This window comes from Rhinopithecus roxellana, chromosome 6, assembly GCF_007565055.1.
Source record: "Rhinopithecus roxellana isolate Shanxi Qingling chromosome 6, ASM756505v1, whole genome shotgun sequence".
Classification (NCBI taxonomy): domain Eukaryota; kingdom Metazoa; phylum Chordata; class Mammalia; order Primates; family Cercopithecidae; genus Rhinopithecus; species Rhinopithecus roxellana.
The window spans coordinates 912,283-1,056,461 of record NC_044554.1 but is presented as its reverse complement, the minus strand read 5'-3'; the positions used below and the strand labels follow the sequence as shown (position 1 = coordinate 1,056,461).

Sequence of the window (144,179 nt, the reverse complement as noted above, 5' to 3'; positions counted from 1 at the left end):
ACTGTGTACAAAGAAACGCAGGCCACTCTAAATTTCTCGCCAACCATAATCACAGTCTTCCAAAGAAAAATAAGAACAGGGGTATGTTTCCCTACTAAAAATGTGTTAGGGGAAAGACTTTTAAAAGGAAATTGTGGCTACAGCTCAGTTGCACTCTCAGATCAACACTTGAGCCTTGACTCCAATCCCAGCTCTGTAACTCACTGTCCTTGTGACCTTGGAAAAGTCATTTACTGCCCAGAGTCTCCGTTTCTTTATTGTAAAATGACTGTAATAGTAATATCAACCTCAGAGGTTTATGAGAGGATTAAGTGAGATAGTGTGTAAGAACACTTTCTTTGTCAGAATGTCTTCAGCCACAAGGAGCAAAACACTTGACTAAAGAAGGCAAAAAAAAAAAAAGATAGAGGACTTATAATTTCATTTAACAGGGTTGTTTCATTTGGAGGCATAAAGATGTAATCAGTGATTCACATTCTTTTCATCTTCCTGCTATGCCATTCTCAGCAATTTATGGACACGTCTCCTTATGGTTTCAAGACAGCTGCTGTGGCTCCAGGCATCACACTGGGACATGATAAAATCAAGCAAAGAGGAGGAGGACATTTTTCCCCTATGTCTCCTTTTATGATGGAGAAAATTGTTCCCAAATTTCTCCTCTGCAGATCTGCAGACTTCTTATTGGCCAAGATGGCAGCACATCTATAATTCCAAACCAATCACTGATGGAGGAATGAGAATAACCACAGTTGACTTGGACCTATAACTCACTCTGAAGCTGGGTCGAGGAATAGCCGCTTTCCCTGAGCTCCTGAGTAGATGAACAACCAACAAAACTGAATCCCATCAGCAAAGAAGTCATGGATGGACAACTGCTGTGTCTACCATAAACACAACTCCCGGGGCACACATGAGGTGCCTCCAAAGGCTGGCACTTGGCAAGCTCGAGACTGGGAGTCCACACAGTGCTCCAGGTGGGAGGGTCACGATTGCAATTGGCCAGGGAGTCCCCCTGGGTGCCAGACCCCTGTATGCAAAGCCCCATTCAGCATCTCCACTTGATTGGCTTATGGGAACCTCAAATCCAACACACTATATTTGAACTCATCATATTTTCTCCCCACTGGCCTCCTCTGTTGGTATCCGCCTTGCTCAAACCAGAATCTGGCTGACCCTCAAGAGTCCCTGCTTTCCTTCCCCATCTGTGCTACGTCTCTCCAGCTCTGCCATCATCTTCCACCTGGACACCAACCAAGCCCCCGCTCTCCCTGCTGTTGTCTGGGCATCAACAGCCCATGCTGCATGGAACAACAGCCCTCTGAACGGAACTCTTCCCACTCCTGTTTCACTGTCACCTTGCTCAGGAAAGCTCTTCTGACCCCCCCCCCCAAGTTGAACCCCCCATTACAGACCTCACATCCTGACATACATCTCTCCATTGCCCTGACCACACTTCCTATTTACCTGTGTGATTATTTCACTCATGTCTCACCCCACCAGGTTGCAACTCCATGAGGGTGGGAATTGGATCTGTTTTGTTCACTAATAACCTTTAGTGCTTGACACATAGTAGGGCCTCAATTTTTTTTCCTGAATCCTATAAATGAATAAGTTCATTCCCTTCCCTGTGGCCAGGGAGATTGCTCTAAGTAGCAAATCTAATCACTCCCTCTCCTTCCATAAGCCTTCCATGACTCCCCTTTGCCCACAGGACAAAGTCCAAAGGGCTTAACCTGGCTCTTTCAGGCTCCTCGAAGTGGATTCTGCCACCTCTACCAGCCCCATCTCACCTGCCCCATTGTCCTTTACAGTCCAGCCATCCTCCACTTCTTTAGGTGCCTCGAAGTCTCCATGTTCTCTCCTACCCCTGGATCTGCCTATATGCTATGTCTCTCCTGGAAACTTTGTCTCAAAAAATCTTCATTCTCATTGTCAAGCCTTTAAAATTTGCCTCTTTTGGGGAAGGTTTAGTTCTGCAAGCTCATTCTGGAAATCTGGGTTCCTTCTCTCTAGTTGTTGTCATCCTCAATCCACAGCTTCCCAAGTCCAAAACAACTGCTATAGCTTCTCCATCACATCTACGTTCCAGGTAGAGGGGAAAGAGAAAGGGTCATTCCTCTTAAGGGCATGACTCAGAAGTGGTGCCTATCACCTCTACTTAATCCCATTGGCTGGAGCTTAGTCGTATGACCACACCTAACTGCAAAGGAGGCTGGGAAATAGAATCGCTATCTGCTGATTATGTTAGCGTGTTTCCCACTAATACTCCAAAATTCTCTCAGTATGAGAAAAAAGCTGATGGATGTAGGTGGACACTGATGGTCCCTGCGACACTCAGTGCCAAGCGTGGAGTTATCTCTGCCCAGCCAGACTGTGAGCTCCCTAAGGACAGGGACCATATATGGTGGTCATTGTAGCATCTCCTGCAACTCGCAGAGTGCTGGTTGTGACACATGGAAAATCAGAGTGAATGGCAGAGGCTGGAAATACAAGGTGGAGAAACTGAGGCAGGCCCCAGTTGAGTTCCACACACATTTTCCGGGTGCTGATTACACATAAGACCCTGGGCTCGGTCCTGGTGCCTGGGGGGCAGAAACGCTTGTCTGGCCTGGCAATGTCCCAAAAAACACCGAGTCACTGGCTGCAAAATCCCAGCCAGTGGGGAAGCTGCAGAAACAGAGCAGAGTCCACAGTCAGAACAGGAGGTGCCACAAGGGCCTACAGGTAAGGCAGGTCCCAGGCCCTCAGCCCACCTGGCCCTGGTCCACTGCAGTTCGTGCCACTCCCCGACATTATCTGGCCTTGGGCCCAGCCCTGAGCACCTGCCCTTCTCTGGGTTCCCCTCTCCTGTCAGCTGTCATGGGAAAGGCCTTATGGGAGCTCTCCAGGTCCAAGCTCCAGTCTCACAGCTGCCGTACTTGCTGTTCCCTCTGACTAGACTTCCCTTCCGTGCTGCTCTAGCTTCTCCTGCTCTCAGCTTAGGCGGTACCTCCTCACTCTCTCCAAAGACCACCGCCCGCCCCGGTGCCTCTCCACCACATTGCACATCTTGTTGTTTCCCTGCATGGGTCCGTGTGGGGTCATCGGGGAACACTGCTCTTGTTTATTCATTTGTTGGCTTCTTTGCTGTCTGTCTCCCCCAGTAGAGGACATGGACATTTTCTGTCTTGTTTCCCACTGTATCCAGAGCATAGCCCAGGGCCTGCGCACATAGTAGGTGTTCAGGTAATGTCTATGGACTAAATAAATACACACACAGTGAGGAAAGACAAGAGAATTAGCACTCACTGCACTTGTATGACATGCCAGCCGCATGCATTGTTCACTGTGAGTCCCATGATACCACTGCCTGGTCAGAATCATATCCCCATTTCACAGCTGAGGAAACTGAGACTCAGAGAAATGAAGTGACTTGACCGAGGTTACGCCAATAGGAAGGGCCAAGTCACAGACGGGGGGGGAAATATTTTTGGCGAAATGCAAAGATCTTGGAGGAGGCGGTGGTTTCTTGGTTGTACACACCAATCAAAGCTCGTCAAACTGTACCCTTGAAATCAGAGGTTCTCATCCAAGGATGCCTTTACCCCCAGGAGACATTTGGCAAAGTGAAGAGACATTTGGTCATCATGGGGGTAGGTGATGCTACTGGCATCTCGTGGGTAGAGGCCAGAGATGCCGCTAAACATCCTACAGTACCCAGAACAGCCGCCACAGCAAAGAATTATCGGACCCAAAATGTCGACAGTGATAGGTTGAAAAACTCTACTTTGAAGGAATGCAGTTTACGGAACATAAATTATGTACTCCATTTATTAAGGTATAATCAATGCACTTTTTTATAAAATAGAAAAGAAATAACATAATTGGAAAAGAAAGAAACCAACTCAGTACAAAACAATGGCCAAATAATTTAAAAAGGCAAAGAACAGATGAGAAAATACCAAGAGCGTGTGAATGTAAGATTTTAGGAAGGTGAGTGAGCTTGTGCACATGTGCATGTGTGTGCACGTGGGGCTGAGCATGTGTGAGTGAGTAGGCATCTGTGTGCTGTGTGTGGGAGCCGGGCAGGGGGCAGTGTGTATGACTGTGCCAGCACATTTCTGAGCATTTTCTAGTGTGTGTCTGGGTGTGTGAATCACAAAATAAGTGTATATGGTTAATTGTATGAGTGTGTGAGTGAGTGTGGGGAGGGGATGTGTGTATCCTTGACTGTGGGAGTCAGTGTGTGTGAGTGTGCATGCACATGCACTGTTGTGAAAAGTTCTGAAAGAACCCCTCCCCGCCTTTTTTATTTTTTATTGTTTTGAAATGGAGTCTTGCTCTGTTGCCCAGGTTGGAGCGCAGTGGTGTGATCTTGGCTCACTGCAACCTCCACATCCCGGGTTCAAGCAATTCTCCTGCCTCAGCCTCCTGGGAAACTGGGATTACACGCATGCAACACCATGCCCTAATACTTTTTTTTTTTTTTTTTTTCAGTAGAGATGAGGTTTTGCCATGTTGGCCAGTCTGGTCTTAAACTCCTGAACTCAGGTGATCCACCGGCCTGGGCCTCCCAAAGTGCTGGGATTACAGGTGTGAGCCACCATGCCCAGCCAAGAAACCCCTTTTGCATACAGAGTTTTGCTTCTTTGCATGAAAATGTTCATGAACAGGTGGGATCAGCTGGTGGATGTGTTTAAAATCATGACAGAAGTGGCCAAGGAGCTCTTTAGAAAGGGCAGAGGGGAGCAGTATATCCAAGTTGATCCCTGACCATTCTGAACAGGTGTCAGCTGCAAATACCCAAGCCAGCTGAGCCAGCCCTAGTCACCCCAACTTCTGTTCCCACCAGCAGCATCTTAGAAGGTTTGACCTTGAGTCATTCTCAGGCCACCCCCAAAGCAAACCAGCAAATGGTCAACTTTATGATAACGAAGTCAACATATTATAATCTCATGGGCAGTCAGTTACAAGGGCAAATATGCATTCATTCACCAATATTCACTGAGCACCTACTATGCCCCAGGCAGTTTCTGGTGCTGGGGATGCCACTGAGAACAAGATGGACAAAAATGCATTTGCTGGTGGCACTGGTGGGAACAAGCAGATGACAAAATGAGTGAACAGCCTGTGGAGAGGGTTAATTGGTGGTAAGTGCTCTAGATAATAAATAAAATAAAATAAAGCAGGAACAGTAGATCCAGAACACCAGGTGGGTTTGCAGTTTTAAAAAGATTGGTCAGCTGGGGCTTCATGGGAAGCTGGCGTTTCAGTGAAGACCTGAAGGAGGTGAGGGCTGAGCCACGTGGATCTCTAGCAGAAGAGCAACCCCCGGGCAGAGGCCACAGCAAGTGCGAAGGACCAGTGATAGCACACACCTGGCCAGTTCAAGGAACAGAGAAGGGGCCAGTGTGGATTTAGTAGCTTTTTAAAAACTGATGATAAAAGCAAATGGTGCTTGTGGAACCACCACACAGAAAAATGAATAAAAGAGAAACTGAAAGTCCACAGTCACTGAAGGGTAGGGGCAGGGAAGATACACTAAGGATCTGGGTGTCTGGGGTACAGTTCACTTGATAATCAAAGCAATTTTCCGTTTTGACAAGGCAATGCCAAAATAGCGCAGCTGCCCCCAAACCTCCCAGCCACAGCAAAACACCCGACATTTTTATAGCTCACACCCCAGGCCTGAGCCGAGCTAGGTACGTAGTAGGCGCTTGCTCTGCCTTCTACATCCTCCCAGTTCCCTGGGTCCTGAGGGGGTGAGGAAAGATAAGCACAAACCCCCCAAGGTACATACAGACTGACTGATCCCCAGATTCCCACAGGCTGCCATCCAGGCCCCCAGCAGCCCCAGAATGACAGCGTCGTCTCTTCCTCCTCCTGCTTTTATGAGCTGTGAAGGAGACTTGTCTCGCTTTGCACAATTGCTCCTTAATTGCTATTTCCTCTCAGTTATGAATTGTGTCATGGATACGACCGCTCACGTTATTAAACTTCCACACAGACCTTATCATCTGGAGCCCGGCCAGCAACCCAGCCTGACCTACTTTCCACCGGATTTCAAAATTGCCCCCCTTGTCCTCTCGTCGGACTTTTCCTAAGGAGAGTCTACTGTGCCCGAAAACTCAACACTAAAAATAAAAACTAGAACGGAGAAGGGAGCCACAGCTGGCCCCACTGAAGGCCTGAGGCTCAGAGCAGCCCCTGGTGACTGGAGCAAACCCCTCCCTGCCTAGATGCTTCCTCAGAAAACCTGTCCTTGGGATGCAGGGTTCCCAGCAGGACAAGCAGGGACACAGTCATAGTCCCAGGTCCCCTGCGTGATCAGATCCCACTCTTGCCATTCTTGGTCATGGTCGGGACAACTGACTTTGGAGGCAGGCAAACCTAGGTTCAAACCTTGGCGCTGACACTGACTAGCCCATTCATTCATTCATTCGTTCATTCTTCATTCATTCATTCTTCATTCATTCACTACAGATATTGACTGTCTCCTGAGTGCTGGCCCTGTGCTGGGCAGTGGGGAAATACCTGAGAACGAGGCAGACACAGTCTCTGCCCTCATAGAACTTTTAATCTAGCGGGCGGAGATGGGCACAAAACACAAATTTTGAAATTAGGGCAATGAAGAAAATAAGACAGTGTGGTAGGCTTGAGACCAGCAGGACTGCCCGTGGCTAAGACAGTCAGGGAGGACTCTCTGCAAGGAGGGGTCATTTAAGCAAAGACCCCAATCATGAGAAGAGCCGGATCCAGGAGGCCAGCCCTAATGAGGAGGTGCCTCGCGTGCAGGATAGAAGGAGGCACTTGCTCTCAAGCTCAGCCACGCGCAGGTTGGCTTCACCCTGGGGATCTCACTTGCCCCAACCTAGTCCGCGCCTGCTGGGAAGGAAAGGCATCTAAGCAAAGGGCACAGCAAATGCAAAGGTCCTGCTGTGGAATGAACCTGGCACGCTGGTGCAGAGACAGCCAGGGAACATTGCAGGGCAGGGATGGGGAGGGCGGTGAAGCTGGAGGGGTGGGGGTGCAGACCACAGAGGGCCTCAAAGGCCATGGTGAGGATTTGGTAAGGGAGAAGCTCTATGGTGAGGGCAGAGCTGGCAATCCTCGTGGGTGAGGGGATTTTTGCAGGGGAGGTGGGGAAGACTCAGGACGCATTTCTAGGCTGAATGATTTCTTGATTGATGTAGGAGAGATGAGCAAGTGCTTCATTTCTCAGAGTCTTTAATATTCTTCATCCAGGAAGTGGGAATAATATCAACCTCCCCAGAGAAGCTATCATACTTAGCACAGTGATTCACCTGGGTCACCCAGGAAGTTCACAGCACAACCAGGACTGGAACCCAGGCCCTGCCCTCCAGGACGATCACAACAGGCAGGGGCTGGGTCTTGGCATGAGATTCTCCAGCGATGCCACCTGCCGGCCAAACAGGCCTTGGCAGCAGGGGCCGGATTTTTTGCTTTCTGAATTGTGTTTATGCATGGGGCCGTTTATCTAACTTGGCTGATGTTTGAGTCCTGGGCCTGTAAACATATCCATTTAATTATTATACAAACGGTACATGTTCCGGGTAGCTGAGAGTACAGGCGCCCGCCACTGTATCTGGCTAATTTTTGTATTTTTGATAGAGATGTGGTTTGCCATGTTGGCAAGGCTGGTCTTGAACTCCTGACCTCAAGTGATCGGCCCGTCTCAGCCTCCCAAAGTGCTGGGATTACAGGCATGAGCCGCCGCACCTGACCACTTTCTCAGTTTTTGCTCAGCCATCTCGAATATGTGGCTTCTGTCCTCATGGTTGGCCATAATTGCAGCACGACCATTCCACCTTCAGCTCGTATCCACATTACAGGCTGGAAGAGGAGGCAAGGGCTAAGTAGTGTGTCCACCATGTTTGTCTCTTTTCAGAAAGCTCTTCCGGGGGCCCCACTGGGCAAATTTGGCTTCCATATCATTGGTCATACTGGATCTTGTGGCCACTCCTGGCTGCAAGGCAGTCGAGGGGAGTGAGTGCTTTTTGCTGGCTCATTGACATCCCCATAAAGTCAGGGTTCTGTCAACAAGGAAGAAAAGGAGCGAGGGCATTGGGCAGGTACTGAGCAGTGTCTGCCCCAGTAGTTCAAGAATTGTTGATACAGGGCCGGGCGCAGTGGCTCAAGCCTGTAATCCCAGCACTTTGGGAGGCCGAGACGGGCGGATCACGAGGTCAGGAGATCGAGACCATCCTGGCGAACACGGTGAAACCCCGTCTCTACTAAAAAAAAATACAAAAAAAACTAGCCGGGCACAGTGGGGAGCGCCTGTAGTCCCAGCTACTCGGGAGGCTGAGGCAGGAGAATGGCATAAACCTGGGAGGCGGAGCTTGCAGTGAGCCAAGATCTGGCCACTGCACTCCAGCCTGGGCGACAGAGTAAGACTCCATCTCAAAAAAAAAAAAAAAAAAAAAAAAAGAATTGTTGATACAGTGGCTGGAAGACATCTTCCAAAACCTGTGTTCTCTTTCTTTTTCCATTCTACCATCTTCAGTGTGTGGGCTTCCATCCTGAGACTTGTTTTATCCCCTCAGTTTCAGGAGGGGATCTCTTCCTTGAAGGCATGTGTTGATGCCCCCTCAAACAAAAGAGGGTTCTCCCACCAGGGAGGAGAGTTGAAAAGAGCTGTGGTTGGGCAGTTGACGATATCTGTTCCACCTCTACTCACCAAAACTTCTTCTGTCCCATCCTCTTTTCAGTTCAGCTCACTGCAATTTCATTTCCATCTCACAGCATGGATCAGTCACCTATGCCTACAAGAATGCCACCTGAGAAACCACCCCAACCTTTTATTCTCTTGAATAAGGAGTTGGCTGCAGATTGGGGGACCTTGGCTGGACCCATTAATATATTTCCTGTTCAGCTGGAGTTTGGCTGTCTTGGCTGGGCTGGCTCTGCTCTGCCTCATGGGTCCCTCATCCTTCTCCTGGGACCAATAGGCCATTCTGGGCATGGCTGTTGATAGTAGGGGCACAGGCACAACAGCCACGTGGAAGCGTGCAAAAGAGCTTTTTTTCTTTTTTTTGAGATGGAGTCTCGCTCTGTTGCCCAGGCTGGAGTGCAGTGGTGTGATCTCGACTCACTGCAACCTCCACCTCCTGGGTTCAAGCGAGTCTCCTGTCTCAGTCTACCAAGTAGCTGGGATTACAGGTGCATGCTGCCATGCTTGGCTAATTGTTTTGTATTTCTTTTTTTGAGATGGAGTCTTGCTCTGTCACCCAGGCTGGAGTGCAATGGTGCAGATCTCTGCTTACTGCAGCCTCTGCCTCCTGGGTTCAAGCAATGCTCCTGCCTCAGTCTCCTGAGTAGCTGGGATTACAGGTGTGCATCACCATGCCCAGCTACTTTTTTGTATTTTTAGTAGAGACAGGGTTTCACCATGTTGGCTAGGCTGGTCTTGAACTCCTGACCTTGTGAGCTGCCTGCGTCAGCCTCCCAAAGTGCTGGGATTACAGGTGTGAGCCACCACACCTGGCCCAATTGTTTTGTATTTTTAGTAGAGATGGGGTTTCACTATGTTGGCCAGGCTGGTATCGAACTCCTGACCTTGTGACCCGCTGCCTCAGCCTCCCAAAGTGATAAGATCACAGGCATGAGCCACCACACCCAGCCACATGCAAGAGATCTTAAAGCCTGGTCTCAAAATGACACACTGTCAGTTTCATCTCATGCTATTGGCAAAAGCAAGTCCCATGACCTAACTGAAGTCAAGGCTGGGTAAGTATACTCTATCCCTTTTATGGGAGGAACCACAAAGTCACATGGGTGACTGTCTTCCTTACCATCGCTGTTTGCTGATGCTCCTCTGACCTCTCTGACTTTGCTTTGGTCTCATTTATGGGCTCCTCTTCTCTCTCCCTTAGAACACTTGGGGGCCCTAAGCATTCCATCCTAGCTCTTCTCTTCTGTCTCTATATGTGGTCTCTGGGCCACCTCACCCATTCTCTAGTTTTCAGTCACCACATTGGCACTAATGACCCCCAAATCCATTAGTGGGCTCTCTCCTGAGTCCAGCTACTGACTGGGCCTGCCACCTGAACATCTCACAGAACCAACAGATTTTTATCCTGCTTTGACCTCAGTACCCTCAGCCTCAGCTCCACCTCAAACTCCCTCCTCCTTTATTCCCACAGCACAAAACCCCCTCCATGCAGCTGCCCAATCTGGGAACCTGGATGTCAGCGAGTCCCCCTGTCTCCATGGTCCATTCATGCTGCAGCTGATGCTGACCATGACCACTGGCTGAGTACTTCCTGTGCGCCAAGGACAGGGCTAAGCCTCATCCCAATATTATCTGATTTAATTCCTGGAACTTCCCCCCGGGGAGGGAGGCACTGATATCAAGTTGTCTGTATTCCACATGGCACATGCCCTAGTGGGACAGGTGACTTCTTTCAGAAGCTGCAGTGATCTCTCCCAAACCAATTGATTCTGTCAATCCCTGGTGAAAAATCCTACAGAATCCTCATTGTCCCAGAGACCTGGGCTAAAGCCCCTGGTCTGAAGTGGTAAGTACCAAGATTCTTTCATTTATTTACACACAAAAGGAAGTGATTGCGCTCACTCCGTGTGCCAGTCAGCCTCTGGGCACTGGAGAAACATGGGAGGCCCTGGGAACTTAGGCCCAATGGCAAGAGAGAAAATAATAAATATCTAAAATGTCAGGTGTGATGAAGAGATACGAGGACAAATAAGGCAAGGCAAGGGGAGAATTATTTACAAAGGGTCGCTATTTCAGGAGGGAAGTCAGGGTCAGCCTCTCTGCTAAGAAGGGATTGCGGTGAAGTAAGGGGAGCAAGTGCAAAGGCGCTGGGGTAGAAAGGGGCTTGGTGGCCGCCTGTGCAGTGAGTGTGAGAGGTGGAGGAGGCCACAGTATGGGTATGGCTTCTTCCCTGAGTGAAGTGGGGAGCCATGGGAGGGTTTTGAGCAGAGGAGGGCCCTGCCTTGACTTTGATTTTTACAGAATCCCTCCGGCTGCATGTGGATAACAGTCTTCATGGGGGCCAGGAAGCGGAGAAGTCTGCAGCAGGAAGCGAGGTTTTGCAGGCCTCATGACACTTAGATCACAGAGAGTATTCAGGGTTTTGAGGGACATTCTCAAAAGGCACAGGAAAACCAAACAGGATATTCGAGTTAACCAGAAACTGCCTGAAGATGGATGGTGTCCAGCATGCCCTGCCCCCAGGCACCCCGGTCCACGGGCCTTTTCTGCAGCATCCTCGGCGGGTGTGGACGCTGTGGTGCTGGTGTTGCTGGTGGGTTTCCCCTGTGCCTGCCTCCTGGCTGTTGAGGACAGTGCTGGGGAGGATGTGGGCACTTAGCACCCCAGTGTGGTCCAGGTGATGGTGACCCAGCTCCCACCAAAGACACTGACTTCTTTGACCCGAGAACAAACACTGACATTCTTAGTTCTGAAAAAAAAAAAAAAAAAAAAAAGCCCTGTGTCCCCATGCTGTATCACCCCCATCACCAAGCTTACCTGTCTCACTATACAGTCCTTCAAAGCACAACACAGTGTATTTATGTCTGTGGTTTAGGTTCCCAAAACCTGTGACATCAGATAGGGTGATGTTCACAAAAACAAACATCGGAGAAAGGGGAAAGAAATGACCAAAAAGAAGCCACTGGTTTCAGCTTCGACTTCCTCTCCCCGGATTAAGGGGCTCTAGCTGGTTGAGGTTTCACTGCATCCAGGCTGGGGGGTTGAAGGAAGATCCAACTGCTTGCACCTCAGCATTTGATGTGTGACTCTCTGAGCCTGAAAAATCTCACCTGCAAAATGCAAATGCCAATCTCCACCTCCTGGGACTCATAAAAAAATAAAAAATATAATAAAAATATACCAATAATTGCTCATCTTTGGATCAAATGTGTTCCATAGGTCATTTCCTTAGTAAATCCTCACATCCGCCTGTGTTTTGCCTTCATGTGGGGTGACTACTGAGAACATCTCCAGTTGACAGATGGGGAAACTGAGGCTTCAAGTAGGAAAAATAGGCAGTTATAAAACACTGCATGGCCACTTTCAGAGTTTAGAAAATGCAAAACATGTAATATATAAATTAAATAAATAAATAACAAAATATAAAAATACAATTAGGCAAAAAAGTTTGGCTGTTAAATGCCCGAAAGTCACAGTGGTTTCCTGGGTATCAGAGTGACCACTGAGACAGGAGTCCCACCACCGTCTCTTTCTCGTCATTCCTGTCTCGGCAAAGTGTCTCCTCTGCTGAGAGGCCCTCCCCAAGCTCTTGCCTCGGGTGGCCCTCCAGTCCCTTATTCCACTCACCTTATCTCTTTATGCCCTGACCATCGCTGGAATGCACCGTATGTTTTCATCTGTTTCTGGGCTTACTGCCTGTGCTCCCCGCGAGAGCTTCAGACGCACAAAAGTGGGAACTTCTCCCCGTCGCCAGAGCCTTGCCCAGTGCCTGGCACTAGTGGATCTCAATAAATATTCCTGGACCAACAGATGGTCTTTTCTTATTTTTTAAAAATGTACTTTGCACACCGGGCAAGGTGGTTCACACCTATAATCCCAGCACTTTGGGTGGCCAAGGTGGGAGGAGTGCTTGAGTCTAGGAGTTCAACACCCACCTGGGCAACATAGTGAGACCCTATCTCTATAAAAAAAATAAAGTATTAGCAGGGCGTGGTGGTACCTGCCTGTAGTTCCAGCTTCTCTGGAGGCTGAAGTGGGAGGATTACTTGAACCCAGGAGGTCGAGGCTGCAGTGAGCCGTAATCATGCCACTGCCTTCGAGCCTTGGTGACATCTAGACCTTGTCTCAAAAATCAAAATAAAGAATACATTGCTTTGCTTTTTAAAAAGGAAAGCATACCATATGGATTATTTTTAATTGTTGTTTTAAGTGCTGGTCAAAAATGAGCTGGCAGGGGCCTCAGCAGGAAGGCACGGCCTCGGCGGGCTTATCTGGTTGAGTGTGAAGGAAGTGGACACCCTGGCTTCCCACAGAGTGGGTCAAGCAGCGAACACCCCAGAGTTTCCCAGCCCAGCCTGCCCCCAGTTATCTGGCACTGGAGATCTCCTCGCCTGGGACAGGGTTATCTTTGAATGACAGCGTGTTCAGTCTCCCCTGTGGAGTGAGGCTGCCCTGAATCTCAGGGGACAACAGGGATCCCCTGGACCCAAACACAGCTCCCAGGAGCTGTTGCTTGGCCCATGCAGTTCAAACAGCTTGGAATTCTGGCATTATTTAAAAAATCAAAATATTTTGGAAGAAACTAAAAAAAATCCTCCCAAAGGGCACGAAATAAGATGAGAATAATTGGATGGGAAGATTTCACATCCTTAAGATGATAATTCTGCCAATGTACATAAGCTTAATGCAATTTAAAGTAGTGACCCACAGGGTTTTTTTAGTTGGATAAAACAATCTGAGTTCACAAAGAAGAAAAGCGTAAATAAAAGAACAATGGGAGGATCAGGACAAAGATAATATTTCAACTCACTGGGAAAATTGAATATTTAATCCAGGACCCCAGAAGAGCCCACTATCAGCAAAAAATAAAAATGGACTCCCATCTTCTACTACAAATCCAGAGATTTCACATAAAACATCTGACTTGTCCAAAAGTCCTGACCACACTGGGCTCTCATTTTTGCAAGGCAGCAATGGATTGATGCTGAGTTGCATCTCAGGGACTCTCCGCTTCACCACAGTCTCCAGCACTCCCTACTGCATCCCACCTGACTGACTTTAATCATCTGTGTGTCTTGCTTGGCCGTTTGTAGCCTCTGAACTCACTACACAACAGAAGGACTTGGGGAAACTTTGAAGTTGGATTTCTGCTGTTAGCCACCTTTGTCCTATTTTCATTTTTCTTAGTGGAAATGCGTATTTAGAGGAGGGATGTGGCTTGAGGCATGATTAAGAGCATGGACCTGGGCCAGGTGCGGTGGCTCATGTTTGTAATTCCAATGCTTTGGGAAGCTAAGGTGGGTGGAACTCCTGAGGCCGGGAGTTCAAGACCAGCCTGGGTGACAGAGTGAGACCCTGCCTCTAAAAAGAAAGAAGAAAGAGAAAGAAAGAAAGAGAGAGAGAAAGAGAGAAAGAGAGGGAAGGAAGGAAGGAAGGAAGGAAGGAAGGAAGGAAGGAAGGAAGGAAGGAAGGAAGGAAGGAGGAAGGCAGGAAGGAGAAAGAGATAAAAACAAAGAAAGACAACCAAGATTAAGAATCAGTTCTTTGCCTCCCAAATCTTTCAGAATAAACTTCCAGCTTTTAGACAACCATTCTGTCTCATTTGGAACAGTTTCTTAAGATTTCTTTTTGAAAAATTCCAACTGGACTATAGCAATAACTAGAATCTTGAGCACTTAACTATGAAACAAACACTATTCTGATTGCATTCATCTATTTAGTCCTATGCATGGTATATTGTTTTTAATTCCATTTTAGAGATGAGAAAGGTAGGATTAGAATGACCAACTAATTTGTACAGGGTCTCAAGCTCCAGGGAATAGAACCAGGATTTGAATGAGAATGTTGGGTACACAGAGCCTTATTTTAAACTTCTAGGAATGTAATATCACTCTTCCCTGCTCAAACACATTCAGTTGCTTCCCATTACTTACGCTTTCTTCATCTAAAATCCTTAGCTGAGTATTATTATTATTATCATTATGATTATTATTATTATTTGAAATGGAATCTTACTCTGTCACCCAGGCTGGAGTGCAGTGGTGTGATCTCTGCTCATTGCAACCTCCACCTCCTGGGTTCAAGTGATTCTCCTGCCTCAGTCTACCAAGTAGCTGGGATTACAGGTGCCTGTTATCACACCTGGCTAATTTTTGTATTTTTAGTAGAGACAGGGTTTCACCATGTTGACCAGCCTGGTCTCGAACTCCTGACCTCAAGTGATCCACCCTCCTTGGCCTCCCCAAGTGCTGGGATTGCAGGTGTGAGCCACCACGCCCAGCCCTTTAACTGATTATCTAAATCAGAGTTTCTAAGTGGTCTTCTGTCTAACTCAGCACAGCCTGTCCAGCTCTCTCTCCCAAGAACAATCTAGAGAATCTATGGTGGGGAAATGTCAGGATGGGGAAAAAAGCCATGAGAAGTTGCTAGAAAGCAGAGGGCTGTTTACAGTCGAGATCACCTGTGTGTGTGAGAAGGGGAAGGGTTGAGAGCTGCTGTAGAGGCCAGTGCAGAATGTCCTGAAACTAAGAATTGAAGTTCTGGTCTTGCTTCCCTCTTCTCTTCAACTCAGGCAGCAGGTGTCCTCTGGGAGAGCGTAGGGCAGGATTGAGTGAGGAAAGCCTCAGAACACCATAGATGACAAATGCAAGGAGGACCCCACAGCCAACACTGCCCATAGAGGAATCCCCACTGGGCAGCAATGGCCAGGTCAAAGCACCCTGCTGTGCCAGCTTTTTGTCTGGAGATTGCTCCAGAAGAGTTTGGCTCAACTTCGACTGTTTATGAATTAGAATTTTATTGTAATAATTTATTTTTTATCTATCCATCTATGTCAGTATGTATTCACAGATATTTACTTTATTCTATAGATTAGAATGCATCATTATTATTATTGATATTATTATTTCATTGCTCAGATTGTCCCAGATTTGCTCATTAGGGGCTTTTTTTTTTTCTTTTTTTTTTTCTGAGATGGAGTCTTGCTCTGTCGCCAGGCTGGAGTGCAGTGGCCCAATCTCGGCTCGCTGCAACCTCTGCCTCCTGGGTTCAAGTGACTCTCCTGCCTCAGCCTCCTGAGTAGCTGGGATTACAGGTGCCCACCACCAAGCCTGGCTAATTTTTGTATTTTCAGTAAAAACGGGTTTCACCATGTTGGCCAGACTGGTCTCGAACTCCTGACCTCAGGTGATCCGCCCACCTCAGCCTCCCAAAGTGCTGGGATTACAGGCATCAGCCACCACGCCCAGCCTCATTAGGGGCTTCTTCAAGTTGTCTTCTGTGCTTTTTTCTCCCCCTGTGGCAATGGGGGAAAATTTTTTGTATTTTGGGTACAGACAGGGTTTCACTATTTTGGCCAGCCTGGTCTCAAACTCCTGACCTCAACTGATCCACTTGCCTCAGCCTCCCAAAGTGCTGGTATTGCAGGGGTGAGCCACCATGCCCAGACTTAATCAGCAATTTTTATTTTATTTATTTTACATTAATTATTTAAGAGACATGGTCTCATTTTGTTGCCCAGGCTTGAGTACAGTGGCATGATCATAGCTGATGCAACCTCTAACTCCTGGACTCAAGTGATCTTCCCACCTTAGTCTCTGGAGTAGCTAGGACTACAGATGCCGCCATGCTTGACTAATTTTTAAAATTTTTTCATAGAGACAGCATCTCCCTTTGTTTCCCAGGCTGGTCTTGAACTCTTGGCTTCAAGTAATCCTCTTGCCTCAGCCTCCAAAAGTGCTGGGATTACAGGCATGAGCCACTCCGCTGGCCTTTTATACTTTGTTGGTGTGCTGTCTCACTCTACATTTTCTTGAACATCGCCTTAATTTCTGGCATCATAAAATGTTCCGGGCTCATATTATTACCTTTTTTTCCCCAGTCCTAGAATCAACCATTTTTCCAAGAAGCTCTATTTTTTGTTTGGTTGTTTTTTTGGACAATGGAACATAGAAAACAAGATCTGAACGGTAGGTATATAAAAAGCATTTTGTAACATGTTGTGGAAAAATAGACAAAAAAATCAGATGATGGCAGTGTGTCTGCTAAGTTTAGCACAGTGTACTCACTAGACATCCAGTGAGTGTTTGATGTTAGTGTGGCTAGACTCGTAACCAAATATAGTCAATGACAAAAAAAAAAAAAAAAAGCTTCATCTAGATAGTATGGGTAGGGTGACCCACTAGCTCTGCTTGCCAGGTATTGAGGAGTTTTTTGGGACACTGGACTTTCAGTATGAAAACCAGGAAAGTCCCAGGCAACCTGGGATGAGTTGGTCACCCTAATATGGAATAGGGTCGGTGAGGAAGGGAAGGAATCAATGTTGGCTGCGTTCAGCAGAGGAGGCTTCTGGAGGGCGGGAAGCATATCTTGTGCGGCTCTCCGAGACATCAGAAGTTGCTAAGAATCCCTTTCTCTGCCCCTTAGGCATCTCAGACGCTGTCATTCTCTATGAGTAGCATTTGCAGTGTGGATCTCATCCACAGCTTCTGATTCTCTGCCCTCTCCTCACTGAGCTGTAAATAATAACTTTGGATCTTTCAACACTGCTCAGATAAGCTGTGATGGGAAACACGGTCTGTGCCAGTGGAGCACATGGTTCTGCCAGCAACAGCCTGTTGGAGCAGAAGGTGGGAAGTCCAGATGTACAATTACTACTGGGCTTCCAACAGCATCCCGTCCAGGGTCTACAGAAGTGCAACTAAATCAACAAAGGCTTTATTTCAAGCGTCGCTGGCCACAGCTGCTGTGGCATCTCAGTTTTTCCTATCAAATATTTTCCACAAGGGCTGAGTGGGAGGCTGAAGGATCAGAGGAAGAAAGGTTTAGAGATGAATGCATCTTAGGCTTGAGCAGAAAGTCAGTCAAACATCTTGTTAAATCCCCTGCCTTTATGCACAATTATATTATTGCCCCCATTCTGCAGATTCAGAAACTGAGGCTTCAGAACCATTAATGGTTATGCCCAAACTGCAGCATGATATGTGCTAGGAAAGAGATAAGAGAACTATTTCCTCTAAGACTAGCACTCATTTTCCCACACTAACGCTTCCTCAGTTATGTTCCTAAAACCCGCATAGTGTGCATAATGAGAAAGTCCTCATTAAAAAAAAAAATTTAGCGAATCTAGATTTCCCCATCTTATTTGCACATGAAGCCCTTTCTTCACCTAATTCCTATTATGAGACCACAGACAGCTGAGTCTAAGAAAGTTGTCACGGGTGGGGAACTTGAGGTTTTTTAAAAAAAAGAAGTGAAAAATCGTGGACATTGTAGAAGTACTAAAATAAGTACTAAAGAAGTACTAAAATACTGTAATGAGGGAATTGTTTGGGTTGATAACTCTATAGGATTGATACAACATAAGGGCATTTTGGTTGACTGAGCCATGGTTTACTTTAGACCACAAAATACCATCCCTATCTTTCAATGTGGCTGTTTCAGTGGTATTTGTTTCAATCCTAGTTTTCAGCCAGTGGGTGAAGGACAGCAGTCACATAAAGGCTTTCATTAAGAGATTTCCGTCTTGGCGCAGTGTAATCCCAGCACTTTGGGAGGCCAAGGTAGGTGGATTGCTTGATCTCAGAAGTTTGAGACCAGACTGGGCAACATGGTGAAAACCTGTCTCTACAAAAAAAAAAAAAAGAAAATGCAAAAATGAACCAGGCATGGTGGTGTCTGCCTGTAGTCTCTGCTACTCAGGAGGCTGAGATGGGAGGGTAGCTTGAGTCTGGAAGGTTGAGGCTGCAGTGATCCATCATCATGCCACTGCACTCCAGCCTGGGCAACATAGCAAGACCCTGTCTCACAAAAAAAGAGAGAGTTTTAGAGACTCTGAGCACACACAGTGTTACTTTGGGGTACAGGTGACCCCAAAGTACGTGAGGCAGAGTCACTGAGAGAGCCAATCTCCTCATCTTGACACAGTCTAGTGCAGGGCTGGCCCTTTGAGAATCACCTCTGACAAATACCTTGACACTTTTGTACAAGGAACTCCTGCCTATCAGTGATAAAAAGAGAGCAATCCCATATTTTAAAAAAGAGAAGAATTGCTATGAAAAGGTTATTTGTACAATGGGAAGCCACCAAGGTTTTGACCATAAGATGAGAGCCCAAGATTACGGGTAATTAGAAATAGACAAATGCAAATGCAAACCACAGTGAGCTCCTTCTTCATGCCTACTGGACTAGGTGACAGTTGGAGAGCTGGTGGGGCTATGGGAGGCCACACACTCTGTTGGTGGGTGGGTGGACTGGTACCACCATTGCAATGTTACTCATGCAAATTATATACATGCATTCGCATGCCTTAGCAATTCCTTGCCTGGTATCTCAGGGTCCATAATGGGACTTGTACAAGAAGTTTTTAGCATTATGGTTTATGGTGGAGAAGTTGGAGGATTCCTGGGAATTCATTACTAGAAGTGGAGAGGTAGGGATAGGCAGGGGTCGTATAGTTTGGATACTTGTTCCCTCCAAATCGCCTGTTGAAATATGATCCCCAGTGTTAGAGGCGGGGCCTGCTGGGAGGTGATTGGATCATGTTTTCATTCTCACACTGCCATAAAGATACTAGCCGAGACTGGGTAATTTATAAATAAAAGAGGTTTAATTGGCTCACAGTTCAGCATGGCTGGGGAGGCCTCAGGAAATGTGGGAAGCCCTCACAGCAGAAGGGGAAGCAATATCTTTCTTCATAAGGTGGCAGGAGAGAGTGTGAGCATAGGAGAAACTTGCCTAACACTTATAAAACCATCAGATCTCATGAGAACTCACTGACTATCACGAGAACAGCATGGGGAAAACCACCCCCATGATCCTATCACCCCCCACCAGGTCTCTCCCTCAACATCTGAGGATTACAATTCAAGATAAGATTTGGGTGGGGACACAAAGCCTAACCGTATCAGATCATGAATGTGGATTCCTCATGAATGACTTAGCACCATCCTTTGGTGATAAGTGACTTCTCAATTAGCTCATGTGAGATCTGGTTGTTTAACAGTTTGGAACCTCCCTCTTCTCCCTCTCTTGCTCTCTCTCTTGCCATGTGTTATGCCAGCTCCCTCTGTATCTTCTGCCATGTTTGGTAGCTTCTTGATGCCTCACCAGGAGCAGATGCTGGTACCATGTTTCTTGTATGCCCACAGAACCATTAGACAAATAAACCTATTTTCTTTATAAACTATCCAGCCCCAGGTATTTCTTTAAACAATGCAAGAACAGACTAACACAAGGGATAATATTCAGCTGATAGGCATGATACAGCCACACGGGTTATTGAAATAGTGAAACAGTGTCCTCATGACATGTGGGTTGATAACTAGCTGCTTCCCGGCCTACTAAATGCCTCTCCATCTGCCATGCAAACCTACCCTAACCTTTCCTGCTGCAGCAATTTAAGATTAAATTCTGAATTTCAGGAGACTCTGGGACCCAGCTCCAGCCCAGCATTGAAGCAACCTCCTCATTAGGTCATGCCTATGTTGTTCAAGGGTTGAACATTTTGTACATTAACTGTGTGGAGGGGTCAGCCACAATAAATTTATACCATGGGCTACTAGGCAGTAGTTAGAAGCAATGAATATAGATACAAGCTTATATCTTTTTTTTTTTTTTTTTGAGATGGAGTCTCGCTCTGTCACCCAGGCTGGAGTGCAGGGGCGCCATCTCGGCTCACTGCAAGCTCTGCCTCTCGGGTTTATGCCATTCTCCTGCCTCAGCCTCCTGAGTAGTTGGGACTACAGGCTCCCGCCACCTGGCCCAGCTAGTTTTTTTGTATTTTTTAGTAGACGGGGTTTCACCGTGTTAGCCAGGATGGTCTTGATCTCCTGACCTCGTGATCCGCCTGTCTCAGCCTCCCAAAGTGCTGGGATTACAGGCTTGAGCCACCGCGCCTGACCACAAGCTTATATCTTTTTTAAAAAAACTAGTTCTTATGCAAGTGACTTGTTCTATATTAATGTCATTTATGGAAATTAAAAATTGCATGCACACAAAACTAAAATGTGTATTTTGTAAGAACACATTCAAAAGGTGAGACACCCAAACGGTACATTAAAATGATTGCTTAGGGAAGAAAAGAGAACTGGAGTGAGTTATGGCAGTTAAAGGGAGTGAATGAATGAATGAATGAATGAATGAATGAATGAAAACAAGATGGGCCATGCACAGGTCCAGAGGACATATCATGAAGTAAGGAGTATGACCAACTCAATCATCTTCCCGTGGTGTTCGAAGTGAGAAAGCATTAGCTAAAACATAACACCATGAGCCAGGCACTGTTGAAGGCACTTTGCATATAGTAACTCATTTGATCCTGACAACATTCCTAAGCCTGTCCAGGTCCTATTTGCCTTTGGATCCAGTCCTGGCCATTTTCCTCTCTCTGCTGTATCCTAGCAGTGTTAACATTGTTCCAGTGGCTTCTGGAGCAGCCAACATTGACCAACCAGAGCAGCAGAAGAAAAAGTGGGAGAGTGGTCCTGTAGCTGGTTGGTAAGCCATCTAAAGGCATGCGTTGTGGACTGCGTTAATTTCATAGTGCTGCCATCAGATGTACCACAGATTTAGTGGCTTAAATCAATACAAATGTATTATTGACAATTCAGTAGGTCAGAAAACCGAAATCGGTCCCACTGTGCTAAAATCAAGGTGTCAAGGAGACCATGTTCCCCTTTCTGGAGGCAGTAGGGCAGCGGTCCCCAACCGTTTTGGCACCAGGGACCGAATTCGTGGAAGACAATTTTTTCATGGACCACAAGCAGTTGGTGGGGGTGGTAGTTTCTGGATGATTCAGGCACATTACATTACTGTGCACTTTATTTCTCTTATTCTATTATTACATTTTATTTCTATTATTACATTGTAATATATACTGAAATAATTATACAACTTATCATAACCTAGAATCAGTGAAATCCCTAAGCTTGCTTTCCTGCAACTAGATGGTCCCATCTGTGGTTGATGGGAGACAGTGACAGATCATCAGGCGTTAGACTCCCATAAGGAGCGGGCAACCTAGATCCCTTGCATGCACAGTTCTCAATAGGGTTCGTGATCCTGTGAGAATCTAATGCTACTGCTGATCTGACAGGAGGCGGAGCTCAGGCAGGAATGTGAGTGATGGGGAGCAGATGTAAATTCAGATGAAGCTTCACTTGCTTGCCCTCCACTCACTTCTTGCTGCTCGGTCCAGTTCCTAACAGGCCATAGCCTGGGAGTTAAGGACCCCTGCCCTAGGGATCATCTATTTCCTTGTCCTTTTCAGCTTCTAGAGGCTGCTCACATCACATTTCTCAGTGCATAGCCCCTTTCTCTGTTTTCAAATCCAGGAACATTGCATCTCTCTCACCATTCTCCCATAATCACAGCTCCCTCTCTGATTCTTTTTTTTTTTTTTTCAGATGAGGTCTTGCTCTGTTGCCCAAGTTGGAGTACAGTGATGCCAGAATCCTAATCCCCAGAACGTGTGAGTGTGTTATCTTACATGGACAAAATGATTTTGCAGATGTGATCAAAATTAAGGACTTTGAGAGGAGGGCATCATCTCAGATTATCCAGGTGGGATATTATCCATAGCTCACTGCATCCTCAACCCCCTGTGCTCAAGTGAGTCTCCCTTTTCAGCCTCCCAAGTATCTAGGAACTACAGGCATGCACCATGATGCCGGGCTAATTTTTGAATTTTTCTTTTGTAGAGACAGAGTCTTGCCATGTTGCCCAGTCTTCTTTCAAACTCTTAGGCTGAAGCAATCCTCCTGCCACAGCTTCCCAAAGTTCTGAGATTACAAGCATAGGCCACTGTGCCCAGCCTCTCTCTCTGACTCTAAACTCAGCTGGAAAAGTTTCTTTTAAGGACTCGTGTGATTAGGTTGAGCCCACCTGGATAATCTGAGCTGATACCCTCATCTCAAAGTCCTTAACCTTAATCACATCTGCAAAATCATTTTGTCCATGTAAGATAACATATTCAAACGTTCTGGGGATTAGAATTTGGGCATCTTTGGGCATCTTTAGGGGACCATTATTCTGCCCACCAAAGAGATGAACAGAAATATTTTGGGGTGAAATGATGCCAAAGGAGAAAGCAAGGTAGAAAAGAAGGGATTTGCCGCTGATGTTGGTGTCCATGTGACCTCATGTCTAATTCAAACATTGATGAAGTCTGCCAACATTTGAGCTGTACTTAGAATAGAGTCATTTGCAGAAGATCAAAAAAAAAAAAAAAATCCTGGAAAAAGAATAAGATAATCAAAGGGGTTGAGAGAAGCAATTTCTAGACTCTCAGATTAACTGCAGAGTGGGGAGGGTAGAGGTGGAGAGGGTGGTGTGGGAGAGTTGTAGGGGGCAGTGTGAGGGTGGGAGGAGTTGGAGGCTCCCAGATATACTGTGAAATGTGAAAATGAATGGGGTGAAGAGAAGAAAAAAGCTGAAAATATACATTTCCTTGTCTTTCATAAAAGAAAGCTAAGATAGCCTGGGTACGGTGGTTCACACCTGTAATCTCAGCACTTTGGGAGGCCGAGGCGTATGAATCACCTGAGATCAGGAGTTCGAGACCAGCCTGGCCAACATGGTGAAACCCCCATCTCTACAAAATATACAAAAAAAAAAAAAATTAGCCAGGTGTGGCGGCGGGCACCTATAATCCCAGCTACTTGGGAGGCTGAGGCAGGAGAATCGCGTGAACTTGGGAGGCGGAGGCTGCAGTAAGCCAAGATCATACCATTGCACTCCAGCCTGAGCAACAAGAGTGAAACTCCATTTCAGAAAAAAAAAAGAGAGACAGAGAGTTAAGATAATTAAGCTCTCCCCCCTCAAAAAAATTAGCAAAAACAGCTATTTTTTTTTATTAGAGAGCTTAGTTATGGAGAGGTAATTTTGGTATTAATGTTTTAAGGGAATTCCTAGCAGAATCAAAAACTGAACATTTATCTTTCAAATGAGTGACAAAGATGAAAACAAGTAGAGCATTGCCCAGACATCAGAAGGCCAAATAGAAGATTCAAAAGATGAAAACAAGTAGAGCATTGCCCAGACATCAGAAGGCCAAATAGAAGATTCAATAGCAGAATATTAAATTACAATATGAAATAGACTGACAGAGGCTGGATCCAGGAGGCACTTACCCCAGTGATTTGTACCTAATGGTGTAAATTCCACTGCCAAGAAACAAAGACTCTCACACTACAAGACTGTATTTGTTTAACAAATTGTTGCTTGTGAAACATCTCGCTAAAGCTAAATGACCTAAAAAGTCTAAAAGCAAAGTTGAGAAAGGCAATATTAATTAAAACGTAAAACGTGACTTCTAGTGTAGAAAACAGTGACATAACATCTAAGCCAAAATTATTCACCATGACAAGCAGAAAAATTACCTGTGATAAAAATCTATAATCAATAATACAATTTTGAGATTATCAAAGTTTTACTCTTTGAATCAATATAATAAATAAAATACAACCCGTGAGAAAGACATGAAAATCATAACCAGAGAATAATTTTTTTCCTGTTTTTTTTTTTTTTTTTTTTTTTTTTTTGAGACAGGTTGGAGAATGATTTTCTCAGCCTAGAGAAAGATTTTGCTTGTTGTATGTTAATGACAAATTAAGGATACAAAAATTAAATATGGATATAAATGATATAAGCAATAGCAATAAGTTAGATGGAATGAATAGGATAAGTTTTTTCTTTAATGAAAATATACCTTCTTTTCTTACATTTATGATTTATGCAAATTGATTATATGATACACACTAAAAAGCACAAAGATTCAAAAAAGCAATCACTGAATATAGAATTTCAACGAACATTTTATTAAATAGCAGTTGTCTTGAAACTCAAGATTAAAACCACAGATTACTCAGAAAATAAGGAAACTTCTTTTTTTATTTTAAAACACTATAGAAACAGGCCAGGCACGGTGACTCACCCCTGTAATCCCCGCACTTCGGGAGGCTGAGGCGGGAGGTCAGGAGTTCAAGACCAGCCTGGCCAACATAGTGAAACCCCATATCTGCTAAAAATACAAAAATTAACCAGGCATGGTGGCAGGTACCTATAATCCCAGCTGTTCAGGAGGCTGAGGCAGGAGAATCACTTGAACCTGGGAGGCGGAGGTTAGTGAGATCACACCACTGCACTCCAGCCTGGGCAACGGAGTATGACTCTGTCTCAGAAACACACACACACACACACACACACACACACACACACACACACACTAATCCTCGCCACCGAAACCACTATAGAAACCTATATTCAGTCGTGTGTCACATCATGACACTTGGACCAGTGATGAATTGTGCCTATGACAGTGCTCCCATGAGGTGATAATAATGTATTTTTGCTGTTTCTTTTCTATGTTTAGATACACAAAGGTCATTGTGTTACAGTTGCCTACAGTATTCAGTACAGTCATGTGCTGAATAGATTTGTAGCCAAGGAGCAATGGGCTGTACCACTAGGTGTGTGGTTGGCCTTACCATCTGGCCTTGTGTAAGCTCATTCTGTGATGTTCACACAATGATGGAATTGCCGAACAAAGCATTTGTCAGAAAATATCTCTGTTCTCAAGTGATGAATGACTGCAATGCGGTCAAAGCAGGACTCCAAAATAAATTCTTAGCTTTGAATATTTCATAATAAAAGGTGAAAACAAAATGAAGCATTCTAACTAAAATTTAAAAATAAATAATTATAGTGTCTACTTAAACAACATGAAACCATGAAACTCAGCAATAAATATTTTAGAAAAGACTAACAGAATAACTAAAATACTAGTTATTTTAGTATAAAATATTACACTAAATATAAAATAAAATGGTAATGAAATAATATTAGTAATATTAATTAGTAAATAAATAGTAATTAATATTAAATAAAATATATTAAATACAATACTAAAATAACTGGGGCCGGGGATGGTGGCTCACACCTGTAATCACCTTTGGGAGGCCTAGGCGGGTGGATCACTTGAGGTCAAGAGTTTGAGACCAGCCTCGCCAACATGGTGAAATCTCTACTAAAAATACAAATGTTAGCCTGGCCTGGTGGTGCACACCTGTAATCCCAACTACTTGGGTGGCTGAGACAGGAGAATTGCTTGAACCTGGGAGGCAGAGGTTGCAGTGAGCAGAGATCACACCACTGCACTCCAGCATGGGCAACAGAGTAAGACTCCATCAAAGAAAAAAAAAAAAAAAAGAATAACTAAAACACTAGCAATTTTCAAAACATGAGAGAAAAAAAGGTGTAACAATAGAAAATAATAATGTACTTTTAATGCATTATTATAAATGCAATTATGAGGTGTACATAATTATATTCTGAAATTATGAAACATCTTAATGAGATGTATTATTTTTACATAACATAAATTGATAATGGCAAATTGATATAAGATCAAATAAGAATTTGAAATTATACTAAGGAGCTTACACAGCATGGCCGGTGACATTAGCTAGCGCTCGCTCTACTCTCTCTAACGGGAAAGCAGCAGAGTACAAGAGACTGAACTGGGTCTGCCTCTATTTCCAAAAGACTCACGTTCAACTTTTGCTCACACAAAGCTGGGAAATTTTTATTAGTCCTTTAAAAAAAAGTTAATATAAAATTATAGCAAAAAAAAAAAAAGGAACCTGAACTTTAGTAAAACAGCTGGAACAATACGCAGCGGCAGCGCGGCAGCGGCACAGCGGCACAGCGGCAGCGCGGCAGCGGCACAGCGGCGGCGGCACCAGAAGCGGTTTAATTTAGTTGATTTTCTGTGGTTGTTGGTTGTTCACTAATCTCACGGTGATGGAAGCTGCACATTTTTTCGAAGGGACCAAGAAGCTGCCCGAGGTTTGGTTCTCCCGGCAGCAGCCCGATGCGAACCAAGAATCTGGGGATCCTCGCACTTTCACAAGATCTGAGTCGGACATACTTTTGAAGGATGTGCAATGTTCAATCATAAGTGTGACAAAAACTGACAAGCAGGAAGCTTATGTACTCAGTAAGAGTAGCATGTTTGTCTCCAAGAGGCGTTTCATTCTGAAGATATGTGGTACCACCCTCTTGCTGAAAGCACTGGTTCCCCTGTTGAAACTTGCTAGGGATTACAGTGGGTTTGCCTCAATTCAAAGCTTCTTTTATTCTCATAAGAATTTCATGAAGTCTTATCACAAAGTGCACCCACACCAGAATTTCCAGGAAGAAATAGAGTTTCTTAATGCAATTTTCCCAAATGGAACAGCATATTGTATGGAACGTATGAATTCTGTCTGTTGGTACTTACATACTCTGAATTTCCCAGAGAGTTGGGTAATCAGTCAGCCAGATCAAATCTCGGAAATTCTGATGAGTGAGCTTGACCCAGCAGTTATGGACCACTTCTACATGAAAGATGGTGTTACTGCAAAGGAGGTCACTCGTGAGAGTGAAATTCGTGACCTGATACTGGCTTCTGTCATTGATGCCACAATGTTCAATCTTTGTGGGTATTCAATGAATGGGATGAAATCGGATGGAACCTATTGGACTATTCACATCAACTCCAGAAACAGAATTTTCTTATGTTAGCTTTGAAACACACTCAAGTCAGACCTCCTAGGAAGACCTGGTCAGGAAAGTTGTAGAAGTCTTCAAGCCAGGAGAATTTGTGACGACCTTGTTTGGTAATCAGAGTTCTAAATGTCGCACAGAGCTTGCTTCGCCCCAGAAGATAGAAGGTTTTAAGCATCTTGATTGCCAGAGTGCTATGTTCAATGATTACAATTGTGTTTTTGTCAGTTTTGCTAAGAAGCAGCAACAACATCAGAGTTGATTAAGAAAAAAGAAGAAAAAATGCAAAAAGAGAACACATGTAGAAGGTGGTGGATGCTTTCTAGATGTCGATGCTGGGGGCAAGTGCTTTCCATAACCACCACTCTGCAGGTGCAGAAAGCCCTCGATGTAATTACAGCATAATCATTTTGAATTGTATGCATTATTATATCAAGGAGTTAGATATCTTGCATGAATGCTGTCTTCGGAGTTTAGGTATTCTCTGCTACTCTTGCTGTGAAATTGAGGTGCATGTAGAAAAAACCTTTTACTATAGGAAACTTTACAACACTTGTGAAAGCAACTCAATTTGGTTTATGCACAGTGTAATATTTCTCCAAGTATCACCCAAAATTCCCCACAGACAAGGCTTTCATCCTCATTAGGTGTTGGCCTCAGCCTAATCCTCTGGGACTGTTCTATTAAATTGCTGCCATGATTTTACATCCAGTTTCCTCCACTTTCTAGAACACATTCTTTACTAATGTTATTGAAATCAATTTCTACTTCATACAGATGTTTTTTGAAACAGCGATTAAAGTTTTTCTTCCATGAGTTGAGAAATGATTAAGAAAATGATTCCAGTTACACATTTTGCATATTTACTATTTTAACATTATTGGACCCTGCATTTGTAGTCCTTTGATGTCTTCCCTCTTCCTGGTGTCTCCCCCAGGACCCCAAATAAAGCAATACACTGTTAACACTGTGGGTTTATGTACTAATTCTATACCCCAGATGGAGAATGGGGGAGATAGTCCCTGGGCTTAATATTCTTTAAAGGGCATGGCAATTTAGCCTCCTTTTTATTGTAATGTGCTCTTTTGGGAAAAAGTTGATTAGCAGGGAAGACTCAGAGTTGTAGATTGAGATTAGGATGTACTAGCTGAACTGTGGAAAACATATACAATTCTCTGTTCCTCAGTAAATGAGATTAGCATCTAATGAGTAGCACACCTTTACTAACTTACTAGGTAGTAGTATAAAATGATTTTTATTTAGTTAATTGCCAGAGAGATTTAGCGTAATTTTGCTCTTGAGTCAGTAAATCAAGTCAGCTGGGATCATTCACCATAACTTTTCCTTTAGCAGCCATTTCCACTAGTTTCCACTAAGTAGTGTTCTATAAACTTTGATCCAAAGCAGCATCAATGTCTTTTCCATCTTGTGACTTGAAGTTCTGAGACTGTGATGCATGTGAGTGTTCTGACTTCATCTGTTCCTCTAAGGTGTTTCCCTCACCATGGCATTCATAGGATGAAATGAATGACTGCCCAGAATGAAAATTTGTCCACATTATTCAGATAAACATCATGAAGCAGAAGACATGAATAAATAAGTAGAACATAAATAAAATTGCAAAATACTCAATGGGAAATGACTAGTAATATAGGCTTTCAAGAGTTGGTACCTTTTAGCTATATTTGCAGATAATCTGGGATTTTAAGGAACTGAGAAAACAGCAAAGTTGACTAAATTTTATGTTTCTTGTCCTCTAAATATTTTGATAGTTTCTGGATTGATGCAGTGATGTTTCTGTTCCTTCCATATTTGTAAATGAAACATCTTTTTTAAGTGTTTCTAAACCTAAAATCTACTTGGTTTGAAATCAAGTGGTTGGAACACTGCTTAACTTTTATTTGAAGCATGTTGTTGACTGAAAGTTTCATTAAGAAAGTTTTCAATCGGCCGGGCGCGGTGGCTCAAGCCTGTAATCCCAGCACTTTGGGAGGCCAAGACGGGCGGATCACGAGGTCAGGAGATCAAAACCATCCTGGCTAACCCCGTCTCTACTAAAAAAATACAAAAAACTAGCTGGGCGGGGTGGTGGGTGCCTGTAGTCCCAGCTACTCAGGAGGGTGAGGCAGGAGAATGGCGTGAACCCAGGAGGCGGAGCTTGCAGTGAGCTGAGATCCGGCCACTGCACTCCAGCCTGGGCGACAGAGCAAGACTCCCTCTCAAAAAAAAAAAAAAAAAGAAAGTTTTCGATCAGTTTGATTCTGTAATGAGCACAGCACCTAATATTTTGAAGAGCTCTGTTTTTAGGACCAATGCTTAAGGTGGACTTTGTTCGTAAACAATATCCCAATAGATTTGTTGACTTGAGGTCTGTTCTTTTTCCCTAATAGAATTAAGAATTCTAATGTTGAAAAACTGCACAAATTTGGGACAAAGCCTAGAAAACAGAAATGTAGATTGAATCATAATCTAAATCATGGTATGATAGAAGAGGGAATGTTTTGGTTCCATAATTTCTCCTTTCACTGGTGTTGGACTTAAATCAGTTGAAATGTATTTCTACACCACAATTTATCCTTCAATAAAAGTTTGTCTATTGACATTCAGAAACTTTTCTGTTGTCCTGTTTTTTAAAATAGTCTGCTTGACCAAATACTATATATCTGAAGTTTAAAATCAATATAACAATGTGTATTTGTGAGTTTGGAGTTAGAGAAAAGTTTAAAGTGTTAGGTCCCAACCTTTATTATAGACTAGATTTTTAAAACATTGGTTGAGGATGATCAAACTATGAATTTCCTTATTTCATTCATGGTTATTTCTGTTAAGCAGGAAAAATTTATAAGCTTGATCATTTTCTTTATTTTTTTAACTTAGGGTCTCGTTCCGTTGTCCAGGCGGGAGTGCAGTGGTTGTTCACAGGTGCGATCATAGCATACTGCTTCCTTGAACTCCTAGGCTCAAGCAGTCCTGCTGCAGCTTCCCAGGTAGCTGGGACTGCAGGCTTCTGCCATCACGCTTAGCTTTGTCGTTTTCTTTATTTGGCAACATTTTAGTTCTACAGTCAAATGTGCAATAAGCTGAAAATCTTATGAAAATGTATTTTCTGATCTTTCTCAGAATATGCTTCAGTTAGAAAATATTTCCTCAATTGTCATTAAAACAGATAGTGTTCCTAGCAAAGCAAAATATTACACATCTGTGCAATATGTAATTCACAAGATTCATTTGCCACAAACAGGTGAGTGAATTTGGGGGTTCATTAGTAAGCAGTCATCAAGCTTCCATCATAGACACATAAGTGGAAATGTGATATTATTTTATTCTCTTGGATGGATAATTGTGATGGATTTGATGGGTTCCAGGCCTCAGGCTTTACAATCTCATCCACTTTGCCCTTCCTCTTGTCATAATGGAAGAGGTGCTGCTAGTTTGGATTCCATCCTTTCCTCCTTTCAGAGACTATCCTGTGATTTCCTAAAACATTTCCATTAGTTTGTTTCAATTTTCTGATTTTCTTCCCTTAGGGCCCTCCACAGGCCTCTGTGCTAGTGCCTTGAATGATGGCAAGTGTCCAAAAATTTTTTCTTTTCTTTTTGAGACATTCTTGCTCTGTCACCCAGGCTGGAGTACAGTGGCACGATCTCAGCTCATTGCAACCTCCGCCTCCCAGGTTCAAGTGATTCTCGTGCCTCAGTCACCCAAGTAACTGGGACTACAGGGATGCGCCACCACACTCGGCTAATTTTTGTAGTTTTAGTAGAGACAGAGTTTCACCATGTTGGCTAGGCTGGTCTTGTCTCCTGACCTTGAGCGGTCCAACTACCTTTGCCTCCCAGAGTGTTGGAATTACAAGCATGAGCCACCGTGCCTGGTCAAGTGTCCAAATTCTTATTCCAAAACTGAACTTTGGGCTGGGCGCCATGGCTCACACCTGCAATCTGAAAAGTTTGGGAGGCTGAGGTGGGAGGATTGCTTGGGCCCAGGAGTTTGAGGCCAGCCTGGGCAACATGGCAGGCCCCTGTCTCTACAATAAATAAAAGTAGGTTGAGGCTGCAGTGATGTGTGTTCACACGGCTGTACTCCAGTCTGAGGAAAAGTGAAACCCTGTCTTAAAACAAAAATCATGACTTGTGCAATAGCCACCGTTTTCCTGGATTCTCAACAGAATCCTATGGTGAAATTTGAAACACAAAGCTTGAGGTATGTGACTTCAAGATAGTAAGAAAACCATCAAACATTGGGAGGCCGAGACGGGCGGATCACGAGGTCAGGAGATCGAGACCATCCTGGCTAACACGGTGAAACCCCGTCTCTACTAAAAATACAAAAACTAGCCGGGCGAGGTGGCGGGCGCCTGTGGTCCCAGCTACTCGGGAGGCTGAGGCAGGAGAATGGCGTAAACCCGGGAGGCGGAGCTTGCAGTGAGCTGAGATCTGGCCACTGCACTCCAGTCCGGGCGACAGAGCGAGACTCCGCCTCAAAAAAAAAAAAAAAAAAAAAGAAAACCATCAAACAGACTTGTCAAGGGATGTCTGATAAATTGTTGGATATTTGGCCTAGGGACCCAGACGATTGATTTTAGATTTATAAACATCTTAATATGGAGGTTTTTCGTTTTGTTTTGTTTTTAGATGGAGTCTCACTCTGTTGCCAGGCTGCAGTGCAGTGGCACAATCCTGGCTCGCTGTAGCCTCCACCTTCTGGGTTCAGGTGGTTCTCCTGCCTCAGCCTCCTGGGTGGCTGGGATTGCAGGTGCGCGCCACCATGCCCAGCCAATTTTTTGTATTTTTAGTAGAGACGGGGTTTCGCCATGTTGGCCAGGCTGGTCTTGGGCTCCCGACCTTGAGTGGTCTGCCTGCCTCGGCCTCCTACAGTGCAGGGATTGCAGGCATAAGCCACCGCACCCAGTCTTAATATGGAGAATTTTCAAACATATAAAGTAAACAAAATGATACACTAAACATTTATATACAAGTTCCAACACCACCATTCTAGTTAGGCATATCTGTCTAGTGACTACAGGCCCTTTTTAGATAAAATTTATTTAAATTGAAATACATAAATCTGATGGGGCATGGTGGCTCACGCCTGTGATCCCAGCACTTTGGGAGGCCGGGGTGGGTGGATCACCTGGGGTCAGGAGTTCGAGACCAGCCTGGCTAGCGTGGTGAAGCCCCGTCTCTGCTGGAAGTATGGAAATTGGCCGGGAATGGTGGCGCATGCCTGTGGTCCCAGCTGCTCAGGAGGCTCAGGCAAAGGAATTGCTTGGGCCGGGGAGGCGGAGGTTGCGGTGAGTCGAGATTGCCACTGCACTCCAGCTTGGGAGGCAGAGTGAGACTTCATGTCACTAAATATATATATATACATAAATCTAAGCTATAATTTTGGTAAATTGTTCTCCTTTGCCCACACCTTACCAGGACAAAAGGAGCTCACTTATCTATACCCAGGCAATTAAGCAATCTCCACCACCACCACACTCAAATGTTTTCATCATAGACTAGGGTTCATTTTTATTTCCTTCCCTGGAACTTTGTAATTCTTTCAGCATAAACATTGTTGAGGTTCAACAGTCCTTATTGCTGAGTAGGACTCTATTGTATAAATATATTGTAATTTGTTCATCTGTTTTTCTGTTGTTGAACATTTTATTGGTTTCTAGATTTTGGTAAGTGTTATTAAACTGCTATGAACATTTGCACAAAAGTATTGTGACTTCTTTGCGTGTAGTGGTATCTTGTGGTTTCAGTCTGCATTTCTCTGACTAATGAACATGTTCTCATGTGTTTATTGGTCATTAATATGTCTTTGAGTTTGAGTGTGTATTTTTTAATTAGGTTGGTTTTTGCTACCAAGTTATAGGAACTGTTATGTATTTTGATTAAAATTCCTTGTCAGTTATTTTGCAAATATTTTCCAAAAAAAAAGAAATTATACTAAGGAATGAAACAAATGGGAAATATTTAATGTGGGTGTTTTTTGCTCCCTGTCTTTACACAAAGACAGAAAGCTATAAAATTTATCCTATAAGGTAGATAGATGTTCCTGTTCCCAATACCCTGACCAAGATAACCAAAAGTATTTTAGAATAATCTCACTTGTGAATACAAAACTATGTGATTAATAACAACGTCAGTAAGTAGAATTTAATGATACATTAAAATAATAATATAAAAGCATAAAGGGTTTATCCCAAGTATAGAAGTGATCAATATTAAGAAAAACATTAATATATTACTATAGCTTATAGTACATCTCTGAACAATGAGTCTATAAATCAGTAAATGAGTAGATATTAAAGGGTGTTTTATCAAGTCAATCCATTATTATTTTAAAGTCTTATAAAGACATGTAAGAGAATACTTCCTTAATATTATCAAGAGTATATTCTAAGCTATTGATAATAATTGACATTATGCTCCAAGGAGAAATAAGCCCTCTAAGGATTTCTCTTCAAGCAAAGCACATAACAAAAGTCCCCTGTCTACCTTTTTAGTTAATTCACTGAAAGTTATGAGAACCGGCTTTGTGTATCTTGGCTATCAAGGAGGTTGGAGACTCAACTTTCATCTGAAAGAACTCTAAGTATCTGATATAATTTGAATGTTTGTCCCCTCCAAATTTCATATCGAAATATGATCCCCAATGTTAGACGTGTGTGGTCCTGGGATGGATCCCTGTGAATGACTTGGTGCCTGCCCCAAGGTAATGAGTGAGTTCTTGCTCTGTTAGTTCACTGAAGAGCTGGTTATTTATTTATTTATTTATCTATCTATCTACCTATCTATTTTGAGACCGATTCTCGCTGTGTCACCCAGGCAGGAGTGCAGTGGCATGATCTCAGCTCACTGCAACCTCCACTTTCTGGGTTCGAGCAATTCACCCGCCTCAGTCTTATGAGTAGCTGGGGCTACAGGTGCCCGCCACCATGCATGGCTAATTTTTTATATTTTTAGTAGAGATGGGGTTTCACTGGATTAGCCAGGATCATTTCAATCGCCTGACCTTGTGATCCACCTGCCTCAGCCTCCCAAAGTGCAGGGATTACAGGTGTGAAGAACTGGTTGTTTAAAGGATCCTGGCACCTCCTCCTCTCTCTCTTGCTTCCTGTCTCTCCACGTGATACACGGGCTCCCCATTCACCTTCTGCCATGATTGGAAGCTTCCTGAGTTCCAACCTTTGCTGTCTCACTCTTATAAGCCACCTGTCCTAAATCCCTTCTCTCTCAGGGTGTACTGGCTATTCTGGACCTAACTTTTAGAATAGTCTTTCTCCTTTGCAATAAATTGCCCTATGGTGTAACTCCTTTGTTTGGTATTGCTTGTTTAAAGTTTTAAAAACTAAGACATCAAAAACTGAGGTCTCATAACAGCCATCAACACTATCATGCTTTGCTTTGTATTCTTTATTATCACCATTTTCTTCTTTGATATGTCAATATTCACATTTTAAACACAGCCAACTGGTACTGAAGTCTACTATATAACATTGTTAAACCGAAAATTTAAATGATCACAAAATTATTTGTCATAAAAGCATGCATATTTCTCAACTTTCAGCTTTGTCACACTTGGTATCCAAATTTTTAAAAAATTCCTGACACAGTCAAATACGTTTATCAAATTTAACTTTTTATTTAATGATTTAGATGCAATTGCACAATGATTTATAGTCAAGTTTATTGTTATATTTACTTTTGGCTAAATTTGGCTTTCCAGACTAAGGAAAAACTAAAGCACATTTTCAAAAGTTTGAAGGACTGATGTTTACTGGCATCAATTGCTCTGTAGTAACATAAATAAATCAAACCTCATCTTTTTATCAATAGTATTTTAATAGTTATATGTCTGAGCACAAGCATCAAGGACAGGACACTAAATAATGTTAAGTGCGTATTTAAACTGATAAAGTAGAAAGTGATCATCAGAGTCTAATAAAAATGATGGATGCAGCAACATAACATTTGACCAAACCATTCAGGGTATGCTTGACAAACAAGAAAGTTGCATAGGATCTGCACTTCACTACTAACATGAAGTGTTTCTGTGTGTGTGTGTGTGTGTGTGTGTGTGTGTGTGTGTGTGTGTGTGTAACTTTAGCCTTTTTTCTCACCTTACAACCACCACATTCACATTCACAGAATAAGAAAAAATAACTCCTTTTCCTAGAAGGCAGTGATTCATCTTTTATTTTATTACATCTGTTCCACATTGCTGTGTGAATGCTGTTGAAGTGAACCCTCTTTCGCCAGAAGACTATCTAGATGAGTTTGAATAGATTGACTCTGGAGAGAACCAGCTCAGCACAATCACTTGAACTGTCCCTTTGATTTTCAGGCAGTTAAAATGCCTTTGAAGAGTGAAGATAAAGTGACTGCTGATTAAGCAGAGAGTTTTACATGGAAACTAGTTTGTCAATTGTTTATGGACTACAACTTTAAAAATGTAAAATGTGTAACATAAATACTGCACAACAAAGTAGGATAGAAATGATGGATTTGGTCACAAAGGGCAACCAAAACTTTATTACAGCAGTATAGAAAAATATACATCTATGGTCAGAGGAAGGTAACTTGAAGGATTTGAGACATGTTCTCTAGGAATCTAAAATTATTTTTAATTATGTTTTTGATAAAAATGTTTTTTAAGCATTTTTAATTTTCAAAAAATATAAATGCATGTTTTGTCAGTTTAGCTTTTCTGAAGAATTTAAATAGAATGGAGTAAAATAATACATATAAAAACAACTTTTCTGGTAATAGATCAGTTTAATTTTCAGACTAAAAAAGTTAAATTTTACAAATCTTAAGCTGATTAATTTGATCAGAAGCGATTTTTTCTTACAAGTGGGAGAAATGACAAAGATGCAGCTTTCATGTTGAGTGGGAAAGGAGAATATTACCAGAAGCTAGATAATTGTTTCACTAATCAGTGTTGATTTGCATTACTATTTTGCATAATCACTCAAATTATGGTAATAATAAATAGCGGCCTTGATCCAAAATTGTAGAGAAACGTATTTTTTTCAATCAGCCAAAATATTTACCAAAAGAAGGGATAGAAATAAAGGCATTTAACAGTTATAATTTATATAAAAAATAAAAATACTTCTAGAAATGAAAAAGGGGAGAAAAAAGAGATATAAAAACAAAAGAAAAGGAAGAAAGTGCTCACAATAGCTGAGGTATTGAATCAACCAAATGTCCATCAACAGGTGAATGAATAAAGAAAATGTTGTATATTTATGTAATTGAATGCTATCTGACACTTAAAATGAAGAAAGTCTTGTTATTTGCAACAACATGGATGAACCTGGAGGACATTATGCTAAGTAAAATACGCTGGCACAGAAAAAAAAATACCACATGATTTCATTTCTATGTAGAGTGTAAAAGAAAATTCAAACTCATAGAAGCAGATGGTAGAATGATTTGGTGGGGGGGCTAGGAGTGGAGGACATGTTGGTCAAAAGTAATCAGGGATTTTTTTACATCACTTACCTTAACAAATAAGTTATTCTTCTCTCAGTTTGAAGGGACTTGAATCATATCCTGAAGAATTGAATCATACCCTGAAGGATCAAAACTGAAGGAATAATATATTTGTTAAAGCAATGCAGGTTGCATGCTAAAATGAGCAGAGCAGTAGGTCATCTGTAGATCGCAAGACCCTGATCTGAGAATGGGAAAACTCAGAGAGGTCCTTTGACAGTGTCTGGCCAAATAAGTGAGGACTGTATCAAAATCCCTGTGGCAGCACCATCCATGTTAACTGGGTTGTTTGGCCAAAGGGATCTTTGAAAGCAAATAGTTATTGAGTGTCAGGATGTAATGGTATACAGAAAAAGGCATCCTTTAGATCTAATACTGAGAACCATTTAGTTCCCTTAGGTATAGGGATTAGGTACCACTGCATGGATTGGAACTACAGCTTCATTAATGAGGCAAGGTGCTTCATTCCCTCTAGGTTTTTGCACTCCAATATTGGGGCATTGCAGGAGCTGTTACAGGGTTTGAGGTGGCCCCACATTTTCTGTTTATTATTAATGGCTTCTGGCCATTTCTTAGCCTCTGGCTTTAGGGGCCATTGTCTGTGTTAGAAAAAGAAGTGGGATCCTTAAGATGAATCCAGACTGGCCAAACAGTTATAGCTTGACCAATTCTTCCTTGAGTTGCCCACACTTCTAGATTAATATTAGCTTCCACCAGGAGGAGACAAAGAATTTGTCCTGGAGCTATAAAGATACTGGCCCCCATGTGAGCTAAAATGTCTCTACTTCATAAAGGAATAGGACTTTCAGCCATGATTAAAAAGGCACGTGTAAATAATAGGCCCCCCAAACTACAGCTACAAGGACAGAGGAGGCCTGGACTAGAGAGGAGAAGAGAAAGATTACCTCCAGTGTCTATGAGGTCCACCCTCCTTTCTTCAGTTTCTCTAATCACCTGGGGTTCCTATGCAGTAATTGCATTTTGAGCCACTGGAGCCAGGAATTTGAGCCCCAGGACCTGTCAGTCCTGCTGGACTACTGTGAGACTGGTTCTGAATCCGGTGACCTCCATTTCTGGGGGCAGTCCAGTCTCCAGTGATTCCCACCACAGGCCGCACAAGGTCAAGGTGGCTTCTTGCTGCCTGGGCACTCCTTCCTAAAGTGCTCTGAGTTGCCACACCGGTAGCAACTAGTAAATGCACCTTGGGGATCCTGGACTTTGCAAGTCTGCAATGCAGCTATGTCCTTCTCTTGTGCTTTCTCTTTCTTTTGAGCCTCTTCCCTGTCCCTATTATAAAAGGCTGAGGTGGCTATCCTCAGGAGGTTTTCCAAGGTGCTATCTGGTCCTACAGCTTGTTTTTGCAGTTTTCTTCTAATATTAGGAACTGCCTGTGTAATAAACTTGCCCTTTAGGATGAGGATGAGCTGTCTCTCAACTGAATTAGGGGAGAAGGAGGTATGTTTTATTAGTGCCCCTCTCCGCCTTTCCATAAAGCTTGAGGGATTCTCATCTGGCTTTTGGTGTATCATGAACAGTTTAGAGTAATTCAGAAGTTTGGCCCTAGTTCTTTGTAGGCCCTCCAATACGCACATTACAAAATGTTTTCTTTTCCATTCATCTATGGAGTCATTGGAGTTTCAGTCAGGGTTGTAAAGAGGTACTGCCTCTCTTCCTATTGGAAATTATGGTTCCCGTAACTCTTCCCCTTTTCTCTTTTTCTTTTTGGACTACTACAGGAGACATATTGCTCATCTCCAAAATTCTCTTCTACCTGCAGAGCTGTCTATTTTTCAGCGGTGGCTAGGGTTTTGGCTTAGGAGCAGCATAACATCCCTTCATGAGCGGTCATACACCTGAGTTAAATTTTGGAAAGCTTCTGTAAACTTATCGGGGTCATCAGAAAATTGGCCTAAGGTCCTGGTCCTGCAATGTGAAAGGAGCTTGAATCCTAGTGGCATCACCTCCATTGGGCATTTTCTGTAAGGATAAGATTGAAGCTGGGGGATTGGGGAGTTTTGGAAATGGTGAAGCTGAAGGAGCTGATGGCATGGTTGGAGGGGGCCCAAAATGAGGAGAACAAGAAGGGCCCAGACACTCGATAGCTGCCTCAGATGATTCCCCTGGAGGTTTATTCTCTAGTTTTGGGGAATCACTTTTTGAGGCCTGCCTGATATGACTGCTAAAAGAGCTGAGTTGATTGTTCAATGTTTGCAAAGGTCTAGGTTGTCTTGCAGGGAAAAGAACACCTGTACATAGGGACCTCAGACCATTTCCCCTCCCATCTACAGGAAAGATCTAATTGTTAAGTGGATTTAAAACCAAGGCTTCCCTCCATGGGCCAGGCTAGTTCAAGATGGTAAGAAGGCCAAGCCCTTGCACAAAAGAAAATTTGCTGTTTTTTTTTTTTTTAACAACAACAACAAAAAAAAAAACTCTTGGGGTCAAAGGCATCCCAATGCTTCAGAATGCATTCCAGAGTAGTGCAGGTCGAGGATGATCTGTTACCCATCTAGAAAGATAAGTGAGAAAAAGTCTTCTTTTTAGTCTCCTTTCTTTTCTTTGGAATGCCCCAGGGTGGAGGGGAAGACAGTGGGGTGTCCCACAAACTGTTTGTCCTCCTTGGTCCCCTGAGCCACAGCACTTGTTAAAGGTGTCACCCATGGATGCAGGTGTGACACTCAGCCATGGATCCAAAGGAACTAAGCAATGGAGTCAGTCATGCTTACCCATGCAGCTCTAGACCTTTACTGGGGATTTGCCTTTGACTTCCTTGGTTTATGTGATCTGCGTGGCTTCCCAACAGATAAATCTCAGGAAAGACTATGTACCAGTTGTATCTGGGCAAGGCTTCTTTAATGGAGGAAATGTACTGGATTGAACTCTATATTCTGCTATTATGGCCTGGACTAATATATTATTCTTATAAATAAATGCAGTGACTCTAGTTAACTTCTGGACATAAAATCCCCTTACCATTTAAGTGTGTATATATATATATATATATTTTTTTTTTTTTTAGTTGGAGTCTCACTCTGTTGCCCAGGCTGGAGTGCAGTGGCACGATCTCGCCTCACTGCAAGCTCCTCCTCCCGGGTTCATCCCATTCTTCTGCCTCAGCCTCCCAAGTAGCTGGGAGTACAGGCGCCTGCCACCATGCCCATCTAATTTTTTTTTTTTTTTTTTTTTTTTTTTTTTTTTTTTTTAGTAGAGACTGAGTTTCACCATGTTAGCCAGGAAAGTCTCAATCTCCTGATCTCGTGATCCGCCCGCCTCAGCCTCCCAAAGTGATGGGATTACAGGCGTAAGCCACCCACCGCACCCGGCCTTAAGTACAATTTTTATTGGAGGAAGAATAGATGACTTAAAAGAACGTAGGGACCAAATGGTAGTTTTCCTGCTGATGGGAAAGTATTGAGACTAAAATTTGGTTTTGGAGGACATTTTCCTCCTCGTTGTTGAGGTTTCCCATTCATAGAAGAAGCATAAAATTTGGTCTCTAGTAGAGGGGTTCAAAAATTGGGAGAATTGGGAAACTAGATTATTTTAACAAAGGGACGGTAACAAGGTGCCTCATGAAGAGGATTCCTATTCCACTAGGTGGCACTGTTGACCTTGAAATACCATGGGCTCTTCAGATGCTCACTGGGTAGGAAAAGAAGACCCTCTGTTCCTAGAAAAATCACAAAAATGGCAATCCCTTGAGTTATGTTCCCAGTTACTATGGCATTTCCTGATCTTGCCTAACAGAACTATTTCCCTGAACTGTGAAAATTCCTGCAGCATTATATACAGAGACTGGTTAGGAGACACGGTCTCAGACAGTAAAGAAGAGAGGTTGCAATAGGAAAAGCTTGGAGATCCTGTTGCCAACACCAGTCGGGCTGTTGGAGGCTGGGGTTACTCCAGAAGTCTTTGGGTAACACCAGGGTGTGACCCTGGATAGGAACCATCTTGACCTCTTGATGTCGTCCAGTCCCACGCAATGGATAGGCTCTGCATGGCGGGAAACCAGTTTGAAACAATGCTAACGTTGCCAGCACCCTGAGGGCACTGGGGGTTTGTTAAGTTCTCTACAGCAAAACAGTTGTCCAAATCTTGAGAATGATGGCCACGCTAAAGGTTTTTTTTAACTGGCCCAGTTTTTTAATTTTAAAATTGAGGACAGAAGGCCTCAAAATGAAAGGAAAAAGTTAGAATCCACTCCTATCCTCACCCTTCTGATGAATCTACCTTGGATTCTGAATGGGATCCCACAATAATAAATAATTAAAGTATATTAAATTTTCTAGTGACTAAAATAAAATAGATTGAAATTACTAGTCACTTACACTGTGGTTTTAAATGTTATTTAATGAACACGTGAAGTTTCTTTTAAACTCATTTTTAACAACCCATTTCTATTTATGCATAGGGGTGAATGTTTCTACACCAGGTCTTTCGAAATTCTATAAGCTAACATCTCTGAAACCTCTTGGCCTATAACCCAAGAAATGTTTTATTTCCAAATGTACAGCTAAAATAAATGACTCTACAGCATTATTTTTTATTTATTAACTACACTAGACAATAGAGTTAGTTTGCTACTCTACTCTTTTTGGGAAAAATGGTGAGTAGTTTAATCACATGTTTCTTAGAATAAGCCATTTATTTATGAAAATATGAGGCTATGAAAATCATGCAAAATTACTGAATTAGGAAAAGAAAATATTTTTAAAAAAATAAAATAAAATTCTTATGGCCATAGCCCAAGAATGATGAGACAGAGAATGTGGGTTATTTAAAACCACACTGCTGCAAATGCTCATTCCATCAAAACCATTCTGATGAAAAAAAAAAAGAAAGAATAACGGGCCAGAAGTGCTTTTAGAATACTTTTCTGATTCTACTGAAATATCTAATTTTTATTTGTCTTTATTATTTGCCATATAGACATCTGTACTTCCACAAAAGATGCCATGAATTTCAAGATAATATGCTCACACATATATTCCCCTAGAAGGGCCCTGGTGTGTTTGCAATCAAGGTGTAGCCTTTCTGGCCTTCCTTGTGCTGCTGCGTTTGTGCAAAACAGGAAGGCAGGAAGTAAAGCAGAGTCAATCAAAACATGTCCAGTTTCTACAGCCAGATGTACGTTGATGTTTGCATTACGTTGATGTTTGGACACTGAATAATTTCATTGCTCAATTAGTGTATATCATACCTGATAAGTGGTTTTTCAATGTTTGTCTTCCTTCCTTCCTTCTTCTTAGAATTCCCAGTGTTTATTTTTCCATCTTTGTTTCCATGTGCACCCCATGTTTAGCTCCCACTTATAAGTGAGAACATGTGGTATTTTTCTGTTCTGTGTTAACTTGCTTAGAATAAGCTTCTGCTGCATCCATGTTGCTGAAAGGACATTACTTCATTTTTTTTTCTGTGACTGTATAGTATTGCATGGTGTATAAGTATCTCATTTTTCTTATCCAGTCTAAGATTCATGGGTTCCTAGTTTAATTCTACATCTTTGCTATTTATAAATAGTGCTACAATAAACATGTGAGTGCAGGTGTCTTTTTTGATAAAATAATTTATTTTCCTTTGGGTAAATACCCAGTAATGGGGTTGATAGGTAAAACGGCAGTTGTATTTTTAGTTCTTTGAGAAATCTCCAAACTGCTTTCCACTAAGGCTGAACTAATTTGCATTTCTAAAAGTGTATAAAGATTCCCTTTCTTTCACGACTTCAACTTTTTTTTTTTTTTTTAATTTTAATAACAGCCATTCTAACTGTTGTGGGATGGTATCACGTTGTCATTTTGATTTACACCTCTCTGATGATTAGGAATGTTGAGCAACCTTTTTTTTTTTTTTTTTTGAGACAGAGTCTCACTCTGTCACCCAGGTTTGAGTGAAGTGGTAGAATCTCAGCTCACTGCAGCCTCTGCTTCCTGGGTTCAAGTGATTCTTGTGCCTCAGCGTCCTGAGTAGCTGGGACCACAGGCATGGACCAACACACCTGGCTAAGTTTTGTATTTTAAGTATAGATGGGGCTTCACTATGTTGGCCAGGCTGGTCTTGAACTCCTGGCCTCATGTGATCCTTCTGCCTCAGCCTCCTGCGTAGCTGGGACTACAGGCATGCACAAACACACTTGGTAAGTTTCATATTTTAAGTACAGATGGGGTTTCACTATGTTGGCCAGGCTGGTCTTAAACTCCTGGCCTCAAGTGATCCTTCTGCCTCAGCCTCAGCCTCCCAAAGTGCTGAGATTACAGGCATGAACCCCCACTCTGGCCAATTTGGTTTTTTTGGCAGCTTTTATGTCTTCCTTTGAGAAGCGCCTATTTATCATTTGTATGCTTTTAAAAATGAAATTTCTTATAGATCATATATATTAATCCCTTGTATTCAGTTTGCAAATCTCTCATTTCATACTGTAGATTGTCTATCTGTCGATAGTTTCTTTCGCTGTGCAGAAGCTCTTTAATTAGGTGCCAACTTCCAATTTTTTTTTTTTTTTTGCACTCATGTTTAAGGTGTTAGTCATAAATTCTTTCTAGAGGCCAAAGTCTAGTGAAGTACTTTCTAAGTGCTCTAGGATTTTTATAGTTTAGTCTCAGTCAAGTCTTTAATCTATCTTGAGTTATATTTTTTATATGGTGAGAGGTAGGGGTCCAGTTTTCCCCCTGTACCATTTATTGAATAGGGTTTATTTCCCTTGGTTTATTTCGTTGACTTTGTCACAAATAAGTTGATTGTAGAAGTGTAGCTTTTTTTCTGGGCTCTCTCCTCTGTTTCACTGGCCTATATATATATATATTTTGTACCAGAACTATGCTGTACTGGTTACTGTAGCTTGTAAGTGCAATTTGAAGTCGGGTAATGTGAGACCTCCAGGTTTATTGTTTTTGTTTAAACTTGCTGTGGCTATTTGGGCTCTTTTATCCTTCCATATGAATTTTAAAATACTTTACTTCTTCTAAATCTATAAAAAATGGCATTGAAGGCTGAGCACAGTGGCTCACGCATGTAATCCCAGTGCTTTTAGAGGCTGAGGTGGGCAGATCACTTAAGATCGGGAGTTGAAGACCAGGCCCTAGCCAACATGGTGAAACCCCATCTGTACTAAAAATACAAAAAATTAGCCCGGTGTAATGATGTGTGCCTATAGACCCAACTACTCCAGAGGCTGAGACAGAAGAATTGCTTGAACCTGGCAGGCAAAGGTTGCAGTAAGCCAAGACAGAGTGTACTTATGGGTTATCATTAAGCATCTGTTATACAGCAAGCACTGTCATGTTTCTTTGCTGCATTTATATGTAAAAACATCATCCTGGTCGGGCGCAGTGGCTCACGCCTGTAATCCCAGCACTTTGGGAGGCCAAGGGGGGCAGATCACGAGGTCAGGTGTTTGAGACCAGCCTGGCCAACATAGTGAAACCCCGTCTCTACTAAAAATACAAAAAATTAGCTGGGCTTGGTGGTGGGTGCCTGTAATCCCAGCTACTTGGGAGGCTGAGGCAGGAGAATAGCTTGAACCTGGGATGCAGAGGTTGCAGTGAACCGAGATCGCGCCATTGCACTCCTGCCTAGGCAACAGTGTGAGACTGTCTCAAAAGAAAAGAAAAAAAAAAATCCTGACTTATGAAGTCTCCCCAGTACATACCCTAACAAATTGGCTCACTACATAAATTTACTTATGTCAATTAAAAAATCTGAAAGCAGTTGGGCATGGTGGCTGTTTGTAATCCCAGCATTTTGGGAGGCCAAGGCAGGCGGATCACGAGGTCAGTTCGAGACGACCCTGGCCAACAAGGCAAAACCCCGTCTCTACTAAAAATACAAAAATTAGCAGGGTGTGGTGGTGGGCACCTATAATCCCAGTTACTCAGGAGGCTGAGGTAGAACTGCTTGAACCCGGGAGGTGTAAGTTGCGTGAGCCAAAATCGTGCCATTGCACTCCAGCCTGGGCAACAAGACCAAGCCTACGTCTCAAAACAAAATTTGGAAGCAGCAATAACTAAAAGTAGGCTTACCGCCGGGTGCAGTGGCTCACGCCTGTAATCCCAGCACTTTGGGAGACCAAGGCAGGTGAAATCACCTGAGGTTGGGAGTTCGAGGCCAACCTGACCAACATAGAGAAACCCTGTCTCTACTAATACAAAATTAGCCAGGCATGGTGGCACATGCCTGTAATCCCAGCTACTCTGGAGGCCGAGTCAGGAGAATCATGTGAACCCAGGAGGCGGAGGCTGCGGTGAGCCAAGATCGTGCCACTGCACTCTATCCTGGGCAACAAGAGCAAAATTCCATCTCAAAAAAAAAAAAAAAAATTAAAAAAGGGAGACTTATATAGGGTTCTCCAAGTAAAATAACAAAATGGAATGTTCTAACTAAAATACACTAATTGTGGAATTACATCTAAAAACTATTTTTGTGTGCAATTTTATAAAAATAATTTATAATCCCTGATGAGCCCACATAATGAATACTTCAAAAACTATAAAACAAATTATAAGAAACAGAAAAATTATGGGTCTAGCATGAGTTCCAGGCAAGTAAAACAGAGGAATTGCCTGGGGGAGGTTATGAACCATAAGCCATAAGATCTTACAGTCATGAATTCAATACAAAGCAGCATATAGATTTGCCTTACGCATATTTGAGGTTTTTAGTTTTCCAGTAGTCACCTTATTAAAATGTTTTCTCAGTTTCTTCTGAAAATAGAAATTCATACTTACAAAAACATACTTCATAATTTTCTTACACCTAAGGTTTATTTTTTGAGTAATATATCTTTATGTAAATCAAAACTAAACGTCTGTGTGTGTTTGCAGGCACAGAGGCCACATGTTCAGAGAAAAATACATAACAAATTTTTAAAAATAAAATTTAGGTCTCAGAAATATGGATTTTATTTTTACTTCTGTATAATTATTATGACCATAAAAATGACCCTGTAGTCAATAAGAATTGTACATTTTAAAATGAACAAAAGTGTAGATAGAACTGGATTGTCTGTAATACAAAGAATAAAATGCTAGAGGTGAATACCTCACTTACTCTGATGTCATTATTACATATTGTATGTCTGTATCAAAATATGGCATATATGGCATAAATATATACACACATTATGTACCCACAAATATTAAGAAAAATAAATTTAAATTTTAAAAAGATAAAAATTTAACCTATGGGAACACTATTCTTTAATGCATTTGCAGTTTAAGCCACTGGAAAAGATTACTAGAGATGTAAGTCCACTATGTTACCAAATAATATACTGTTACCATCTTTTACCCCACACCCTTGAGTAAGGTAGAATAGGTTAAAGTTAGTGGCAAAATAACACTTCATCAAATACACAAGTCTTAGCATGTTAAAAAAAAGTTTAATAACAAAATTAAGTTCATACACAATCTAAATTTTTTTAAAGTACTGCATTTTATTACATAAAAGCACAATCAACAAAATGATACACTAATTTTAACTGAAAATGTTTTTTTCTCACTATACTGCAAAAGAGTATTAGTCTAAACATGTACCTCAAGCAGCACTTAATATTCTAAGTTAACCACAAAGAGCATCTCTACATTTTCCTCATGCATCTTATATTTTAATTTTCTTACTCTTCCACAGAAAGGGGCTTAAATAATGCCCACCTTTAAAAAACAATCTCTCATATCTCTGATTCAGCAACAACTGATCACTTGATTTCACATGTGAATACAATAGGAATGAAGAAAAACATGAATTTGAGAGTTAAATTACATTATTAATTGCTTTTCAAAAAATCTGTAATTTTTTTCAAGAAAAAAGTATACTTTGAATGTAATTATAAATCTCCAAAAAATCTTCCACTTCTTTTAAAGTTATATATAAATAACTTATCTAACAATTCTAGTTTTGGATTTCCTATACTCAACACTCTAATTTAGTGTAACGTCTGAAGTGTCAGTGCCTTATGCCTTATGATTTCTACTGTGAATTCTCTGATATTTACATAGACTTAATTTTGGATTAAATATTTTTCATATTTACTGCATCTGCAAAAATATATTTTAGAACGAACTGTTTTCCAAGCTGTAGTTTTTGAAAAAAATGTTTTTCCATATTTATTACATTTGCAGGGTTTTTCTCCAATATAAACTCCCTGATGTTGAACAGTTTGAGCAACTAATGCTTTAGGGTTTTCCTCTGGTACAAAATGTGTACAATAAGATCTATCACAAAAGTAAAGGTACTACAACCCTCTATTTGCAATGTTTGTTTTAAGAATACTCTTCTTCGTGTTAAAGGCTTATATTTTCTGAAAGATCTTTTGACAGTAACTGCATTTTATTAAGTATGAACTCTCTGATGTTCAGATGTGAGCAGATATAAATGGCTTTTCCATATTCTTTACAGAATTTTCCTCAAGTATAAATGCTTTCCTGTGCAATAAGGTGTGAGGATTGGTTAAAAGTTTGCCACATTCTTCATACTTGTAGGATTTTTCTCCATTATAAATTATCTTACCTACAATCAAGTGTGACAACCATTTAAAGGCTTTGTCACATTCCTCACATTTCTAGGGCACCAGTATGGTTTATGTTTAGAAAAGTTTGAGGTGTAGTCAAAATCATTCTCACATCTTTCAGGTTTGTAGTTTCTCTTTAGTATAATTTGAGGATTTGTTAAAGGCTCTGCCACATTCATGTTTGTAGGGTTTCTCTCCAGTATAAATTATCTGATGTGTAATAAGGGTTGAGAAGTTGTTAAAGGCTTTGCCACATTCTTCATATTTGTAGGGTTTCTCTCCAGTATAAACTATTTTATGTGCAGTCAGGTTTGAGGACTGGTTAAAAGTACTGCCACATTTTTCACATTTGTAGGATTTCCCTTCAGTATGATTTATCTTATGTTTAGTAAATATTGAGGACTGGTTAAAGGCTTTGCCACATTGTTCACATTTGTAGGGTTTTTCTCTAGTATGAATTATTTTATGTTTAGTAAGGGTTGAGAATACACTAAAGGCTTTGCCACATTCTTCACATTTGTATGGTTTATCTTCCATATGATTTCTCTTATGTTTAGTAAAAGCTGAGGACCAGCTAAAGGCCTTGCCACATTCTTCACACTTGTAGGGTTTCTCCCCAGTATGAATTATCTTATGTTCAGTAAGGGTTGAGGACTGTTTAAAAGCTTTGCCACATTCTTCACATTTGTAGGGTTTTTCTCCAGTATGAATTCTTTTATGTTTAGTAAGGGTTGAGGACTGGTTAAAGGCTTTGCCACATTCATCACATTTGTAGGGTTTCTCTCCAGTATGAATTATCTTATGTTTAGTAAGGTTTGAGAACTGGTTAAAGGCTTTGCCACATTCTTCACATTTGAACGGTTTTTCTCCAGTATGAATTATCTTATGTTTTTTAAGAATTGAGAATACTCTAAAGGCTTTGCCACATTCTTCACATTTGTAGGGTTTATCTTCCATATGAATTCTCTTATGTTTATTAAGAATCGAGAACTGGTTAAAGGCCTTGCCACATTCTTCACATTTGTAGGGTTTCTCTTCTGTATGAATTCTTTTATGTTTAGTAAGGGTTGAGGACCGGTTAAAAGCTTTGCCACATTCTTCACATTTGTAGGGTTTTTCTCCAGTATGAATTATCTTATGTTTAGTAAGATTTGAGGACCGGTTAAAAGCTTTGCCACATTCTTCGCATTTGTAGGGTTTTTCTCCAGTATGAATTATCTTATGTTTAGTAAGTGTTGAGGACCAGTTAAAGGCCTTACCACATTCTTCACATTTGTAAGAATACTCTCTAGTATGAATTTTCTTATTTTGAGTTAATTGTGAAAGCATGCAAAATGATTTGCCACGGTTTTTACATTTGAAAGGTTTCTTTCCAGTATGTCTTATCTTACTTCTATTTACATTTGAAAATTTATGAAAGACTTTCACATATTTATCACACTGAAATATTTTGCTCTCAGTAGTTGTCAAACATTGGTTAAGTCCATTATAACCTCCTTTGTACACCTTACATGCATCCACGCTTTTATGGTCTTTTTTTAGCTGTAAATTCTCATGTCCATACTTTCCACATGTTCTCAGTATCACTTTTTGGAAAGAATCTTTTATGCTCTGCTCTGGCCAAACATCTTGGGTAAAATGAGAACACATAACTGAAAAAAATTAAAATAACAAGTTACTTCACTTACTAGACGCAGATGAATATACTTTACAAATTTAACCTATAAAATTACACAAACTACCACATAAGATGGCATAGCAAAATACTACAGGCCCTAATTCCTTATAGAAATATAAATGTAACAAAAACATACTGACCAAAATACATTTGTGGAAAAGTTATAAATGAGTTAAATGTGTACAGTGCCCCAGGTGAGAACAATGCAAAGGGCTACATAGAAAGAAAAGAAAACTGTGTTACGTTTACCCAACACAGCTCTTCCTGCTCCTCAATAACCTAATGCCTTTAGCAGTAAATTGCCAATTCCTGGTTTCTTTTTCAGAAGACAAGAAAAATACTGGCACATACATCTTTATTTCTGGCCTCTAGGGGCCTTTCCAGACACTGGTTTCTGTCTCCCATGCCATAAAGTGCTGAAAGAAATGGTGGTATACTTTGGAATGACAGTTTGTCTGCTGAGACCAAAGGTAAACATTACAGCAGCAGAGAGAATGCAGCAGCACCACGGACAACAAACACGTATAGCAACTGATTACTGACTTATCAAAAAACACAAATCAATTCCTTTAACTAAAAAGTAAACACAAAATTTCAGACAAGACACATCCTAAGAACATGTTTGAGAGACTCCGGGAATCTCTAGCCAAGACAACTGGTTTAAGATTATGCCAGGACAAGGCTACATAATAAAGATTGTAACAGGCAGCTTTTTTTTAATGTCCAAATCTCAAAGATTACAATGTATACAAAATATTAGGGCAACATGGCCCCGTCAAAAAATTATACAATTTTTAGAAAGCAACCATAAAAAATAAAGTTATAAATTAAAGAAATTGAAAATAAATTGAATAATATTCCACGAGTGAAATAGAAACACAGATGATTTTTGACAATCAGACAAATGAGGATAACAACAAAAATATTAAAAATATCAACACCCCTTCAGAAATTGTAGAGGTAAAAAATACAAGAAAAAATAATAACTAAAAATCATAAAATAAAAAATGAAGAAGCTAGACAAACTAGGATACACAAAGATACTTAAACACATATACAAGCACAATTTCAGAAGTTACAGACCAGAAGAGAGCCTTGGGAGCTGCAAGACAGAAGTAATGTGTCATTTATATGCACAGTCTTATGAGATAACCAGTGAACTGTCAACAAAAATTTTGCAGGCCATAAACTGTGTGAAACAGTCCAAAACAAAATTAAAACACAGAATGTAAAATTATTGGACACCATCAACTAAATCAATATATTCATGGAAGAAATCTTAGAAGAATATAGAAAAAAAAGTAGTACAGAGGATACTTGAAGATAAAAAAGGCTGAGAACTTTCCAAATTTTGACGTAATAAGACAAAAATTATTCCTAACCAATAACACTCGGTTAGAAATCGTTTTACTTTAAAAACAAGAAAAAAATAGATTTTCCAAAATAAAAGGTAAGGGTGTTCATTATCCCTTGCACAGTCCTATAAGAAATGCTACATGGTGAGCAGGCACCATGGCTCATGCCTGTAATCCTACAGCTTTAGGGGACCAAGGCAATCAGATCACTTGAGACCAGGAGTTCAAGATCAGCCTGAACAACATAGTGAGACACTGCATATACAAAAAGAGAAATGCTAAAATGAGTCCACTATGTTGAAAAATAAAATAATGCTGGACAGCATTAGAAAACTATATATAAATAAAAAGCTCTCTATTAAATGTAAATATAGACAAACATAGAATTCTTTACTATCATAATGATGGAGCATTAAACCCTTAAAGTTCTTCTATAGCATATGAAAAACAAAATATAAATCTGAATAAATCTGTTAATAGAAACACAATATAAAATAATTTGTAATATTAGTAACAAACTAGAAACTTTTAAGATGTTTTTTATAATCTTCATTTTTCAAGATGATTACAAAGATAATATTTATAGAAACTATACAAAACAAAAAATAAAGCATGTCACTATGAGATTAAACAAAAATTTAAGGAGTAAAACAGGAAATGAGAAAAAACGTATCTACACAAGAAACAACAATGAAACTGGTAATAGTAACATCATTTCTTTAAAAAATCATTTTAAATATAAATTAAACTACTTAATAAAAAGAAATGTAATCCCAGGACTTTGGGAGGTCAAGGTGTGCTGATCACTTGATTGCAGGAGTTTGAGACCAGCCTCAGCAACATGGGAAAACCCTGTCTCTACAGAAAATACAAAAAACCAGCTGGGTATGATGGCACATGCCTGTAACCAGCTACTTGACAGGTTGAAATGAAAAGGTCATCTGAATTTGGGAGGTTGAGGCTGCAGCTCATTGCCATGATCACACCACTGCAAACCAGCCTGGTTGACAGAGTGAGATCCTATCTCAAAAAGAAATAAATATGTAAATAAATAAGAAAGAAAGCATGCAATATACTGCCTAAAAGAGATCCACTTTGGCACTAAGTCAAATAAGCTGAAAGTAACAGAATGAAAAAGATCTATATCTATGCAAATAGCAACCACAATTGGGTGAGGTAGTCATAATTATATCAGACATATATGCTTTAAGTCAAGTACCAGCAAGAGATAAAGACTGATATATAATAGTAAAATGGGTCAACTTACCAGGAAATCTATAGTTACCACATCTATCTACTCTTTTAATAAACGAGCTCTCACTTGAATTGATGGAATGTATACTTTTTGATTACTAAGAGGATAGTGCCAAGCCATTCATAAGGAATTTGCCCCCATGACCCAAGCACCTTCCTCCAGGTCCCACATCAAACATTGAGGATTACATCGCAGCCTAAGGTTTGGAGAACGTGAACATCCAATCAATATCATAGACCAACTAGGCTTAACAGACATGTACAAAACTTTCTAGTCAAAAGCAAGGGAATACACAATATTCTTATTTGCAGCTGGTGTATTCTGTTAGGACACATATCAAGTCTTATTAATATAAGAATACTAGCTGGGTGCAGGGGCTCATGCTTATAACCCAACACTTTGGGATTTCAAGGTGGGAGGATGACTTAAAGCCAAAAGTTTGAGGCCAGCCTGGACAACATAGTGAGAACCTGTCCCTACAAATGATCAAAATATTAGCCAGGCATGGTAGTGCATGTCTGTAGTCCCAGTTGCTCAGGAGGCTGAGGAAAAGGATCACTTGAGCCCAGGAAACTGAGGCTGCAGTGAGACAAAATTATGCCGCTGCACTCCAGCCTGTCTCAGAAACAACAATAAATAAACTTAAGACCAAAATAATAAACTGTATGTTTTCTGACCAAAACTGAAAGAAACTAGGAAATAAAAGAAATGTGAAAATAAAACAGATTCTTCAACATATTTTTTTACTCAACAGTCAAAAAACTTCATTTTGGGCCGGGCACAGTGGCTCATGCCTGTAATCCTAGCATTTTGGGAGGCCGAGGCGGGTGGATCACCTGAGGTCAGGAGTTTGAGACCAGTCTGGCCAACATGGTGAAACTCCGTCTCTACTAAATACACAAAAATTAGCCGGGCATGGTCGTGGGTGCCTATAATCCCAGCTACTCAGGAGGCTGAGGCAGGAGAACTGCTTGAACCCAGGAGGCAGAGGTTGCAGTGAGCTGAGATTGCACCAGCCATTGCATTCTGGCCTGGGCAACAAGAGCGAAACGAGGTCTCAAAAAAAAAAAACAAACAAAAAAACTTCATTTTTTTAAGATGTCAATACAACCTACAGTGGTAAAGAAATTCAACATAATCTCTATAAAAATACCATAGCACACAGTTTTTAACATAAATATTGTCTAAATTTTTAAAATTTGATTAAAAACTATAATTATGCAAACACCCATGAAAAAGAACAAATGGGCATTACACTTCCTGATTTCAAAACATATTAAAAGCTACAATAACAAAAACAATGTGGTACTGACACAAAGACAGATAAAGAGATGAAAGAACAGAACAGAGAGCCTAGAAATGAACCCTTCTGTATATGATCAAATGATCTTCCACAAAGTTGCCATGAGCACACAATAGAGGAAAGATAATCTCTTCAAAAAATGGTGAAATTGGATATTAACACTTACAAAGCCGATCCTTTCCTTGAACCATATACAAAAATTATTTTAAATAAAACACTTAGACATAAAAAAATAACTAACAAATCTTAGGAAAAATATAGAAGAAAGACATTATGTTGGTCTTGGCACCATTTACAATATTAATGCACGAGCAACAAAGAAAAGAACAGAAAAATTGAATTACGCTATACTTCAAAATTTTTACACATCAAAGAAAACATTCAAGAGAGTGACAATGTCTCCTACACAATAAGTGAAAATATTTGCAAATCACATGTGATAGGAGTTAATATTCAGAATATATAAACAACTCTTCAAACTGAACAATAAAGTTGAATAACTTGATGAGAAATGAAGGTATGAACAGAAATGAAGAAATTAAACTTTACCATATAAAGTTCATCATATAAAGTATCATATAAAGTTCAGTAATATTGAACTTTAACTGAATCTTTATCAAGAGATATATACATGGGAAAAAGCATTTGAAGGACAGACAAAATTACTAATTTGTAGAGAAATGCATAAGCAGCACAATTAAAAACAAAATCACCTCATACCGGTTAGAATGGCCACTATAAAATTTTTTAAAAGGCACCAAATCTGTTGATGATGCAATGAAAATAAAACCCATGTTATTTTTTGGTGAAAAACAAGGATGCAGCCATTATTTTAAAATATTATATGTTTCTCAAATAATTAAAAATGGAATTATTATTAAACACAGTAATCCCATTTATGAATCTATATCCAAACTATGCAACATAGGATCTTAAAAACATATTTGAACATCCATGTACCAGTATTCACAAAAGCCAAAAGGATGAAGCAACCCAACTGTCTTCTTGATTTATAAACACATCCAAAAATGTAACATATCGATACAATGGAATATTATTCAGCCTTAAAAAAGAAAATGCTTGTCACATTTTAAGATAAACTTTGAGAATATTTTGTCACCTGACATAAGCCAGTAGGAAAATGATGGATACTGTGTGATTCCACTTATATGAGCTATCTTAAACAGTCACACTCATAAAAACAGTAAGTGGAAGGGTGTTTGTCAAGTGCTGGAGAGAGGGTAAAATGGGCAGTTATTGCTTAATGGGTCCTGAGTTTCAGTTTTACAAAATGTAAAATTTCTAGAAGTCTTGCATAATGATGTGAATATAGTTAACACGCCTGAAATGTATAGCTTTTTGGAGACAGGGTCTCACTCTGTCACCCAAGCTGGAGTTCAGTGGCACAATTAAGGCTTACTGCAGCCTCAAACTTCCAGGCTTAAGTAGTCCTCTCCCCTCAATCTCCCAAGTAGCTGGGACTACAGGTGACAACCACCATGTCTGGCTATTTAAAAAAAAGTTGTAGAGAAGGGGTCTCCATATGTTGTCCAAGCTGGCCTCAAACATTTGGGTTCTGGCCAGGCGCACGGCTCACTCCTGTAATCCCAGCACTTTGGAGGCTGAGGCGGGTGTATCACCTCAGGTTGGGAGAGGGAGAACAGTCTGACCAACATGGAGAAACTCTGTCTCTACTAAAAATACAAAATTAGCCAGGTGTGGTAGCACATGCCTGTAATCCCAGCTACTCGGGAGGCTGAGGCAGGAGAATCACTTGAACTCAGGAGGCGGAGGTTATGGTGAGCCAAGATGGCGCCATTGTACTCCAGCCTGGGCAACAAAAGTGAAACTCCATCTCAAAAAAAAAAAAAAAAAAAATTGGGCTCAAGTGATGCTCCTGTCTTGGCCTCCCAAAATCTGAGGATTACAGATGTGAGCCACCACCATGCCTGGCCAGGAAATGTAAACTTAAGTAGATTTAAGATGGTACTACTTATGTGTTTTTACAACAATTACTTTTTAAAAGAAAAACTAAAAAAAAATTGAACTATAAATCTTTCCAAAAATTACCTTCAAATTACACAAGTGTCTCTCTTACCCAAAGGAAATTATATAATATTTATCATTAAACACACGGTGAAAAGAAGAGTATTTCCAGGACTACTCACTTAGACAAAACAACCATTGAAAATCAGCTAAGAAAGAATATACACAAGATATGCTGTAACCAAAATTAAGGTCATATTTATAGATAAAAACACACACATATATAATCAGACTATGATGGACATATGGCTGACTTATTTCTTAGTTAAACCCAACATTCACTTCAAGTGTACAAACAGTAGTGCAAATTGCTAAAACTGTAAAAACAAGAAACAAAATAAACTGATAAGAAACCTAAACAATAAACAGTAATATGGAACTGTAAAACATTAAGAGAAATGTTTACTCATAAAATCTGGTTTGCAATATTGATGTACCATTAAAAAGATTTTGTCTAGATAACTGCAATATTTGACTGTAACTGTGTACTCATGGAAGGCAAGTACGTACGGCAGTAAAATTTCAGAGAAAATGCAGTATAATCATACATAGAGGATTCTAATAAAAAACTTTTAATAAGCATTTTTAAAAATTGAGATAATTTTTATGTTTTAAATATATGCTATTCTTACACAAGGTGAAACTGCTGCAATCCAACTTTAGAAGCAAAGAATAGCTTTACATTTGCCAAATAAAGAAAAAATTTGTATTCTGCTGAATATAGTTAGTGCTTCTGATACATAAAACAAATATTTGGGGGATACATTATGTTATTACTTAGATATAGGCTAAAGAAAGTGGGTGAATGAAAATACTATTCCTTTTTGCCTGCAGCAAACTTAAATTTATAAGTAACTATTTTAGTAATTATGGAGTGCCTACTAATTATCTAATTTACTTCAGGCATAACATGTAAATTCTAGCATATTGTCCTAAAGGTCTGATTCTAAAGCTACAGACAAATTTGAAATAGAAAATACAAAGTAAAAATGTATAGGAAGAGTGACATCAGAAGATAGGACAATAAAAGGTGCCTTATTTTGTTATCCTCCAACAGCAAGCAAATGCGTCAGCCATCCCTCATAAAAATGCCTTTTGAGAGAGTCAGGGATCACGGCTCACACCTGTAATGAAAGCTACATTATACATTAAGGTTGGAGAACTGATTCAGGCCAGGATTTCAAGAACAGAATGGGTTATGAAGCAAGACCTCATCTCAAAAATAAGTGCCTTTAAGAGAGCTTTGAGATCCAGGGAGGGAGTTGTGAAACGCTAAACCCAAGATTGAGGAGTGTTGTTTTCAGAAGGCAGGCCCTCATTCAGGTGGCAAACTAAAGGACTCCTGTTCTTGGCTACAGACCAGAAAATGGCCCACCAAACTTGGTCCCACTGAGAATTCTGAACTTACTCTGTAACCATCACAAACTTCTCCCAGCCACAGTCTGGAAAAGGTCCTGCCGTTCCAGCGGCCTGAAGGAAGACAACCATTTATAGCCATGCAGGCAGGGGGGCCTGCAGACTTTGGCCTTTACTGCGGTCTCTGAAGCAGTTTAATGACTCAGTTCGAACTCTCTGAGCCACAGTTTATGGCCAGTTATATCTACACAGAAACTTACACAGTGGCCTGGGGAAATCCTCTCTGGTACTCAGTGAAAGTCATACTCATCCACATCCTGATAATAAGGTCCACTATACGCAGACGGGACTACAGAAACCCGCCCTACTGTCTGCCCTACAGAGCAAAGTCCTGGAGGCTATTCAGTCTGTTCAAAAATAAAATGGAAATTACAATTACCCAAGCCCCTTGTAACAAGCCAGTAAAGGTGGACCCTAGTGTAGACCCAGCAGCCTTGTGACCAAGCTACACCCCTCTCTACTACAAATCCAGAGGGCATCCCATCACCCTGGGAACCCAACAAAAGATTTTTACCTTCTAAAACCAGTTTATCAAAACTTGAAGAGGTGTTTGCTCCTTCAAATTTACAAACACCAATGCAAAACTATATTGTGCCAATTTCAATGCTTCTATTTTAACATAGCACTGGAAGTATGCGGCAAAAAAATTTAAAAAGTTCTAAAAAGCCATTGAAATTGAAGACAGATAAGTAAAAAGTTGCTGTTTATAGATCACATAATCTTATACAGAGAAAATCATAAACATTTAAACCTGTCTCAACTAATACTCAGTAAATTAGCACAATATAAAATTAACATACAAGCTATGGTTCCATACACGTAAAATAAGCTACCTGATATAGTAGAGGAAAAAACAATCTTATTTGTAATAGCATTAAAACAATACACTTCTCCATCCTGGCTAACATGGTGAAACCCCATCTCTACTAAAAATACAAAATATTAGCCGGGTGTGGCGGTTCACGCCTATAGTCCCAGTTACTCGGGAGACTGAGGCAGGAGAATGGCATGAACTCAGAAGGCAGAGCTTTCAGTGAGCCGAGATCGCACCACTGCACTCCAGCCTGGGCAACAGAGTGAGACTCCGTCTCAGAAAAATAATAATAATATTAATAATATATTTTTGGGCTAGGCATAGTGGCTCACACCTGTAATCTCAGCACTCTGGGAGGCCGAGGCAGGCAGATCACGAGATCTCGATGGTCAAGAGATCGAGACCATCCTGGCCAACGTGGAGAAACCCCATCTCTACTAAAAATACAAAAATTAGCTGGGCATGGTGGTGCATGCCTGTAGTTCCAGCTACTTGGGAGGCTGAGGCAGGAGAATTGCTTGAACCCAGGAGGCAGAGGCTGCTGTGAGCCAAGCTTGCACCACTGCACTCTAGCCTGGCAACAGAGCGAGGCTCTATCTCAAAAAAACAAAAAGAAAAGTAGTTTAACAGAGTTTCTCAAAATTATGCAGTTATTTGTGTGTCCTCAAAAGCAACGGAAAAGCAGTCAGATTGTGCAGTCTCTTACTGCCATGAAAAGGACTTTGGCTTTCACTGTAAACTTGAAGGAAGATCACCTTAGAAAATTTAAAAGCATTAGACAAAAGATGCCCCTATGTGAGAGCAAAACAAAAGTCTGAGGCTTCCCAGAAACTTTCTTTTTTGGAAACAACTTCCCAAATTACATTTTAAAGACTGAGGCTGGGTGCAGTGGCTCACGCCTGTAAATACCAGCACTTTGGAGAGGCTGAGGCGGGCAGATCACCTGAGGTCGAGAGTTCGAGACCAGCCTGACCAATATGGAGAACCCTCGTCTCTACTAAAAATACAAAATTAGCCAGGCGTGGTGGTAGGTGCCTGTAATCCCAGCTGCTTAGGAGGCTGAGGCAGGAGAATCATTTGAACCTGGGAGGCAGAGGTTGCAGTAAGCCGAAATCGCACCCTTGTACTCCAGGCTGGACAACAAGGGCAAAATTCCAACAAGGGCAAAACTCCATCTCAAAAAAAGATTGGCCTTCTCCTTGACTTTTGGACCTCTCATTTGTGTCGTCTGTTGTATTAACTGTCACCTACCTGGGGTTTTGTCTACCATCTCACGTCTCTTCATATTCCAGGGTTCTTTTCCTTGCTCCAGCCAGGTGATCAGGTCTGGCTTAGAGACAGCAATACCTGTTTTATTAAAAATAAGTAACATAAATCTTGCTCACATTCTCCAATTACCAACATAGTAACATGCTCAGTAAAGAAGATGTAATAGCTTAATCTAGTAAATTAATCCCCAAATACTAATTTATGACAAATATGTTAAAAATATTTTAAATTTGTAGATTTTTTGTTTTGTTTTGTTTTGAGTCAGAGCCTCACTCTGTCACCCAGGCTAGAGTGCAATGGCACGATCTCAGCTCACTGCAACCTCCACCTCCCGGGTTCAAGCAATTCTCTTGCCTCAGCCTCCTGAGTAGTTGGATTACAGGCGCCCACCACCACGCCTGGCTAATTTTTGTATTTGTAGTAGAGAAAAGGTTTCACCATGTTGGCCAGGCTGCTCTCAAACTCCTGACCTTAGGTAATCCACTCACCTCGGCCTCCCAAAGTGCTGGGACTACAGACATGAGCCACCATGCCTGGCCTACATTCGTAGATCTTTAATTTTACTTAATACTGCCCAGTACTACTAAATCTACTAAATGAAAAATTGGTGGTAGCAACAATATTTTATGCCAATAAATTTCTGGAATTACCACTAATTTGGAGTAAAGGATAAAGATCAGCTCAGGAATGTGGAGAGTTCAGGTCAAAATGAAACATCTTGAAGAAGTTCTTTTCTACACTGACAAATCTGTTTTCTTGAAAACTGGGATCTGAAACTCATTTATGCAAAGCATAAATTACCAAAAGGCATTCTACAAAGAAGAGAAATGAAATCTTTAGGGTACGTTAGGAATTATGTATTGAAGTTATCCTCACCAAGGAAGACCAGGTTTCTGTAGTTCTCTAACATCACATCTCTATACAAATTCCGCTGTGCAGTGTCCAGGCATTGCCATTCCTCCAGAGAGAATTCTATTTTCACATCCCTAAATGTCAGTGGTCCCTGAAAAACACACACACACACACACACACACAAACACACATATGTTTACTAAGTGGCCATGGGCAGAATTTTTTATTTGACTTAAGGTGAAACGAAAGAGTAAAGAGAAAAAGTTCTGACTTACAGGAGTGACTGAAATTATCCAGTAAAATAATTTTCAATACAGAAATATTTTCTAATATAAATCTGAGAAAAGGGAATGACATGAGATCCATAACACCAGTGTATATATGATACTTTTCTGGATGATAAAGTATAAAATTAAGGGCATGAACACAAACATACATTTTTGAGTGTATATGTTTCAGATGGAAAAGATGTGGAGTTAGAAGGGACCTCTCAAATCTTAATGTGTATGATAAACTGAAGATCTTGTTATGCATATATTTTTTCAGAACATCTGGAATAAAGTCTGAATTTCTTAATTTCTAAGAAGATCACCAATAATGCCAATGATTTTTGCCCAAGAAGATTATTCTGTCAAGCATCCAGTAAGTGGGAGGAGTGTGGGTTTTCCCAGTTTTTCTGACCTATAAACAAAGATGAGAGCCTTCATTTTCCAAAGACAGACATATGCAAAGAAAACCTAATAAAGAAGGGCAGCTGCCAGATTAACTGTAACGGTTTATGCACATCAGCTGCAAAAAGATATTTAATAATCGGATGGGCCCAGTGGCTCACACCTGTAATTCCAGCAGTTTGGGAGGCCGAGGTGTGCAGATCACCTGAGGTCAGGAGTTCAGAGACCAGCCTGGCTAACATGGTGAAACCCCGTTTCTACTAAAAATACAAAAAATTAGCCGGGCATGGTGGCACGTGCCTGTAATCCCAGCTACTCGGAAGGCTGAGGCAGAAGAATCGCCTGAACCCAGGAAGCGGAGGTTGCAGTAAGCCAAGATTGCGCCATTGCACTCTAGCTTGGGGAACGAGAGTGAAACTCCGTCTCAAAAAAAAAAAAAAGAAAAAAAAGAAAACACTTAATACAAGAGGAAAATTACTAACTCTACAGTGAAAAAATCTGTCAGAGAGCTCTTTAACCAAGTGAATCATTACTATCAACTGAACTAGAACAAATTTTTATAATGTGCTGATGAACAGAAGGACACAGCATCACTGCTTGCCTGCTGAGATATTACTTCCCCAAAAAGTAAATTATAGTCTGAATTTAACCACAAAGAAACATCCATTTTATGCCAAGTTCGAGACACAGATATCTCCCATGTTCTGTAATTTTTAATAGAAATTTTAAATAGTCTTTCTTTAGCACCCTAGAGAACACATATCTCCTAATAATTTTCTTCAGAACTTTCTGGGTAGTGAATGTTATCCTGTTTCAAAAAGCATTTTCTTAATCCTGTTCTGCATAGAGCTAATGGAGAAGACAGATGAAACCTCAATATTACGTGTTCTCCTTGACTGAGGACCCCAGCTTTTCCCCAATAGGAATCTTGAGTATATTCATCCTCCGATATTAAACAGCCACAAAGGGAACATTTTTAACATTGCAGATCATAAATCCACGGTGAGAATTCTACATGGCATTTAAGAAGCCATGGTGTAGAGAAGGCTCCAGTATATAGGAAAGAAATATTTGCCCGGATGCAGTGGCTCACACCTGTAATCCCAGCACTTTTGGGAAGCCAAGGCGGGTAGATCACAAGGTCAGGTATTCGAGACCAGCCTGGCCAACATGGTGAAACCCCATCTCTACTAAAATACAAAAATTAGCCAGATATGGTGGCATGCGCCTGTAATCCCAGCTAGTTAGGAGGCTGAGGTAGGAAAATTGCTTGAACCTGGGAGGCGGAGATTGCAGTGAGCCAAGATCACGCCACTGCACTCCAGCCAGGGTGACACAGCGAGATTCCGTCTCAAAAATAAGTAAATAAAAATTTTTCAGACACTTGACTATAATGAAAAAATTATACTCTTGAGACATTTTTAGCTGAAAAATAGCCATTTTTTCCTCTTTCTCCTCCTGCTCTAAGATTCTTTCTCAGATGAGATTCTCTGGAGAAATTACACCTGAACCTGGAGAATATGCCTTTAAAGGTGTCAGCACCACCTGTTTACCTGCTACCATCACACCCACAGGCAAAAGGTCTAAGACCTGCAGAAAAAGCCCACCCATTTCTGTCCTTTATAACAGAAGAGATTCAAGAAAAATAAGCTGCTCTATGGAGATAAAGATGTAAGTTTCTCCTTTCCTGTCCTCAGGTGCCCTCTCCTACCAGACACCAGCAATTTTTGCTAAAGTAATGGAAATATGGGCCACTCTACCTTGTCCCTACCAAACCCAAAGAGAACAGGCCCTTTAGTGCAAAGACAGAACTTAACATTCACGAATGTATCTTGAACCCGTCATACTTGATTCTGGCCTCACCTTAGAGTCACATGAGGCCCTTAAAGCAATGTGGATGCTTCCAGAACAATAGAACAGAACCTGTGGGGAGGGCACAAATAGAGATTTCTGCAAACTGGCTACGTAATCTTAATTAAAAGCCTGGGCTGATAAACACTTAGCTAAGTATTATCTCTCAAGCATTGATGAGCTTATAAATCACTTGGTGATTGTGGCCCCACTCTATATAATGTGATTCTGCAGGTTTGAAAAGGGTCCATGAACGGGTATTTTAAACAAGTCCTCTATAGATATTGATGTTGCTCCCCGTGCGCTCATTATTAGCACTAGCTAGAGAAAGCAGGCATATCACAGAGTCCCTTACACTCAGCACATTTGTCACAACATAAATACTTCTGGTACAAATAAAGACAACCAATCTTCACCCTAAAGTATATTCTTTGCTGGCTCTTTACAGAGGAAACAGAGGCCAGCAATGTCCAAAGAAATCTGCATTTGGAAAAAAACATTTACACATACACTAATGCAATGTTTATTAAACAGGTACTATGTCCTCAAGAGTATGTTACAGAGCACTGCTGGGAATAAAACATTACATGATTTAATCCTTGTAACACCCTGGGAGTTGTTTAATAATTGCCAGAATTTAGATAAAGGGCCCAGCATTTTTATTTCTCCTTTATCATTTTTTTTTTTGAAAAATGTACAGAATAAAAAGCTACATATAGACAGACGAGAGGAATAAAGAAAAGAGTTTAATGTAGTTTGGAGGAATTTTTATTGTGTTTATATTTACTTGTTTGTGGCTTGTGGAGCAACTACTGGGTCTTCAGGAATAAAATAAGGAATAAGTTGCTAAATGGCATGTCTCTGCAGGCACTGATTTCAATACAAAATTAAGAAATTAAGGCCCTAAAACATTACTTTATTTTTCCCATTTATCTGCTCTTAGATTTCAGGAAATTCTCAGCAACAGCTCTAGAAAGGCAGCAGAATTCATCACCCAACACTTACCTCTTTTAATCAGTTCTATGAGGCTAGACTCCAAGGTGAAGCCAGACCTCAATAAGGCCTCCAAAAAGGGTGATTCTGAACAGAATTGGGGCAGGGAGAGGACACTATGTAGAATTCTGCTCTCTATGCCACTGGGGTACTTCCTGTTCTGTTTTTCCTAAGCTTACCTACGAGAAACTTAAATCCCACAGTTTGTGTAATTTAATCTTTTTTAGCCACTGCCCTGTCAATTGTATAACATATACTAATAAGCAATTTAAACAAATCTCTTAGGGTTTTCTAGGGTTATTTTGTTAGAAGATAAGCACGTATTCTTAACAAGGTAAAAGAAACAGAAATAATAGTAACAACTCTTCTGTCCATAAACATCCATTCAAATGATGACCTCAGAAGTCACATCAATATAAAGAAGTGGCCCAAATGAAGCCCACATTTTTTGGCATGACTCATTTCTCTTACACTGAGACAAAAGCAGAATTAACCACTCTTGTCAGCCTAACACAGTTTTACTCTGGACATCCTCAAATGTTTCAAAGATGCCTAGGTGATTGTGAGAGGGTTCTCAGTGATCCTGGGCTGATGGCCCAATGGTAAGCCAGGCAGTAGAGACTCAGGCTGATTCTAAATAAAAAACAGAACTGCCCTGGTGGAGCTCCAGAACCTGGCTCACCTGTCCTGATCAGGTAGTCTTCGGGTAAGAGGAAGGACAAGAATACTCTACTCCAGTATCACATTTTTTACAGGTAGTTATAGTTGTAGTCATGGCTCTGGATACTTTGTGACCTTGATCTCTCACTCCTAAGATGCTTTGTGGCCTTGATCTCTCAATCCTAAGATGCTTTGTTTACATTTATAGATTCTGCCATCAGATTCTATTTATACCTGGCACCACCCATGTAACAGTAACAGGTCACTGAATAAGATCTGAAAAGCTCAAATAGCCACACTATCAAAGGAGGTAGCTTTAAGATGTCTATGTTGACATCTCACAATGCAGAGAATGCCTCCTGTTGGTTTTCTGTACATTCTTAATCCAAACTCTGGCACTGTCTTGTAAATCCCAGGCAGAGGCCAGATCTTATGTGTGGATTCTAGGTGGGGTCAACCTGTCTCTGCATTCCTGGGTGTTACAGCAAGAAAAGTACAACCAAAGGAGAGATCCCCTCATAAAGGCTGCTCTGGCACATTCTAAATAATATGTCCTTAATTTCCTCCTTAACAGGAAAAAGCTGAGGAAACATGAATATAAGTAGACAGTTCAGGCCAGGCGCGGTGGCTCAAGCCTGTAATCCCAGCACTTTGGGAGGCCGAGACGGGCGGATCAGGAGGTCAGGAGATCGAGACCATCCTGGCTAACACGGTGAAACCCCATCTCTACTAAAAATACAAAAAATTAGCCAGGCGAGGTGGCGGGCGCCTGTGGTCCCAGCTACTCGGGAGGCTGAGGCAGGAGAATGGCATGAACCTGGGAGGCGGAGGTTGCAGTGAGCTGAGATCCGGCCAGTGCACTCCAGCCCAGGCGACAAAGCAAGACTCCGTCTCAAAAAAAAAAAAAAAAAAAGTAGACAGTTCATTGGGCCAAGCTTAAAGATTGTAAACTGGGAGCAAAGATTCAAGTTGCCTGGAATCTAGCAGCAGTTACAAGTGGATTTTTAAAGGCAAAAAGAGACAGAGAGTGGGCTGATGCAAAATTGTTTGTCAGGAATTCTTATTTACTAAAAATAACCTTGATTACTGATTGACATACGTTGCTAAACTGTATAGGGTGTGGATTATAGTGTTCAGTGTGGCATTATTAATTTATAGCTACTCATGGCAATAGCAAGCAGTTTCAAGAGATAAATACAGAGCTCAAAGGACAGAGAAAGACATAATTGTGGTCTCATTTTGATGTCTCTTTGAGCTGTATAATTAAAAGGATTTGTATTTCTCAGATAAAAGGTTTACTGCAAGACCCAGATTCAGAATGTGGAGCCACTGGTTTAGATCCTGGATGGGTGGAATAGCAGTGTTACCTGCACATTTGTGGGCATTTTAAAAAGAGGAGGAAGGGGAAAGTGGTGATTCTCATGCCTATATGTCTACTCAATGCATGCATGTTACTCTTATTGGGTTTCTGGGCCCCATAGTCTCTGAATCAGTTTCAGGTCTAAAGATACAAGAGTCATTGAAAGAGGTAAAACGGTTGACTGCTGTTCTGTGAGGTATTTAGAAATTGGGTCTAGCCTCTCTAGATGTGACCATACAGGACTAGATACCAAAGAAGCAGAGGTACGACTCTGCCTGCATATTTTGGGGACAGCATGCATTTTGCAGCATAATCATGAGTTGACTGGAAGCCTGAGACAAAAAGGCCCATCTAGATTAAAGCTTGGTTGGTACCTTATATGTTTATATCATGTGTGGTAAGTTTAAACAGTGTCTGGAAAGTATAATTAAAAGAAAAGTTTTCTCCAGCCCCAGAGTAACTCCACAATGACAAAAGAGAAAGAAAACTGTTTTATTACACAATTAAACCAGAATGTGACATGCACCACAGTCAATCTGCTTAAGAGATTGCAAAGACAGAAAGACGGTCACAATAATTAGTCCATAAGTAGAATTTACAGTCCCATGTAATGCATAGTTCATCCTAAATTCACCTGGCAATTGGGGAGGCCATCTGTGTAAGCTAATTGGTTATATTCAATGACAAAATAAACTTTTCACATCTCCATGACAGGAGGTAGTTTTGCAATTTGAAGCCAGGTGCCTGCTGAAGGTAGGCTCTCACTCTCCTACAGAAATGGTTGCATATAGTGCTCTCTTTTTGGCTATTTGCGTTTTAAAGCAATAGCTCTCTACTCTGAGCACTGGGCTGCAGCACTCCAGCTCACTGTCTTCTGGTGGCTGGTATCTTCTCTTGACTCCTACCATCTTCCACTGATACGCCCACAGCACACAGCTCACAGCTGGCTGATCACATCTTATGTAAACCCCTTTTGCCACAGCAGCACTCCAGAACCACATCAGAGAGTGAAGCCTGGGCTGCAGGAGAGCCTACAGGCCTCCTAGGTAGGAATGTACCTTCACAACAATGGGAACAAGAGCACTGTTTCAGCCTCAGTTTCTACTTATAGTGCTAGATTTCCAGCATGAGTCAGGATAGAGCGAGCTCTAAGAGTTCTCACTGTGACAGCCCAACTCATTCACAGACTTCTGACACAGACACACAAAGCATTCAAGAGAAAAACAGCTCTCAGTCTGAGAAAGAGTACATTGAGAGAAAAAACGAAGTTAAAAGCATCTTAAGGCTGGGTGTGGTGGCTCACATCTGTAATCCCAACACTTTGGGAGGCCAAAGTGGGTGGATCACGAGGTCAAGAGATCGAGACTATCCTGGCCAACATGGTGAAACCACATCCCTACTAAAAACACAAAAATTAGCTGTGTGTGGTGGCATATGCCTGTAGTCCCAGTTACTCGGGAGGCTGAGGCAGGAGAACCACCTGAACCCGAGAGGCAGAGGTTGCAGTAAGCCGAGATAGTGCCACTGCACTTCCTGCCTGGTGACAGAGCAAGATTCCATCTCAAAACAAACAAACGGAAAAAAAAATCTTAAGAAAGAACTCAGATAAGAGATTGATCAAATCAGTCAGAAAATATTCCCCTAAAACACATTTCTCTATAAACAGCCAAAGTGCACAGCTACCCTCAGCATGAGAAACATGAGCATTATGAAGAAAGGGGGCATATTCTCAGCAGAATTTTATAAGATTTCTTTTCCATCTCTGCTGCTCTCTCATCTCCTAGCCATTGGATGGGGGTCCTATACTGAAATACATCTGAGTTTCCACCAGAACTTTTTGATAAAGAATTGGAATCTTTTATTCTTTCTGAATCCACTAAATAAAAAGTAGGGTAACAGGGTTTCTACTGATATGTTTAGTAGAATGTTTACAGTTTTTGTACTTTTATGATTTTAAAAACAAACAATAAGAAGAGATTTTAAGGAACTTCAGAGCAGTATATATTCTGCCTAAACTCAATGAATGTTTTAAAGTTATAAAACAGGCATCACTAAGCTGTATTTTTGCATTGAAGGAGATGCGACTATAAAGTAGGGAGAATTATTTTTGTGGATAGACCCATTCTCTGTATCTAATAATAGTCATAATTTAGTCAGTGAAGAGACAACATCTGGGGTAACAACTATGAAGGAGATGCTCAGCTTTGTGGGTTTTGTGCCAGGCATTTTTGCTGAAAATGGAGATGGCAGCAAGTGTGAATCTGGGGGAATACTGAAGTCTTAAGAGTAGGTGGAGGAAGAAGGGTCAGACTCCTACCAGAATAGTCCCTGTGGAGACAGACAGATCAGAGCTCAGGGTTTGAAAGTGGGCCTGAATAAGGGTCCTGCTAGAGAACCTGCAGATGGAAGCTGAGCAGTTACCAACTGCTAATGTGCCAAGTATACCAAGCACAGCATGTGTTCTGTATAGGAGCATTATTTTAAACAATGTTCTACTATCATCTACCAAAATAATTGTGGTAAAAGTATAGTAGTTTATTTTTTTTTCTTTTATGTCAGCAATATTTTAAAATATTGATCTGTTTATCTTATATTTTTGTGGATAAATGTGGTATTTGCCTCATGATTGTGAGCCACTGAGAGTGCACTGAACCTATTCACACGTCTTTAAGATGCTTTGCTATGTTAAAATTTTAGGAGAGAAAAATGCAAGTGAATAACAATTTAATAGGCATTTATTTATTTTGGAGTTGAATTCTGTAATTTGAAAAAGTTCAGTAATGCAAAGTGATCTGTAAGAAAAAAAAAAGAATCTGATTTAGTTCATATAGTAAAATATATCTGAGCTTGCAACATGGCTAACTAAAGAGCTATTATGTTTTTTGGGTGGCCACATCACCTTTATTTGTCCTATAACAGCAGCACTCCAATTTACTGAAATGGAAAACACTAAAACCATGCTCATCTATAATTATCCCTATGGGAGAAATTAATAAGTCTGTCATGCTTGTACCTACTGTAACAATTTGGTAGTGGATTTTCTTTGGATATCAGATGTAAATAAGTATAAATATTTTAATGTACTAGTCATAAGGTATGTAGAATTTTTAAAAATTGTCTGTAAACATAATTCAATTAAAACACTTTATATTTTAAAAGTATAAATAACAGGCTGGGTGTGGTGGCTCACGCCTGTAATTTCAGCACTTTGGGAGGCCGAGGCAGGTAGGTCACCTAAGGTCAGGAGTTCGAGACTAGCCTGGCCAACATGGCAAAACCCCATTTCTACTAAAAATATAAAAATTAGCCAGGCATGGTGGTGGGTGCCTGTAATCCCAGCTACTAAGGAGGCTGAGGCAGGAGAATCACTTGAACCCAGGAGGCAGAGGTTGCAGTGAGCCAAGATCTTACCACAGCACTCCAGCCTGGGTGACACTCCATCTCAAAAGAAAAAAAAAAGTATAAACAACAATATTAACAAGGGATTCATTTCAAGTAAATACTGTGGCCTTAAATTCATACTATGTAGAAAATACTGTTTAATTTACATGAATACATTTATCTACAAACATTATGCATAACTATGCTAATTGTTCTGAAGTAATAAATAGAAAGCAAAATACAACTACAGACTCCACTATTCATACACTGAACCGTGCTTCTGCAGTGTAAGTACTTTAGCCTGAAAATATTAGATAATTACCTTGGAAAATCAGTTTTTTGTCAAAATTACTCACTATCTTTTAGTCTTTATCATTCTGTATTGCTGAATTTAATGCCATCTTTGTGCTCAACTTTTCTGTAATCTTAAAATGAACTTAAACCTAAACAAGTCTGTGTCTACTTTTTTTTTTTTTTTTGAGACAGAGTCTCGCTCTGTCACCCAGGCTGGAGTGCAGTGGAAGGATCTCAGCTCACAGCAACCTCCGCCTCCCGGGTTCAAGCGATTCTTCTGCCTCAGCCTCCTGAGTAGTCGAGATTACAGGAATGCGCCACCTCACCCGTCTAATTTTTGTATTTTTAGTAGAGATAGGGTTTCACCATGTTGGTCAGGCTGGTCTCGAACTCCTGACCCCTTGATTCCTCCCACCTCGGCCTCCCAAAGGGCTGGGATTACAGGCATAAGCCACTGTGCCTGGCCCTGTGTCTACTTTAAAACACTAAAAGTGAAAAAAATAAACATTTGCCAAAGCAAAAACAAAGCAATGAATTCGAGATCCTAGATAAAGACAATTTTGAGTCAAAAAGAGTAACAAAAAGCTTATTTGGCTATTAATATAATTTACATATATTTCAAAAAAACAAAAAAAAGCACATTTAAATGCTTTTAAGAAAAGAGATGAGCAAAATACTTTCTTTCATTTTCAGGTAGAAGAATTAGGCCTCTTCTTTCTAATTTATATTTTCTCCTACAACAGCCAGGTCTCTGGACATTTTCTTAATCTCTTCAACATCTGATTTTCAGTAGACATTGGCTTTAGGAATCTAAGGAGTAGTCTTGGGCATACTGTATGCACTTGAAAGAATGTTTATGGGGGAAAACAGCGGAAGAGAGAAAGGTGTTATAAAAATTCATGAGTGCAGATGAATAAAGCAAGTTCTTAGAGACCTAAGAAAAGACTTAAGACTCTGACACAGTAATACTGGGAGACTACAACACCTCACAGACACATGGTGAAACCCCATCTCTACTAAAACTACAAAAAATTAGCCAGGCATGGCAGCATGCACCTGTAATCCTAGCTACCTTGGAGGCTGAGGCAGGAAAGTCACTTGAACCTGGGAGGCAGAGGCTGCAGTGAGCCAAGATCATGCCACTGCATTCCAGCCTGGGGAACAAGAGTGAAACTCCATCTCAAAAAAATAGAAAGGAAAAAATATCATTAAAATTGCCAAACTGCCCAAAGAAATTTACAAATCAAATGCTCTATCAAACTACCAACAACATTCTTGAGAACTGAAAAAAATTGTTTTTAATTTATACAGAACCAAAAAAGAGCCCAAATAGCAAAGGCAACCCTAAGCAAAAAGAACAAAGCTGGAGGCATAACATTACCGGACTTCAAACTATACTATAGGGCTACAGTAACCACAGCAACACAATACCAGCACAACAGGCTCAGAGACCAATGCAACAGAATAGAGAGCCCAGAAACAATATGGCACACCTACAATCATCTTATTTTTGACAAAGCTGACAAGAGAAATGTAGGGGAGATTCCCTATTTAATAAATGTTGTTGTAATAACTAGCTAGCACTATGTAAAAGATTAAAACTCGACTCCCTGCTTACACTATATCCAAAAATAAACATAAGATAAATTAAGGACTTAAATGTAAAACTTAAAATTATAAAATACCCTGGAAGATAACCTAGGAAATACAATTCTAGACATAGAAACGGCCAACGATATTATGAAGAAGATACCAAAAGCAATCGCCACAAAACCAAAAATCGATAAATGGGACCAAATTAAACTAAAGAGCATGTTCACAGAAAACAAAAACCAAAACCACAAGAAACTATCAACAGAGTAAACAGACAACCTAGAGAATAAAGAAAAATATTTGCAAACTATGCTTCTGACAAAGATCTAATATCCAGAATCCATAAGGAACTTAAGCAAGTTTACAAGAAAAAAAAAAAAAAAACACCTTATTAAAAAGTAGGCAAAGGACATAAACACATGCTTTTCAAGAGAAAGCAGGTGGGTGCGGTGCCTCATGCCTGTAATCCTAGCACTTTGGGAGGCTGAGGCGGGCAGATCACAAGGTTAGGAGTTCAAGACCACCCTGGCCAACATGGTGAAACCCCGTCTCTACCAAAAAAAATACAAAAATTAGTCGAGCGTGGTGGGGCGTGCCTGTAATCCCAGCTACTTGGGAGGCTGAGGGAGGAGAACTGCTTGAACCCAGGAGGTAGAGGTTGCAGTGAGCTGAGATCGTGCCACTGCACTCCAGCCTGGGTGACAGAGCGAGACTCCATCTCAAAAAAAAAAGAAAAAACAGAAAGCATACATGTGGCTAACAAGCATATTTAAAAATTGCTCATCACTAATCATCAGAGAAATGCAAACAAACAAACAAACAAAAAAACACCACAATGAGATACCATCTCACACCAGTAAGAATGGCAATTACTAAAAAAGTCAAAAAATAATAGATGTGCTGGCAAAGCTGCAGGGTAAAGAGAATGCTTATACTCTGCTGGTGGGAATGTAAATTAGTTCAACCATTGTGAAAAGCAGTGTGACAATTCCTTACAAACCTATTACCATTTGACCCACCTCCTATTTAGGTATATACCCAAAACAGAATTACCATTTGACCCACCTCCTATTTAGGTATATACCCAAAGAATATAAATTATTCTATCATAAAGACCCATGCACATGCATGTTCACTGAAGCACTATTCATAGTACCAAAGACATGGAATTAACCTAAATACCCTCAATGGTAGGCTAAAGAAAATACATTATGGTTGGGCACAGTGGTTCACGCCTGTAATCCAGCACTTTGGCAGGGTGAGGCAGGTGGATTGCGTGAGCTCAGGAGTTGGAGACCAGCCTGGGAAACATGGCAAAACCCCATCCCTACAAAAAATACAAAAAGAAAAATTAGCCAGGAGTGGTGGTGCATGCTGTAGTCCCAGCTACTTGGGGGACGGAGGTAGGAGAATTGCTTGAGCCCGGGAGATTGAGATTGAGGCTGCAGTGAGCCAAGATCACGCCACTGCACTCCAGCCTGGGCGACAGAGCAAGACCCTGTCTTCAGAAATAAATAAAACAAAGATTTAATAAAAACAAAATATGGTACATAAAAATAATGGAATATTGTATGGCCATAAAACAAGAACAAGATCATTTTCTTTGCAGCAACATGGATGGAGCTGGAGACCATTATCCTCAGAAAACTAATGCAGAAACAGAAAACCAAATGCATGCTATCATTTATAAGTAAGAGCTAAATAGTAACACATGGAGACAATAAGAGGAACAACAGACAACACTGAGGCCTAGTTGAGGGTAGAGGGTGGGAGGACAAAGAGGATCAGGAAAAAAATACCCATTTGGTTCTACGCTTAGTACCTCAGAGACAAAATAATCTACACCAAACACCCACAACACAATTTTGCCTATAGAACAATCCCGCATGTGTACCCCCGAACCAAAAATAAAAGTTAAAAGAGAAAAGATCCATGGATGGGGGAGAATGCAATGTAGGTGGAAGGACTGGTTTGTGCTACAGATAGTGGCCAGGTGGGGCTGTCCTCTGATTTATTTGTGTCCATGCAGGCAGATGAGATTATGAACAGGCGGTGCAGAATGCAGAACCCTAGGTTGGGGGAAAAAGCAGGTTGCTGCTGCAGATTCAGTGTCTGGAGATGGGGGTATGCCAGGACACTGTAGACAATTTTGTGGGCAAGAAACAGGTTCAAAAATGCTGCGGTGAAACTCCTGAGGGTGGTGCCTAGTCCTGGGAGGAGTGTGTGCACATCAATGTCTAGTGAGTATGTTTGTGAGTGGGTGGGAATCATGCGATGGCAGCTGTGGGGAAAGGATGTCTGTTATCAGAGCTTCTTTCCTCTAAGTTTTCAGTCCTCTCTCACCATAGCAGGAGACCTGGAATTCTAGGACAATGGGCAGTGTGACAGCCTGTGTACAGGAGAGCAGAGCCTCCCATTCCCAAACACCCAGAGTTTCATTCCAGGTCAGGCCTCTGTGATATCTTTCTTCTGTCCCCAAATCTACAGATTGGTGAACACCAAGCAATTCTCCAACACCAACTCATTTTCTAACATTTGAATTCTGACACTATCCAGAGTCAGCACAGACCCTGATTCAGGGCTCAGTTCCACAACATTGTCCTCACTGCAGATGTCAGTCACAAACCTCATGGGTCCATCTATTCTTCTTAGCTACTGCTTAAAAACTGAGGACTCCCATAACCTCCCTCCAGTTCAATAATTTGATAGAGCTGCTCACAGAACTCAGCAAAACACTGTAGTTATGTTGACCAGTTTATTATAAACAATACAACCTGGGAAAAGTCAAATGGAAAAAATGTATAGGACAGAAAAAAGATGTAGGGAAAAATGAAGCACATAGATAATCATGGTAAACAGCTGTGATTAATAAAATTCTCCATCCTTTGTATTCTCCAGGCACAGTTCATGGAAAGAACCACCCTTACCATTATGACTTAGATGGTACACTCTTTTCTTACATACCACATAGCCAGATAAAGACTGGACATTTTATTTTTCTCATTAAAAAAATCAGCTGAATTTGGCTTCAGTGGTCAAAATACTTTTTTTTTTTTTTGTGAGACAGAGTCTTGCTCTGTCACCCAAGCTGGAGTGCAGTGGCGCCATCTCAGCTCACCGCAAGCTCCACCTCCCAGGTTCACACCATTCTCCTGCCTCAGCCTCCTGAGTAGCTGGGACCACAGGTGCCCGCCACCACACCTGGCTAATTTTTTGTATTTTTAGTAGAGATGGGGTTTCACCATGTTAGCCAGGATGGTCTCGATCTGCTGACCTCGTGACCCGCCCGCCTCAGCCTCCCAAAGTGCTGGGATTACAGGCGTGAGCCACCATGCCTGGCCAAATATACTTCTTAATCAAACTTTACTTATCTCCTTCCCACCAACACCTGCACTTTGAGCTACCTTCAGTCTGAGCCAACATACAACCCCACTTTATGTCCCTCCTAAGAACACACTGACTTCAGGGTAAAACATTCTCTCATCTAAAACCTGATTTTTTTTTTTTTTTTTTGAGAGAGTCTTGCTCTGTCATCCAGGCTGGAGTGCAGTGACGCTCAGTTCCCTGAAACCTACATCTCCCGGGTTCAAGGGATTCTCCTGCCTCAGCCTCCTAAGTAACTGGGATTATAGTCGCCCACCACCACACCCAGCTGAGTTTTGTCTTCCAAAGTGCTGGGATTACAGGTGTGAACCACCATGCCAGGCCTAAAGTTTGATTCCCTCTATTTGCAGTTCCCCGCCCACCTTCTTTGTAATCTTGTTTGCTCTTCCCTATGAAAGCCCTTGTCTGCCTAAACTTTGCAGTCCTGAAAGATCTTATAGTTGGTACTTCCTCCTGCTGCAATACTCCTTTGGAATCCAAATGTTTTTACATAATTCTAACTTTGTTTTATTTCAGAAAGTAACTGCCAGGCTGGGCACGCATGCCTGTAATCCCAACACTTTGGGAGGCCGAGGTGGGTGGATCAGGAGGTCAAGAGATGGACACCATCTTGAACAACATGGTGAAATCCCGTCTCTACTAAAAATACAAAAATTAGCTGGGTATGGTGGCACCTGCCTGTAGTCCCAGCTACTCAGGAGGCTGATGGAGGAGAATCACTTGAATCCGGGATGCAGAGGCTGCAGTGAGTCTAAATTGCACCATTGCACTCCAGCCTGGCGACAGAGCAAGATTCCATCTCAAAAAAAAAAAAAAGGGAAAAAAAAAAAAAAAAGTAACTGTCTCAAAATACAGTGCCTCTAGAAACTGCCTCTAAACAATGACAGCTTTATCTTCAGTAAGACCCTCCCAATCCCCTTCCATCTTAATGTTAACTGCATCTGCCTGTGGGTCCCCAGCTTTCCAGGTCTCTGTAGCTTCTCTCAGTATAAAGGCTTCTTCCATGGCTGGGGTGAGCAGGCTGGGACATCTGCAGGGGAGGCTCCCCAAAAAGAACCTAACTGGGCCTTTAATAACCTCCTTTTGCTGGCTCAGTAACAGCCATAGCTTGGAGTCACTGGGCTGAAGCTTTAATTTCAATGTTAGAGTCACTCTCTTGGTTTCTGAAACTAAGTGTCTGAAAAATCCAGCAAAATTACTCAAACACAGTATAAATATGAGTGAAGGAAATTTTAAAGTGCTTACATTTCACACCTCAATAAGAAAAGCAAAAGTATCTATTACCTTCAGACAACAGATTATTTTATTATTTCCATTAAAAATCATGTAGTCATATGGGAACACTTTTAGTAGGTACCAAGTTTAATCTCATAAAATTTAGCGTGCAACTCAGAAATCAAGATTACATGGTATAGAACGGACATATTCACTGTAACAAATTTACTCTGCAAAGTGAACCTATGTAACTCACCAATTATCTACCACATTTTCTTGTGGAAATGTATTCATTTTCTACAGCCAAAATGGAAGAGAGATTATCCCTATTCTTTTCCTTGGTAGCATTCTAAAAGCTAAGCCTTAGAATTGTGTTTGTAATTACCTAGCCATAAAAAACAAAGTGGGCTAGGCGTGGTGGCTCACACCTGTAATCCCAGCACTTTGGGAAGCCAAAGTGGGCAGATCACGAGGTCAGCAGTTCAAGACCAACCTGACCAACATGGTGAAACCCCGTCTCTACCAAAAATACAAAAATTACACGGGCATGGTGGCATGCACCTGTAATCTCAGCTACTCAGGAGGCTAAGGCAGCAGAATCGCTTGAACCCGCGAGGCAAAGGTCGCAGTGAGCCGAGATCACATCACTGCACTCCAGCCTGGGTGACAGAGCGACAGTCTGTCTCAAACAACAACAACAACAAGTGAGAAAATTCCTAAATTCATTCTGGGAAAAAAGAAAAAGGTCAAAGAATTTTTAACAAATGGAATATGTGATTAGATATTAATTTTTTTCCTGAAACTCACCTCTTTTATGCCCTTTGTAAATGTGTCTTACCTTTCAAGCCCTAATAAAATGAAAGTCAAAATAAGTAAAAAAAAATATTTTCAAGATGACAAACCCAGGAAGTGGCAGTGCTGATAAGAAAACTGATTTGTCAGCAGGCGTGGTGTCTCACGCCCATAATCCTAGCACTTTGGGATGCCAAGGCAGGTGGACTGCCTGAGCTCAAGAGTTCGAGACCAGCCTGGGCAACACAGTGAAACCCAGTCTCTACTAAAATACAAAAAACTAGCCGGACGTGGTTGTGCGTGCCTGTAATTCCAGCTACTTGTGAGGCTGAGGCAGGAGAATCACTTGAATCCGGAAGGCAGAGGTTGCAGTGAGCCGAGACCACGCCACTGCACTCCAGCCTGGGCAAGAGAAGGAGACTCAGTAACCACCCTCTCAGAACACGCTCTAAATATCCGGAACCGCTCTTTGATTAAATTCTTTAATAAAAATACCTTCACTCCCATAAATTTTTAATAGGAAAAAAGAGGACCTGGGAACCGCACAGACCAAAGCTCTTCCCATTCATAAACCCCGCACCCCGAGTCAGGATTCTCCTCTGACGATTCTCCCGTCGTCCCTGAACACTCGGCGAGAGATGCGGTTCTGCGGATGCAGAGCTGCCCACAGAGGGCTCCAGGCCAAAGCACAGTCACTGCGCAGGGAGGAGACAGGACGCCCGGAGTCCCGGCTGTCAGCCCAGCCGCCATCTTATGGCTGAAGGAGACTGAGGGCCGAGCTGCGCCAAGGAGAACTCGGGCCGCCGATTTCGTAGCAGACTGAGGGGAGGCCCGAGGCCCGCCACAGCCACTTCCAACCGGTTCCAACCAGACCCTCCCCCTCTCTCGGGATGTCGGACCCAGCAGGCTCACCATTTCTAGGCTTCCAGGGGATCCTGGCGTCTTAGTTGTGAAGCTCCAAGTTCTTGCTGGTAACAGGGTCACATCGGTGACCCTGGACGCAGAGGAGACAGAGCAGTGAAGAGGAGACGTGGTACGCCGGCTGCAGCAAGAGACAAAGGCCCCGCCAAATCCCGGAAGCTGTGCTGTCCGCTCCAGCTGCGTGCCTGATTGGACGGTTCCCAGCCCAGCGTTCCTGATTGGGTAACGTTTAAGGCCCCGCCCCTTCAGGCCCTGAGTGACATGAGATGTGATCAGATACTGGGGTGAAGGAAGAGTGACAGCCTAAGCTGCAGCCTTTTCAGACAGGGCTTCCTCCCTGAGCTGAGTCAGGCCCACCCTAGAGGGTATTTTCATTTAACCTTGTGAATAAGGCCATATGCATTTATAAATAATATATTATATGGGTATTCACAAATGCAAAGAATATAATACCAATTATTCAAAATTTTCAGATTTTATGACCTTCCTGGCTTCTGGTTTTCTTGTTTTGTTTTTGTTTTTTGTTTTTTGAGACGGAGTCTAGCTCTGTCGCCAGGCTGGAGTGCAGTGGCGCGATCTCAGCTCACTGCAACCTCTGCCTCCTGGGTTCAAGCGATTCTCCTGCCTCAGCCTCCCAAGGAGCTGAGACTACAGGCACGCACCACCACACCCAGCTAATTTTTGTATTTTTAGTAGAAACGGGGTTTCACCATGTTGGCCAGGATGGTCTTGATCTCTTGGCCTCGTGATCCACCCACCTTGGACTCCCAAAGTGCTGGGATTATAAGCGTGAGCCACAGCGCCCAGCTGGCTTCTGGTTTTTTAAGCAGGCAGCCTGAAATTTTAAAAAGAAGGCAATCCTCTGAAATAAAATGTGGGCGACACATGAATTCTACATTTTTTAGGAGCCAAACTTTAAAAAGAAATAAGAAACAGGTGGAATTGATTGTAACAATTTAACCCAATATATCTAAAACCTTATCATTTTAATATATGCGTGATATGTAACTATTAATAAAGTATATATATTTATTTGGAACTGAATCTTTGAAATTAACTCTGTATTTTACCTTTCTAGCACACTTCAGTTCAGACCAGCCACATTCCAGGCAGCCAGTAGCCACACATGGCCAATAGCTGCCACATTGAAGTGCAGTCCTGACATCAGGAGGGCCTGAACATCCCTTTTCTGCCAGAAGTGAAGGGACAGCCTCTCTTTACCAATATCCTTCTTCAGTTTTGAGGATGGAACAGATAGTCACCACAGAAAGAGCAGAGGGCAGCAGGAATAAAATAACCACAGGTACACCACTGCTGGCCACCTGTTGCCCACCTTTCTTCCAGAGATCAGACAGTAAACAAAAGATGATGGGGCCACAGGAGATTAAAACTCTATGTCTTCGATCTCTCCACAGTCATCACTTCCAGTGTTTAGATATAGAGAAAATAGATTAAAGGTAAACTTCTCTTGCTATTTGGCCTGGCCCTAGTGGCCAGGGTGTGTTTATCTGTTTTCTCCTGTGGTGTGGGGATTATGTGAGTACAAGTACCAATCACATGCAAACATGCCTACATATTTTTCTGCATTACTCAATATTGCTCTTACAAAATATCCAACTTTAAAGCAGAAAACAAAACAAAAAAAAAATCAGTACTCTTAGGGTGCTAACTGTTGGAAGGTAACTATAACAACCAGTAATCAACCTGCCATTAAATCCTGGCATCCTAACTGCACTGGGTGCACGTATTAGTTAGGTATTACAGCATAACAAACCAACCAAGACTTTTTTTTTTTTTTTTAAATATGAAGTTTCACTCTTGTTGCCCAGGCTAGAGTGCAATGGCACAATCTCAGCTCACAGCAACCTCCGCCTCCTGGGTTCAAGCGATTCTCCTGCCTCAGCCTCCCAAGTAGCTGAGATTACAGGTATGCACCACCACGCTCGGCTAATTTTGTATTTTTAGTAGAGTCAGGGTTTCTTCTTGTAGGTCAGGCTGGTCTCAAACTCCCAACCTCAGGTGATCCACCCACCCCAACCTCCCAAAGTGCTGGGATTACAGGCATGAGCCACCGTGCCCAGCCCAGCCAAGGCTTCTTAGCTCACAATTGAAATGGTCAGTCATTTAAGCTGGGCTCAGTGGAGCAATTCTTCTGATCTCAGCTGAGCTCCTTCAGACATGTGTTATCAGCTGCTTGTTAACTAGGCAGCTGTGCTTCTGGATGTGAGCTTCTGCTTCTGGAGCTGCCAACAGGGACACCTTGCTTCTCCTCCCCATGGTATGTTATCCTCCAGCTGCCTAGCATGGGCTTTTTTGCATGGAGATGGCAGCACTGTGAAAGAGAAACAGAAGCATTCAAGACTGCTAGTCCCCAAACTAGCACACTGTCATGTTCACATGTTTTTACTGCCTTGAGCAAATAAGGCCAGCCAGATCTGGGTTTCAGAAAACAGATTCTGGATCTCAATGGGAACAGCTGTAAAAGTCCCTGGCAATGGGCATGGATATAGAAGGGATAAAAAATTGCTACCATTTTTGCAATCAGTATCATTCTGCCTTATTTTTTGCATATGTGGTTTATAGAACTCTTGCACATCAAGAAACTTGTCCAAAGACCCACAGCTACTAAGTGGCTGGGCTGAGATTCAGGATCAACTCTGTCTGACCCCAAAGCCCATGCACCTCCATAAATAACACTACTAAAGTAACTGCCTTAGATGCTTGAAATCCTGGCGAGTGACACTTCTAGAAGAGATGCCAGATTCCTTTCAAATTTGTGACCATATAGTACTGTTTAATTATTGGTAATACTCCTCTCAAGAACTGCAGATGCACTCAGTGGCTCATGTCTGTAATTTTAGCACTTTGGAAGGCTGAGGTGGGAGAATCACTTGAGCTCAGGAGTTCAAGTGCAGCATGGGCAACATAGTAAGATCCTGTCTTCATGAAAAAAGCTAAAAAATTAGCTGGGCATAATGGTGCATGCCTGTAGTCCCAATCACTCGGGGAGCTGAGGGAGGAGGATTGCTTAAGCATGGAAGATCAAGGCTGCAGTGAGCCATAATTGGTTACACCACTGCACTCGAGTCTGGGTGATACAGTGAGACCCTATCTCGAAAGTTAAAAAAAAAAAAAAAAAAAAGAAAGAAATTGCAGAAGCATTTTGAAAGAATGCAGAATAATTCAGGAAAATCATTGAGGGATGAGTTTAGAAAATCAAAGCCCAACACATTAGTTTTTTATTGTAAAAAATTTGAAAACTTAAAAACAACCAACTTTAAAACCAATCAGAGTTTCATTGAGCAAAAAATAATTTGCAAATCAGGCAGCCTGTGGATCCAGAAGTAGGCTCAGAAAGACTCCAGCACAGCCACCTGGTGGAAAAAGATTTATGGACAGAAAAAGCAAAATGACACAGAGAAAATGAAAGTGAGGTACTGAAACAGCCAGATGGATTACAGCTTGGGATTTGCCTTATTTGAACATTGTTTGAACAGTTAACTTTTTTATTGGCAAAAACAGAGTGGTTAGTACAAGAATGTGTTACAGTCTACTTATATATCTAGTTAGGTTTCAGTTTACTATCTTGAAAAACACCTATTGACCAAACTTATAAAGGAAAGGGGGCAGGTTTAGGCTATTTTAATGTAACAATTTCTCCCTTTTGGTTACCTTCTCAATTTTCAGATGTAGACCAAAACTTTAGACATTGATATCAATCTATCACCATTAAAAATGTACTTATTTAGTTTCAAATCCCACTGTGAAGTAAGAGAACTGTGGGTTTTGTAAAGTGGAAATAAGGGCTTCAGGTTATTATATTTTTTAAAGGCTTACAGTAAGAGGACCTCCATGTGTGGAAATCTACTGTTTACACAAGAAAAACAAAACCTGGCCTATAGATCTTAAGGATCTACCTCTTTCCTTAAATTTTCAGTTTATGTGACATTTAGCATGAGGGACTCCGTTTTGGTTTGGTTTGGTCTGTTTGGGCCTAGTGCACACGCTCAGTCAGGAATAGTGGCCTCCGATAATTTTGTTTTAAAAATTCTTTCCATTTGGTTAAGTTCTCATGTAGGTCAGATTGTGACCAAAACTCAGGGCCTTAGTGCCACTTAGTTTCCATTGTTTTGGGTTTTTGTCCTTATCTGTTATGTTATAGGTTATGGTGTCCTCATGGTCACATATGTCTTTGAGTTTTTGTTATTCCAGTTAATGAGAAACCATTTGACATTCTCGAGATGACTGCATGCAAACATTTATAACTTTTGAGAAAATACAGTGCGGTAGGGAGACTACTATTTTGACATCAGGAGGGTAATACCAAGAGACTGAAGTATGCTTTTTAGCCAGGGTCCCCATGAATAAACCAACTAAAATTAAATAAATCAAATAATTAGCTAGATAAACATCTATTCATTTCAACCAAGCATCCTGTTCATTAATCTCCTGTAACTGAATCTCTGTAATATCCAATGTATTTCTCTAGTGCAAATACAAGTATTAGCAACTGCACAGATACTTCCTTGTTTATCCAGTAAGCAATCCAGAGAAATTCATTATTTAACACAACTTTAACAAGAAAGTTTAAAGTCTATCGTGTAACCAACCATAGCCTTTATGGTAGAATCTGCTATAGAACCAATTATGGGGGATAAATTTCTGTCCATCACCTCATTTACTCTAAACCATGGGAAAAAAAGACCTAAAAATTATGCCCATTCAGGGGAGTAATGGCTTCCTGGCAATGCTCCCTAACCAATTCTGAACAAGCTCTCTTTAACTTATGAAGTAGGTTAACAGCAGTGGACCAATATTCTGTTTCTGGTATTATGAGGCAACAAATGTCCCATTAAAATTTCTCACCTACATTGGCCCTTCATCTTTTACCTATCAAGGCCTAAGTTTGTTCTTATATAAGGTTTGGTGCAAAATTCTCTACATATAAAAGTATAACCCATGAGTGCACACAAGAGACCCCTTTTTTATTTTTCTTATTTATAGAGCCATAAAAAAATCAATCTGTGAACTAAGAGTGTCATGATAGCAGAGATGTCTTGATTTTTGATCTTGTGTAAACAGCTACTTACATCAAGGTTGCCGTCTTCTTTTGAGAAGAATCTTCCCTGGTTAGCTTTACCTTAACAATTGCAAGAGATTGGAGGGCCCCTTCTGAGTTATAAGATTATCAAATCAAGGTTCAAGATCCTCAAGTCTTGCTGCAGTGCAGATGCAAGCAGACTCAATCTCTGGGTTCTAGAGTATAAAGGGTTTTACTATCCTCAGTCAGTAGACTATTAGCTTTCTTTACCTGGTGAAAATATGCTTGGCCATAATGCATTAAAGCCTTGCTGAATTTAGTGATAATTAGACTTCGGTAGCAGAAGATGCATGAGGTTCTATTATTAGGGGCATAGGCCTTCCAGTGACTATTTTATAAGGGTCAACACATTTTTTCCACTCTAAGTGGATCTGATTGTCATCAATCTGCAACTACAAAAGCAATCCAATCAATTTACTTAGCTTTGCTCAATACTAGTGGATCTATAATACCTTATTTAACCGTTTTACAACTATTCTAATGAAATAAGTATCCTTATCATTGGAGACTTTTTCAGAAATGTCCCATGAAGAAAACATGTTTCCTAATATCCTTTAAGCTTCTGTTATGACATCAGCCTTCTTGCATAAGAAAGCTTTTATACTACCAGGAAACATGCATTAAAAATTATAATAAAATATCTGTATAAATGTTTAACTGGCCCACCATGTAGCAGAAATGTACACAAAGTTTCAGTTGTCTTCTTAGGATTGTATGTTTTGTTTGCTAGTTTTTTTGAGATGGTGTAACATACATAATCTACAGTTGCTTCTTGGGGGCATACTAAGCATGTCTGCTAGGTCTAGTTATTTTTACCTTTTTACCTTTTTTGTATTTTTAGTAGAGACGGGGTTTCGTCATGTGGCCAGGCTGGTCTCAAACTCCTGATCTTGTGATCTGCCTGCGTCGGCCTCCCACAGTGCTGGGATTACAGGCATGAGCCACCGCGCCTGGCCAATGTTTTAGTATTTTAACACAAAAATGACTCAGAAATGTTATGATTATTATTAAATTACCATAATATGATTTTAATATTTTAAATTATAGAAAAGGATTTGAAACTATGAAACAGGCATTATTCTCATTGTATTTCCCAGTCATCTTGGCTCTTAAGTAAGCATGCAGCACACAAGACAGCTATGAAAGGCAGGTTTTGAGTAAGTCGTGAATTTACATACCAGGTGTGGAGCACAGGGCAGAAGAAAAATCCATCCTCTTAAAGAAGAGCGAGGAGGCAAAGCTGGAACAGAGAAGAAGGAGTCATATTGGGCTTGATTCTGTCTGGTAGCTGCCAGTGTAGGCACTGAGAACTTGTTGCCAAGCCTCAACATGGCCACCCATCCTGACACCTGAGTCCACAGGGTCAAAACCAAAAATTTGCTGAAGTATTGAATTATATTTAAATGATTATTATGAAGACTTTTTTTTTTTTTTTCCTTGAGATGGAGTCTTACTCTATTGCCCAGGCTGGAGTGCAGTGGCATGATCTTGGCTCACTGCAACCTCTGCCGCCCAGGTTCAAGTGATTCTCTGCCTCAGCCTCCCAAGTCACTGGGATTACAGGCACCCACCACCACACCCAGCTAATTTTTGTGTTTTTAGTAGAGATGGGGTTTTGCCATGTTGGCTAGGTCTGTCTCAAACTACTGACCTCAAGTGATTTGGCCTCCCAAAGTGCTGGGATTACAGGTGTGAGCCACTGTGCCGGGCCTACAAAGCCATTTCTATTTAACCAACAATTTAAAAACTACCTTCATTTGCCAAGTATGGTCACATACACATAACACATATAGACATAAGGACAAATATATAGAAGCTGATCTTATAGCTTTTCCAAATAATTTTCATCTGCTGGCTTTTAAATACTTTTTATTTTTCTCATTTAGCCTGTCAAACTTCCAGTTGCCTGTTTCATTGCTCCAAGCAATTTTTATCTAGGCAACAAGTTTGCGTTTCTAATGGGACAACTTAGGTGAAACAAAAAACGCATATTTCTAAAGCACAGAACTAACAATTTAGGCTAAAATGTTGTATTATTTTTTCAACCAAGGAAACTACAGTGTAAGTAAAAGTTTAGTTAAGAGAAGATGGTCAGAAAAGCATGTTAAATGTATGACTTGTGTAAATTTAAAACAATACTAATTTTTTTTTTTTTTTCTGTCACCCAGGCTGGAGTGAAATGGCCTGATCTTGGCTCACTACAACCTCCGCCTCCTGGGCTCAAGCAATTCTATTGCCTCGGCCTCCAAAGTAGGTGGGATTACAGGCACCTGCCACCACGCCTGGCTAATTTTTTTATTTTTTTGTATTTTTAGTAGAGATGGGGTTTCACCATGTTGGCCAGGTTGGTCTCAAATTCCTGACCTCAAGTTATCCACCCTCCTCAGCCTCCTAAAGTGCTGGGATTACAGGCATGAGCCACAATGTTCAACTAAATATTTTTAATGTATTGCAGACACCTTACAAATGGAGATTTCCTTTACAGACATAGATTTTTTTTTTTTTTTTTTTTTTTTTTTTGGACAAAAGGATTTCAAGATAAATTTCAGGAAGTCGTAATTTAGTTCAAAAGGTGGTCTTTCTAACTTTGCTACTGTTTCTTAGCTATAATTACTGAGTTCAGCATGGAGCCTATTAAGAAATAGAGCCAAGAAAAAATTCTCTAAGGCTGGACTAAGCATGGATAAATCTGACAAAGAAGCAAGCCTGCTTTACCTGAGGGTGTACTTTTACAAGCACTTTATTTAGGATAATTTTCTTTTCACCTTCAAGGAGAAATGTCTATGTATCTGTACAGATTTATCGCTATCATCAGTTTCTAATTTTCTTTCACTACGGTGAGAGAACACACATTGCATTTGTTAAATATTTAAATTGTATTTTTTATTTCTATGGCATTGAAGCAGTGCATTGGCATGATCTTGGGTCACTGCAACTCCACCTCCCGGGTTCAAGAGATTCTCGTGCCTCAGCCTCCTGAGTAACTGGGACTACAGGCATGCACCACCACGCCCAGGTAATTTCTGTATTATTGGTAGAGATGGGGTTTCACCATGTTGGCCAGGCTGCTCTCAAACTCCTGACCTCAAATGTTCCGCCTGCCTTGGCCTCCCAAAGTGCTGGGATTATAGGCATGAGCCACTGCACCTGGTCCTGTTTAATCTTTTTTATATGTAATGTTGTTATTTATATAGCTGTGCTTATATTTGTTATATTATTTTCTTTTCTATATATCTCATGCATTGTTACATTTTTCTACTCCTGCTTTGTTTTGCATTAAGAGAACAATTATTGTGTAACATTCTAATTTCTTTCATAATTTTCTTCACATATTTTTGGAATTATACCCTTAGTTGTTTCTCTAATTCTTACAATTAGAATTAGAGATGGAGTCGCGCTCTGTCGCCAGGCTGGTAGTGCAGTGGCACGATCTCGGCTCACTGCAACCTCTGCCTCCCAGGTTCAAGTGATTCTACTGCCTCTGCCTCTGGAGTAGCTGAAACTATAGGTGTGCACCACCACACCCGGATAATTTTTGTATTTTTAGTAGAGATGGGGTTTCACCATGTTGGTCAGGCTGATCTCGAACTCCTGACCTCATGATCTGCCGGCGCTGGCCTCCCAAAGTGCTGGATTACAGGCATGAGCCACCATGCCCAGCCTATATTCATATTTTTATACAATTGTTTGTTTGAAATGAACTAAAATCATAAAGAAAAAGTAATGTTCTTGTATACTTTCTTTTGTAATTACATTTACCAATACTCTTTGTCATTTTATGTGAATTCAAATTATCTGTGGTCAGGTGATTTTAGCCTTAAGAATCTTCAATATTTTCTGTAAGATGGGTTGGCTAGCACCAAAGTTTCTCAGTTTTTTTTGCTCTGGAATGTGTTTATTTTACATTTAGTTTTAATAAATATATTTTCTCAATATAGGATTTTTACATGACAATTTTTCTTTGAGGAATAAAAAAATTTCAATTGATCGTGAAAGGCTTTCAAGAGTTATTAGTTTTAATCATTAAAGCCTTAATAACTGAGGCTTATATAGTTTACTAACTAAAGCCTTTAATAACTAAGATCTTAGTTATTAAAACTAAAAGGTTTTAGTTTTAATAAATATATTTTCTTAGTACAGGATTTTTACATGACAGTTTTTCTTTGAAAAATAGAAAGGAATTTCAATTAAACTTGAGAGGCCTTTCAAGAGGACAAATCAATACCTAAAAACGCCAACTGGGTTAACATAGGAAGGCCTATCAATGGCAGAAGATAATATATTAAATTGGGTTGGAGAGAGCCATGAGAATAAAACTTGTGGACAATAAAAGTATGTAAGGTGAGCCAGGTGCGGTGGCTCATGCCTGTAACCCTAGCACTTTGGGAGGCTGAGGCAGGTGGATCACCTGAGGTCAGGAGTTTAAGACCAGCCTGGCCAACATGGTGAAACCTTGTCTCTACTAAAAATACAAAAACAGAGCCAGGCGTGGTGGCGGGTGCCTGTAATCCCAGCTACTCCAGAGGGTGAGGCAGGAGAACCATTTGAACTCGGTAGGCGGGATTTGCAGTGAGTCAAGGTCACACCACTATACTCCAGCCTGGATAACAAGAGCGAAACTCCATCTCAAAAAAAAAAAAGAAAAGAAAATGAAAAATTATATAAGGTTATAAGGTGAGTAGTTCTGACTGAGGTCAAATGAAGAGCTATTATTATTATTCTTTTTTTTTATTATTTATTTTTTGAGACGGAGTCTGGCTCTGTTGCCCAGGCTGGAGTGCAGTGGCACAATCTCATCTCACTGCAGCCTCTGCCTCCCAGTTCAAGCTATTCTCCTGCCTCTTCGTGATCTGCCCGCCTCAGCCTCCCAAAGTGCTGGGATTACAGGAATGAGCCACCATGCCCAGTTGAGGAGTAATTTTTTAGAGAATCAAAGATGACACATGACAGCATATCATGCTGAACATAAACCGGCTGAACTGTTGTTCTGTTTTAAGATTCATAGGCTTACAGAAAGAAAAAGATTGCTGAAAAGTGGGTACTTTCCTGTTAGTGTATGAAATAAAACACTCCTATGAGCATAAGCCACAGAGGAGATAGAAGAATGGGTTGACCAAATTCACCACAAGAACTGCTTGATACATCATATCTAAGTAAGATCTCTTTTTTTGTTGTTGTTCATTTGTTTCTTTTTTTGAGACAAGAGTGAAACTCTTGTCTCCCAGGCTGGAGTGCAGTGGCCCGATCTCGGCTCGGCTCACTGTAACCTCCGCCTCCTGGGTTCCAGTGATTCTCCTGTCTCAGCCTCCCGAGTAGCTGGGATTACAGGCGCCTGCCACCATACCCAGCTAATTTTTGTATTTTTGGTAGAGACTAAAAGGTTAACTTTTAGGTTCAACATAGGTTTCACTATGTTGGCCAGGCTGGTCTTGAACTCCTGACCTCAGGTGATCTACCCACCTCAGCCTCCCAAAGTGCTGGGATTACAGGTGTGAGTCACCACACCCAGTCAAGATCTCTTGAAGAAGACAGGTTATCTCAAAACTCACGGAGTTTAAAATGGAGGCATTCTGCTCTTAGTAAATGCACCTAAACAAGTTAGTAGAGAGAAGTGGTGAAAAGCAGCCTGTATTTTGCTCCCATGTCTAGTCCACTGGCTCACAGATGTGTTGTCTCCAAGACTGAGGACTTTGCATATGGAAGTCTGATAGAGGTAGCATTTTTCTAATTCCCACAAAGGTGCTTTTGGTGTAATTCTGACTGTGAAAAAACTAGAGACCACTGGAGAATATATGTAGAAGACACCCTGAATCACTTCAACCGGTGGGCATACATTGGGAAATCTGGCACTGTTTTCTATTTATTTTAATGTTTTGGTTATTAGGAGGTATTGGTTTTGTTGCCAAAGACTAAGACCATACAATCTACCAGGCCAAAGTTACCTGGAAAAGTGAGCTCACACAGAATAATTTAAAACCCAGTTATTCCTATTGTGTTTTCTAGTAATTCAGTTTAGTTTTTTCCTTTTGTGGCTCCATTTCTAATTATCAGAAAGCTAGGGCTTGTCATCCTTATAGAGTTTACATTAAAATTATGGGCCTGGAGGGGGATGAGCTAATGGCATTACTTCCTTGTAAGTATATATTGGGGGCCTCATCCCTCATACACAGACTCACTTCAGGACTCATTTGGGTAAATGTCTATTTGTCAGCATTATTAACAGTGAGAGAGTTCAAGACCCAGGTAAGTGATGGAATGCAGTAGAATTTTCTCAATAAAGTGCTAAAATAATTCCCTTCTAATAATTTCAGTAATATATCTTACTGAGTAACAGCTAAATGCAGTAGAAGTTTCCAAATTAAAAGATCAATTTCTTGAATTTTATTAGGCTACAAATTTTGAAAGGATTTTAAAAATTTTGAATGAATTACAATGAATTAGAATTGCATTTACATTTTCTCATTTTTCTAATTTTAATTTACAGTATATATATAACTAAAATTTTGAATGTTATTATTATAAAAGATATCAGAACTTGTTCAGAATGCAGTCATCCTTTCTTCTTTTTTTTTTTTTTTTTGAGACAGAGTTTCGCTCTTATCGCCCAGACTGGAGTGCAATAGAGTGATCTTGGCTGACTGCAACCTCTGTCTCCCTGGTTCAAGCGATTCTCCTGCCTCAGCCTCCTGGGTAGCTGGGATTACAGGTGCTTGCCACCATGCCCGGCTAATTTTTGTATTTTTAACTCCTGACCTCAGGTGATCCACCTGCCTCGGCCTCCCAAAGTGCTAGGATTACAGGCATGAGCCACAGCACCCGCCCATTTTTTTTTCAGAATTGGAAATACTTTAGTATATTTTATACTCTTTACAACCATTTAAAATTGAGATGTAATAAACCCTAAGATTATTATTCAGCCTTTCTCATTTATTAGCTTGTAGCAGATAACCATAAAAAAAGTTTAATTCTGTTATAGCAATTGCTAATACAAAAATGTTCTAATTTTTATAAACTAGAAATATCTGTATTTGGCATTTATTAAATTTTTGTAGAGTTACTAAATAACAGATATAGAAGCTTTTAATAGTAAGCATAATTATAAATGTAAACATAAATTCAGTTATAGTATTTCATATCTCATCACGAAACTAAGTTATAAAATATTACTCATGTTAATTGGCTGGGTAACACTTTTTAGCAATAAAAGAATAATAATCTGCAAAAATTGAAGAAGATAGCATTCCCTTTTTATTAAAAAAAAAACTCTGGGCCGGGCGCCGTGGCTTATGCCTGTTATCCTAGCACTTTGGGAGGCTGAGACGGGTGGATCACCTGAGGTCAGCAGTTTGAGACCAGCCTGACCAACATGGTGAAACCCCATCTCTAATAAAAATACAAAAATTAGCCAGACATGGTGGCGCATGCCTGTAATCCCAGATACTAAAGAGGCTGAAGCAGGAGAATTGCTGGAATCCAGGATGCGGAGGCTGCAGTGAGCCGAGATGGCACCACTGCACTCCAGCCTGGGTGACAGAGTGAGTCTCTGTCTTAAAATAAAAAAACAAAAACAAAAAAAACTCTGAATTTTTTACTCATACAGTCTCATACAATTTTAAATTTGCAATTTGCTTTTTAAGATATATTCACAAATTTGAAAAGTATGTTTCAATTTTGTTAATAAAATGTACACGTTAATGTTTTATTTCAGTAGGGATAGTGTCCTTTTGTTGTCTATGATTCTTAAAATGAAAGACAGAGAGTATGAAGTAGGGTACTTTGAAATCAAAAGAAAAAAGATATTGATAATAATTATTTGTGACCAATGAGGGCATAAAATTGTTAAGAAAATTAAACAGTACAAAATTATGTAATCACATAAGTGTCTTAATATTAGATAAGACATTTTTAATTCTGTGTGTCTGTTGTGCACTTAGAGATAGTAATGTCAGAGAGAAAAGAACTTCAACTACTTTCAGTGTACATGAAAAGCAAAAGATGCTTTTCTTTAAATTCCAATTTCCAACTTGGAAATAGCCCTCCAAATTTAATATTTGACAGTATGACTCTCATTATCTCTTTACTGTTATGCACATGGACATGATGACAAAGGATATTGGAAGCCTTTAGATACAAAAAGTGTTTATTTACTAATATCTTAGTTGGGATGATCAGAAAACAATCGACAACAACAACAACAACAAAAAGAAACAACAAACTGGCCGGGCGCGGTGGCTCACACCTGTAATCCCAGCACTTTGGGAGGCCGAGGCAGGCAGATTACGAGGTCAGGAGTTCAAGACCAGCCTGACCAACATGGTGAAACCCTATCTCTACTAAAAATACAAAAATTAGACAGGTGTGGTGGTGCATGCCTGTAATCCCAGTTACTCAGGAGGCTGAGGCAGGAGAATCACTTGAACCTGGGAGGCAGAGGTTGCAGTGAGCCAAAATTGAGTCACTTCACTCCAGCCTGGGTGACAGAGTGAGACTCTGTCTAAAAAAAACCAAAAACCAAAAAACAAAACAAAACAAACAAACATAAAAAAACTTCCATTAGAACTTTTACGGTTTTCTAATATTGGCAACACAGTATTTGTGACCAAGTCCCTCCAGAGTCTTTCTGTGTGCTACTTTTGCCTATGCTTCCCCTGCCTATGCTTTTTCCTAGGGCATCTGAGAATTAAGTGTCTTGAAATTAGCAATATGCTTGTCAGCAAGAATTGTGTTTTCAGTTAGACCCTATACTAAGTTTAATTTATAATAAATTGTTGATGCATTGCAGTGATTTGATGACATCTGATGATTATAATATTTCTTATTCTGTTATTTGTGTGCTCAATAAAGATCATGCATCTTAAATTTCAGTATCCATATTTCATGAAAAAGAATATGAATGATGTCAATCTAATACAGAAGAATTTCTTATAGCTTTAATGCAGCAACAATTGATCAAATGCTTTTTAATAAATGCTACAAATGAAGGCATAGCATCAAGTGATGAGAGTTTAATTACATCAATATTCACATTTCAAAAAATCTAAACTTAATATAAAACAATAAACTTCAAATATAATTATAACTCTTCAAAGATCAAACTCTTGCTTCTTTTAGTTTTACATAAAAATAAATTATGTATTTTAACTTTTTTTTTGAGACAAAGTCTTGCTCTGTCACTTAGGCTGGAGTGCAGTGGCGCTATCTTGAGTGACCGTAACCTCCGCCTCCCGGGTTTAAATGATTCTCCTGCCTCAGCCTCTCGAGTAGCTGGGAGGACAGGCGCCACACCACGATGGTTCTGCTAAATTGTTTTAATTTTTAGTAGAGACAGAATTTCATCATGTTTGCCAGACTGGTCTTGAACTCCTGACCTCAAGTAATCCACCTGCCTTGGCCTCTGAAAGTGCTGGGATTGGCATGAGCCACCGAGCCCGGCCTTAACTTTGGATTAATCTCTATAATCAACACTCTGCTTAATGTCTAAAGTGTTGTGTGTGCCTTAGTGATTTCTCCTGTGAATTATCTGATGATTATTTTGGCTATATTTATTTTTTTACATTTACTGAATCTGAAAAATATCATTTAATGTGAACACTTTGCTGTTTTCTAAAAATATTGTTTAATGTGAACACTGATGTTTTCTGATATTTTTAGAACAAACAGTTTTTCTTCATTTATTATATTTGTAGTGTCTGTCTCCAATACAAATTATCTAAAGTTGAATAAAGTGTGAGCAACTGTTTGAGGAGTTCTCTCCAGCATAATTTCTCCTGTGTACAAAAAGATCCATGATATAAGTGAAGGCATTGAACCCATGTTTGCTTTTTTTTTTTTTTTTTTTTTTGAGACGGAGTCTCGCTCTGGAGTGCAGTGGCCGGATCTCAGCTCACTGCAAGCTCCGCCTCCTGGGTTTACGCCATTCTCCTGCCTCAGCCTCCCAAGTAGCTGGGACTACAGGCGCACGCCCCCTCGCCCGGCTAGTTTTTTGTATTTTTTTTAGTAGAGACGGGGTTTCACCATGTTAGCCAGGATGGTCTCGATCTCCTGACCTCATGATCCGTCCGTCTCGGCCTCCCAAAGTGCTGGGATTACAGGCTTGAGCCACTGCGCCCAGCCTGAACCCATCTTTGTATTTGCAATGTTGTTCTTCACTAAAATTTTGCAATCTAATCTATATTTTGTAAAATGTTTTTAGACAGTAATTACATTTATAACACTACTAGTCAGTATGAACTCTTCCATACCAAGTAAGATAACAGGTATTACAGACATTGCCACATTCTTCACATCTGTAAAATTTTTCTCAGGTTTAAATTTCCTCATGTACAGCAAGGTATAAGAACTGGTAGAAGACTTTGGCACATTCTTTACATTTGTATGGTTTCTATTTGGTATGAGTTGCCTTATGATTAGCAAGATTTGAGTGTTAAAGGCTTTGTCCCATTCCATACATTTTCAGGGTTTCCCTCCAGTATGAACATTCTTATGTTCATTAAGGTGTGAGCTCTGATTAAAGGCTTTGCCACGTTCTTTACATTTGTAGGATTTCTTTCCAAGATGAGTTATCTGATGTCTAGTAAGGTATGAAAACCAAATAAAAGCTCTGCCACGGGTGGATCACGAGGTCAGGAGATCGAGACCATCCTGGCAAACACGGTGAAACCCTGTCTCTATTAAAAATACAAAAAATTAGCCAGGCGTGGTGCTGGGCGCCTGTAGTCCCAGCTACTCGGGAAGTTGAGGCAAGAGAATGGCGTGAACCCAGGAGGCGGAGCTTGCAGTGAGCTGAGATCGCGCCACTGCACTCCAGCCTGGGCGACAGAGCAAGACTCCATCTCAGAAAAAAAAGAAGAAAAAAAAAGCCACATATTTCCCATTTGTATGGTTTCACTGCAGTATGAATGTCCTTATGTTGCGTAAAGTATAGAAACAATTTAAAGGCTTTGCCACACTCTTCACATTTGTAGGGTTTCTCTCCACTACAAAGTATTATACGTTTAGTAAAAGTTGAAGACTGTGACTATGTCACATTTGTCACATTTATAGATTTCTCTCCAGGATGAATTCTCTTATGTTGAGTAAGGGATGAGGACCACTTAAAGACTCTGCCACATCTTTCACATTCGTTGGGTTTCTTTTCAGCATAAATTCTCTTAATAATAGAAAGGGTAGAGCAAGATTTAACCATTTGGCCACATTCATTACATTTGTAATGTTTCTCTCCGAGATGATTTCCCTTATTTTCAGTCAAGTGTGAGCACTTATTAAAAAGCTTTTGCCACATTATTTACATTTGTAGGGATTCCATCCGGTATTGATTCTCTGATGTTAACTTAGAATTTAAGACATTTAAAATAATTTGTTACTTTATTTAACATTTAAAATCTTGCCCTCCAGTATGTCCAGCATGTCTTATGTCTATTTATTATTGAAGATTTACTAAAGACTTTCCCACATTTATCACATTGAAAGATTTTGCTATGAATAGTGGATGAACACTGGTTAAGTGCATTGTAACATGCCCCATACACTCACCCACACGTTTTCAGTCTTTTCTTATGTGTAAATTCTGAAGATTGCAGTTTCCATGTCTTCTCAGTATTACACTTTGGAATTAATGTATTATGCTTTGCCCTGGCAATTTATCTTCAGTGAAATAGAAGACACTATTGGAAGAAAGAAAAAAAATTATCCCACTTACTAGACTCAGGTGAATATGCTTTACAAATCTAATGTATAAAGTTCTACCAAGTACAAGAGCAAGATGGCATAATAAAATACCACAGGTCTTTATATACATATACACTTAACAAGAATATACTTAACGAAATTCCATTGTAATAATTCTAAAAATTAAGAGTTTGCAGCACCACAGGTAAGCACAATGCCAAGAGCCAAACAGAAGAAGGAAAGTGTGTTACATTTACCTATCACAGTCCTTCTTCCTCTCTAATGCAGCATGATGCCCCTAGAAGTAAAATTCTGACTTCTCCCTCAAGAGAGAAAGAAAATACTGGCACAGACGTCCATAATTCCAGCTTTTAGGGAACTTTTCAAAGACTGTTTTTTGCCTCCTGTAACACAAAGTGCTAAAAGGAATGGTGCTACACTTTGAATGGCAGGCTGCTTCTGCTGAGAGCAAAGATAAATAATTGTCACAGCAGCACAGAGAGGTCAGTATCATAAAAAAACAACAGGTGCAGCAAGCGATTATAGTCTCTTAAGAAGAAACACAGACAAACTTCATTAATTTAAAATATGTACACACAATTCCAGAGTAGACATCTCCTGAAGAACAAGTTTGAGACGGTTCTAGAATCTCTAGCTTGGTCAACTGGTATCAGACACCCTCATGACAAAGCCACTTTATAAATACTGTGACAGGAAGCTTTTTGTAAACGCACAAATTTCAATAAAAGCTTACAACATCTACAAAGTTTCGCCATAATATGGCCCCCAAAACCCTCTATAAATATCCATATATCAACCCTAAAGAAATGAAGATATGAATTTTACCTAAAAAATTCAAAATAACTACCTGAGTGATGTTCAACGCATAAAATGGGAAAACAGACAAGTAAATGAAAGCAGGAAAATGAGAATATCAACCAAAAGATTAAAAGTATAAAAAGAAAAATTATGGAGTTAAACAATATATTAAGATATAATGACTGAAAAATCCTCAAATGTAAAGAAAACACTTGTAAAAAATCAAGAAGCTTAACATACTTTAGAATAAACACAAAGTGACTCATAACAAGACAGATTATAAACAAAAATGGTAATGTCATAGGCTGGGTGTGGTGGCTCATGCCTGTAATCCCAGCACTTTGGGAGGCAGGCGGATCACCTGAGGTCAGGAGTTCGAGACCAGCCCAGCCAACATGGTGAAACCCTATCTCTACTAATAATACAAAAATGATCTGGGCATGGTGGTGGGCACCTGTAATCTCAGCTACTCAGGAGGCTGAGGCAGGAGAATTGCTTGAACCTGGGAGGTGAAGGTTGCAGTGAGCCAAGAATGTACCACTGTACTCCAGCCTGGGCAACAGAATCAGATTCTGTCTCAAAACAAATAAATAAATAAATAAATAAAGTTATAGACAAATACAGAATCTTGTAAGCAGCAAAAGAAATCTAATGTGTTGTCTATAAGTTTGTTCCAATGAGATTGGCAGTGGATTTATCCGCAGAGTCCCTACAGGCCAGAAAAAAAGTTGAGAGATATAGTCAAAGTCCTGGAAGAGAAAAATTTCCAAGGAAGAATACTATAACCAGAAAAATTCTTCTTCAAACTGAAAGAAAAAATTACAAGGTAACCAAATGCTTATTAATATTCATATTTCAAAAAATCTAAAATTCTTTCAATGTAAAACAATAAACTTTATTTTATTTTTTTCTTTTTTAAAAATTATTATTATACTTTAAGTTCTATGGTACATGTGCACAATGTGCAGGTTTGTTACATATGTATACATGTGTCATGTTGGTGTGCTGCAACTGTTAACTCATCATTTACATTAGGTATATCTCCTAAAGCTATCCCTCCCCCACCAACCCCACGACAGGCCCCGGTGTGTGATGTTCCCCACCCTGTGTCCGAGTGTTCTCATTGTTCAATTCCCACCTATATGTAAGAATATGCGGTGTTTGGTTTTCTGTCCTTGCAATAGTTTGCTCAGAATGATGGTTTCCAGCTTCATCCATGTCCCTACAAAGGACATGAACTCATCCTTTTTTATGGCTGCATAGTATTCCATGGTGTATATGTGCCACATTTTCTTAATCCAGTCTATCATTGATGGACATTTGGGTTGGTTCCAAGTCTTCACTATTGAACAATAAACTTTAAATATACTTACAACTCTTCAAAAATCAAACTCTTGCTTCTTTTAGTCTTACATAAAAATAAATTCTGTATTTTAACTTTTTTTTTTGAGACAGAGTCTCACTCTGTCGCGTAGGCTGGAGTGCAGTGGTGCTATCTTGAGTCACCGCAACCTCTGCCTCCCAGGTTTAAATGAGCCTCAAAATAAATAAATAAGTGAAAACGTACATCGCTAGTAGACCTGCCCTACTAAAAATGCTAAAGGGAGTCCCTTCCATTGAAAATAAAATGCTAGAAAACAACACATCATACGAAAATACATAACTGTCTGGAAAAGCCATATACATAACACATATATAAAACTGTGCAGTGATAAAATGATGATGCAGCAAACACTGACTATACTCATAAACACGATAGACAAAAGAACAGAGTTATAAACACCTGTTAATATAAAAAGATACAATTAGTGACATCAATAACAAAGTTGAGGGTAGATGTACTTTAAAAAAATTAGGGCTGGGCGCAGTGGCTCACACCTGTAATCCCAGCACTTTGGGAGGCCGAGGCGGGCAGATCACTTGAGGTCAGGAGTTTGAGACCAGCCTGGCCAACACGGTGAAACCCCATCTCTAGTAAAAAATACAAAAATTAACCGGGTGTGCTGGCACGTGCCTGTAATCCCAGCTACTTGGGAGGCTGAGGCAGGAGAATTGCTTGAACCCAGGAGGTGGAGGTTTCAGTGAGCTGAGATCGCACCATTGCATTCTAGCCTGGGAGAAAAAGCAAGACTCTGTCTCAAACAAACAAACAAACAAACAAACAAACAAACAAAAGAATTGGATGCAACTGAAGATCTTTCCAGTTTAAAATATATTGTTGTAACTTTAAGAGGTCTTGTGTAATGCCCATGGTAAACATAAATAAACTACCTAGAAAGATATTCCATAAAAAATGAGAAAGGAACTAAAATCTGTCAATATGAAAACAAATGAGACAGCAAAGAAGACAAAGTGAAAGAAAAAGAGAATGCAATAGTTACAATAATAGAATAAAAAATTAATAATACGGCAATAGTAAGTCATCTTCTTTCAGAATATTATTTAAATATTTAGGAACTAACTTTCCCAATTAATCATATATTGCAAAAAAAAGTTTTTAATTGGATTAAAAGCTCCAACTATATTCTGTGTACAAGTTTCACTTTAGATCTAATGACAAAAATAGACTAAAAGTGGCAGTATAAAAAAAGATATTTCAGGCCTGGCACAGTGGCTCATGCCTGTAATCCCAGCACTTTGCGAGGCCAAGGTGGGTGGATCACCTTGAGGTCAGGAGTTCGAGACCAGCCTGGCCAACATGTTGAAACTCTATCTCTACAAAAAACACAAAAATTAGTCGGGCATGGTGGTGAGTGTGTGGAATCCCAGCTACTCGGGAGGCTGAGGCATGCGAATTGGTTGAATCCGGGAGGTGGAGGTTGCAGAGAGCCGAGATCGCGCCACTGCACTCCAGCGTGGGAGAAAGAGCAAGACTCCATCTCAAAAAAAAAAAAAAATCCCACATATTTCAAAAAACAAACATAAAGGTATTTCATGCAAATGTTAACTGAATGAGAGCATAAGAGATCACAATTAATTAGACAAAATACATTTTAAGTTAAAATTTGTCATAGTTCATAAAATATATTTTAATTCAAAACTACAAGAATCAAAAAAGACTTTAATAAAAGAGATCATTCACTGAAAACCTATGACAACTGTATATGTGTGTCTGTGTGTTCATGTGAGCATATCTTCATTTATATCTCACATCAGGGTTTTTAATTTATAAAGTAAATATTGACAAAAATTAAAGTACAAAACACACAGGGAGCAGAAGACTTGAAACACTGTAAAATCACACCTAATAGATGTATATATGGCAAACACTCCACACAACAAAATACACAACCTTCTCAATATCTCATTAAACATTCTTCTTGATACTACACATGTTAGGTCATAAAACAAGTCTTAAACTTTTAAAAATTGAAAACTTAGTGATTATTATTTATAACCAAAATGGAATAAAATAAGAGAAGGAAATCTGAAACATTCACAAATATATGGAAATTAAGCAATACACTCTTGAGCATACTCTCCTTTAAGGGTGGGAAGACAATATTATGAAGATGTCTTTAGGTAGATGGCATACTACTTAAAGTGAGCTACAGATTCAATGCAATCCTTTTCAAATTCTCAGTTTATTTTTGCATAAATAGAAAAAACAACTCCCAAATCATATGAATATGAAGTGACCATGAAGAGCCAAACAATTTTCAAAAATCAAAAGCAATGTTGGAGACATCACACTTTTTTTTTTTTTTTTGAGATGGAGTCTCACTCTGTCACCGAGGCTGGAGTGCAGTGGTGTGATCTCAGCTCACTACAACCTCTGCCTCCGAGGATCAAGTGATTCTCGTGCCTCAGCCTTTTGAGTAGCTAGGATTACAGGCGTGTGCCACTATGCCTAGCTAATTTTTGGATTTTTGGTAGAGGCATGGTTTCGCCATGTCGGCCAGGCTTGTCTCAAACTTCTGGCCTCAAGTGGTTCACCTGCCTCATCCTCCCAAAGTGCTGGGATTACTGGCGCGAGCCACCATGCCCAGCCTGAACTTCCTGGTTTTAAAATACATTCTGAAGCCACAATAGCTAAAGCAGTTTGATACCAGCATAAAGGTAGACAACTAGAAAAACAAAACATAACAGTGTACTCAGAAATAAAGCTTCCCATATGCAGTCAAGAGTTATTTGCATACCCATATTTATTGCAGCATTATTTGCAAAAGAAGATAGGTCAAAGAAGCCAAAACTTTCCTCATCAAATGAATGAATAAATACAATTTGGAATATAAAACTAATAAAATATTACTCAGCTTTTCAAAACCAGAAAAGGTAACACGTAAAAAAGATAAATCTTAACAACATGTTAAACAAAGTAGGTAGTCACAAAAACTGGATATTGTCTGAATCCACTTATATGAGCTATCTATAAACAAGAAATAAAATGGTATTTGGAAAGGTCTAGGTAATAGAAAAACAATGAGTAGTTTTTTCATGTGTATTGAATTTTGGTTTGGAAGATAAAAATGTTCCAAAGATATGTTGTGTGATAATGTCACTATACTTAACATGACTGAACTATACATTAAAAATATTTAAGATTATAAATTTTATATGGTTTTGAACACTATTGAAAATAAACAATAAAAACTAAAAAGATACAGATTTATGAAACTTTTCAAAAATTACCTTTGAATCACAAAGTATTTCTCTTCTACAAAAATAATATGGATTGTCCAATAAACAGATGGGGAAATTAAGACAACTTTCATGATTACTCAACTAGACAGGATGAACAACCATTGATCACCAACCAAAAAACAATACATCATTAAAAAAAAAGAGAGAGGGTATTTATACAGGCAAACAAAAGCATAGATAGTTAAATTGCAAACAGACAATCTGAGTCAAGGAACGTAAGTCAAGTGACATATGACATGCATATTTCACTTTTTCTGAACACCTTCTTTTTCTTTCTTTTCTTACTTTTTTTTTTTTTTTTTTTTTTTTTTTTGAGATGGAGTCTCACTCTGTGGCCCAGGCTGAAGTGCAATGGCTTGATCTCGGCTCACTACAACCTCTGCCTCCCAGGTTCAAGCGATTCTCCAGCCTCAGCCTCCCAAGTAGCTGGGATTACAGGCGCTTGCCACCATGCCTAGCTAATTTTTTGCATTTTTAGTAGCGATGGGGCTTCACCATGTTGGTCAGACTGGTCTCGAATTCCTGACCTCAGGTGATCCACCCACCTCAGCCTTCCAAAGTGCTGGGATTACAGGAGTGAGCCACCATGCCCAGCAACACTTTCTTAAAATATACACAGTTGAATATTTCTATTAAAACTATAATATATAAATAAAAACTAAAACACAAATTATGTAAGGTGGCCTACCCTGAAATTAGAAACACAGAAACATAAAATTGCAAAAGAAATTTAAAAGAAATTTTAAACCATAGAAGCCTAAATAAAAATAGTGTACTACTTAAGATTTTATCTAGAAAAATTTTTCTAGATAACTACAGTTTTCTACTATGACTGGGAATGCTTGAAGAGCACACAGATTTGGCTGGGAATAGTGGCTCATGACTATAATCCCAGCAGTTTAGGAGGCCAAGGCGAGTGGATCACCTGAGGTCAGAAATTCAAGACCAGCCTGGCCAACATGGTGAAACCCTGTCTCTACTAAAAATACAAAAATTAGCTAGGTGTGGTGGTGCACACCTGTATTCCCAGCTACTCAGGAGGCTGAGGCAAGAGAATCACTTGAATCCGGGAAGTGGAGGCTGCAGTGAGCCAAGATCGCACCACTGCACTCCAGCCTGGGTGACAGAGAGAAACTCCATTTCAAAAAACAAAACAAACAGACAAAAAAAGAGCACAGTTTTTAAATTATTAGTATCACAGTGACAGCAATAACATTTCACCAAAATGCATTATGATTATTTAGTAAAAGCTTTAATAAAAAATTGTAAAGAATAAGCATAAAATGATACCAGAAAAACTTGTTACTAATATATTGCTGCTTTTCTTACACAAACTGGAAAGGCTATAATCCAGCCTTAAGAAGTAACTAAAAGCCTTTTATTTCCAAGTGCAGAAACACTATGAATATTATAAAATATGAAACACTTATATATTAAAGGAACAATTAGGAATAAATTATATTATCATTTATGTAAAGGGTAAAAAAAGTGGATGAAAATGCTAATAGTGTTTTGCATGCAATAAACATAAGAGGCAAACACTTTAATAGGTGCAAGGTGAATAAAAATTATTTAATTTACTTTTTATATGACATATAAACTCAAGCATGTTATTAACACCCCGCTGTCAATATTAGATCAACGAGACAGAAAATTAACAAGAACATTCAGAACTTGAACTCAGCTCTGGATCAAGGGGACCTAACAGACATCTACAAAACTCTCCACCCCGAATCAACAGAATAACACATTCTTCTCAGTGCCACATGGCACTTACTGTAAAATCGACCACATAACTGGAAGTAAAACACTCCTCAGCAAATGCGAAAGAACTAAAATTATAACAGTCTCTCAGACCACAGTGCAATCAAATTGGAGCTGAGGATTAAGAAACTTACTCAAAACCACACAACTGCATGGAAATTGAACAACCTGCTTCTGAAGGACTGCTGGCTAAATAATGAAATTAAGGCAGAAATCAAGAAGTTCTTTGAAACCAATGAGAACAAAAAGACAACATATCGGAATCTCTGGGACACAGTTAAAGCAAGGTTAAGAGGAAAATTTGTAGCGCAAAATGTCCAAATCAGAAAGCTATAAAGATCTCAAATCAGCTGGGCACGGTGGTTCACGCCTGTAATCCCAATACTTTGGGAGGCCAAGGCGGGCGGATCACCTGAGATCACGAGTTCGAGACCAGCCTGGCCAACATGGTGAAACCCCGTCTCTACTAAAAATACATAATTAGCTGGGCGTGGTGGTGGGCGCCTGTAGTCCCAGCTGCTCAGGAGGCTGAGGCAGGAGAATTGCTTGAATCCGGGAGATGCAGGTTGCAGTGAGCCGAGATTGCACCATTGCACTCTAGCCTGGGGAACAAGAGTGAGACTCTGTCTCAAAAAAAAAAAAAAAAAAAAAAAAAAAAAAAAAAAAAAGAAAGATCTCAAATCAACACCCTAACAGCACAATTAAAAGAACTAGCGGGCCGGGCACGGTGGCTCAAGCCTGTAATCCCAGCACTTTGGGAGGCCGAGACAGGTGGATCACGAGGTCAGGAGATCGAGACCATCCTGGCTAACATAGTGAAACCCCGTCTCTACTAAAAAATACAAAAAACTAGCCGGGCGAAGTGGCGGGCGCCTGTAGTCCCAGCTACTCGGGAGGCTGAGGCAGGAGAATGGCATAAACCCAGGAGGCAGAGCTTGCAGTGAGCTGAGATCCAGCCACTGCACTCCAGCCTGGGTGACAGAGCAAGACTCTGTCTCAAAAAAAAAAAAAAAAAAAAAAAAAGAACTAGCGAAGCAAAAGCAAACAAATCCAAACGCTAGCAGAAGACAAGAAATAACTAAGATCAGAGCAGAACTGAAGGACATAGAGACACAAAAAGCCCTTCAAAAAAATCAATGAATCCAGGAACTGTTTTTTTTTGAAAAAAAAAAAAAACTAGATAGAACACTAACTGGACTAATAAAGAAGAAAAGGAAAAGAAGCAAATAGATACAGTAAAAAATGATAAACAGGATATCACCACTGATCCCACAGAAATACAAACTACAATCAGAGAATACTATAAACACCTCTATGCAAATAAACTAGAAAATATAGAAGAAATGGATAAATTTCTGGACACATACACCCTCCCAAGACTAAATCAAGAAGACGTCAAATCCTTGAATAAACCAATAACAAGTTCTGAAATTCAGGCAGTAATTAATAGCCTACCAACCAAAAAACTCAAGACCAGACGAATTCACAGCTGAATTCTACCAGAAGTACAAAGAGGAGCTGGTACCATTTCTTCTGAAACTATTCCAAACAATTGAAGAAGAGGGACTCCTCCCTAACTCATTTTATGAGGCCAACATCATCCTGATACCAAAACCTGGCAGAGACATAGTAAAAGAGGAAAACTTCAGGCCAATATCTCCAATGAACATTAATGCAAAAATCCACAATAAAATAGTGGCAAGCCGAATCCAGTAGCACATCAAAAAACTTATCCACCATAATCAAGTCTGCTTCATCCTTGGGATGCAAGGCTGGTTCAACATACACAAATCAATAAACATAATCCATCACATAAACAGAACCAATGACAAAAACCACATGATTATCTCAATAGATGCAGTAAAGGCCTTCAATAAAATTCAACATCCCTTCATGTTAAAAAAAAAATCTCAATAAACTAGGTATTGATGGAACATATCTCAAAATAATAAGAACTATTTATGACAAACCCATAGCCAATATCACACCGAATGGGCAAAAGCTGGAAGCATTCCCTTTAAAAACTGGCAGAAGACAAGGATGTCTTCTCTCACCACTCCTATTCAACATAGTACTGAAAGTTCTGGTCAGGGCAATCAGGCAAGAGAAAGAAAGAAAGGGTATTTGAATAGGAAGAAAGGAAGTTAAATTGTCTCTGTTTGCAGATGACATGAATGTGTATTTAGAAAATCCCATTGTCTCCACCCAAAAAATCATTAAGCTGATAAGCAACTTCAGCAAACTCTCAGGATACAAAAATCAATGTACAAAAATCACAAGCATTTCTATACACCAATAATAGACAAGCAGAGAGCCAAATCATGAATGCACTCCCATTCACAATTGCTACAAAGGGAATAAATTACCTAGGAATACAGTTAGCTAATAAGGGATGTGAAGGACCTCTTCAAGAACTACAAACCACCGTGCAAGGAAATAAGAGAGGACACAAACAATTAGAAAAACATTTCATCCTCATGGATAGGAAGAATCAATATCATAAAAATGGCCGTACTGCCCAAAGTTATAGATTCATTGCTACTCCCATTAAACTACCATTAACGTTCTTCGCAGAATTAGAAAAAACTATTTTAAATTTCATGGCCAGGTGCAGTGGCTCATACCTGTAATCCCAGCACTTTGGGAGGCTGAGGCAAGCAGATCACCAGAGGTCAGGAGTTCGAGACCAGCCTAACCAACATGGAGAAACCCCATCTCTATTAAAAATACAAAATTATCCAGGCATGGTGGCGCACGCCTGTAATCCCAGCTGCTTAGGAGGCTGAGGCAGGAGAATTGCTTGAACGCAGCAAGTGGAGGTTGTAGTGAGCCAAGATCACGTCATTGCACTCCAGCTGGGGCAGTAAGAGCGAAACTCTTTTTCAAAAAAATAAAAATAAAAAAATAAAAAATCATATGGAACCAAAAAGAGCCTGTATAGCCAAGACAATCCTAAGCAAAAAGAAAGGCATCATACTACCTGACATCAAACTATACTACAAGGCTACAGTAACCAAAACAGCATGGTACTGGTATCAAAACAGACAGACCAATGGAATAGAACAGAGACCTCAAAAATAACACCACACATCTACGACCATCTGATCTTTGACAAACCTGACATAAACAAACAATGGGGAAAGGATTCCCTATTTAAAAAATGGTGCTGGGAAAACTGGCCAGCCATATGCAGAAAACTGAAACTGGATCCCTTTCTTACACCTTACACAAATACTAACTCAAGATGAATTAAAGATTTAAATGTAAAACCGACATCCATAAAAACCCTACAAGAAAACCTAGGCAATACCATTCAGGACATAGGCATGGGCAAAGACTTCATGACAAAAATGCCAAAAGCAATTGCAACAAAAGCCAAAATTGACATACAGGATCTAATTAAACCAAAAAGCTTCTGCACAGCAAAAGAAACTACATCAGAGTGAGCAGGCAACCTAAAGAATGGGAGAAAATTTCTGTAATCTACCCATCCGACAAAGGTCTAATATCCAGAATCTACAAGGAATTTAAACAAACTTACAAGAAAAAAACAACACTATCAAAAAGTGAGCAAAGGATGTGAACAGACACTTCTCAAAGGAAGACATTCATGCAGCAAACAAACATATGAAAAAAAAAGCTCAACATCATTGATCATTAGAAAAATGCAAATCAAAACCATAATGAGATATCATCTCACGTCACCAGAATAGCAATTATTAAAATGTCAAGAAACAATAGATGCTGGCAAGGCTGTGGAGAAATAGGAACACTTTTACACTGTTGGTGGAAATGTATATCAGTTTGACCATTGTGGAGGATAGTGTGGTGATTCCTCAAGGATCTAGAACCAGAAATACCATTTGCTCCAGCAATCCCATTACTGGGTATGTACCCAAAGGAATATAAATCATTCGACTATAAAGACACATGCACACATATGCTTACTGCAGCACTGTTTACAATAGCAAAGACATGGAACCAACCCAAATGCCCATCAATAATAGACTAGATAAAGACAATGTGGTACATATACACCATGGAATATTATGCAGCCATAAAAAGGAATGAGATCATGTCGTTTGCAGGGATACGGATAAAGCTGGAAGCCATCATCATCAGCAAACTAACACAGGAACAGAAAACCAAACACTGCATGCTCTCACTCAAAAGTGGGAGTTGAACAATGAGAACACATGGACACAGGGAGGGAAACATCACACACCGGGGCCTGTCAGGGGATGGGGGCAAGGCGAAGGAGAGCATTAGGACAAATACCTAATGGATGTTGGACTTAAAATCTAGAGGACGGGTTGATTGGTGCAGCAAACCACCATGGCACATGTATACCTATGTAACAAACCTGCACATTCTGCACAAGTATTCCAGAACTTAAAGTAAAACAATTTTTTAAAAAAGCATGTAAAATCAACCATTTTATTTCAGAACTTTTAAATCTAGAATTGCAGGCAAATTTGGCATATTTCAGATTACAAAGTGAACACATATAGCACATAATTCTGATAATATTTATATTAAAGAAGACATAATTTTATTTTTGTTTATTTTTTTTTTTAGATGGACTCTCACTCTGTCGCTCAGGCTGGGGTGCAGTGGTGCGATCTCGGCTCACTGCAACCTTCACCTCTTAGGCTCACGTGATTCTCCTGCTTCAGTCACCCAAGTAGCTGGGATTACAGGCGCACACCACCACACCTGGCTAATTTTTGTATTTTTAGTAGAGATGGGGTTTCACCATGTTGGCCAGGCTGGTCTCAAACTCCCAACCTCAGATGATCTGCCCACCTTGGCCCCCCAAAGTGCTGGGGTTACAAGTGTAAGCCACCGTGCCCGGCCAACATAATTTTAAAATAAAGTTATTATAAATAAGTAACAATTAAAATTTACTATATGCTGGGTAATGTTCCAAGTTCCTCTTTGACATTAGTTTCTTTATGAATTTTCTGAGATGAGTAGACATAAAAAATATTCTACACTAGAGGCATTAAACATATGGAGTTTAAATTTCTAAGCTGAGTTTCTTCTAATATAAATTTTAAAAATAAAATTGATAATTATTCTCACATTTAGTAAGATGCTTTGTGCTCTGATGAAGTGTCAAAGTCTGATTTTCTTTAAGATCACATATGAAAACTCTATTGAGTGGAAATTATAAAGATAAAAACATATGACATCTGTCCCTGGTATTTCTGGAATTTCTGAGTGAAATCTCAATTTCTCCACTATTCCTCAAATGATTTGGACATAAGGCACAAACAGAACATTAAAAATAACATACAGGTCTCAGAAAATATGCACAGATTGCCACAGATCTCCAAAAGCAATGGAAGGGCAGTCAGATCATGCAAGCCCTCCCAGGATAAGAAAAGGACTTTGGCTCTAACTGTGAATGCACTAGAAAATTATTGGAGGAATAGGAGAAACCTTTAAGGATTTAAGAACATTATAAGCATACGCAGAAATTTTTTCTCTGTGGCCACAAGACAAATAAAGCTCAAATTCTCAAGAACCAATTCCAGGACAAACATAGTGACTCATGTCTGTAACCAAAGAACTTTGTGAGGCCAAGGCAGAAGGATTGCTTGAGTTTGAGACCAGCCTGGGCAACATAGTGAGACCTCATTTCTACTTAAAAAATAAACAAAATTAAATGGCACATGCTTGTAATCCCAGCTACTTGGCTGACTGAGGGGAGAAAATTGCTTGAGACCAGGAGGTCAAGGCTGCAGTGAGCTGAGATTATGAGACTCCAGCTTGGGTGACAAAGCAAAACCCTGTTTGAGAAAAAAAGAATCAGTTCCATTGCAGCAGAGCTTCCTAAGCTACATTTAAAACTTTGGTTTTCCACGGAACTTTGGACCTCACACATGTGTTATCTGTTCATTCCTTCCCACCCATCAGGATTTATGGCAATTGTCTCCTCTCTTTTTACATTCCATGTATATTCCTGTTGCTGTACAAAGTAACCAGGTCTTGTTTAAAGACTGTCCATTATACCCATTCATATTCTCCACAATATTAACTGGACTCAGAAAAAAACAAAAACAAAAAAACTCCCACTATATCTCTCAGGAGAAAATTAGAACAATAGAAGATGTGTTTAAACTTTTATCTTTCTCCAGGACTGACTGTAGACTAGATTCCATCTCCCCTACATGGTGCATTATAGGAAATGATGAAGTAATGAAGAAAACAGTTTATTTCTGCTAAGAAGAAGGTTGATGCTTGTTATATTACTAGAGAAATTGGAATACCACAGAAAGTAAACAAAGAAATCACAATATTACAGGATTTGAAAAAGGAATGAAAAAAAAAAAATTCTTCAATTCAAAAAACACACACAGGCGGGGAGCAGTGGCTCAGGCCTATAATCCCGGCACTTTGGGAGGCCGAGGCAGGCGGATCACCTGAGGTCAAGAGTTCGAGATCAGCCTTGGCAACACGGTGAAACTCTGTCTCTACTAAAATACAAAATTAGCCTGGTGTGGTGGCACATGCCTGTAATACCAGCTACTCGGGAGGCTGAGGTAGGAGAATCGCTTGAACCTGGGAGGCGGAGGATGCGGTGAGCCGAGGTTGTGTCTTTGCACTCCAGCCTGGGCAACAAGAGTAAATCTCCGTCTCACCAAAAAAAAAAAAAAGCAAAAAACCAAAAACCAAAACCAAACAAACAAAAAACACACACACAGAAGTCCAGAGAAGATATACCTAAGGATATGTTCATAAAGCATCCAGAATTGATAGGATGGCTGACTGCTGTGAGTATTGCCCTATAAGAAACCAGCCTATAAATACTACGTTAGACAGCTGTTTCATAAATAACCAAGTTTCATCAAAAGATCACTGCACATAGAGAGAAACCAAAAAACTTGTCCCCTTGAAAGAAAAAAAATGAATCTCTAGAAACTGACCTTTAAGAAATAAAAATCTTAGGCCGGGCATGGTGGCTCATGCCTGTAATCCCAGCACTTTGGGAGGCTGAGGCAGGCAGATCACGAGGTCAGGAGTTTGAGACCAGCCTGACCAACACGGCGAAACCCCATCTCTACCAAAAGTATAAAAATTAGCCAGGCGTGGTGGTGGGTGCCTGTAATCCGAACTACTCAGGAAGCTGAGGCAGGAGAATCGCTTGAACCCGGGAGGCAGAGGTTGCAGTGAGCTGAGATCGTGCTATTTCACTCCAGCCTGGGCAACAGATTGAGACTCCGTCAGAAAAAAAAAAAAAAAAAAAACTAAAGTAATAATAAAGACTTTCCAAGATAAACAAAATCTGAGTGTGTTCTTCGCAACTAGTACAGTACTAGAAGACATGTTAAAGGGAGTTCAATATGTTGAAAAGTGAAATAATACAGGACAGTGTCATAAAACCATAGGTAAATATAACACTCTTTTTTAAGGGAAATATTTAGACAGATAAAAAATTTGCTACTATTATAATCATGGTGCATAAAGCTTTAAAATGTTATAGAATTTGAAAAAAATAAAAAACAGCATAAATATTTGTTGATAAGAAATAAAATACTTGTGACAATAATACAATGGCAGATGTAAAGATGTATAGTTACGATTTAATTGAAGTAACCTTATTGGAATAAAATATAGCTATAAATTTAATGTTTTATGTACTTTGCATTTCTTAAGATGATCATAAAAAAACTTACAGAAAGTATAACAAAAAAATGAGAAAGGAATCAAAGCATGTCACTACAAAATCGCCAAAAAAAATGAAGACAGAGAGCAAATGAAGAAAAACATATCCACAGGAAACACAGAAAAGAAATACAAACCAAATGGTAATAGTAACTTTTCCATTAGAGATTGTGTTATTTATAAATGGACTAAAATATTTAATGAAAATAAATACAACAGCTAAAGGAATTAACAACAAACAAAATGTTACAATATGCTTTCCACAATAGGGTCACATGAGCTCTCAGGAGTTAAATAGGCTGAAAGTATCAGGATGGAAAAACATATTCCATGCAAATAATAACCACAATTTGGTAAGGTAGTCATAATTATACTACACAAAATACACATTAAGTAAACAACTGTCACAGGAGACTAAGATTGTCATTTCATAATGGTAAAAAAGAAGAGAGACAGAGGTGGAGCAAGATGGCTGATTAGAGCCCTCTAGCAATCATCCCATGTAGGAACACCAAATTGAACAACTATTCACACAAGAAAGCACCTTCATGACAACCAAAAATTATGTGAGTAATTACAGTACTCGGTTTTAACAAAATAGAGGCACTAAAGAGGGAAAGACAGTCTAGAATTTCCTACACCACTTATCCCTCATTTCCCAGCAGTAATATGAGGCACAAAGAGAATTTGTATGCTTAGGGGAAGGAGAGCAAGGGATTGTTGAACTTTGCATTGAAACTCAGTGCTGCCCCGTCTTAGTAGGAAGTAATCCAAGGCAGAATTTGGCCACTGCCCATGGCGGGAACACTTTGATTAGCCCTAGACAGAAGAAAATTATTTATCCCAGCACTTGATACCTGAGTTGTTGCTAGCCCCTCAGGCTAAAGTGCTCTAGAATTTTAAGTAAATATAAAAGGCAGTCTAGGTGGGGCACAGTGGCTCACGCCTGTAATCCCAACAGTTTAGGAGGCCAAGGCGGGTGGATCACGAGGTCAGGAGTTCTCCACCTGGTCAGACCAGCCTGGTCAGACCAGCCTGACCAACATGGTGAAACTCCATCTCTACTAAAAATACAAAAATGACCGGAAGTGGTGGCACGTGCCTGTAATCCCAGTTACTCAGGAGGCTGAGGCAGGAGAATTGCTTGAACCTGGGAGGCGGAGGTTGCAGTGAGCCGAGATCACACCACTGCACTCCAGCCTGGGTGACAGAATGAGACTTTGTCTCAAAAAAAAAAAAAACAAAAAAACAAAAAAACAAAAAAAACCTGGTAGTCTAGATCACAATTATGGCAATCCTGCACAAGTTTTGGTGTTTTGCTGGGCTCAGAAAAAGCGGACTTAGTTCCTAGTACCTGGTACACCGTGAAGGGTTTCCAGCATCTGTGTCCTCCCTCTGCCCACTTGCAATGCATTTCATTTGAAGATAGGCTCAGAATGGGATGGAAATTGCAATGTCTCAGTGTCTTGTCAGTTTTGGCTGTGTCTAGTCAGTCATCTTGGCTCCGAGTTGAAACTTAGTCTTTTAACGAAACAGACTGTATTAGTGCATTCCCACAATGTTATAAAAATACTAACCAAAAGTGGGTAATTTGTAAACAATGGAGGTTTAATTGACTCATGGTTCTGCATGGCTGGGGAGGTCTCAGGAAACTTATAATCATGGTGAAAGCAGAAGTAGGCATGTCTTACATAGCAGCAGGTGAGAGAGAGCATGGAAGAACAGGGAAAACTGCCTTATAAGACCATCAGGTCTCATGAGAACTCACTATCCCAAGAACAGCATGGGGGAAACCGCCCCATAATCAAATCATTTCCCACCAGGTCTCTTCGTAAACACCTGGGGATTACAATTCAAGATGAGATATGAGTGGGGATGCAAAGCCTAACTATATCCTTCCACCCCTGGCCTCTCCCAAATCTCATGTCCCTTTGACATTTTAAAACAAATCATGCCTTCACAACAGTCCCCCCAAGTCTTAATTTATTCCAGCATTAACCCAAAAGTCCAAATCCAAAGTCTCATCTGAGACAAGGAAAGTCTTTTCTGCTCAGCAGCCTGTAAAATTAAAAGCCAGTTAGTTACTTCCAAGATACAATGGAGGTACAGGCACTGGATAAATGCTCCCATTCCAAATGGGAGAAATTAGCTAAAACAAAGGGGCTACAGGCCACATGCAAGTCTAAAATCCATGGGGCAATCATTAAATCTTAAAGCACTGAAATAATCTCCTTTGACTTTGTGTCTCACATCCAGGTCACGCGGATGAAAGAAGAGGTGGGCTCCCACAGCCTTGAGGAGCTTCACTCCTGTGGTTTCGCAGGGTACAGCTCCTGCCCCTTGGCTACTTTCACAGGCTGGCATTAAGTATCTTTGGCTTTTTGAGGTGCATGGTGCAAGCTGTTGGTGGATCTAGCATTCTAGGGTCTGGAGGATGGTGGCCTTCTTTTCACAGCTCCACTAGGCAGTACCCCAGTGCTGACTCTGTATAAGGGCTCCAACCCCAAATTTCCCTTCCACACTGCCCTAGCAGAGGTTTGCTATGAGGGGTCCACCTCTGCAGTGAACTTCTGCCTAGACATCGAGGCATTTCCAGGCATTCTCCGAAAGCTAGGGGGAGGTTCCCAAACCTCAGTTCCTAACTTCTGTGCACTTGCAGACCTACCACCACATGGAAGCTACCAAGGATTGGGGCTTGCACCCTCTGAAAAAATGTCCCGAGTTGTATGTTGGCATCTTTTAGTCATGGCTGGGACAGAAAGCACCATGTCCTGAGGTTGCACACAACAGGGGAGCCCTGGACCCAGCCCACAGAACCATTTTTCTGTCCAAGGTTTCTGGGCCTGTGATGGGAGGGGCTGCTGTGAAGTTCTCTGACATGTCCTGGAGACATTTTTTCCATTGTCTTGGCTCCTTGTTACTTTTGCAAGTTTCTGCAGCTGGCTTGAATTTCTTCCCAGAAAATGAATTTTCCTTTTCTACTGCATCATAAGGCAGCACATTTTCCAAACTGTTACGCTCTGCTTCCCTTTTAAACATACGTTCTTGGCTGGGGATGGTGGCTCACGCCTGTAATCCCAGCACATTGGGAGGACGAGGCGGGTGGATTTGAGGTCAGGAGTTCAAGATCATCCTGGCTAACATGGTGAAACCCTGTCTCTACTAAAAATAAACAAGTTAGCCAGGCAGTAGTGGCGTGTGCCTGTAATCCCAGCTACTTGGGAGGCTGGGGCAGGAGAATTGTTTGAACCTGGGAGGCAGAGGTTGTGCTGAGCCGAGATTGTGCCACTGCACTCCACTCTGAGCAAGAGAGTGTCTGAAAAATAAACAAACAAACAAACAAACAAACATAATTTCCAATTTTATTTTATGTTTTAAATTTATTTTTTTTGAAACGGAGTCTCCCGCTATTGCCCAGGCTGAAGTGCAGTGGTGCCATCTGGGCTCACTGCAACCTCCACCTCCCCGGTTCAAGCAATTCTCCTGCCTTAGCCTCCTGAGTAGCTGGGACTACAAGCGCCCACCACCACGCTCAGCTAATTTTTGTCTATATAGATATACACATTTCTTTTTTTTTTGAGACAGTCTCGCACTGTTGCCCAGGCTGGATGGTGCAGCGGCACGATCTCGGCTCACTGCAAGCTCCACCTCCAAGTCTCACGCCATTCTCCTGCCTCAGCCTCCCGAGTAGCTGAGACTCCAGAGGTGCACAACCACGCCCGGCTAATTTTTTTTTTTTTTTTTTTTTGTATTTTTAGTAGAGACGGGGTTTCACCATTTTAGCCAGGATGATCTCGATCTCCTGACCTCATGATCCACCTGATTCAGCCTCCCAAAGTGCTGGGATTACAGGCGTGAGCCACTGCGCCCAGCCTAATTTTTGTATTTTTAGTGGAGACAGAGTTTCGCCAAGTTGGCCAGGCTGGTCTTGAACTCCTGACCTCAGGTGATCCACCTGCCTCAGCCTCTTAAAGTGCTGGGAGGTTCCAATTTTAAATAATCTCTTTGTGAATGCATAAAACTGAATGCTTTCAGAATAACCCAGGTCACATCTTGAATGCTTTGATGCTTAGAAATGTCTCCTACCAGATATCCTAAATCATCTCTCTGAAGTTCAAAGTTTCACACCATCTCTAGGGCAGGGGCAAAATACCACCAGCCTCTTTGCTAAAACATAGCAGGAGTGACCTTTACTCTAGGTCCCAATAAGTTTCTCATCTCCATCTGAGACCACCTCTGCCTAGACTTCATTGTTTAAATCACTATCAGCATTTTGGTCAAAATCGTTCAACAAGTCTCTAGGAAGCTCCAAACTGTCCCACATCTTCCTGTCTTCTTCTGAGCTCTCCAGATTCCTACAACCTCTGCCCACTACCCAGTTCCATAGTCATCTCAACATTTTCAAGTATCCTTATAGCGGTACCCTACTCTATGCAGTACCAATTTCCTGTATTAGTTCATTTTCACACTGCTATAAAGATACTACCTGAGGTCAGGCGCAGTAGCTCATGCGCGTAATCCCAGTACTTTGGGAGGGTCAGGCAGGTAGATCACCTGAAGTCAGGAGTTTGAGAGCAGCCTGGTCAACATGGCAAAACCCTGTCTCTACTAAAAATACAAAAATTAGCTGGGCATGGTGGCATACACCTGTAGTCCCACGGAACCAGGAGGTTGAAAAGGAGAATCACTTGAACCTGGGAAGTGGAGGCTGCAGTGAGCCAAGATCATACCACTGCCCTCCATCCAGGGTGACAGAGTGAGACCCTATCTCAAAAACAAAACAAACAAACAAACAAAAAATACCACCCAAGACTGAATAATTTCTTTTTTTTCTTGAGACGAAGTTTCGCTCTTTAGCCCAGGCTGGAGTGAAGTGGTGCAGTCTTGGCTTACTGCAACCTCCACCTCCCAGGTTCAAGTGATTTTCCTGTCTCAGCCTCCTGAGTAGCTGGGATTACAGGCACCCGCTACCATGCCTGACTAATTTTGTATTTTTAGTAGAGATGGGATTTCGCCATGTCAGCCAGGCTGGTCTCAAACTTGACCTCAGGTAATCCACCCACCTCGGCCTCCTAAAGTGCTAGGATTACAGGCATGAGGCACTGCCCCGGCCAAGACTGGAAAATTTATAAACAAAGTTTAATTGACTCATAGTTCCACATGGCCAGGAAGGCCTCATGAAACTTACAATCACAGCAGAAAAGGAAGCAGGCACATCTTACATAGTGACAGGTGAGAAAGGCTGTGCAAGAGCAGGGAAAACTGCCTTATCTCTGATAAACATCATTGTAAAAATCCTCAAGAGAATACTAGAAAATCAAATTCAACAACACATTAAATACATCATTCAACTTCCTCTCAAGCTTGGCATTCAGTCGGTGGGGACCCACGGATTCGACATGCATGTCAAGATGTGTTATTTCTGTTTGGGGCCCATCTATCCTGGCCATGGCATGATGTTCATCTGCAATGATTGCAAGGTGTTCAGATTTTGTAATCTAAATGTCATAAAAACTTTAAAAAGAAGTGCAATCCTCGCAAAGTTAGGTAGACCAAAGTATTCCGTCTGAAAAGCAACTGGTAAAGAGCTTACAGTGGGTAGTTCATTTGAATTTGAAAAACGTAGAAATGAACCTATCAAATACCAGCGAGAGCTATGGAATAAAACTATTGATGCAATAAAGAGAGTTGAAGAGATCAAACAGAAACACCAAGCTAAATTTATAATGAACAGATTGAAGAAAAAGAAAGAGCTACAGAATGTTCAGGATATCAAAGAAGTCAAGCAAAACATTCATCTTATCCGAGCCTTGCAGGCAAAGGGAAGCAGCTGAAAGAGAAAATGGTACAGCAGTTACAAGAGGATGTGGACATGGAAGACATTTCTTAAAAATCTCTGTAACCATTTATATACATTTGAAAATGTCCTTGGAGAATTGGAACTGCTAAATTATTGGTTTATTTTTTACATAAGGTCACTTAAATGAAAAGTGATTAAAATATATCTTTCCTACATTGTTATCTGTAAAACATCAGATATTACGGATGTCAGACTGCATCCAGTGTTAAATCTTCACTGATAGATGTACTTATTTAAATCATGAAAATTCTACTTATAACTATAGAAGTGAATTGTGAACGTAAAATGGTTATGCCATTTGGACAGTGGCACTAGGCAGCATTTGCAATAATAATAATGGCAAAAAGTCATGGCTAGTGATATATAAAAAATATTCTTTGCAGTAAAATATTCCCTTTATTAATGTTATAAAAGGGGGATATGGCCGGGCACTGCGGCTCACGCCTGTAATCCCAGCACTTTGGGAGGCAGAGGCAGGCAGATCACCTGAGGTCAGGAGTTCGAAATCAGCCTGGCCAACATGGTAAAACTAAAATTAGTCTCTACTAAAACTACAAAAAATTAGCCAGGCGCAGTGGTGGGCACCTGTAATCCCAGCTACTCTGGAGGCTGAGGCAGGAGAATCGCTTGAACCCAGGAGGTGGATGTTGCAGTTAGCCGAGATCGCCCCATTGCACTCCAGCCTGGGTGACAGAGTGAGACTTTATCTCAAAAAAAAAAAAAAAAAAAAAAAAAAAAAAAGTGGGGGGCAGATACAAGGAACTAACAATTTGTATGACCGTGTCAAGTATTATTTTGATTTTAGTATACCCTGTTTTGGTTTATTTGCATCTTAGAAAGCATAATGGCATTGTTCGATGAAGTCTAATTATGCTGGACTGTTTTGACCTGATTTAACCATTCTGATAGATAATTGTGGAAGTTGGGGATGAGAACTGAATAATCTTTGCCTGGAATAGCACCACACTCTAGAATTTTCACTTTGGAGGATATTCAGTTCTAACTTGTGATTCCTGATAGAACAAACTTTATTCTTCTAGCCTAGCAATGATCTAGAAGCAGAGGAATCCCAGTGCCTTTTAAAAGTTATTATGTGGTTTTCTTTAAAAAAAAAAAAAAATCCTGTTTTTGTAAAGTAGAATTTATGGGTACAACATCTGTTCATTATTTGCACATAAAATAAAACCATTTTAAAAGTAAAAAATAAATTAAATAAATAAATAAATAAATAAAAAGATCATTCATCATGACCAACTGGAATTTGTTTGAGGGATAAAAAGATGGTTCAACATACACAAATCAATCAATGTGATACATTATATGAACATAATTGAAGACAAATCCTTATGAATATTTTAAGTAATGCTTAAAATACATGTGATAAAATTTAACATTGCTTCATAAGAAAACCCTAAAAAAAATAGGTATAGAAAGAACATATTTCACCATGACAAAGGCCATATATGATAGAACCACATCTCAAATATATTAAATGGGGAGAAACAAAGTCTTTCCTCTAAGATTTGGAACAAAAGAAGGATGCTTACTTTCACCACTCTAATTCAACATAGGGAAGCTGTAGCTACAGCAATCAGACAAGAGAAAGAAATAAAGGGCATTTAAATAAGGAAGAAATAAATCAAAGTAATATTGTGTGCAGATGATATAATCTTATATTTGGAAAACCTAGTCTCCATCAAAACAAACTATTAGAACTAATTAAAACATTTAGTAAAATTGCAGCACACAAAGTCAACATACAAAATGTAGTAGCATTGTGGCCTGGCACGGTGACTCAAGTCTGTAATCCCAGCACTTTGGGAGGCCAAAAGGGGCAGATCACTTGAGGTTGGAGTTCGAGACCAGCCTCGCCAATATGGCAAAACCCTGTCTCTATGAAAAATTCAAAAATTAGCTGGGTGTGGTGACAGATGCCTATAATCTCAACTACTTGGGAGGCTGAGGCAGGAGAGTTGCTTGAAGCCAGGAGGCAGAGGCTGCAGTGAGCTGAGATCACACCACCGCACTCCAGCCTGGGTGACAGAGCAAGACTCCGTCTCAAAATAACAATAATAATAATAATAACAATAATAATAATAATAATAATAAAAACTCCATCTCAAAAAAAATTAGTAGCATTTCTAAATTCCAAAAGTGAATAATCTGAAAAAGAAAACAAGCATGTCATCCCATTTACAATAGCAACAAATAGAGAGAAATACCCAAGAATAAACTAAACCAAAGAAACAAGAAGATCTCTATAACGAAAACTATAAAACAGAAGAAAGGAAAGATATTCTATTTTTATGGACTGGAAGAAACAATACTGTTCAAATGTTCCTATTACCCAAAGCAATGTAGAGATTTGATGCAATTTGTATCAAAATACCATGACATTTTTCACAGAAACAGAAAAAAAGATTCCAAAATTTATATTGAACAATAGACCCAGAACAACTAAAGCCATCATGAGCAAAAGGACAAAATCAGAAATTACATTATCTGACTTCAAATTAGACTACAGAACTATAGTAACCCAAACAGCATAGTTCTGGTATAAAATCAGACACATAGACCAACAGAACAGAATAGAGAACTCAGAAAAAAATGTGTATATCTACAGTGAACCTATTTTCAACAAAGGTGCCAAGAACATACATTGGCAAAGGGACAGTCTTGTCAATAAATGATGCTGAGGAAAAAAATATCCATATGCTGAAAAATAAAACTAGATCTCTATTTCTTGGCATATACAAAAATAAAAGCAAAATGGGCTAAAGACTTAGATCTAAGACCTGAAACTATGAAGCTACTAAAAAATCCCAAAACATTAGGGAGCCTCTCCAGGACACTGGACTGATCAAAAATTTCTTGAGTAGTACCTCACAAGCACAGGCAACCAAGCAAAAATGAACAAATAGGGATGGGCACGCTGGTTCATGCCTGTAATCCTAGCACTTTGGGATGCTGAGGTGAGTGGATCACCCGAGGTCAGGAGTTCAAGACCAGCCTGGCCAACATGGCAAAATCCCATCGCTACTAAAAATACAAAAATTAGCCGGCCACGGTGGCACACACCTGTAATCTCAGCTACCTGGGAGGCTGAGGAAAGAGAATCGCTTGAACCTGGGAGGCGGAGGTTGTACCACAACCTGGGAGGCGGAGGTTGTACCACAGCCAAGACTGCGCCATTGCACTCCAGCCTGGGCAACAAGAGCAAAACTCTGTCTCAAAAAAAAAAAAAAAAAAGGAACAAACAGGATCACAGCAAATTAAAAAGCTGCTGCACTGCAAAGAAAACAATTAACAAAGTGAAGAGAACACCCACAGTATGGGAAAACTATTTGCATAGTATCTATATGACTAGTGACTAATAACAGGAATATATAAGGTACTTAAAAATGCTATGGAAAAAATGCAATAATTCCATTAAGGTTGGATAAAATGATTGTTTCTCAAAGGAAGACATACAAATGACAAACAGGTATATAATAAGGTGCTCAGCACCATTGATTGTCAGGGAAATGCAAATCAAAACTACAATGAGATATCATCTCACTCCAGCTAAAATGACTTTTCCCCAAAAGACAGGCAATAATACATGTTGCTGAAAGTGTGAAGAAAAGTGAACTCTCATACACTGTTTCTGGGAATATAAATTAGTTCAGTGACTATGAAGTACAGTATGGAGTTTCCTTAAAGAACTAAAAATAGGACTATCATATGATCCAGCATTCACACTTCTAGGTATATATACTAAAAAATAAAAATAATTAGTATACCGAATAGATATCTGGCCTCCCATATTTATTGCAGCACTATTCCCAATAGCAAAGTTTTGGGATCCACTTAAGTTTGCATCAACAGAGAAATGAATAAAGAAAATATACTACATACACACACACAATATAGTACAACTTAGCCATGAAAAATGAGATCCTGTCATTTACAACAAAGTGGATAGAATTGGAGGATATTATATTAAGTAAAATAAGCCAGGTACAGGAATACAAAAACTGCATGTTCTCACTTATTTGTGGGATCTAAGAATTAAAACAACTGAACTCATGGAGATAAAGAGTAGATTATAGTTATCAGAGGCAGAGAAGGGTAGTGAGGAGGGATGATTAATGAGTACAAAAATGTAATTAGAATGAATAAGAGCTAGTATTTGATAGCACAACAGTGTGACTACAGTCAGCAATAACTTATTGTATGTTTCAAAATGACTAAAAAAGTATAATTGGATTATTCATGATACAAAAAAATAGTAAATGCTGGAGGTGATGTATATCTCATTTACCCTGGTGTCATTATTAAACACTTTAGGCCTGTAAAAAAAAAAAAAAAAACTCAAGAAACACATTAACATATACACTTACTATGTATCCACACAATTAAAAAATAAAAAAAGATCTATTTACCAGGAATCTATAACAGTTATATAAATTTACATATTTATGTGTGTATATTACACCAAATATTGACAGAAGTGAAGCAAGAAATACATAGCAACACAATAATTGTGCACTTCTAGACCAAACCTCACTTTCAATAATGAATAGAAAAATCAAATATAAGGTCAATAACAAAAACCAGAAAACTTGAACATTATAGGCAAATAGACCTAACAAACATGTACAAAACTCTCCAGTCAAAACTGGCAGAATCCATAATATTCTCAATTGCACATGGCAAATTCTGTTAGGATACATAACAAGACATACGAAATTGTAAAAGACTGAAATCATGAAATACATCTTCTCTGACCAAAATAAAATGAAACTAGACATTAAAAGAAGAAAAAGTGGCAAATCCAAAATTACTTGGAATTATTTAAACACATGCTTGAACATATTTTTGTTCAAGGGTAAAATAATTTAATATTTTTAAGATTTTAATACTACCAAGAGTTATGTGCAACTTCAACTTTATATCTATCAAAACCCCAATGGTACTTTTTTGCAGAAATATTTTTAGAATCCTAAAATTTATTTTAGGGACAATGACTAGGTAAGCATTCCCAAAAAAACAAGAACAAAGAGGCATTACACTTCCTGATTTCAAAACATATAACAAAGCTACAGAAATAAAAACAAGGTGGTACTGACATAAAGACAGATAATTGTATAAGGGAACAGAATAGAAAGCCCAGAATAAAAAGCCCTTTTGCATGTGATCAACTGAACTTCCACAATGTTGCCACAATCACCCAATGGGGAAAGAAGAATCTTTAACAAATAATGTTTGAAAACTGAATATCTTCATTAAAAACACCACAAACTTGGATCCTTTCCTTTCTCCAGATACAAAACAATCTTTTATATGGATTAACTAAACATAAAAAACATAACTAATGAAATTCTTAGAAAAAATATAGGAGAAAATATGACATCAGTCTTGGCACTTGTTTATGTATGGAATTAAATGTATAAGTAACAAAGAGCAGAAAAATGGGAGTATATCAATTCCAAATTTCTACACATTAAAGGAAATGGTGAAGTAGAAAAAGGTAAAAATATTTGCAAATCACGTATTTGATTGGTATTAGTATCAAGAACATATAAACAATTCCTAAAACTCAACAACAAAAAAATGAAGAACAAAATTAAAAATGAGAATAAAATTGAACTGAAATTTCTTGAAAAATATGCAAATGGCCAATAAGCATTTGAAAGGATGATTTACAAACATGCAAAGCAGAATACAATGAGATATTATCTCACACCAATTAGAATAATCACTACAAAAAATCTGTCAAGAATGTGGAGAAATGAGAGAGAATATTTGTAATCTGCTGGTGGGGAAATAGGACTCTGCTAGTATAAAAAACAATATGGAGGTTTTTCAAAAAATTAAAAATGGAATTGTCATAGCATTCAGCAATTCCACATCTAAGTATGCATACAAAATATAAGCACATAACCTGGAAGAGATATCTGCACACACACAATATTTGTTTATTACAGCAATGTTTACAAAATCCAAAAGGTAGAAGCAACCCAGATGTCCCTAATGAGCAATTAAAAAATGCGGTGTATACAAATATATATATGCCAAATATATATACACACATATGTGCACTATAGTGAGTATATATATACACACACAACATATGTATACACACACATATACACACAATAGTGTAATTCAGCCTTTAAAAAGGAAATTTGATCACATTCTCTAAGAATAAATCTTGAGAATGTTAACTGAAAGAAGCCAGTAACAAAGTGACAGATAGTGTATGATTTCATTTTTATGAAATATGTTAGTAGTCAAATAGAAACATAAAGTAGAATGGCATTAGTCAAGGGGTAGAGAGAAGGTGAAACAGGCAGTTGTTATATAAAGGGTATTGAGTTTTAGTGTTGCAAGATGTAAACATTCTAGAGGTCTTTTGCATAAAAAATGTGACCATACATAACACAACTGAAACATACACTTAAAAAGATCGAGGCCGAGGTGGTTGGATCACCTGAGGTGGGGAGTTTGAGACCAGCCTGGCCAACATGGTGAAACCCTGTCTCTACTAAAAATACGAAAAAATTAGCTGGGCATGCTGGTGCACGCTTGTAATCTCAGCTACCCGGGAGGCTGAGGCAGGAGAATTGCTTGAACCCAGGAGATAGAGGCTGCAGTGAGCCAAGATTGTGCCACTGCACTCCAGGCTGGGCGATAGAGCAAGACTCCATTTCAAAAAAAAAAAAAAAAGATTTAAGATGGTAAATTTGATGTTATGTTCTTTACCACAATATTTTTCTTAAAGGATAACTAAAAAAATCAGTTATAAAGCTATCCAAAAATCACCTTCAAATCACAAAAGTGTTTCACATAGATAAAATATAGATTCATCAATAAACACATCATAAAATTAAGATGATTTTCCTGACTACTCACCTAGACAAGATAAAAAAACATAAAATATCAGCCAAGAAAAAACATATAAGATAAGCTGTGAACAAAGTTGGGGTCATATTTATAGACACAACATGCACATTCACATGTGCAATTTAAGAATGACAGCTATCCGACTGATTCATTTTCTAATTAAGCCCCACATTGACTTAAATTGCACATATAGAGTTGCAAATTGTCATCCAAAGTTATAATGCATAAGTAAAACCAAAAACACAATAAACTGATGTCAAGGAATCTATCCTAAAAGAGAAACCCAGTAATATGAATTGTACAACAAAAATAAGAGAAATATTTACCCACAAAATTCTGTATGCTACATTGATGTACTATTAAGAAATAATTTTGCTAGATAACTACAGTGTTCAAATGTGCTTGTGCACTTCTGGAGTGGACACATTTGCAATAATTGCTGTCTACTGTATGGCAGTAAGTTTTTTTTCTTTTTTATACTTTTTTTGTGAGACAGAGTCTTACTCTGTCACCCAGGCTGGAGTGCAGGGGCACCAGCTCGGCTCACTGCAACTGCCGCCTCCTGGGTTCAAGCAATTCTCCTGCCTCAGCCTCCCAAGTAGCTGGGATTACACGTGTGTGCCACCACGCCTGGCTAATTTTTGCATTTTTAGTAAAGATGTGCTTTTACCATGTTGAGTAGGCTGGTCTCAAACTCCTGACCTCAAGTGATCCACCTGCCTCGGCCTCCCAATTTGCTGGGATTACAGGCATGATAGCCACCGCGCCTGGCCCTTTTTATTCTTTCTTTCTTTCTTTCTTTCTTCTTTCTCTCTCTCTCTCTTTTTCTTCCTGGTTTTCTTTCTCTCGCTCTCTCTCTCTTCTCTCTCTCTCTCTTTCTTTCTTTCTTAACATGTATGAGACCAATCATCCCTGGTTGCTACAGGAGAATAACAGGTATAGTTAAGAAACAACTTTATTTTATTTATCTTTTTCTGAGATGGAGTCTCGCTCTGTCGCCCATGGTACAATCTTGGCTCACTGCAACCTCCGCCTCCCAGGTTCAAGCAATTCTCCCGCCTCAGCCTCCCAAGTAGCTGGGATTACAGGTGCCCGCCACCATGCCTGGCGATTTTTTGTATTTTTAGTAGAGATGGGGTTTCACCATGTTGGCCAGGCTGGTCTTGAACTCCTGACCTCAGATGATCCACCCACCTAGGCCTCCCAAAGTGCTGGGAACACAGGCATGAGCCACCATGCCCGGCCAAGAAACAACTTTATTTTGAGCACAGGAAATGACAACAGCACTTAACAGCTATATCATAGTCTAAATCCTGCTTTGGCAGTAAAATTTTCCAGAAAATGCACTACAGTCATTAAGAAAATGCTCTAATAAGAGATAGCATTTAAAGACAGTAAAGATAATTTGTTACCATTAATATACTGATGCTATTTTTACACAAAATTAAAAGTCTGCAATTCAGTCTTTAGAAGCAAAAAAAAAAAAAAAAACTCTTAGACGTCTAAATAAAGTAAAAATGTATATGTTGAAATATGAGTCACTGGCATATAAAATAAAAATTTTGGAATAAATTATATAATAATTTAGATATAGGTTGAGAAAATGAAAATCTTGATTTATTTTTGGCTACTATAAAACTTACAAATGAACATTTTAATAAATAAGGAGTGCCTAGTATCTAATAAACTTCTTACATAACATGTAAATTACAGTACATTGTTCTGAACGTTTGAATCTAAAATTATAGACAAGTTTGAGAGAGAGAAAAATAGAAAGTGAAACCTTATTGGGAGAGTGACATCAGCAAGAATGTGGAAATAGGGGGGCATTCTTGTTTATCCTGCCAGGGCAACAATAATTTTACTGCCATCCATGGACAAAAGTGCCTTTATGAGAGTTTTGGGATCCAGGGAGAGTATTGTTACACCCTGCAAAAGCCCAAAACTGAGGAGGGCTGTATTGGGAAGGCAGGCCCTCATTCAGGTGGCAAACTTGAGGGCTCCTTATCTTGGTTACAGACCAGAAAATGACTCACTCAGCTTGCTCACATTGAGTATTCTGAAGTGACTCTGTAATCATCTCTGATGTCTCCTAGCCACGGTCTAGAAGCAGTCCTTCCCAGAGGCCTCAGGACACTCAGTCATGGTCATGGAGGCGGGCCTACAGAACTTGGCCTTTAGTCTTTACTGTGACCTCTGAAGCAGGTCTGTGACTCAGTTTTAGCCATTTTAGCCACAGTTCATGGACAGTCCTGCCTAGTTGCGAACCTACACAGAGACCTGAGGAAATCCTCCCAGGTACTCAAAAGGAGCCACACGCACCTACACATCTTGTAACAGGCCTACCTTATGTGAACCCAACTACAGAACCCTGCCCTGGTATCTGCCCTACAAAACAAAGTTCTGAAAGCAAAGTCTGCTCAAAATAAGAAAGGATTTACAAGAAGACTACATTATGTCTAATTCAAATACTTCTATTTTAACATATTACTGAAAATCCTAAGTAGAACAATTTGGCAAGAAAATTTAAAAAGCCATCTGAAATAAAAAGAAAAAAGAAAAATGTCACTGTTTGTAGATGACAAACTCTTATATATAGAAAACAAGAAAACAATAAACAGCTGGTGCAGTGGCTCACGCCTGTAATCCCAACACTTTGGGAGGCCGAGGCAGGTGGATCACCTGGGGTTGGGAGTTCGAGACCAGCCTGACCAATATGGAGAAACCCAGTCTCTACTAAAAATACAGAACTAGCTAGGCATAGTGGTGCATGCCTGTAATCCCAGCTACTTGGGAAGCTGAGATAGGAGAATCGCTTGAGCCCCGAAGGCAGAGGTTGCCAGGAGCCAAGATCACGTCATTGCACTCCAGCCTGGGAAGCAAGAGTGAAACTCCAGCTCAAAAAAACACGATAAATAGTACACCAAAAAGCTATTTAACGTAATAAATGTATGCAGTAAATTAGCAGAATATAAATATCAATTGTGTTTTCATATACTAACAACAAACTATTCAATGAAAAAGAAAAAAAAATCTCATTTAAAATAGCATCGAGGCTGGGTGCGGTGGCTCACACCTGTAATCCTAGCACTTTGGGATGGCGAAGTGGGCGGATTGCCTGAGCTCAGGAGTTCGAGACCAGCCTGGGCAACATGGTGAAACCCCATTTCTACTAAAATACAAAAAAATTAGCTGGGCCTGGTAGCATGTGCCTGTAGTCCCAGCTACACAGGAGGCTGAGGCAGAAGAATTGCTTGAACCTGGGAGCCGGAGTTTGCAGTGAGCCGAGATCATGCCACTGCACTCCAGCCTGGGTGATAGAGCGAGACTCCACCTCCAAAAAAAATAAAAAATAAAATAAATTTAAAAAGCATCAAAATAATACATTTCTTAGAAAGAAATTAAACAAACCAGGTAAAAGACCTTTATGATGAAAAATAAAATATATAATAAAAATTGGAGAATACATAAATGTAAAAGTGTGCCACATTTATAGATTGGAAGAATAAATATTGTTAAAGTTTTCGCACTATCCAGAGCAATCTATAGATTCAATGAATTTCCTTTCAAAATTCTAGTGACCTATTTCACAGTAATAGAAAATAAAAGCTTAAAATTTATATGAAACTCTAACAGACTTTGAATGGCTAAAGCAATCTTGAGAAAGAAGAAAACAGTTGAGGGCATTATAGTTTCTGATTTCAAACTATATTTCAAGACTACAGTAATAAAAACATGATGGTATGCACATAAAAGTGGACAAAAGAACCTATGGAACGTGGTAGAGGGCCCAGAAAAGAAACCTATTCATATTAGGTCAGTTAATCTTCAATAAGGGTACAAAGAATGCACAATGCAGAAAGTATAGTCTCTTCAATATTTGGTGCTAAATAAACGGATATCTGCAAGCAAAAGCATGGCATTAGACCGTTTTTCTTAAATTATGCCCCAAAATTAACTCAATATAAAATAAAGACTTAAATAAAACACAAATCCTTTAAAATCCAAAAAGAAAACATATGGTAAGCCTCCTCTATATTGGTCTTGACAGTAATTTTTTGGGAAATGGTACCAGAAGTACAAAAACAAGAGCAAATATAAACAACTTGTACTACATCAAACTTAAAAGCTTCTAAATAGAATACGACAAGAAAAATCACAAGATGGGAGATAATATTTGCAAACCATATATCTGTTAAGTGGTTAATATCCAAAATATATAAATAACTCATACAAATCAAAGGTGAAAACAACAATAATAAATATAATAATAATAACCCAATTTAAAAATAGGTAAAGGAGGCCCGGCACGGTGCCTCACGCATGTAATCCCAGCACTTTGGGAGGCCGAAACGGGCGGATCACGAGGTCAGGAATTTGAGACCAGCCTGACCAATATGGTGAAACCCCATTTCTCCTAAAAATACAAAAATTAGCCAGGCGTGGTGGCACACGCCTGTAACCCCAGCTACTCAGGAGGCTGAGGCAGGAGAATCACTTGAACCCGTGAGGTGGCGGTTGCAGTTGAGCTGAGATTGCACCATTGCTCATGCCTGTAATCCCAGCACTTTGGGAGGCCGAGGAGGGTGGATGTCTCTGTCTCTATTAAACCCTGTCTCTACTAAAAATACAAACATTATCCCATGTGGTGGTGCGTGACTATAATCTCAGCTACTTGGGAGTCTGAGGCAAAAGAATCACTTGAACCCGGGAGGCAGAGGTTGCAGTGAGCCAAGATCATGCCACTACACTCCAGCCTGGGCGACAGAGTGAGACTCTGTCTCAAAAAATAAAAAAATAAAAATAAGTAAAGGAATAAATTTTTTTAGTAAAGACATACAAATGGCTAACAGATATGTGAAAAGCTGCTCAACATGACCAATCATCAGGCAAATGCAAATTAAAATCATGATGAGCTATCACTTCACACTTGTTAAGATGGCTAATTAAAAAAAAAAATAAGACATGTATGTTACTCAGGTAATGAATATCCTAAAAGCGCTAATTTCGCCACTCTGCCATCTATTCATGTAATAAAATTACACTTGTGCTCCCAGAGTTTATACAAAAAAAAAGAAAAATATGTAACATTTTGAAAAGGGTGTGAAAAAAATTCTGTACTCTGTTAATGAGTTATATATAAATTGGTAGTCATTACAAAAATCAATATGGAGATTATTTAGGAAAAAACCCCACAGAACTACCATACATCAGTCCCACTTCTGTGTGTATAATCTATAGAAATAAAATTAGTATACTGAGTATTTAGATCCCCATATTTCTTGAAGCATTATTCAAAATTGCCAAGATGTAAAAACAATCTAAATGTTGTTGAATGCTGAATGGATCAAGAAAACATGTTGTATACATACTCAACGAAGTATTATTTAGTCAGTCTGACAACATGGATAAACCTGAAGAAAAACATGCTAATTGAAATAGGAAGATACAAATATTTCTTATTTGTCTCACATGTATGACGAATCTAAAAGGCTGAACTCCTAGACGCGGGGAGTACAAAGGTAGATACCAGAGCCAAGAGGTAGGGAAAATGGAAGATGTTGTTTAAAGGGTACAAACTTTTTGTTATAAAATAAGTAAGGTTTGTGAATCTAATGTACAGCATCATGATTATAGTAGATAATAATGTTTTTGTATACTTGAATACAATAAAGTAAACTATGTAAGATGATACATGTATTCATTAACTTTATTGAATTAATTATTTCACAACTGACCGGGCACAGTGGCTCACACCTATAATCCCAGCACTTTGGGAGGCCAAGGTGGGCGGATCACCTGAGGTCAGGAGTTTGAGACCAGCTGGGCTAACATGGTGAAATCCGGTTTCTACTAAAATTACAAAAATTAGGCTGGGCGCAGTGGCTCACACCTGTAATCCCAGCACTTTGGGAGGCCAAGGCAGGCGGATCACCTGAGGTCAGGAGTTTGAGACCAGCTGGGCTAACATGGTGAAATCCGGTTTCTACTAAAATTACAAAAATTAGGCTGGGCGCAGTGGCTCACACCTGTAATCCCAGCACTTTGGGAGGCCAAGGCAGGCGGATCACCTGAGGTCAGGAATTCGAGACCAGCCTGGCCAACATGGCAAAACCCCATCTCTACTAAAACTACAAAAATTAGCCAGGTGTGGTGGTGGGCGCCTGTAATCCCAGCTACTCAGGAGGCTGAGGAAGGCAGAATTGCTTGAACTCAAAAGGCGGAGGTTGCAGTGAGCTGAGACGTGCACTCCAGCCTCGGTGACAGAGCAAGATTTCATCTCAAAAAAAAAAAAAAAAAAAAAAATTAGCGTGCCTTGTAATCCTACCTACTGGGGAGGCTGAGGCAGAAGAATCGCTTGAACCTGGGAGGCACAGGTTGCAGTGAGCCGAGATCGCGCCATTGCACTCCAGTTTGAGCAACAAGAGTGAAACTCTGTCTCAAAAAAACCAAAAATTATTTCACAATTTATACACATATTAAATGCTCATTTAATATGGGCACAGGATGGGCATGGTGGCTTATGCCTGTAATCCCAGCACTTTGGTGGGGCCAAGGTAGGCACATCACTTGAGATCAGGAGTTTGAGACTAGTGTGGGCAACATGACAAAATTCCATCTCTACAAAACTAAACTAAACTAAAATAAAATAAAGCCAGGCGTGGTGGCTTCCACCTGTACTCCCAGCTATTTGGGAAGCTAAGGTGGGAGGATCAATTGAGCTTAGGGGATTGAGGTTGCAGTGAGGCATAATCACACCACAGTATTCCAGCCTGGGTAACAGAGCCAGACTCAGACTCAGTCTCAAAAAAAATCACCATATTGTATACAATAGTTATCCAATTTTTATTTGCAGAAAAATCTAAGTTGGCCGGGCGCAGTGGCTCACGCCTGTAATCCCAGCACTTTGGGAGGCTGAGGCGGTCAGCAGTTCCAGACCAGCCTGGCCAACATGGTGAAACCCCGTATCTACTAAAAGCTGAGCAAGGCGGTGGGCACCTGTAGTCCCAGCTACTCGGAAGGCTGAGGCAGAAGAATCGCTTGAACCCAAGAGGCGGAGGTTGCAGTAAGCTGAGATTGTGCCACTGCACTCCACCCTGCACAACAGAGCAAGACTCTGTCTAAAAGAAAAAAGAAAAGAAAAGAAAAAAATAAAAACAAAGAAAATAGAGAGTAAAAAGAACTGGCTCTGATGTATATGAGTGACTGGAGTTGTCCAGTAAAAAAATTTTGACACAGAAATACTCTCTAATTTATTCTCTAATGCTGAAGAAGAACGGCTAAAAATCCACTAAACCAGAGTAGTGAGTATGCTTTTGTGGATGAGACAGCATAAAATTTAGCGCATTAACCCATGCATATATTTTTTTACTGATATATTTACATTATACAGGCTAAGTTGTGATTTTTTTTTTTTTTTTTTAATTTTTTGAGATGGAGTCTCGCTCTGTCACCCAGGCTGGAGTGCAGTGGTGAGATCTCACCTCACAGCAACCTCTGCCTTCTGGGTTCAAGCAATTCTCCTGCCTCAGCCTCCTGAGCAGCTGGGACTACAGGCGTCCAACACCATGCCTGGCTAATTTTTGTATTTTTAGTAGAGACAGGGTTTCACCATGATGGCCAGGATGATCTCGATTTCCTGACCTTGTGATCCACCCGCCTCGGCCTCCCAACGTGTTGGGATTACAGGCGTGAGCCACCAAGCCTGGCTGAATATTTCTTATATGAAGAAGTTATGGTCAGTTAGAAGGTACGCCTCAAATTTTAATGTGTAAAACAATGAACTGGAGATCTTATTAAAATGCAGGTTTTGATTCAGAAGATCTGGGCTCAAGCCAGAGTTTCTGAATTTCTAATAAGCTATCCAGTTATGCCAGTGCTTTTGGCCCAAGGAGAATATTTTGTCAAATATTAAGTACATGGCAGAGCCTGGGTTTATCCCAGTACACAAAGATGACAACTTCCATTTTTCTAAAGCAAGCTATAAGCAAGGAGAATTTGAAAAGAATTGGGAGCCTCCAGATTATATGTGATGATTTATGTACACCAGTTGGCAAATCTCCTAAAGTTTATTAATAATAAAGAGAAAATCATTTAACTCTACAGTTAAAAAATCTGTCAGCACCTTATCCAACAGAATAAAATTAACATGAACTGTAATACAAAGAATTGGTATAAGTGCTAATTGACACAGAGGGCACAATATCACTGCTGTGTTTTGTTTTGTTTTGTTTTGTTTTGTTTTGTCTGAGACGGAGCCTTGCTCTGTTGCCAGGCAGGAGTGCAGTTGCACAATCTCGGCTTACTGCAGCCTCCACCTCCCGGGTTCAAGTGATTCTCCTGCCTCAGCCTCCTGAGTAGCTGGGACTACAGGTGCACACCACTACACCCAGCTAATTTATATATTTTTAGTAGAGACGGGGTTTCACCATGTTGGCCAGGATGGTCTCGATCTCTTGACCTTGTAATCTACCTGCCTCGGTCTCCCAAAGTGCTGGGATAACAGGCTGAGCCACCGCACCCAGAGCCGTGATATTGAACACAAAGAAGTAAATTACAATCTGAATCTAATTATAGATACGTCAGTTTTATTCAAAGATTAAGCTATATACAGAAATCTCCCAGCTTCTGTAATATTTAGTAAATATAATTAATATTTTTCTTTAGCATCATAAAAAGTGTCTTCTAAGTATTATTTTGTTCAAAACTTTCTAATTCTGGGGAATTAATGCCATCCTCTTTCTGCATTTCCTTAATTCTGTTATGCATAGAGCAGATGGAGCATCCAGATGGGACCTAAACAGCATGTGTTCCCCTTCTTCACCAATATCTGAGGGCATGACCCTATCCCCATTAGAAATCTGGGGTGTCCACACCTGCTCTTGTTGATCTGTCACAAAGAGAACATTCTTTTGAGATAGGGTGTCACTCTGTCATGCAGGCTAGAGTACATTGGCATGATAATGGCTCACTGCAGCCTCAGCATCCTGGGCCTAAGTGATTCTCCCAGCTCAGTCTCCTAAGTAGCTGGGACCACAAGTGTGTGACATCATGTTAGCTAATTTGTTTTATTTTTGTAGAGGTAGGGTTTCCCTATGTTGCACAGGCTGGTCTCAAACTCCTTGACTCAAGAGATTCTCTTACCTCGACTTCTCAAAGTGCTGGGGTTACAAGTGTGAGCCAGCATGCCTAGCCAAATGGAACACTTTTAATATTGCATGCAATACATTCATATTGAGGTTTGGTCATGGTGTGTATAAAGCCTGAATGAAGAGAGTAGAGGGAAAGTTCTGGTATACAGTGGAGAGAAATTTTGCAGAGCTCTTTGACTACCACAGGAAGAAAAGGGGAAAATGTAGTTGGGAAAAAAAAAAAAAAAAACCACATTAGGCAGGAATATCACATGTAGGGAAGTAAAGGTTTTTGAGTTCTAAACATGTAACATTCCAGGAAGTGGACACAGCACCTGAACTTGGACACATTTACCTGAAAACCAGCCATTTTATTCTCTTTTTTACTTCTTCTCTGAGATTCCTTGTCAGATGAGATCCTCTGGAAAAAATAAAACTTGCTTTTTTTTTTTTTTTTTTTTTTTGAGACGAAGTCTCACTCTGTCACCCAGGCTGAAGTGCAGTGGTGTGATCTCTGCTCACTGCAACCTCCACCTCTTGGGTTCAAGTGATTCTCCTGCCTCAGCCTCCTGAGTAGCTGGGATTACAAGTGCATGCCACCATGCCCAGCTAATTTTTGTATTTTCAGTAGAGGCTGGGTTTCACTATGTTGGTCAGCTGGTTTCAAACTCCTGACCTCGTGATCCACCCACCTCGGCCTCCCAAAGTGTTGGGATTACAGATGTGACCCACCGCGCCTGGCCAAAACTTGCATCTTGAGAATATTCCTGTAAAGGTATCAACACAACCCCTTCACCTGCTGCCACCACACCCACAGGCAGAAGGATGTAGAGTGCATAAAAACTCACACTTCTCTGTCTTTTATCCCAGGAGAGAGTCAGGAAAAGTGAGCTCCTACATAAAGATCAACATTTGTTTCTCCTTTCCTGCCTGCAAGTGCCTGTCTCTGCCAAAGATTTCAGTAATTTCTGCTGCAGCAACGGAAATAAACGCTGCACTGACCTGCTTCTATCAAACCCAAGCAGAGCAGGGTCTGCAACCTCACTTTAAAATAAGGGCTGAATTCAGTTCTCATGAATGTCTCTGGGAGCCCTCAGGCATGATCCTGACCTCACATTAGAATGACAAGGGCACTTAATCAAAACAACATAGATGCTCCCATCCAGATCAACAGACATAATCTGTGAGGAGGCATGGGTGATGGGATTTTTTAAAACTGGCTATGTAATCCTAATTAGAAGTCTGAGCTAAGAGCCACTTAGCTAAGCATTGCCTCTCAAGCTTCAATGTGCATATAAATCATTTGTTATTCTGGGGCCTACAGGTTTGAGGTGAGTCCATAAGTTAGCTTTTTTAGTAAGTCCGCTGTTAATGCTCATGCTGCTCCCCCAGACCCACCATCAGTAGCACTCAGGTGGAGAAAGCAGGCACAGCACTGAGTCACTCAACCCAACACTCTTACCACAACACGGATGCTTATGGTCCAAAGTGAAAACCACCAATCACCATCCTGAAACATGGCATTTTCTGCTGGCCTTTAAAGAGGCTGGAGAAGGCAGCAATGTGTGAGTGAGTCTGAATTTGGAAAAGAACATATGCACATGCATCAGTGCAGTATTTACTGAGAATGTGCTGTGTGCTCAACAGTATGCTACAGAGCACAGTGCTGGGAACCTCACATTATGTGAGTGAATCCTCATAACACCATGGGAGGTGGGTACTAAGTGTCCCATGATTCTCAGAATTCAGATAAAAAGCCCAGCCCTTCTATTTCTTCTTGTGTTTTCCTAACATTGATTTTATTTTATTTATTTTTTTGAGACAGAGTCTCTCTCTGTCACCCAGGCTGGAGTGCAATGGCACAATCTTGGCTCACTGCAACCTCTACCTCCTGGGTTCAGGGGATTCTCCTGCCTCAGCCTCCGGAGTAGCTGGGATTACAGGTGCATGTCACCACACCCGGCTGATTTTTGTATTTTTAGTAGAGATGGGGTTTCACCATGTTGGCCAGGCTGCTCTCGAACTTCTGACCTCATGTGATCCACGCACCTCAGCCTCCCAAAGTGCTGGGATTACAGGCATGAGCCACCACACCTGGCCCTAACATTGATTTTACAAAGAAAATGTATATAATAAAATTTTATCTAGACAAGTAAGAGAGATACAGAAAAGAATAGTTAAGCGTAATTCAGAGGAATTGCTATATTTATATTTACTTTCTTGTGACTTGCAGGGCAACTACTGGATCTCCAGGAATGGAGAATAGGTTGCTGGGTGGCATATGTCTCTAGAAATACTTTTTAATTAAAAAAAGAGAGAGAGAGAGTGAGTTATCTTTCATTTATCTGTTTTTAGCTTTTAGGAAATTGTGAGCAGCAGCTCTGGAGAAGCAGCAGAAGCTGCCACCCAAAACTCTGATCTCCTTTAATCAGTCTGTTAAGGGAGATTCAGGGTGTGGCAAGACCTGAATGAGGCCTCAGAAGAGGATGGAGTTAAGCAGGCCTAGGGCACTGAGGGGGCCACAGGCTTCTCATCTCTATGCTGCTGGGGTATTTCCAGGTATGTCCTTTCTAAGTTTGCCCAAGAGAAACTTGACTTGAAGTTTGTAGAACTGTCATCTATTTTGGCCAATTTTCTGTCTATTTTATAACATATAATAACATACATACATGTTAATTTAACCAAAAACCCTAATGGTTTTCTAGCACAATTATAAGCTAAACACATATTCTTAGCAAGGTAAAAGCAATAGAAATAATGATAACAATAACAACCCTTCTGTGTATCAATAGCCCTTCAGCTGGTGACATGACAACTCCCAAAAATATAAGGGAATTGGCCCCAAAGGAAGCCCAAGTTCCTGTATACCTCCCTTCTTTGTACTGACCCCATAATTCTGAATTCAACCATTTATCCACGTGCTCTAGGCTGAAAGTGCCAGGACTGTAGGCATAGTGACCGCTTTATCTGTTTTTTCTAATGCTCTTTTTTTTTTTCTTCAGCTAAGAGCAGAATAGGTGATTTATTACACGGTTTTACACTCGGCCACAAATAAACACAGAAATAGTCCAGAATGTCACAGGTCCAGGGCAGAGGACCAACATGGGCAGTTTTGTTTATGAGCAAGTGGGTCTCAGAGGTGATTGGCGATCAGAGAGCGATGAAGTTCTAGATCCATTGAGACAAGCTCTAGAGAGTAGCATGCAGTCCCACAACTTGTACCAGCAACCCCAGCGTCTGGCATTCCATGTTTCTGCTCCTGTGGCCTCCACGGTGCAACAAGTTAGCAGTTTACTTGGACCTCTGCTTCATCTTTCTTCTTTTGTGCTTCAGCCTGTGCATTCGCTTCTTCCTCCACTTGGCTTTCATGGCGCAGAGATTTCCAAGAAAATGGCGCCAAGGCCAAGAGCCTAATGCTCATTTTTAACAGAAGCTATTGATTTATTAATCTGTCTCCAGAGCTCCTCGTTCATTACCCAGAAAACTGGAGAAACACCCATCTGGGTACGAACCAAGGAGATTCCTTCTGTGAGGGAAGGAAAAAATCCTGGATGACTCATTCCCCTTCCTCTGAAATGGGAACAGAATTGGACCCTGTTATCAGCCTGACACAGCTGTGCCAATCTGCATAGCACATCCCCAAATGTCTCAAAGACTCCCAGGTACTGGTGAGAGGGTCCCCAGTGAGCCTAGGCTGAAGCCCCCCTGGTTATCCAGGCAGGAGAGACTCAAGCTAACTCTGCATGATCGGAATAAAGAATAAACCTGCCCTGGTGGAGCTGCAGACCCTGGATCCAGATGTGATATCACTTGTTTGTGATCAGCTCACTCTTAGGTAAGAAAAAGAGCAAGAATATTCTACTCCAGTAACATAGTTTACAGGTGGGTTAATTGTGGTCATGGTTCTGGATATTGTGTGGCCCTAACATCCTTCTGCTAAGGTGCTTGTTTAACTTACAGATTCTGCTGCCAGATTCTGTTTATACCAGGAACATCTCACACAACTGTAGCAAGTCACTAAACATTATTTGGAAAATTTGAAGGACCTCACCCTGAAAGAAGAGCACTAAGATTTCTATGTTGCTCTCTCATGATGAAACAAATGTGTCTCATGGGCTTTCTGTACATCCTCAATCCAAAATCTGACCCTGTCTTGTAAATTCCAGGTGTGCAGATTTTAGATGGGATCTACTTGTCTCTGCATTTTGGGGGGTTACAGCAAGTGGAGTAAAAGCAGAGGAGAGATTCCCTCATGGAGACTCCTGTAACACATTCTAAAGACCTGTAAGGAAGAAGATGAGGCAAAAGTAATAAAAGTAGAGAGTTTATTTGGGCCAAGTTTGAGGATTGCAACCTGGGAGCACAGATTCAAGTATCCCTGAATATGCACTTTGACTAGCAGCAGTTACAAGTCGACTTTTAAATGCAAAAATTGAGGACGGGACATGGGTAGTCACAGAGTTGTTTGTCAGGACATCTTATTGGTTTACAGAAATAATATTGATTAGTGATTGTCTATTTAGGGTGTGGGCTATGGTTTCAAGTGTGGTATTATTAGGTTAATGTATAGTTATTTGTAGCAAAAGCAAGCAGTTTCAAGATATGAATACATAGGTCAGGTACAGTGGCTCACGCCTGTAATCCTAGCACTTTGGAAGGCCGAGGCGGGTGGATCACCTGCGGTCAGCAGTTTGAGACCAGCACGGCCAACATGGTGAAATCTCATCTCTACTAAAAATACAAAAATTAGCCAGGTATGGTGGCACGCGCCTGTAATCCCAACTACTCAGGAGACTGAGACAGGAAAATCACTTGAACCCAGGAGGCGGAGATTGCAGTGAGCCAAGATGGCACCACTGCACTCCAAACTGGGGCAACAGAGTGAGACTGAATCTCAAAAAAAAAAAAAAAAAAAAAAAAAAAAAAAAAAAAAAAAAAAAAGATATTAATACATAGCTCAAAGAGGGGAGCAGCACATGATTATAATCTCCTTTTGATGTCTCTCTGGGCCTGATAATTAAAGTTACTTGCATTTCTCAGATAAAACTTACATTTTTCAGAACCTATATACAGAATTTGAAGATGCCTATTTGGGTCTTAGCAGGGTAAGGATGCAGTGGTAAACTCTGTGCCTCTCTAAGCATTATGGCAGAAGGAAAATGAGGGGAGTTAAGATTCTCAAACCTACTTAATGCACATGTGTGAGCCTGGATGGGTTTCGAGGCCCCATGGTCTCTGAACCAGTTTCAGGTATAAAGAATGCCAAGGGCATAAAAAGAGGTAGACTGGCCGACTGCTGCCCTCTGAGGTTATTTATGTAGAAACCTGCTCTAACTGCTCTGGTATGACTGTGGATCCCAAATAGGCAGAGACACCACTCTACCTGCAGATTTTGGGGGCAGCGTGCATGTTGCTGCACACCTGTGAGTTACTGAGAGGAAAGGACCCCTCTAGTGTGAAGCCTGGTGGGCACCGCATATGTTTATATTATGTTTGGCAATTCTGGACAGTGTGCACAAAACGTAATTGAAAACTAAATTGTCTCCAACTCGCCCAAACACTCTCCACAGCACAACAGAAAGCAAATTTTTATTACGCAGTTAGACCAGAATCTGACTTACATTACAGGTAATCTCATAAGAGACTGAAAGACATAATTAGTCCTCAAGTAGGACACTTCACAGCACCATTTGTCATATAAAGTTTTTCCTAAATTCACCCGGTAATTGGGGAGGCCATCTGTGGTTGCTAACTGGCATATCTGAAGGAAAAATAATGGTCCCACGTCCAGGAGGGACAGAAGGTAATTTTGAAACTTGGAGCAAGCTGTGTGATATGGCTCTAACTTTTTTGCTGTTTACATTTCCAAGCAATGGTTTCCAGGTCCTAGAGAAAATCTTTTCCTCGAAAAATGTAACAAAAGGACTGTTCAGCTATTAAAAATATTAGCACATATGTCAAAGAGGCAGAGAAAAAATTAAATATAAAAGTTTTCTAAATTAAATGCTTTAAGAAGGAGAGCAAATTTTCTACTCATATTTTAAAGTTGGAAAATTAAGTCTTATATTTCTAATTTGTATTTATGCTTTCAATAGCCAAGTCCAGGGAAGTTGGTCTTAAACTCATGGGTATTTGAATTCCAATAAGTCTGGACTCAGGCGCCTGAGGGGTAGCCTCCGCCCACTGTATGCACTTGAAATAAAGTTTGTGGAAAATAAAATGTCAGAAGAGAAAAAAATGCTATTTAGGACAGATGTGTGAGGGACAATGAATAATTGCTGGAAGGACTGGTTTGTGCTACAAATTCTGGCCTGAGCAGGGTTATGGTCTAACTTATTTCTGTTTCCACGAGGATGAGATTATAATCAAGTGGTCCAGAAGCCTAGGTGCATAAAGGGATCACATTGCTGCCACTGATGATATGCCAGGAGTTCTCTAGGCATATGTTTGGGTTTTTGGTGGAAACCTTTTTGTTCCCACAGAGCAAAAGCACTGTGGGTGCAATTCCTGAGTTTGTACTTTTGTCCTGGGAGAAGCAGGGCCCTGTCGTTACCTAGAGCTAGAGCACATGTGTGTGAGTGGGTGAAAATAGCATGGTGGCAGCAGGGAGAAAAGAGGGGTCTGTCCTCAGAATTGATTTATTCTGTGTCCCGAGACAAGAGAAATAGCTCAGAGCTGTCTATGTGATATATGCAAAATTAATCACACTCAGAGAGACATGAATATGAAACTTAAGTCATCCCACCCAACCCATGCCTGGAAGCAATTGTTTAGATATTTTCTTCCCAACTAGTATCTCATTCATCTTCATGTTCCTGAAATTGGTGACACAAAGTGCAATGCATAGCCAATCAATAGTTTCTGTTACTTTATTTATTTTTAGTTTTCTGAGATGGAGTCTTGCTCTGTCACCCAGGCTGGTGCAGTAGTACAATCTCGGCTCACTACAACCTCTGCCTCCTGGGTTCAAGAAATTCTCCTGCCTCAGTCTCCCGAGTAGCTGGGATTACAGGTGCCCGCCGCCTCACTTGGCTAATTTTTGTATTTTTTAGTAGATAGGGGGTTTTACCATGTTGCTCAGGCTGGTCTTGAACTCCTGACCTCAAGTGATCCACCTGTCTCGGCCTCCCAAAGTGCTGAAATTACAGGTGAGAGAGCCATTGCGCTTGGCCAGTAGCTTATGTTATTTTATTTTTGGAATTTTTTTTTTTTTTTTTTGAGACGAAGTCTCACTCTTGTCCCCCAGGTTGGAATGCAATGGTGCAATCTTGGCTGACTGCAACCTCCACCTCCTGGGTTCAAGCGATTCTCCTGCCTCAGCCTCCTGAATAGTTGGGATTGCAGGCATGCGCCACCACGCCCGGCTAATTTTGTACTTTTTTAAGTAGAGATGGGGTTTCACCATGTTGGCCAGGTTGGTCTCGAACTCCTGACCTAAGGTGATCCACCTGCTTCGGCCTCCCAAAGTGCTGGGATTACAGGCATGAGCCACCATGCCTGGCTGCTTATGTTATTTTAATGCAACGCTTGGAAAACAACTTAGAAACTATTTTTGCTATTTCCCTTTACAAACCCATATGTAACTGCAGTTAATGTTCCCGGACAGAACTGGGTCCAGCTGCATGTTCTTGCAACCCAATATCAAGATGCAGACAAACTGGAAAAGAAGAGAGTTTCTGGGTACAGGGAGAAAGTCAGAGATAATTCACCAGACAAACTGAGGATTCTAAAGTTCTTCCAGTACTTATATATGTTTCAAACTATATGCCTACATATAATATTATACTTGCCTAAGTTTATGGGTGATTAATTTTGTTTTAACTAAAATATCAGAGCCCAGAAATGTCCCCTAAATCTACTTAATCTGTGAGGGCCCTGATACCAGTGTGATTACTTCTGTCCTATCTTACCTATGGTTTGTGTCTGGAGAGTTGCTTCAGAGCCCCAATAAATTTATCTGACCCAAGATGGGTCCTGGTACAAGGAATGTAGGGCTGTCTTTCTTTATTATCTTGACTTGCCTCAAGTTTCAGGAGAAGCCTGGGCAAGATTCTTACCAAACATATGTTTCATTTCTGGCTTTAGTGTCTGGGCATCAATTTCCCTAGGTTTAATTACTAACTTAATGTTAAGGCAGATGCTGTGGAAGTTTGAATGTATAACTGGAGTGCTATGGAGGCCTGTCTGTATGACTGTTAGGAAGAATTGGCCTGCCACAATCCCCACTGTCAATTTGCGCATGATTTCTATCATGCCCAAGCTGGATAGACTGCTGGGATGCGGGACATCGTGATCATTCTGGCTACTTCCTGTTGAGGGGGGTCACTGTTAGGGAGCAGTGAACATGGGATTGGAGTGGCAGAGGTTCATTTGCTCTTGGAAATACTATTCGCCTCAGGCTTTTAGCAGCAGCACCTGCTGAAACACAATGGCATGAGTTTGGGGAATGTTGTGAAACAGCACACAGTATATAGCAGCAATGCATCACACAGCAGAGATATACTTAAGCCTAGGAAAACAGCAAAGAATGCCAGGACTTCCTGCCAGCAAGAAGGTTCTGTGCTGAGTCATGATGCAAGTCCATCATTTTGTGATAACTGCGGGCTAGAAACGGCTAGAATTTGCTGACGTATACCCTTTAGTGTTAGAAAGACATTCCCAGAATTATTCAGAATATACACACAGCATTCGGTTTTGATGAGGGCATGAGTTCCCCCTTGGGCTGCAGTAAGGCCATTCGATTTTGCAAAATAGCCTTTCACATATGATACATTTCAGTATTTATAAGAGAAATGCTTTGGAAGCTGTCACTTAGAGCCCCCTGAGTAAAGTTGGCCAATGCCTCTATGTGCCATGTAACATTTTCTAATCCTTTTAAGAGCATGAATATTGCAGATAGATGGTTGTACCAGTGAAAGACTGACCTGGTCCATCTGTTAATCATATGTGGAAGATTGGGCAGATTTTGAATGGTTTTTACCTAATGACCTTATGCCTATGGGAAGCCTAGAGTGCAACATCCCTACCAGCCCAAGGGAAGCCATGGCCATAGGTTGGTGCTGCAAAGCCACTGAGTTGTGTTGGGAGGATACCAATTTAGGCCAGGCCATTTGAGACCAATCTGTGGTGAACGCATCCCTCTGCTGGAGTACTATAATATATTGGTACCACTCAGAGGGAATCCATCCTATAACCTGAGTTGCATTAGGCCAATGGTCAAGGAAATGTTTTCATTGCTCAAAGAACAAGGAGGCTATTTGTCTCAAATGTCCAGTAAAAGCAGTTAACCAAATGAAACCATCCCAAATTTGGGGAAAGCCATTCTCGTATTAAACATTTTGGGGCTTGAAGGTTTGAATGGGCACTTTTGAATCTAATAAAAGAGTAGCTAATCCTATAACTTGGATACTTGTTCTATTAAAGAGAATGGCTTTTTGTGTCCTGGCTCACTTAAAGTCTCATTTATGGGCCATTCTGACACATTTGCTTTAGTTATCCCAGTCATTTGCAACCCAATACAGTTTTTAAATTTCCTAGAAAGGTTTGTAGGTACACCCAGTCTTTTCCTTGCACAGGTGAGACCCACCAAGGCTGACCTGTGGTGCTAGAAAGTGGTTACAGGTCACAGACCCAACAGGAATCCTGCTGGAGGCTGTCTGCATAGTCCTGTGCCCATTGTAGACAGGGGTTATAAGTGTGTGATGCAACAGTAAGAGGTGTAAAAGGAAGCATAGCATAAAAGAAATCTGTATCATTTTCTGAATAGGAATTTTAAGTCCTCTAGGGGTTCCATTTCCCATTGAGTGGTGGCAGGTGTTTCCGTTGTGGAGGCCCCGGTTGACTGGAATTTCTTCACTCACCTATGATGAACCCAGGATTTGATGCCTGTCAGCTTCAGTGCCAAGTCATTAGTCAACAGCACATCATACGGCCCTTTCCATTTTTCCTGTAATTGTTGGGCAGGATCAGCTTCTCTCCATTCCTTCAGCAGCACTTGATCACAAGGTTGAAATGGGTGGCAATCTCCTACAAAATCTGTGACATTCCTCTAAGAAGCAAACTTATGCAAATGGTTAAGAGTTCATCCTGAGTGACGTCAGTTCTAACAGCTAATTCTGTATCCAGTGACACTCTAGCAACCCAGGACAAGGCTACAAAGGGCCTCCCAAAAATAATTTCATAAGGACTTAATTTAATCCCATTTCTGGGGGTTATTCTTACCCAGAGCAGTGCAATCCCAAGTACCTGAATCCATTTTAACTGAGTTTCCTGACATAGCTTAGCAAGAGTTGTCTTTAAAGTATGATGAATTCTTTCAGTCTGTCCAGAGGATTGAGGCTTCCATGCCGAGTGCAGCTTCCATTTTATTCCTAGTGTTTTGCTTACTTGTTGGGTTATTTCCAAGGTAAATGAAGGCCCATTTTCACTATGGATAATGTCAGGGAGCCCATATCGGGGTATGATGTTCTTTAGCTGCACTTTAACTACCTCTGTTGGCCACTCGGTATGATATGGGTGTGCTTCCACCCAGCCTGAGAGTGTCCACTACAACTAAGAGGTATTTGTACCTTCCAGGGGCAAGTGGCATTTGAGTAAAGCCAATCAGCCAATTTTCTAGTAGATGCTTCCCTCTTGCCTGTTGTCTGGGTTGTCCTCTGCTATAGTTATTGGTCTCATTTTCAATGCAAAGATGGCAATGTTGTATTATACTTTTAAAGTGAGCCTTCAGTCTCTTTTCATTCATATATTTTTTGCACAAAAGTTAACGAGGCATCTCATCCAAAATGCGTGCTATCATGAATATATTTTAGCATTGGGTTGAAGGAAGGTGTGCTGGCACCCAAACCAGGCCCTCGTTATTTACTTTCCAGCCTTCCTTGTCTTGAATAAACCCTTTGTCCTTGGCACTCTTTTCATCCTCAAACTATACAGGGGTTTGAAAGCTGCCAAATCTACTTGGGAAATGAAAGGTGCCTGGACCTTGGCACTGGTGCTGGCTAGATGCCTGGCTGTGTGGTAGGTGACAGTGTTCCCCCTAGCTGGTTTTAAATTGCTGTGCTTATGGCCTGGACAATGCATAGCAGCTATTTTTCTCGAAGCTTTTACTGCCTCCAACTGCTCCAACACTTACTTAGCATATTAAATTTCAGTATTATCAGCTTTTAGCAGTCCCCTTTCCTTCCAAATAGCTCCGTGTGCATGGATTATCATGAAGGAATATTTGGAATCAGCATAGATATTGGTGCTCTCACCTTGGGACAGTTGCAAGGCTCTGGTAAAAGCAACTAACTCAGCCTTTTCTGCAGAAGTCCCTGTGTGGAGTGTTCTTGCCTCTATCACCTCCAAGAGAGTTACTACAGCATAGGCAGCATTTTTCCTTTCTTGGTGACTAAGCTGCTTCCATCCATGAACAGCAACCAGTGTGCACAGGGGAGGACTGCATCCTTTAGATCTGGGAGACCAGAAAATACTTGATGACAACCTCTAGGCAGTTGTGTACTAGTTCCTTTGTTCCCCAGTAGGTGGCGGCAAAATGGCGGGGTTTGAGGCTCCAGTGGTCTGCAGTTTTACTGCAGGATTATCAAGCAGGATGGCCTGATATCACCCTAATCTGCCAACCATCAGCCAGTAGCCACCCTTCTGCTCAAATAACACCAGGCTTGATGGGGCACAATAAATCATGATGGGCTGACCCAAAGTCAGCTTCTTAGCTCCCTTGAGTAACAAACAGGTGGCAGCTACTGCTTTGAGACAAGGGGTCCAGCCCCTTGCTACGGTATCGAGCCTTTTGACAAATAAGCCACTGGTTGCAATATTTCTTTCAGTTTTTGTGTTAGGATCCCGAGTGCCAGACCCAGTCTTTCATGCACATAAAGTTGCAAGCGTTTATGAGGATTTGGCAGCCCCAGAGATGGGGCAGATGTCATCTTAAGCTTTAGTTGTTCAAACGCATTCTGGTGTTTCAGCTCCAATGCATTTAAAGGGGTTGTGGTTGGCCCCTTTTAACAGTTCATATAGCAGCTTTACCATCAGCCATAATTGGAAATCTAGGTTCTACAGAATCCTGCCATTCCCAGGAAGCCCCTTAGCTGCTTTCTGGTTGTGGGTGTTGTGATAGAGGCAACTGCATTTTGCCTCTCCACTGTCAGGGCTCTGGTTTCTCTGTAACAAAAATCCTAAGTATCCCACAGTTTGTTTGCATATCTGTACCCCTGTACCCTTTTGCTTGAGACCTTGTACCCACAGGCTGCCAAATGGTCTTAATGCAAGAATGTCTTAAAAAAAAAAAAGAAAAAGAAAAAAAGAAACCAATGAGTTATTAAGTTATTGCCCACATTTCAGGATATAGGGTGAAAGAACTATTCTGATTTTAGCTTTCTGCTCACCCCAACTATATTGACAGAGGTGTCAAAAAGTTCAGTAAGGCCGGGTGTGGTGGCTCATGCCTGTAATCCCAGCACTTTGGGAGGCCAAGATGGGCAGATCACTTGAGGTCAGGAGGTCGAGCCAGCCTGACCAACATGGTAAAACCCTGTCTCTACTAAAAATACAAAAATTAGTTGGGTGTAGTGGGGCATGCCTGTAATCCCAGCTACTTGGGAGGCTGAGGCAGGAGAATTGCTTGAACCTAGGAGGTGGAGGTTGCAGTGAGCTGAGATAATGCCACTGCACTCCAGCCTGGGCAATACAGCGACTCACTCTCAAAAAAGGTTCAGTAATTGGGGTATTAACTGATGAGTAAGCAGCACCCATATGGATTTAGAAGTCCAATTTTCATTTCCCCCACTATCAAATTTACCCAAGGCTCCTGAGGGAAAATCTTAATGTCAGACAGGGTTGGAGCCATCAGGAGTCTTGGGCCCCTCAGTCCTCCTTGGATTAGTTTTCAGGCTTAACAGCCGTAAATGACCTGGGCTCCTTCTTACTCAACTTGGGGCAGTCTTTCTTTCAGTACCCTGTCTCCTGACAGTAAATGCATTGATCTTTTTCTATATTTTCCTTCTGCCTCAGGGGTCCCTTTTTCTTTGGGTTTCCTACCACAGTGGCTGTAAGTATTGCTGCCTGCCATAGAGCATTAGTTTCCTTGGCTTCCCTGCTATTACAGACATTGAATGCAATGTCAATTAACTGAGAAGCATTCATTTCAATAGCCCCTTCCACATCTGGAACCTCTTTCTGATGTCTGGGGGCACTTTGCCCTACAAAAGTCATCTTTACCATTCTGACATTTTTAGGGTCCTGTGGATCTAAGTCTGTATACTTTCTATACATTTGACAGATCTGTTCCATAAATTCTGAGGGGTCCTCATTAGGTTTCTGCTGAAGTTCCAGCACTTTGTTCAGACTTTCAGGTCTCAGCACCCCGACCTAATGTCCTTTAGAATACACCTTTTATAACACTACAGACAATTAACTCCAGCCACACTGGCCTCATTTGGGTCCAAATTTGGGTCACTGCACAGAATCACCTCATCAGGTTCTAGGGTATCATCAGGGCTTTCATCATGAAAGTGCCATGTCTTGGGGCCCGTGCCGGGGGTAGTGGAGAATGAACAGACACAGACACGAAAGACAAAGACAAACAGAGAACATGGCGGCCGCCCCTAGGGCCTCCGCCTCACTTTATTTATACCCCACAAATCCCACGTCAGCAAAAATGACATAATACAAAACAAACTTTCTGCACCCAAATATAACCTACTGCTTAGTTCTTTGTTTCTAAGTTCTTTCTTATTTTGTCTGCCTTCTTGGCGCCTACTAGAGTTCATTAAAAGTTCAACTAGAGATAGTATCCTTGACTACTGAAGTTCATGGAAAGTGCAACTAGCTAGAGATACTGTCCTTGAGCCTTATCCATTCTCAGCATATTATTTTCAATGGCCCCTGCAGCCATGTTTTCTCCTTTGTCTAATACTAGCCTTCACTCATCTGCAGTAAGCATAATCTTTAGGAGGGCTTGCACATCAGCCCAGGTAGGGCAATGGGTGGCAAAAATAGTGGTAAACAGTTCAGTCATCTTCTGGGGATCTTCCCTGTAGGAAGGACTGGAACTTTTCCAATTCAGTAAATCAGAAGTGGAAAAAGGGCTTCATGCTCAGTAATATCCAGCCAGAGGCTTTTGCTGATTAACTCCCATGGGATATTGTCAGAGGGGAAATTGTCCTGTCCCAGGCTTGGTAGCTCCTCAGCCAAAATTAGTGCCTTGCCTAGTTCAGGAGGGAGAGACTATGTTTGCAGCCTCTTTGTACTTTGCAGGAGGTGACTGTTCACTCTCTTGACTAGGTGATGGGGCACTAGCTTCTACTGGATTAGGCATGT

General features: G+C 40.5%; 1 protein-coding gene and 2 pseudogenes across 3 annotated transcripts; 2 read left to right on the top strand and 1 right to left on the bottom strand.

The window, feature by feature from the left end:
* The first annotated feature begins 26,473 nt into the window (after positions 1-26,473).
* LOC104673647 lies at positions 26,474-27,479 on the top strand (annotated as a pseudogene).
* Positions 27,480-46,116: 18,637 nt separating this feature from the next.
* Positions 46,117-76,500, bottom strand: ZNF92 (zinc finger protein 92). Of its 3 annotated transcripts, XM_010377754.2 has the most exons (4): positions 76,307-76,500; positions 59,225-59,351; positions 58,331-58,426; positions 46,117-48,864 (listed from the first exon to the last, which is right to left on the bottom strand). In XM_010377754.2, the coding sequence occupies exons 1-4, from the start codon at positions 76,307-76,309 to the stop codon at positions 47,330-47,332; spliced, it is 1,761 nt and encodes a 586-aa protein (XP_010376056.1). In that variant the 5' UTR covers positions 76,310-76,500; the 3' UTR covers positions 46,117-47,329. The 3 variants fall into 3 exon arrangements, with proteins under 3 accessions (XP_010376056.1, XP_010376058.1, XP_010376057.1); XM_010377755.2 differs by lacking the exon at positions 59,225-59,351 and having other exon boundaries at positions 46,122-48,864; positions 76,307-76,460; XM_010377756.2 differs by lacking the exons at positions 58,331-58,426; positions 59,225-59,351 and having other exon boundaries at positions 76,307-76,466.
* Positions 76,501-113,380: 36,880 nt separating this feature from the next.
* Positions 113,381-113,871, top strand: LOC104673650 (annotated as a pseudogene).
* Positions 113,872-144,179: the final 30,308 nt, after the last annotated feature.

Excerpts from the sequence above, each read along its gene's own strand:
- ZNF92 (XM_010377754.2), bottom strand. Across the intron at positions 58,427-59,224 it reads CAGAAACCTGGTCTTCCTTG|GTATTGCTGTCTCTAAGCCA; the intron begins GTGAGGATAACT and ends TTAATAAAACAG. Across the intron at positions 48,865-58,330 it reads GATGGTAGACAAAACCCCAG|TTATGTGTTCTCATTTTACC; the intron begins GTAGGTGACAGT and ends AATTTTTTTCAG.